This window comes from Dermacentor silvarum, chromosome 3 (genome assembly GCF_013339745.2).
Source record: "Dermacentor silvarum isolate Dsil-2018 chromosome 3, BIME_Dsil_1.4, whole genome shotgun sequence".
In the NCBI taxonomy this organism is placed as follows: domain Eukaryota; kingdom Metazoa; phylum Arthropoda; class Arachnida; order Ixodida; family Ixodidae; genus Dermacentor; species Dermacentor silvarum.
In genome coordinates this window covers 209,876,160-210,020,338 of record NC_051156.1, presented here as the reverse complement: position 1 = coordinate 210,020,338, position 144,179 = coordinate 209,876,160, and the positions used below count along the sequence as shown (strand labels likewise).

Genomic DNA, 144,179 nt, shown 5'->3' with positions numbered 1-144,179 from the left:
ACCGTTATATGCAATCAACTCAGTTTACTCTTCTTGTATGAGAAATACAGCGACTACACACACGTCCGTACTGATGGTTCAATTGCATCGACCAGTTCCTGTGGCGCTGTAGTTATACCGTCGAAAGGAGATAACCGAACGGTTCAAGACTTCGCATGTGACAACGCCTACAGCTGCAGAACTCGCGATTATCTGCGGTGCACTTCACATGATCGATACAGAGAGTGCTGGAAAATGGGCCGTTTTCTGCGACTCAAAAGCCGTCATTACAATATATGCAGTCGTTCCTCCAACCTGAAATGCATGACAAACTGACGTGGGAATTCGTGGAGCTTAACAGCCACTGGAAAGAAAAAGGCTACGATTTTTTTTTTTTTCAGTGGTTTTCAGTGGCTGCTCGCTCGTCACATAAAGAAGGCCACTGCGTCCCGATTCCACTCTCTAGGACAGACGCTGCCAGGCAGCTTCGTCTTCTGGTGCGCTCTCTCTCGTTAGCCGAGTGGAATAAGGCAGATATCATCATCAGCAGCCTATATTTATGTCCACTGCAGGACGAAGGCCTCTCCCTGTGATCTCCTATTATCCCTTTCTTGCGCTAGCTAATTCCAACTTTCGCCTGCAAATTTCCGATATATATATATATAAGCCACACTAGACCGCACAGCTCGGACCTCCGCCAGGACTGCATCAACGCAAGGCATCTCTTCTGTGTCGGTTGTGGTGGAGAGTAGCCTTCGCGAGAGCTTATTGAACACAAGTTGGAATGGCTGACGGTCCTGCATGTGATGTCTGTGACTGCGAGGAGAACATAGACCATCAATTGTGCCACGTCCTCGATTTGGCTGACGGTCACAAAGGCAATCAATAGCTAATGGATTCACCGGAACGAGGCACCGTCCCCATCGATCATCCGCCCAGGTTCAACGACTCGTTCGTGCGAGCGCCTTTGACTGCGTGGTGCTGTCCGCGCACGTGCACACATTCACATCCTTCCTCTTTGTCATCTTTTTGTGCTCATTTTCTCTTCCCCCAGCGCAAGGTAGCCAACCAGACGCTTTCCTGGTTAGCATCCCTGCGTTCTCTCTTCCTTTTCTCTTTTCCACGCTCTTAGCTTTAGCAATGCCATGCCGATAAGCCAGATCTTCCATGCTTCTCACGTCTCGCGACAGTCTCTCAGACAGTCTCACGTCTGTCTTTGTCTCTGCTTCAATAAAGCAATTCTTTTGTACGGAAGCCTTGTTTTGTGCCACTTTCCTTCCGAACAACGCGGTTTATTTTGTAACCGTATTGTCCTATTTTTATTTTTATTAATAGTATTATTACGTCAACGGCTTTCAGTCGCACGCGTGTGGCATAAGCACCATGGCCATCTGCTTTTCGACAGGCATTGCGTAACGCCGTAGACGTATGCTTTTCACGTTCCTTTCCATTCTGTTGTCTGCACTATTCTGTCGTCTGCACTACGTGCGCGTGCTTGCACACCTGCTTACGCCTGATAACGGGTACCTTACGAAGAAAGAAACCATCTCGGTTGTATGGACGCGAGCTTCTAGCCATCTTGCGATGCCATTTCATGATCGCGTTCGTCATGAATCGGCTGGTATTTAGTATTTGATACTTTTGTGCGGCCTTTCCATGCGTTCACGTCTCTCAGATGCGTAGCCGAAAACGAAGCGATTCCAGAGGGCAATGCCAAGGTCTAACGCCGCAGCTCCCGACGCACAAATGCAGTTTCGCGAAGCAGGGCGGGTCCTTCTCGGTGAGTTCGTTTTATGGTCGAGATGAGATCCGAGTCGAGGGAACGGCAAAAGTGCAGCAGCACGTTGAACGAACTCATGTGCTTCGTCATGGTTCCATATGGAAAAACAATGAAAACCGATAATAAATAAATAAAATAAAGAAAGAAAGAAATAAATATAACCAAAACAAATAACAAATAAGAGTAAAAAGAAGTTATGACCATCTCTTCTGCCGGAACGATGTCAACAAAACACGCTTTGTTCGCGACACATTTTATAATTAGATCTATATATCCGCCGCTACTCGCGAGCTTGGACGCATCGATCGCAAAATGGAAGCTTCCGCATTTTTTCTCCCTGCGAAAGCGATTTGCGCGGATTTAAACACGTTTTTCAAATATATATTTTTAAACATTTCCTTCGTGATGTCATTGAGGCGATGGCAGAAAGAGCGTCATCTGTTGTCGTGTAGGCCGGGAAATGAAACTTACTCGGAGGTCGCTGCTTTTGTGCTCGTGGCCTTCGTCGGTCTGTCCTTTGCGACCGCTGAAGTAAGCGGAAATGAAATTGCGGAACACTTTTAAATTGTGTGACGTGTGCGAATTCTATGACGACGATGATGATGATTACGGGCTTCGACCTCTTGACTGCTTGTTTCTGCATCGTGTGTGACTTTTACGAAAGTGTAATTATACGACTTATACAACCTGTATTGAATGCACGAGCTTTTAGAAGAACTGGAAATCGGGCAAGGCGGTGCAAATTTATGGCTATATACAGCAGCGCGACGAATCGGAGACAGAGGAAACTAGACACTCATATATATAGCATGACGCAAACGTACAACATGTGGGTATACTGCAATACCGGAAAAGGTGACATTGAGTGGCTGGGCTGGGCTGGGCTGGCTTGGCTTGGCTTGGTGATTGATGGGGCTTAACGTCCCCAAAGTACACCTGGAATATGCGATACGTTGTAGTGAAGAGGTCCGGGCATTATACGGACTGCCTGGAGTTTTACCCATGTTATTTTGTATCTATTCGTTTCAAATCTGAGAATATAGAGTTGTTTAACGTGCAACTCAATTCAAATACGCGAGTGTATTTCATTGCGCCCCTACTTCGTGTTTGGCCGCCGATGTCGTGACTCTGTACTCTTACGTGCTCACCCGCCGAGCGGCGAAGCGGTGAAAGCGTACGTAAAACCAGGCGGCGAGCCCGATCGATCTGTTTACTACCAGTTTCTGCCGCACAGACAAAGCTCGCCGCTTCACCACAACCGATTAAAATGCCAGGCGAAAAAAAAAAAAAAAGGCGCTGCTTTCGGAGTCAACATCCGGCTCGGAGATTTCAAATTACGTCCAGCATGTCTTCGTCGACGTGATTATTCCGTGTGGGCGTGCGTGTGTGCGTCGTTTGCGTGTATGCAGTCGTCAAGGAACGATATGCGACAGTGTACGAGCGCTCGTCCTCGAACAGTTTTTGCGTCCAATCTTGGTGCACCCGGAAATCATTACGCATGGCGATCGGGTTAAGGTTAAATGTGTTGAGGTCATTATGCAACTCGCCTGCTCTTGAATTTCTTGTCGCAGTACGTTTTTGAAGATGGTACAATGCGTGTCGCGAGTAAGCAGCGATGGCAATATTGTTTTTCATCCGTTTAAGACCGTGCGTTTATCGCGCGTTTCTATGATTACGTCCGTATGCTTGGTGCGCATACAAACGTCGCTTCGACCGCCTTAGAAAAAGAAGGCGAAAGAAATGCAATTATACGTGATTCTTCTCTCGTACACAGCAGATGGCAAGAAAAGTAGACCCCGCGCTTGACGGGTCGATATGTGTGTGCCTCGAAACAGGGAATAGCGGCAAACGACACCGCACGAAGGAACGAAGGTAGGAGAAAGCGCCTTCGCGGAGAAAGCCGCCGACGCGGCAGCGACGAAAGCGGCGAGAGCGGAGACATCAGATGAGAACAGCGCAGCATAGAGCTATCGCGGAAGCGTCGCCCGCTTTTGCCGCTTCGCTTTCTCTCGCTGGGCAGGTGGGAACCTGTAGCAATGCTCGACGTTTTGCTCAGCAACTGAACGCCATAGTGTCTGAACTACTGCGGCGTGTGTAAAGATATGACGACAGGTGTGGATAAAGATGATGATGATGTACCTGTCGGCTTGTGTCCTTTGCTGCAGCGCCGTATCCGACACGGTCATCTTCATCTTCCTGGGCATCGTGCTGGTGAACAAGCGCCACGTCTGGAACACCTGGCTTCGTCGTCTGGTCGGCCGCGCTCTGCCTCGTCTACAGGTTTCTCAGTGAGCGCCATCCTTCCATCTCCTTGTATATGACGGTTTTGTTTTCTTGAATACTTCATCTGTTTTTGTGTATGTATGCTACTGTGGCCAGTCATATATATCTTTCATTTCGTAACAGGTGTCGATAACTTACGCGTTGTTATCTTTAAATAGTGCGTCTGAGTTGTGGAAAAAAATATCTGCGCCACATTTAGATTTTAACTTGTGGCGTCATAGCAGTCTCCGCGCACTTTAGGGCACGCGTATCACTCCATTATAAACCGTATATCGTTCTTCTTGTTTTTCTGGTTCATAAACCACACTCCCGGACTACTTTCTTTGGAAATGAAGGGAAGGAAACTCCTTAAACGCGACAGCCCTCCTGTTAATCCCAAAGTCTTATTCGTGTTTGTCTTAAGCTGGGGAACAGAAAAACTTTAAACGTCCTATTTGCTTCCGCGCTTATATTTAAAACAGAAAATACGCTACCCAGCTTTCAAATTCAATTTCTTTCTTTTTTTTTTGTTCTTCTTCCGCGTGTTGGCAAATACGAAACCATTGCATGTAGCAAGCTACGCTAATTTAATATCTAAGAAAGAGCTGTCCAGTTCTGCCGGACTACTTGGCGCAGTAACGCATGCGCACAAGCTCGGCCCCCTGCAGCTTTCTCTTCGTAGCCACAAAAAAAAAAGAAGTTGTTCCTGATTAGAGCTTTCCATTTTAATTAGGCAATACTGCACGCGTCGTAAGTATTACTGCTTGAAGTCCGATTCTCGCTTTGAGTCTAATTGGTCTGTCTTCCAAACTGTGGAGAAAGTGTATCGTTCTGTCGATATACCCACCTACCAAGCGTGCTGATTAAAAAAAAAAAAACATCTTGCACAGTTGTTCCCGGAAACTGGCGGACACGCGTTCGAATGGAGATCTCAGTTGTGGTTATTTGTTGGTGGTAATCATTCGGGTCATCGAAGACTCGTGAGCGCAGTTCACCGACTCGGTACCCACCGCGGTGGTTCAGCGTTCTGCTGCTTAGCGCGAGGTCGTAGGTTTGACTCCCGCATTCCTCTGCCAGAGAAATGCAAAAAGGCTCGTGTACTTATATTTAGGTGCACGCTGAAGAGCACCAGGTGCTCGAAAGTAATCAGGAGAGCCCCACTTTATGGCGTGTCTCATAATGAGATCGTGGTTTTGGCACGTAACACGTCATAATTTAATAAATTATTTTAACCAAACTGGTGTGTTTGTAGTATACTGTATAGGTGGTCTACTGTCCCATGCGATTCAAGTTTAAGCGGGTCGTGATTTTTTTTCTTCGTCTTTTTGTTCTTTGTGCCGCGTAGTGGATACGAGTATATTAGGAGTTTTTGTTGCGACGGGGCTTCCACACTTTTTATCTCTTCGCAAGGAAATTGAGATATGCAAGTAAAGGATAGAGAGACAAAGGAAAGGACAAAGGCACCTAAAATCCGGTTAGCTACCCTACTCGGTGGATGGCATATGTTTTTAATTACATTGAAAATGAAACGTTCATTAGACTGTGTATCTTGGTCTCTGCTGCTATTGCTACAATGTACATGAACCGCCCGCCTCCGTATATTAAGATATTATTGCATTTCTTGTTAGTACATATAAGGCTGTTCATGGGATATGATGACTTCTCATAGAATGCAAGAGGAAGTGACTAGCAATGACGAACAATATGCCTTGAAATTTCCTTCTTCAAGTATTTGGCTCGTACGAAACGTCGTTGTGTTGATGTTCTAGAAGGCGTGCTCGTTAATTCTGTCAGCCAACAGGGCTTAAGTTATTGAACACTTCAAACTGTATCGCGATAAATAGCACTGAAGTTGTCGTCAACGACGCGGTTATTATGGTCGCACATAATAATAATTTTCTCATTTAACGCTTCCTCGCGAAGATTGGTTTCGTGTGCCAGCGCGGCGGTTCTGCAATGTTATCTCGTTCTCATTTCAGCCGTGTTTGGCCTTACATATATTGTAAATGTGGTCGGCCGTGTGAAGAAGATCAACCTCGAGGAACAATTCATAATGGTGAGTATAGTCATTGTTGCCTTTTGATTGCTAGCTAGCGTAGCCAATGAATATTAATTATAGTGTAGTTTAAACATATTAAGCATGTATAAACAAGATTCCCGGTACGAGCTTGCGGATATTTTTTTCCGCCATATAACAAATACTTCACGCGTATACTGGTTTGTATGGTGTATTGACACTTACCACGTTCGCGCCCGCGCGCCCGCATGTGTGTGTGTGTGTGTGTGTGTGTGTGTGTGTGTGTGTGTGTGTGTGTGTGTGTGTGTGTGTGTGTGTGTGTGTGTGTGTGTGTGTGTGTGTGTGTGTGTGTGTGTGTTTTCTTTTATTGCGATAGCAATTATATGGACACTTCAAGCGGATTTATGCCGTCGCCGTCGACGCAGTCGTCGCCGTGAGGTTCCGTATAAAGTCCAAGGGCGATAAAATCGTCGCCGCGCGCCGTATGTGCGAGTGAAAGCGCGCGGGGGACGCGCGCTATCACGGAGAGCGAACGGACGGCGGAGAGCAAACGCGACTTCCGTCGCGCGAAAGGCCGTGGGGAGGGAGGGAGGGTGACGCTGTGCAGCGGCACCAAATGCGTCTCTTGCAACCGGGCGCAAGGGGAACTGGCGATGCAATCTCCCACGCGAAAGGAGCAAAGCGGGAAGGCAGGGTGGGAGGAGGGGGGGGGGGGGGCTTCTACTCTGCCAACAAATGCGTTCTTGTACTGTGCGCCGGTGTTGTCGCGCGCACTGCATCTTGCAAGCGATCTCCACACGGCTCTGACCTTTGTATGCGCCGTGCGTTCGCCGCTCAGTTTCCGTTAAAGCGATAGACCGCACGAACCTTCGCTCGCTGCGGCGGCTGCGCTTGCTGCCAGCGTTTTGAGAGTGTGATCTATTCTACGTTTGCTAGTGCGCGCTGACACCACGCTTTTTAATTCAGTTAGTAAGCGAATATGTCCAAGTTTATATGCAGCCGATAAAACTATATCGCTACTCGGAATAGCTCTCTACTAATTTGCTATCGCAATTGATACTTCGCCTTTCGGGCGAAACTGCGACATTTTTTCGTTGGATTTCGTTGTGTTAAGAGTTCAATGTCGATATTGTATCTCAACTCAAACGGATGTGCGCTTTATCTTGCGACAGCCTTAACATTGCTTGGTGGTGTTCTTGTTTCATGTGTCCAATATAGCAGCAACTACAAAATTTGCGCTTTCTTGATGTCTTGTGTTTATTTTTTATGCTGCTGTCTGCCTTGACGGCATATATATATATATATATATATATATATATATATATATATATATTCAAATTGCTGTTCACACACGTGCGTTTACAACTGGTTTATTGCTGCAGTGCGTCCGTATCACCGTCTGTTAGAATTTTTTATATCGTTGAACAGTTTGTAGTGGACAGAAGCCCGCGATAAAACAGCTGCCAACAGTTAGAACTGAATCCAAATATTATTCACTGTTCCATTCATTCATTCTACAGACGTGCCCAAATCGCGTATCATTCATTTTTCTGCAACCATGTTGAAATTCACAAGGGAGCCATATTGAGACTTTTTTTTTTTCATCGAAAAACATATACGGTTATGGCAACAGGCACAGCGATTGTAGTGCCATCTCGTAACAGCGATTCTCTTCACAGAACAGGTCTCCTTGATCTTAAAAGCGCATTCGTCGTGACCTCTTCAAATATCAGTAAATGGCTGTCGCATTACACCACACAAATATGACCGTTCAAATCGTCCGATTCGATCGCGTGCAGGGAAAGAGGGGAGTTTTAATGAAAGCTGGAGAGACATCTAGCAGAGTGATCAAATCGAAGTCATCACATCCACGATAACAAAAACAGACATCGACCTGACCATTTTAATGACTAGGGTTCAGCGCTATGTTTCCCGTCATGCGATGAACGTGTAAATAGTTAAGGTTCTCTCCAGCATTGGAGGATCCTTTAAAATATCCCCCAGTAAACTTCCAGAGAAGCTGTCTTTTAATGAGACCTCCCAACCTGCTTTAGAGCAATTATTTTTACTAATCGTCACTGCGAAAATAGCTCTTTTGACAACTGAGCCTACTTGTCCTTGTCTGAAAAAGTTAAGGATCCACTTTGCCGAGCTTAATAACCATCCTTTTCTTTCGTTTTCCGTCCTCGTGAGGAGTTTAATAATTCAGAGGTGAAGAATAAATACGTTTACTGCTTGCTTCGGTTACGTTTATGCGAGAAAAAATTGTTTTGGTTATCTCTCGGCCGCTGCTTCGAAACATGCTTAAAATTCATTACGCTCGCCTGCACCCGAATAGTTCGCTCACTTCTTTGTTTGTTATTCCTTTGTTGTTGTTTTAATTGCTCCCATTCTAATTAATGAGGCGCCACTCTCATTACTCTAATCCCGCTTAATTATTTTCTGCTATTCTGTGCTTATCCCTGTACCAGTGAATAAATGGAGCCATTGGCTGCAAGGGCTCAGCTCGTCCTGTTCTTACGCCCCCCGCCTACCCTAGATGGAGCAGCCGCTGGAAAGCTCTACCTTAGAGGGAAATGTTTCTTCTATTATTTTTTCGAGTTTAGAGACCCTTTTGCCTTGAAGAGAAGGCTACTGCCCATAGATGTTTTCTCCATCTTTGTCAAGCTATGCAGCGAATATCTGCTTTCTGCAGCCGTAGTTGAAAAGACAGAATATCTTGCGAAGATATGCAAGAAACCAATCATTTCGCGCCCTAGCACATGGACGACCCCTTGGTAAAAACAGCCGCCACTTCGGTGTGGCGCTGGCAATTTTATCATGCGTCGAGTTACACCTCCTTTGTTAATGCGGCTGCCGTTTCTAACGTTTCGTCACGTGATCTAAATATTCGTATTCGCTGCCGACGGTGCGTGTGTGTGTGTGTGTGTGTGTGTGTGTGTGTGTGTGTGTGTGTGTGTGTGTGTGTGTGTGTGTGTGTGTGTGTGTGTGTGTGTGTGTGTGTGTGTGTGTGTGTGTGTGTGTGTGTGTTTCTTTCTGTGGATGAATAATGAATATTATTGGTGCATACTAGTCTCTTTGCCAGCGTTCAAAATCTATTAACGTCTGCGCAAGGCTCGCGATGTCGCGTTTCTGCTCGACGATTTCTAAACATGTGAGCACAATTGACCGGGCTGGTTATATGGTCGTAACATTGATTTATTTGTGTCATTGTTGTGCGATTTCTTCCGGGCTTGTTTTACTTCTTCAACATGAGAATGTGACAGAAAAATAAGACCTGTGTGATCTTGTTGCCGTCCATTAATGCTGCCTCAGACTCATATTTGTTAACCTAAGCACGCGTTCGCCGTGTGACTCGCCATGCCATCGGCCTCCTCTTCACCGCAGGCGTACGGGGGACTGCGCGGCGCCGTGGCCTTCTCCCTGGTTATCATGCTGAGCTCGTGCAAGTTCCACAACTACGAAGTGTTCGTCACCACCACCCTGGTCATCGTTCTCTTCACCGTGTTTATACAGGTGAGTTCCCGCACTGCGCCGTACCCTGTACCCTTTGAACCGATGTTTCGAAGTCTTGCTAAGGCCACTACATCTTGTGTACCTGCATGCTTGTACCTCAATGCGCGCGTCACGAAACGTCTTCGGTGATATGAAATATGTAGCCTGTCTGTGCGTAATAATCTTGAGCATCAGAACGTAATTTGCGCATCTTCTTTCCTCCTCAAGTTGCACCGAACGCGGGGTCAATAAATAGTCGCACGTTTTGCTAGGTATTGCGTTTTGCTAGGCAGTGCTCTACTAGGTATCGTATTGGCGAATCCATGTTAAGTCAATTTTTTAACCCTACTTGGCGCCGACAAAGAAACGTTTTTTTTTTTTTTTTCCCAAGTGCTAAAGGCACTCTGAGTTTCTCAACAGTTCCTGCTGAAATATCTTTACGAAGTAGCTGAGCGGCGATCTAGGCAACCAAGGTTTTGCGCGAGCACTAGATTTATCAAATCATAATGACAGCATGCAGGAATCCATACGAAGATACATCTGGTTATTATTATGGTGTTGAACTTGCGAATAGGCAACAGAAGAGCTACTGATTCATAGCGTGCTCACTTTACATTCGTGATAAGACTAGCTTCTTTGTCGGAACTGTTCACTTGCGGATATTCTTGCGCATTTTTTCCGCCGTTTTTTATTTGTGCCTTAATACGAAAATACGAGAAGTGCACGCACGCACGAACGCACGCACGCACGCACACGAAGAAAGATGGAATTGGCACGAATTGCTCCAGAGAGCAGCTTACAAAAGGGTAAGGACATGCATTTAGCTCATTTCAGAATAGTCACATTCTCCTGTGTCGCGAGGCAAAACTTAGTGGAACATATTTCTGGCTCATCGAACGTGCGAATGCGTGCCATTTGATCGACTTTGTCTGAGAGCACACCTTATCAAGACCTTCTTTGTTCTCTCTAAGTGCGCCGTTTTTGTGACAAGGAAAGAACGCCATTGCTTCGCTGGCTGGAAATGTTTTGTTTGTTGTCCCGGATTTGTCGCCGTCCATTAATTGGACGCCAGTGCTTTCATCGCCACCGCCGCAGGCAAACTAGTGCCTAAGAAATATATAGTTATTGGTTATATCGCGCTTGACTACTCTTGTCCTCGGACACCTCGACTGAAATTCTAAAGACATTGGCGCGCGAAGTTTTCATACATATTTCGCCGTATATAATGAGCGTGTGATTTGCGCCAGATTTTATTTGGTTTTCTTTGGGTTCTTTCTCAAAACTTCCTTTCGAACTATTGTATGTTACTTTTGAATTTTATCGACTTTTCTTTGAATTCTCGGCGGATTCGTGATGGCTTTAGTTGGATGGGGAATTATTCCTCTGAAAGCGCGCGTTTCCACCTAACAAGAATGATATTCGAGAGAACTGCCGCGAATATTTTTTCATTTTTTTTTCATCTTAGACAGTCTGACAGCTGCCTCAGGCATGGACACAATGCTTTCCTGCATTTCGAAACAATGCTCTATCGAACGTTTCAGACAGGTGAAATGTGTGATTAAATGTCAGTTTATCGGTTTTATGCGATAGGACAGCTCGTGAATCGCCCCCATTGTTTTTTCTACTAGAGTCGTTTTAGTGACAGGCGAGAAATTCTCTTGTTTTTTTGCGAGATAAAACTGACGTGTTCGATCTCAGAGATCCTTTCTCGGTCAATTGATCGGGTGCGTGTGTCCGCTTCTCTTGCGTCTGACGCCGCGGGCGCACGCTATTGCGCCAGTAGCACCGACCGTGGTACATTGCGCGCTTTTACTTATTCTACGTGAAGGACGAGGTGTCTAAAAGGCCCGCAGGGAGAAGTTGGAAATGTGTTACGATGCACAGCCACATCCTGTTATTTTATTATTATTAGTTTTATTGTTCGCTGCTTAGCTCGCTACTGCCTTTCTCTTGGGTGTTGATATTTGATTTGGTTTAAAGCGAAGTACCACAAATGTCCATGAAGACACGCCGATGCGTGACCACGACAAAGGAAACAGACTTCCTTTACACGACTGGTCACAAGACTTAATTTGGGATGTTTTCTCAAAGATATTTCCTTTCATACGTGAGCTATAAGTTTGTTCAAACAGAAGCGGTAGTACTTTTTCGCAGAGTATAAACCTCAGGAAATATATATATATATGGACGAGAAGAATGGAATATGTATTCACTGGAACTAGTTTCTTGGCTTCATCACCTTCATTTTTCTTGTGTGTTCCTTTATTTCAAGAATACTGCTCCTAAGTTTTACTCCACGTCTATGACGAGCAATGAAAGTTTCTTCTAAGCAAACCTCGAACAGATCGTAGTCGCTGATTGGTTTGTGATCGTCGACCAAACTTCAGAATAGTCGCTGATCGAAAGCGATCAGCGACTTTTCTGAAGTTCGGTCGCTGTAATCGCTGATCGCTTTGCGATCAGTGATTATTTTCAAGTATAGTCATCAATGATCGTCGTGCTCAATACTTTGGTAGATGACTTGAAGACGAGCTGCGCAAGACGTGTTCTGGCAATTAAATGCAAATCAGCAGAATGAAACGCATGTTTGTTTCTTCGCCCCCCTTTTTATGTGTTTCTTAGTGAGCCGCACGTTAATAAGAACAAATAAATATATCACGCATATAGAAATAAAAACGAACGGCGGTGGACGAGAACGTGGGGCACGGAGGGACTTGGACTTCTTTCTGGAATAAACGGCAGCGTAAGACGAGCCGCTTTGCGCTCTTCGTACGCATTGCCCTTCAACGAACTTGAGGCATGGTCCTCCCGAACAACGACGTCTTCTGACATTATGCAGTCAACACGACCTTCACATTTCTCAGATTTTCCTCGTCGTGACTCATGTCATATTTGCACCCGCCGTGGTGGCTTAGTGGCTTCGGCGTTGCGCTGCTAAGCACGAGGTCTCGGGATCGAATCTCGGGCGCGGCGGCCGCGTTTCGATGGCGGCGAAATGCAAAAATGCCCGTGTATCGTGCATTGGGTGCATGTTAAAGAACCCCAGGGGGTGGAATTTAATCCGGAGTCTCCCAGAACTGCGTGCATCTTAATCAGATCGTTGTTCTGGCAGGTAATACCCCAGTATCTAATCTAATCTTATACTTAGAGGTACCTGTGGGAGTCCTTTTTTATTAGTTTTAGGTCGTTAATAATTGTCGCTAAGGAAAGTGTCTGCCACGTAGGAAAAACTACAGGCTGTATAACGAAAAATAGATGGCATGTTTTGCGCGAATAATGAAAGTATGAATTAATGCCGTAGTTGACTGCAGTAAGCTTTTGGCGACACGTTGCAGGGGATATTCGGGCGCGTGTTCGCAAATGCACTATTTCAAAACCCACTGCGTTTTCGACTCGGCTAGGGCTCCCCATTGCATGCACGGCCAACTTGGCCAGTGTACCGAACGCTGCAACCATCGTCAGTGTCCAGCACACGCTGCATATAATCGAATAAGTAATTAAGTTTAGTTCTGCGGAAACCTACTATGTGGACCAAGTTTGTTGTCCGCTTGATACGTAGCCGCTTGATACGTAGGACGCAGGTGAAATTGATGTGAAACTGAACAGTGATCAAGCTGAAGACTATGAGTGATGGAATATGGACAACACATTTTATAAGTCACTATTGCAGTATCTCTAGGAGATGAGCATGCATGCTTATATTTAATTTCACACTGACGTTACCCCGGGTGGCAACCCAAGAGAGTAATAATAATAAAGAAAAAAAAATGTAGCACGAAGCCACACCGAGATACATTAAAAACGGCAGCGTGGTTCTTTCCGGTAAAGCGTGCTTTGCCACCTTTGCAGCATGTGAGCCGAGAAGCCAACTTAGCGTAACGGATCACCGATTTCGGTTTCTGACTTTGTCATTCATCGCCCTTCGTGGAAGCTGATGCGAGCATAGACGCTCGTATTTAAAACTACGGCAAAAAAAAAGGCGTCAAGCAAATTACGACGGGAAGAGGGATGCTTTATCGGGATCACTGTGTGGCTTTCTGCTTTTAAGGGCCCTCAAACAATCTGGAGCATCGGACATTTCTTATGTAGTGGCAGTTACGTACGAGTCTACAACTAACATGCAGCCGTAAGAAGTTTTGAACATGAGGCCGTAAAAGTAGAGTTACATGCGTTTGATTATCAAGAATGCCAGCCTACACTCGTGTCTCCCTTTCCTTCGCATCTCTCCCTTCGAGCAGTCGCTTCTCCTCGCCGTGTACTCCTTCAAACTCCTCTGAGTGGCACATGGACGCTACGTCATTGTCAACGTCACGCTGACGTTTCCTTCTTGTTTGTTTTGAAACACCGTCCGTATCCGGTTATACCACGACTCCGTGGTTTTCGGCTACCCGTGGTCGCTTCCGTGCTCCTGCGAAGCAGCGCCGCAATGGGCCCTGTGTTGGGAATGATGTGCGATCACTGGGTGCGGTGGGTTGTCGGGCCTCTAACAATCGCAAACAAAACGGGCACCCGTTTTGTTTTGCAGTAAGCTGTTAGAAACCTGACAACCCACCGCACAAATAGAAAAGAGAAACTGCAAGCAAACGGACGACGAAGGCGGCCCCATTACCCGTCGACGCTTTGCCAGGCCCACAGCTTGATACCGTATCGCCGTGTGTCGCGGCGACGTGCCAATGCCGTTTGCAGGGTGCACACCACCGGCGTCTCCGAGGAAAACGAAAGCTGAAGCATCGCGTCGGTGCGGAAAAGGACTTGCGTTATGAGTTTCGTTTCTTTCTTTCTTTCTTTCTTTCTTTCTTTCTTTCTTTCTTTCTTTTTCCTTTCTTGTTTTACGTTTGTAAACGTGTATTTGAAACACGGGTGATATGGCACTGCGGACCGCAAAGCAGAACACGCAACAGGTGTGTTCTCAAGCAAGCAACACAATCTAGGAAGAGCATAGGAAGAGCATGTGACTGACATAAACTGCGTGGAGGCGCGCTGGCAGACGAACCGGAAGTCGTAGGTTCTTGTAGGTCGACCAATGGACAGCGTTTGCCTTTTTGACGTCACCTGGATCACCGTGTTGACATCACGATGCGCACAGAGGCACCGGAAAGGACAGGAGAGGAGCACAGGACTGATTTTTTTTTTATTTGTGGCGTCTCCGCGCCGGGTAGTTCTGCCGCGTTTCCGAAAGATGATCATGACGGCATTCTGTACACGATGGGCGTGTTTATTTGAACTGCGAAAAAAAAAGATGCCAGGTTGTAACTTCAGGGGGCCTTTCAGGCTTACTTTGCAGTAGTTACCATTGGTATAAAGTGTGAAGACGAAGTGACAAATTGAGAATTCTAGTTGAGAACGCGCGCTTCGCATACGATATCAGCACGAAGGTAACCATTTTGAATCGACGCAGACAAAGCTATCGTCTGAACTGTCGCATATGTCGTGTCGACCATTTATGAACGTTCCAAATTACATAACAACGCAGCAAGTTAAAAAGCCAGCACAACGCAGAATGCTTCACTCCAGCCGAGATTTCGCAGGAACGGTAAACTGGGCACTAGTGCATGTTCGTTATTCGCTTGTTTTGGTTTTGAGCACTGTTCCCGACCACAATATTTCGCTGAAATAGGCGAAAACAACTCGGAAAACAAGGAAGATCTGGCTGGCGGATCACTCGTGAGGAAAAAAATTCTGCGCTTTTAGGCGCATCGTATCGAGCAAGGCGTTTACTTAGCCGGGTCGTTTAATAACTGTTTAAGCTAACACTAAACGCAGTTTAAAGAAAACCGTTTCTGTCCTTTTTCTAGACAGTTCCGAGATAACTAAATCCCAGAGAAGTTCACTTACCGTTAATGCTTATCACGAACCGACACTCGCGTTCCTTTCTTTTACCTTGGTGACTGGAAAACACTCAGGAAAGGGATAACTGGAACGCTCCGGAAGAGGCGGTTTACCAGCTTCCATTTCGTTTGCTAACTATAATTTTCGTTACCGTCGCACGAGAGAGAAATAATCTTGTCGGTGTAATCGCGCACGCCCACTGCTGTTTTCGTTGGCCTATTTCCACATAATCTTCATTGAAAATTTGAATTGCAGATAGAGTGAAAACATAGCGCGCTCCGTCTCTGTCTGTAGGAAGGAAGAATGCATGTTTAGAGAGAACATCTGACGCTCCAAGAGCTCCGGTGATGACGTAATTCCTCCCGCGTGACCGTGATCTCGCAGAAGGCTGCAACAACACTGATTAGGTAAAGCAGTGCCTGCAGCTTTTTTCCCAGTGACGTCAGCGTCCGAAGACAGTGAGAGCAATTTGTTTTTTTTTTTGTGTGTGTGTGTGTGTGTGTGTGTGTGTGTGTGTGTGTGTGTGTGTGTGTGTGTGTGTGTGTGTGTGTGTGTGTGTGTGTGTGTGTGTGTGTGTGTGTGTGTGTGTGTGTGTTTTGTTTTTCAACACGCGCGCTTGCCTCCGTGGTCAGTGTCAACAGTTGACAAAGATTCCCACTGACTTGACGAAACTTCCGACCGCAACTATGACGCATATTTCGCAAATAACTGGAGTTGGGGCAGAAGCTCTAACGGCGTCAACCGATGAAGAGCGCGATCGTGCGAAATGTACCATTGGGTGAGCTTTGTGAAATTGAATGCGCAAGCACATAGCCTCGATGGATAGATGGACCGATTCTATGACCATATTCATTAAAATGTGGTGGTGGCGTAATCCCAAGCTTTTTAATTGTTAGGTTTCTGCTGCGTATATTGTTTAATTTTTTTTTCACCCGCAATATCCTTGGTTCGGGCTCAGAAACCATCTAAACTTAGTATAATTTTTTCCCTAAAAAAGTAATGCCTTTTTTTTCATTTGGTGTGTTTCCGTTATTATTATTATTTATTTATTTATTTATTTATTTATTTATTTATTTATTTATTTATTATTTATTTATTTATTTGCTTATTTACTTGTTTATTTTACCCTCAAGATTTGTTCATTACAGAGGGTGAGGGGCTTATTAGAAAGTGAAAATTGCAAATAAACAGTTAATACAATAACAAACATGAAACATATTTGTACAAAAAAACTAGGCAAAATAATATTCTCCAGCAATCCTCTTATTATTACCCACTGCATATTTGTTCACTTTTCCCCCACTGTCGTTTATATATATATATATATATATATATATATATATATATATACCGACAGCTTCCGGCAAGGCAACAACGTCGCCATTCAACCTGTGGATGGGTACTACGACATGGCGACGCGCTGTCGCACAAACACAGAAACGCTTTTCTAAAATGACCCGTGGACCAATTTTAATTAAATGTGTTGCATTTTAGAAAGAAAGTTAAATTCTAGTGATTGTTGTAAGCGGAATTTCGATTTAGGGCCTTAATTTTGTCAAAAGAATTTTTGAAAATTCGAAAGTTCGAAAAAAATATAGAAGCACGAAGTTTACAAATGAATAGCTCTGCATCAAGAACACATATCGCGGTTCTGTAAATGGCATCCATTAGATCATTGAATGCGGACAAATTTTAAATGTCAATTTATATCTTACGTGAATTTGTTACGTCGTGTACGTGGGTTCTGCAAAAGGTGTATTTCCATATTACTAATTTTTTGGAGATTCATGTGTAACATATCAATTTTGTCCGCTCTCGATTTACTATGAGATGAAATTTCACAGAATCGTGATATCATCTTTATTTCTGAGTTCATCATCATCATCATCAGCCTATATTTATGTCCACAGCAGGACGAAGGCCTCTCCCTGTGATCTCCAATGACCCCTCTCTTGCGCTAGCTGATTCCAACTTGCGCCTGCGAATTTCCTAACTTCATCACTCCACCTAGTTTTCTGTCGTCCTCGAATGCGCTTCCCTTCTTTTGATATCCATTCTGTAACTTTAATGGTCCACCGATTATCCATCCTACACATTACATGGCCTGCCCAGCTCCATTTCTTCCGCTTAATGTCAACTAGAATATCGGCTATCCCCGTTTGTTCTCTGATCCACACCGCTCTATTCCTGTCTCTTAACGTTAGGCCTAACATTTTTCGTTCCATCGCTATTTGTGCGGTCCTTAACTTGTTCTGAGTGGTAAACATGATAGTTTCGTTTTCTGAAAATTTTCGATTTTTGCCAATTTTTATTAACCGATTCACGATACACATCAAAAATTCGAAGCCAACAGTCACTACATTTCAAGTTTTTCTTTTAAATGCAACAAACCTCGTCAGATTTGGTGTGGTGGTTGCCGAGAAAAACGAATTATCCTTTTACATGTGTTTAGATAGGAGCACCCGAGCCAAAGCTTCCTCTTAATGTCAAGACTGATGTGATCGTGAAGCTCTTTATTGTTCATGGCTCACGTCCCATAGAGTGCGCAGTAGCCGTCTTGGAAGCAACAAGCCGGGCGTTGTCCATCGCAAGCTCGTGAGCATGCGTTGTTCTAGGTGTACTGACGTGCCAAGAAGCGATTCATAAATTATTGCATGATGTATTCTGTCTGTGTTCGTATCCAGGGCGCATCCGTCAAGCCATTGGTAAACTTGCTCAAGATCCGGCTGCAGCAGACTGACGGCGACAAGCTTATCAGGGAGATAAACAGCAAGGTGAGTCAGATGCTGTCAGCCATTTGCTTTTAATGCGAAAGCATTATATGTCCCATGAGGCAGAAAAGCCGGTGTTGTCCGATACGAGTGGTACGAAAAATTGTCATCAGCGTGGATTATGGTGGATTTAGGTTGGTACAAACTGGAGCAAGGTGTTTTAACATTGCTACAAATTGGAGCAAGGTGGATTAAGGTTGGTATAAATTAGAGCAACGTGGATTAATGTAGAATAAAGTAAATTATGGTGGATTAAAGTGGACTAAGGTGGATTCAGGTTGGTACAAATTAGAGCAAGGTGGAAGTACATTGGTACAAATTGGAGCAAGGTGGATTAAGGTTGGTATAAATTAGAGCAAGGTGGATTAATGTAGAATAAAGTAAATTATGGTGGATTAAAGTGGATTAAGGTGAATTCAGGTTGGTACAAATTAGAGCAAGGTGGAAGTACATTGGTACAAATTGGAGCAAGGTGGATTAAGGTTGGTATAAATTAGAGCAAGGTGGATTAATGTAGAATAAAGTAAATTATGATGGATTAAAGTGGATTAAGGTGGATTCAGGTTGGTACAAATTAGAGCAAGGTGGAAGTACATTGGTACAAATTGGAGCAAGGTGGATTAAGGTTGGTATAAATTAGAGCAAGGTGGATTAATGTAGAATAAAGTAAATTATGGTGGATTAAAGTGGATTAAGGTGGATTCAGGTTGGTACAAATTAGAGCAAGGTGGAAGTACATTGGTACAAATTGGAGCAAGGTGGATTAAGGTTGGTATAAATTAGAGCAAGGTGGATTAATGTAGTATAAAGTAAATTATGGTGGATTAAAGTGGATTAAGGTGGATTCAGGTTGGTACAAATTAGAGCTAGGTGGATTAAGGTGGAGTAGTTAAAGACACGTGACAATGTATGACATCACGTATCATGGACGTAACCAATAGAGAAGTCATAAGGCCCTCGCATTCAAATCACGTAAGCATACTTGATGACTGCCAATTTTTTGTCAATAATTTAGTTATTTATTCCAACTACTTTCAGGGTCCGAAGGCGTTACAGAAAGGAGGGGGGGTAAAAAATAAAAACAAGACTCAGTAAGGACATTAACAAAAAGGCTTTCTGCACATCATTTATAACGAGTCTTTATTTGGACGCTTAACACGTTCTTGCTCTAGGACGGCCGCATGAACCTATGTACACAATAAAACTAAAAAAGAGCGCTGACGACTTCTTCTTTCTTTGTTTTTCTTTTCTTTTTCTTATATTGGAATAAATTCTTGTGCCATCTTTAGCCGCACTTTTGGGAGTTTTAGTGCTGCCCGATTCACTACGCTTATCCCGCACAGAGTAACCGTGCGCCATCGTGAGCTCTCGAACATATGGTACAATAAAGTACAAAAAGCTAGTCCTGAAAAAGGGAGCCCAGCGAACTCCTTTTATCTTGAGAGCATACGAGTAGAATTACACGGCAGATGTGAAATAAAAGAAAACAAAAGAAAAAAAAATTGCGAACCGGTAACCCTTAGATGCTTATGCAGCGTCCGTAACGTAATGCATTCGTCATTCATAACGTGGTACATTAGTCAGTGATAAACTTCGTTCTTTCATCGCTAGGGGGGTAGTGCACGTTAAAATAGTTGATCGCAGTATGCGATAAAGCTAGCTTTATATCTCTCCTGAAATTTATAGTTTATTGACCTAATGCTTTCTGTGAACCGTTTCTTCTTTTCTGCATGCCGTCGTTGCTTATATGAGAGTCCATTTATTCTCTGTGAGAAAGTCGCCACCACTTGCCTTGTACGTCGCAGTTGCGAGTAATGTAATGAAATCCTTGTTTGAAGGCATTTCCTTCGACAGTACTACTTTAACAGTGGTCCGCCTTTTCGCTGTACTTAATATAAATATTCACTCACTTTCTATACTCACGCAGCTGGTGGACAACATCATGCTTGGAATCGAAGAAATCACCGGTCATCGAGGTGGAAACTACTGGAAGGTAAGCGAAGTCTTAGAAAATCCTGGTTAAGCTATATACTGCTGCAGATAAAATGTCGCAGGAATTAACGAGGCTGAATAAAGCAAGTGTTTCATGTTAGGGGTTGTATTCTGTAATTTCGGCAGTCATTCTGCAAACACGAGTATTTATAAGGGCCAGACAAACTTTCTTTTTTCACTCAAAGACGCAAACTAAACGAAAGCAATTTTATTTTCCTCGAAAGTAACATCAAAACCTGGGTAGAAGTCGGCAAAACCTGCTATCAGCACTTTTTAAACGATGTGGCAAATAGAGTAGCGAAAGTTGTCCCATCTTAGAAATCACGTAAATAATAAACAAAAATCTGCATTTCATCAGATACTAACACATGAGGACACAATTCATGAAGATAGTTTGTCGTACGGCGCATGTCGGTGGGTAATTGAAACAAGGGAAGCACAATATTACCGTTACAAAGAGTAGACAAAAAATGCACATAAACGAATTACGGCATTGACGTTATAAATAAAAAATTCACTGACAATTTTACAAATACGGAACAAGATCTAGAAGAACGTAAACAGGTTCTGCGCGTTCTTTAGCGAAATGTGTTTCGCGTCAATTAAAATCTCTGAGACAATCGAATATTTTTTGTCACATTTTAATACTAATTTTATTTAGTTTCTATCTGCTCTGTGAAGCGGAATAATTATGCTCTCGATGGAAGTGCGTCGAGAAGCTCATCTCTCACCGATAATTTATTCACGCGCGCCATATCGACCACTGGCTTTCGCGGGATAATGAAAATTAGCCCGAAACTTTTCCTATGCACTGCTTCTTCATACTTCCGCGTTTGTTTTGCTCTTATGCTTCCACCTAGATCCTTTCTGCGTATTCATGCCTTTGTGTGCTGCCTCCGCTGCCCGGAAAGGATGGAGCCGGCGTAGCGAGCAATACTTATGGTCGCTCTTCAAAAGCATGCAATCGCCATTCTTCTTTGAGACTGTCAGAGGTTGCCTGAGAAGAGCGGGAACGGAAAGCATTATGACTTTTAACAAGGCGCCGGCTTTGCCTTTTAACTCTTAGCTTAACCACGTAACGCCGTGAGCGAAGTTAAATTGTGCATCTTGGTTCGGGTAACGCCGTGAGCGAAGTTAAATTGTGCATCTTGGTTCGGGAAAGTTGTGCCCCACTAGAGACTCCGTAAGGAGTTCTTGTAGGTTGTCTTAGATGCCCCAAGAGTTAAGATAAGTAAAACGTGGTTGTTTTTTTAGCCGTCTTTGTTTGTTTGTTGGTTTTCTTTCTTTCTTTCTTTCTTTCTTTCTTTCTTTCTTTCTTTCTTTCTTTCTTTTCATTCGCTACATGGTGGTGCTTGAAACAGAAATTGCCTATATAAATAACCGTGTTCTTCAATTTAAGAAAAACGGTCAAAGGTAGCGCTAGGGCGCTCCGTGACGTGTGTCCGTGTGTGCGTTACACAATCCGCTGTATGAATGAATAACGTAAAAACGTTGTCTCGTGATCCTAAAGCGCTTCCATGAAACATTGACATGATAATTTTTAAGGCAAGGGTTACTACCAGGGTCGCGTGCGTAATCGGCAATAGAACTCGTAACCTACAGCGCCAACCCCGCTCGTATTTCTCGCCGCTGATCACATCCACCCGCGGCGACAAGCGTCTGCCTGTCCGCGGAAAGATTCAAGCCTGGTTTGGAGTTTGAAAAAGTTTTGGTTGGGGTCGAAATTAATCCGGAGCCCTCCACTACATCGTCCCTCGTAACACTGTGCTGCTTCTAGACCTTAAACCCTATGATTTAAGTTCTTCGTTACAGCGTTGCTCCTTTGTTCTTGTTTCTTCTGTACACCACCGAGACCACATTACCGCAACACCCCTTTTCGCGAAGTCCGTTCACCGGTGTCGCTGCAGCATCCGCAAGTATTCTTGTGACCAATGGCAGCGCCCCCAAATTATGATGTCACGGCATCGCGCTTTTGACGTCACCCGCAGTGAGCTAGGTATCGCGGCGCCGTCACCGGGGAATGCAGGCGACATTTCTTTTTGAGCATGGCCTCCGTGACAGCGCGCGCCTCCCGATCTCTGAGGCTATGTTTTTAGTTTGTGATCTCTCCGCATTGGAGTATACACAGGTAATTACTGGTAGGGACACATATGTGTGAGACGTGATTGTCGTCGTACCCTGTGCATTGTGTGATGGATCAAGAAATGTAGCCGAATCTGGAGAGTGCTCGTTTAACCCAACCTCACCTCGGTCTATATACAACGTGGCTCCTATGCATGACTGATGTTTTTTTTTTTGTTTTTTTTTTCTCCTTCGTCGTGTTTTACGTCCACTGCCGGGCGAACGCTTCTTCCAGCGATGTCCAATTACCTCTATCTTGTCACACCACTAGATTTTTCTGCTGCCTCGACTGCGCTTCCGCGGAACTTTGCATTCACCGGTTATCCGTTTAGATAACCGTGTCATGTTTGTATGTTCTCTTAACGAAATCTTTTGTCGGATTTTCATGGCGCTCTCTCATCGTACATAGGCATCGCTTTTAACCCCTTTTTGTGTGTGTGTGTGTATGTGTGTGCGTTTATTATTTTTTTTTCGAACCCCAGCAATTCATGGAGCAGATCGACGAGAAGTACCTCAAGCCATTGCTACAGCACAAGTCGGCGCAGGACAGCCTCACGAGGGTGTACACCAAGGTGGTCCTTGCGTAGGTTTCCTTACGACCTTCCTTAGTCGCTAAAGACACTTTCGGAGTTCTTGCACACAACTGGGTTTCGGAGAAATCCGCCAGGTAGAGTAAGTTTCGTACAAAGGAAAGTTGTCATGCACCTGATGGAATTCGTGACTCCTTTTGACATCCGTGTTTGAGACGAAAGTATGTCAGTTAAGATAAACGTTTATTAAACAAATGTACGGCGTATTTTGATCGCTCCGGTTCGCCCGGAAAAAAAAGTTTCTAAAGCTTTTCTTATGCTCGCTAACAGAAAGAGAGAGATAGAATACATTTACGCCGGCAAACCTCCTTGCTTTTAAGCAAGGAGGTTCGCCGGCGTAGATGTGTTCACGTAAATGTTACTCCGCAAGGGAAGAAGAGGGGGGAAAGAAATGCTTTAAAAGAAGGGCAGATGTATTGAAATAGCAAAACAACACGAATTGACATCTTCATTTGAGCGATAGTTGACTTCTTAAATCATTAACGTTTCTGTCCGATCTGTCGTCTTGATTTCACTGCTGGTATTTTGGATGATACACTACATTACAGTCCGATTAAGTGCTCGCTTTTTGAAAGGCAGCCAACTGGTTTATCATAAACGGCTCGCCAGTTTCATGGCACATGCATTGTTGCAGGGACCACTACGCACACCTGTACGGTCCAGCGGCAGCTCTGGAGGAGAATATACCTCTGAATATACAACAGTGAGTTGTTCATGACATTGCTTGACGTTTCTTCTAGTCTTGCCTTGGCACGTGCATTACATGATGTTGTTTTGATTATTCCGGTTACCGGTCTTTTCATCTTAGATTGTGTACTTGTTTTCTTATCATTAATGCTTAAAACTTTATCTCAGAGAAATATCGTTTCTAGACAGGTGGACGAATGTTTATTAACGGCATTCTTTCTTGTTTGTCTGTTCCCCTAGTTGCTCAGATATGGGAAGGTGAGTACCCCTCCTCTAGCAGAACGACCACTTGCCTCGTTCACAAAAGCACCCTCGCAAGCTGCCCATAAGAAGCGCTTCACAGGCACTCTCGGCTGTACTCGATGCTGTGCAGATCGCGCTTCAAATATAGCGTTGCAATCGCACAGCTTCTTTTTGACTCGCCTCCTCTGCTCATGTCTACGCTTTGAAAAATGTGTTACACCCATAAACGTGCTGCTTTGTCCCACGGTTTGCACCCTTACCTTTAAGGCTATAGAAATTTTGTTCTACACGACAGCGAGCTATAACTACACCTGTGATGAAAAAAAAAAGAAATGAAAAAAAAAATTATTTCTCCCAAAGATTGGATCTTACCGCGTAAGGATGAGGGTGTTACCCATGGGGCAAACAAGCACCCTTTATACACCTGTAAGGGTGTTAAAGTGCTTATTGTGTACGCAAGTTCTCGCAACACCGGTAAACAAGCACCCCTTGTACACCCACAAGGGTGTTAAAATGTTTAGTGTGTACGCCAGTTCTCGCTTCACCAGCATTGTATCTTGCACCGCCTCAGTTGACTGCTTGGCTCCGCACTTCGACAACCCATGAGAGAGTTTTAGCGAAGCGTTGATTGGGTGTAGGAGCGTTTAATGTACACATGCCGTCGTTCAAAGGAAGGCAGCTTACGTATTTGTTTTAACAGCGGAGCTGATTAAGCCGACCGTCAGTCCGTAACGCGCGAACAGAAAATGTGGGTCGATCCTGGCGGTAGTGCAGAAAGTGTCCAAGCGCAATGGCACATACCCCTGTGAACTAGCGAAGGTGTTTAAGCTCGAGGGGGGTCCGTCGAGTGCACGGCGCAAAACCTCCGATATCCAATCAATAGCTAATCGATAATTCGATCAATAATCAATAAATTCTGGAAAATGCTCGGGCTGACTTGGTAGTGCTTAGTCTAGCCCAAATACGTGGCCAATACCTTGCGATAGCCAATCGATAGCCAATGAATAGCTAATCGATAATTGATCATTAGTCAATAAATTCCAGGAAAATGCTGGGGATGACTTGTTAGTGCTTAGCCTAGCCCAAATACGTGGTTGGCTATAGTTGGCTTATATTGGTCAGCGGCCTCCTTTTTTGTTTACAGGTCGTTGGCTGGTTTCTTTTTGTGCACTTATACCCATGACAGTCACGCCATCGCATGAAAATTGCGCGTGGAGTGGAAATTTGTAGCCTTGCCGTAGCGTCCTTAATTGAGTGTGCGAAGCAGCAGCATGAAATGTTGAGGCACGCAAAAACGTGTTCCATCCCTACGTTCTACTTAATGCACACAGTGTGCTGTTGCTTGCTTATGAGCCGCCGCGCGAAGTGCACTTTCGACTGGAAACTTTATCCAGATCGTCCTGCTAACAATTCGTATTTATGCGCTTTAAAAGTAAAAGGGGTTAAACAGTGAATAGGATCAACGCAAGGAGGAACGGTACACAAGAATCTACATCTGCATTTAAGTGAGCAGACATCGTGCTCCTAATCGCTTAAGATTGAGTTCATTCTGTACCAATAGGAATCCGACGGTAAGACAAAACCACTGTGCGAAGCTTGCTTATCCAGGACTTTTCGACAAAACCGAGAGTGTTAAGCTATGTTTGCATGAACCTAGGCAAATGGGGGTCGGCTCAAAATCTGGAATGGCGCAGACCGACCCGACCGCGTTTTCGGAACTTGTCTCTCGTGCGCCTTGTGTTCCTGTACATGTAAGTAAGGTCCGAGATATCAGTGGCGATATCTGCGATATCTACGAGTGCCGAGATCTCAGCGGCAGATATCTTCGATTTGAGAAAGCAGTGCATGCGAACGGAGCAATAGAGGACCCAACCTTGAAAAAATATCGAATATAGTCGAACCCGGATATATCGAATCTGAAGGGGATCCCAAAAAAGTTCGATATATAGGTAATTCGCTATAAAAATAAAAAATTATACAAAAATGTTCAAGGGGGTTTTACTGCTGTTCGTTATACACAATAATTCGTTATATGTGGGCTCTACACTTCCGGGTTCGACTGTAGACGCTTACACAAGACACAGAGGTAGGCGGGGCGAGCGTAAGTTCGGTTTATTCGTACATAGGTAATCCACTCTCTTTTTTTTTTCTTGCACAGGTGTTCTGTCGGCCGCTTTCCTGTTCGGCCACAAGCATTTGCTAGCTCTTCCATTGAGAAACTCCAATAGCTTCGCGCACTTGGTTTTTTACTGCGCACTGCTCACGCATTCTCGCCGCGTTTAACCTGCACCTTGCCGAATGTATCGTGCTTGCCCTGTGCGAGCAGAGCGGGTTGACTCAGGCCGACCCGACACACTCTCGTAGTAGGACCCGGTAGTGTTCACACGAGCCCGACAGGCTTGGAACGCCGACCCTATACACAAGCTTCTGTCGGGTTCGTGCGAACACCCTGCCATGTTGTTTTGAACATTCTCTCCGCGTATGCGCCTATACAGGGCGCTCTTCCGGCGGTCCAATGTGAGCTGCCTTCTTCCGACAGGTCTTTCGACGAAGGCATGCTGGATGCCCTCCCCATGGACCGCACAGAAGAGGAAACCGCGGCCGAAGAGGAGGAGGAGAACGCCGAAGACGAAGACCGCGGCTTGCTCTTCCACGCCAACACGGACCGCAAGCCCTCCATCGCCCCAGGACAGAACCAGATAGGTGCGCCGGTCGGCGCCTCCGAAACCTCCGGGCGCCGTAGGGTAGTTGTAGAGCGCAAGTGCGCATAGCTGTAGCCGCTACTGGATTGTGCTGCTTGCTATAGACTGCTCCCTGCACCTGTAGTTAGACAGGAGGCTTCTGTCCACGCCACGGAGTTGTGCTGCAACGGACGCAGTGAACGAGAAGGCTGTGGGGAAGTATAAAACAGCGGATATAGCGCAAAATAACGCGCGAGGAATGCTGGCATTCGGCTCCTGTGCTAGAGCGGCAACCACAAGGAGCGCGCAGTTCTCGCGTATTTCCAGCGCAGCGTCGCCCGGCGTCGGCGCGTTCGCTTCGTCGAAATACGTATGCCGTAGAGGTAATCACGTGAAGCCTTTTCCCGGTTGGTGTTCCAGCGTAGTCTTCACTAAACTTGAACTAGATACTGTGACGTTGAAAATGTATTTCTTGTGGCTGCCGCTGTTGAGTACAACATTTTTTTTCTTTTTTTCTTTTTTGGTAGCCTACGATGAGACTATCCACGCTCCTGTAAACAGAACATGCGCTCGTAGGCGGGTATGTAGCTCCTTACAAGGTCATGTGGGTAGTACCGTCAGTGATGGAATATTGGAGCTCTTTCGAGGCTGGGGGAAGGAAAAAAATGTCAGAACGGAATGAGCAAATTGTAAAGCAGAGCTCCTGTAGAAAATTAGACTGTGAGCGCGCAAGAGGAGTAAGAAGCCAATACGTGTGGAAAAAGTGTATAAATATCTATTTCCTGCCGACAGCGAGGGATTGGATTTTGATGAAGTATGCGAGGAAGTACATATTGATGTTGAGTCACTAAAACATAGCACGTAACCGTGAAATGGATTGGCCTCTGCATGACTCTGACCGAGAAGCTTTCTTAATCATAAGAAACAGAGGAATTATGTACCTCATGTTTCAATGCGCCAGCACCTAAATCGCAAAATAAATTTTAAAAAAAGATTACCCGTTGCGTGGAATATCCGCATTCCTTCACGGACACGTGTATAAAGATACATGGAGTTCGACAGTGTTACACTCAACATTGTTGAAAGGGCGGCCTCGCACGGCGTATGGATGTTTCTGAAGCAATTGCGTGCTTTCTAAAGGAAGCAAAAAAAAACGATATAAAACGATCTCAGTTTATTCTTCTACAGTCCTGAACTCGTTCGGGATCATCGTTACGCGATATCTACCGGGAATACGGAGAGCTCTTAAGCGACAGGAGTCGTTGTGAGAGGCGTGCTGTTTCCATGCCTTATGCCCTTGGTTCTGTGCTTGCGCCATTCGCCTCTTACTTTCGCTGGCGTAGCTTCCATTATGTGTGCAGCGTCGCTTTTTTTTTTCTCTCGCTCTCTCTTTTTTTATGTACTTGGAGGATACGAAGCGAGGACGTTTTGAAACAGACGTCTTAAAGAGGTAGGGATTAGAAGTCTATACTTGAAAGGGAGAAATCTATCTTTTCTTTTCTCGCGATAACCTTCGGTCCATGTCATTTACTCGAATTCTTTTCGATTGGAAGCTAAATATAACGCCAGAACTTGCGTAAAAAGAATTTTTTTTTTTTTTGCGTCGAATACGAAGTACGCGAAAAACGTCTTTGGGAGTAAAAGGTGAAACTAGGTGGGCATTCGCCTGGGATGTCGAGAGTGCTGTTTCTTTGACATTGTCTTTTTTTCCTTTTCTTGTTCCTTTCCCACCACAGCCCCCAGGCGCGTGCGGTTCTCACGATTCGGTAAGCTTCTAGAAGAACTGAACTCGAAAAAATAACAGTGCATTCACATTGCAAAACTGTTCTGTGAAAGTGTTCAGCGTACGTGGGCGGGCACACACTCGCACTTTTGATGTATAGTGGCCACGGAAAGGCGATAATTCTGTCAATTTTTGTTTCAAATACAGTATTAGAATAGTTAGTCGCTGTTGGCTTGGGGCCAGAAATGTGAATTTCTACACGGAGAAACGTTCTTTTTTTTTTTTTACTTTCCATTCTTCCACTAGGAAAACAAATTGTGTTTTAAAATGTAGAGCAGAAAGCTTCTTGGGTGACACATTTCGGGCTGCCCGGACACGACGTGAAAGGGAACGACAGATAGCGACATCATGTTGATATCCCTGCATCTTTTCACTGTGACGTCACAGATTGCGACGACACCTTGCCTAAGCTAGATAACTAACTCCCAATAAAGAAGGAAAAAAAAGAATTAGATCACGTTTGTCAACGACCAAAAACCTGACTTGGCAAGTTTTGCATACCTTTCCTGCACAGCTAAAAAGGCGCAGACATGCGAGAGAAGAAAAAAAATAGCACGAAAATCTATGACGTCAAACAAATATCATCGACGCCGCTGTTTGCGCACAACATTCAGAAAAAGGAATAGTCTCCAATTTCGGCGCAAGCGTGTCACCTTTCAGCCGCCGAACAAACACGAATCGACGTCCGAAAGAGCGACCTACAGGTCTATAAAATTGGATGTCTGCATTCATTTAGTGACCCTCTTATATCGAAGGAACAGGTTGAATACATTTCAAAAGAGCCCAGACGCCTACATGTCCCAGGTAGTTTCCGAGTAGTGTGCCCGCCCTGTGTCTGCGTTACGTAACACAACTAATCTTTATACTGATTTTTCCTTTAACCAAAATTAACACGAGGAGCCTGCAGCACAGCACCCTGTATTCGGAACAGTGACTCCCGCTTGTGCCTAACACGTGCATGTTTTACTAAGCCGGGAGCTTACGTGTACGTAGCAATAGACTCACAAAGGATTACCTTCGGTTTGTTTTCGCCTGTCGTTTATCCTGCGGTGTGGCCACAACAGATAGGTCGTGCCCAAAGAGGTTGCGGATGGATTATGCAAAAGAAAAAGAGCACCCAAAAGTTAGTGAAACGCTTCTTCGCTATTCTATTATCCGTGGTAGCAAGGTAATTCCACTGAAAGTACTTTGCCGACTTACGTTTCCCACGGATTAACTTTCACATAGCATCGTTTGGTGTGTGCAGATGAATTAAACGACAACATCGCATTCTCCTCCCTTTTTTTCTGTTACGTATTTATTTCGTCTTGAATTAGCCGTACAGTCGACGTTCTCCCCTATACCGTAGAACCCTTTGCCAAAAGCTAGCCTGTACTGTATTTAATTGTCCTTTAGTTCCGTAGAGTGCTGCTTGTTTCTGGGATTAGTTATATGCGGCGAGCTACCTAGGTTAGCTCCATGTTCCTGCTCCCCTGAGTTTTGTTTGCGTAGTGGCACTACCGCGAGCTGCACTGCGTTTGGGAAGTGTTTCCGCTTTTTTTTTTCTTGTTTTTCTCTCTGTTGTTTTAAGCTTGCATAAGTATCGAGCGGTGGTTGTTTCCTTTCCTTTTTAAATAGTATTCTGATTTCTATTTATCTGCTTGGATGCTGAAGTTGCACTACTTTCCTTTATTTATTTACTTTTAGCTCTCTAGGCTGAATCGTGCATTGTGCTCTAGCTCTTACGTTCGTGCTCACAACACTGACGAGTTTCAGTTGAGACCAGATCAGGACGAAGCACATTCTTCTTGAGAAATTGTCACGTGAGGCGCTTAAGACTTCTAAGCGATCTCGATATCAAAATGTGATGTGCCGCGACCTGAAAACGATCGTAGGTGCTGAGCCGAACAAAGAAAAATAACATCTCGACAGCCTCAGAGCAAAGGGTGGATAGTCGCGTTCACTGTTAAAGGAAACATCCGCTTAGACGTCCGCAATCGCTCATATACGAGATATAACGTACATGGACGCCTGCAGATTATAATTGCATGTATAATTGTACAGCCGTCTTCTTGGCGATTTATATTATGTAACTTAACTTTTCTTTAAGCGTGCTTCAGGAACTGTTGCTGTCATGTCCGCTTCATTGTCGTTCAGGCGTTCCGTCTAAGAGTAAACCATACTGTAATTTTCCGAGATTGCACAGAACTTATACGCAAGTTTCTTCAAAACGTTTGTCAGCAGTTTCTTTTTTTTTTTCGCACCTTCTGCCAATTTCAACAGATCAGTAAAACAATGACGGTTTTTTGCAGTACGATAGGAGGGTTTACAAAAGGAGCAGTACAATGTGTTTGAAGGGTGACATAGTACAGTGTTTTGGTGGTAAGGTCGTTCAAGACATAAACGGTGACTGATATAGACGAAGGAGGCCGTCAGGTTAGTCAGCAATGAATGATTCAGCCAAAGGGAAGTACTACTTCATAATCTTTTCTTTAGTAAGTCCCGCAGTCCTTGAGTGTTGGTCTCAACTTAGCCACGTTGGATGCAGAGCCCTACGCTCGAATGGTGAAGCGTTGAGTGGACAGTTCTCACAACAGGCCTCTGTCCAAAAAAAAGAAAAAAAAAGAATATATGTTGCAGCAATGCACACCAGTAGCCATCCATTTGGCTATTTTAACTCGTTTCATTTGGCAATCAAGGTTGTTGCACTCAGGAAAGTGCGCAACATTCAAGGACTGCCTTTGTAGGCCGTTGGAAGAGCAGAAAGCGGAGTACTTCTTTCGTAGTGGCTCACCGTGAGGGTCTGCACCTTTGTATTCTCTCTTCCTTCTAATTCCCGGCGTGTCAATAACCATGTGATCTTCTCTTGCCCACCGGAAAGTCCCCCGGCTGACAAAAAGTTGCAACGACGGTAAGACACGCGGCGAAGCCCTGTTTGGTGTCGCTGTGCACTCATGTCGCGCCGGTCGTTGTCGCTCACGCCTGACTGCATGGGATACCCGCAGCACGGCACACTGGTGATGTGCGTGCATGTCGATTTATCGCGGACGAAGAACAAATATACGAGTGCTGCGGGGGATCTTGACGGCGCAAATCCGCTCCAGCCATTCGCCATAAGTGCGTTAATTGTTCAAGAAGTTTATGATTGTATTGCGCTTAGTATTACGCTGACGGAATAACTAAAGAACGAACACAAAGGAACAAAGAGTGGACGTACGTGGCGCAAGTACGTCCACTTCTTGTTCTTTCATGTTCGTTCTTTAGTTCTTGCGTCAGTGTAATACTAAGCGCAATACAATCATGAATGTCCGCCAACTAGCCCCGTTCATTGCTTTACTAGTCAGGAAGTTGCACTGCCGCTTACGGAATACCAGAACATCGGAGGTGTGAACGGCAACAGCAGCGACATCCGGCGTCGCTTTTAGCAACCGCAACGCGTTAGGTGTTGCGTTACTCTTATCGTCGAAGGGAAAAAACAAAACAAAAACAGAATAATGTTTCCGCCGACACTTTTGCAACAGCAGGAAAACAGCACCTGCTTGAAGGCTGCACTGCCAATAATAGTTCATTGCACGCTGTTTAAATTCAGCGCCCCGTGATGACGCCACCAAGCACAGCTGCTAACGTCTGCATCTACGGCATTCTTGTATTCAGGACAGGCTGAAACATTTGACCTTTGACTCAGTTCCATACCGATATGCTTTGTTCGAAACAATCAGGTTTCTAAACCCTTCGCACTGAAATATATCGCTCCGGGCGGCCGACGGTGGCATTGTTCAGTTTACGCCGTGGACACAATGTGTACAGTGTTCCTCTTCACGAGAAAGGAAATACTTTGAGCAAAGTAACATTCATTCACAGTTTATCTCCTCCCGCGTGTCCAGTAAGCGCCACTTCATAGCGCGTGCGACCGGAGAAGAAATTGTGAATCGGCAAAGAGCGCTTAAGGTCAACTCTCCCGAAGTGTATACTTTGTTCTTCGTCGGCTCACAATGAAACTACGGGTTGTGTTTTATTGTTCTTGTGTGTTTGCCTAAATGTCGCACTGTGAAAAGTCCTGCTCGCGGAATGGTTCGAACGCATTTTGCCTCTTCACGCGCTGTTCGAAAGGGTCAGTTGCGTTTATAGGAAAGGAACTCGGGAAGCAAACCTACGATTTTATTAAGTTTACATTCTCCGAGAGACCAATGCGTTCAAACAAGAGTTTGACGAGACGCCGTTTGATTAGGATATTTAGGACGTAGTCATCACCTATGACTTGAAGAGCTATACGGAACCTTCTCCGAACAGGATACGTGTTTTACACATGGCCGTCATGTGAGGGCAAGTGTTCCCGCAAGTCATCCAAAATGTTCATCTTGTGAGTGATCGGTGACATCAGTTTCCAACTCGCCTCCAATCACATTCAGAGGTTTCAAGCTGCTAGTGTTGTCGTGCCACACGGCTTAGCAATAGCTCTCCGCACGTACACTCGAACCTGTATGGTATATTTGCAGGGGCCGTGCTTAGTTTGACCTAAGCTCGCTTACTTTGGACTAAAAGCGCTCGAGTTGAAGTTACGCGTGTATGTAGTCACCGGAGATCTTTACCTTGAAACGATATAAGGGACAAGCAACATTTGAACGGCATGTTTGCATTCTTTTTCGTGCGGCCGTTAGAGGCAAGGGCAGTGCTCCGCAACGCACATTATTATTGCGATAGCAATTATATGGGCACTACAAAGCGGATTTCTGCCGTCGTCGTCGTCGCCGTGAGGTTCCGTATGACGTCAACGGCGATGAAATCGTCGCCGCGCTCCGGACGCTGTATGTGCGATTGAAAGGGCGCGAGGGACGCGCGCTTTTTTTCCTAGCAATTGCTGTGAGCGCTGGAGAGGCACCATGCGAATCGAATTCTGGGTGAAATGAAGCCCGTTGCCCGTATGCCCTTGATTGTGCACCAGATGCACGCTTTCCTTGTTTTCAAGCATGGTTCTTTGTCTTGGAATGTTGGCTGCTCGATGGTGCCTTGCCCATTTTCTTTTATTTTCTTTTCGCTAGTCGTTTGTTTTATTGAGGTACATATGCTGCTACGTGTTGCTTACAAAAGAATGGTGTGTCACACTGGAACTTCGCGAATTTGTGAGTTGTGAAGTGTGTCACTGTATGTGTACGTGCGTGTCACGTGATTTCTTTGAATTCCAGTCATATGCTGGAAATGAAACTTTTTTCCCTTATATTTATTAACGAACATATATTGTGCTGAACCAAATGCGTGTAAGGCCGTACGAGGCTTGAATGCGTGCCTTATTCCGGAATGATATAATTACCGTATCATGATGTTTACAACGGTGAAACTAGGCTACTAAAATTTTGTTTGGCGAGCTTTATTAATGCGCACATAATAGCTGCACTGCTATGTAATGACAGTTCGTGAGCGTCAATGTCATTTCGGTGCACTGTTCATTAGCCTGTTAGTCACATTGTGATTATAATAACCATAACCTAAGATAGTAAGTGCTCATTGCTGCATATCTCGCAGCCTATAGCTCGTCGCAGTAATCGGGCCGTATATTTTCGCATTAAGAATAGAATAATAAAAAAACTTTTTAATGAGGACCATAGTTGCAGTACTGGCTGTGACGCATCTGCGGCCAGGTATTTGCCTTCCATCTTGTGATCCGCTGTCCGTCTCAGTTTGGAGGAGTCGTTCGAGAAATAATGCCGAGAGACGTGTTTGTTTTTAGAACCCTTGCTGCTCAGGAGCGCGTTGCACGCGTCGTAAACGCCTTTAATTAAGAGCAACACGCACACGTGCATTCCACGCTTGCTGATTTCGTGGAGTGCATACTGCTACGTGTATACGCTCGCCCTATCGTCCACCCGAACGTCAGTGACCCGCTTTTGTTTACTGGCTATCTTGTTCATTAGTTCGCTTTCTCGTATCTGACGTCGTCTGTGACGCCTGGCGCTGACGACGGAGGCGTGCCCGTTCAGGCCACTCTCTCTCTCTCTCTCCTACTAACCAAGTGGCGCTGCTAGCAACAAAACAGCTCCGACGTACTAGCGTTCATGTCGGTCCCACGATAAACTGAGATAAGCTGAGATAAACTTTCGCCGCCGACTTTCTGGTGGCTTGAGAGATACCGGCTAGCGAAATTTGGAACGCGCCGCAAAACAAGGTTAAAGGCCTGTGTGTAGGGCAGGACGCAAGACACGACTGGCCTTGTCATCCTTTCTCCACGTCCGTACTATTAGCACTCTACCTGTACGCCTGTAGGAAAGGACGCAACTTGCTGATATAGCCTTGACCGTCTTCACCCTCGAAGGCCACTTATAATAGCGTTAAGAGAAGTCGCGACCGTCGACGCAGCGTGGCGCCCCTTTGACCTGGAGGATGCTGGAGCTCAAGACACTTCAAATCTGCGACAACGCCGGTAAATAAGTATCGGTGGCGGAAGGGGGAAAAAAAGTATGAGTGGACGCGCGTGTCGTGCACAGAGAGCGCCATTTGATAACCGTGCTCGTGAGATGCTGAAGTCCTGACGCCAGATGATGCTGTGCAATCTCTCGTGCGGGAGCCGTGACATGGATTCACGGGGACGCGTATACATGCGTTGTTTTAAGAAGCGCAGGATTTTCGTTGATTTCACTCTCTTGGAGCACTTTGTGGCTCGTTATATAGCTTGCGACCGCCGAAACTGCGTGGCTTCCAGGGAAGATAAAGACTGTGCAAGCAGCGATGGAAGGAAGGGTGATGGGTGTGACGTAGGAAGAAGGTATATAGTGTGGCTTAGAGAGAAAGCGCGAGTAACTGATGTTGGTTGATTTATTGATTCGTGGAGTTCAACGTGCCAAACCAACACTGGGCTATGAGAGACGCCTTATATGGCAGGACTGTGGATAAATTTTGACCACCGGGGAGGTTCTTTAACGTGCACCTAAATAGAAGTATACGTACTTTTTTTTTTTTTTTTTTTGCGTTTCGCCCCCATCGAAATGCGGCCACTGGGATCGAAAGGACGACCTCAATCTCAGCAGCGCTACACCATAGCCGCTGAGCCGCCGCCTTTGGAGCGGAACTGATGTTCTATAGTTGAGATTGAGAGGAATTTAGGCCAGGTCGTGTGTTGCTTGGAACACATAACCAGTTGTTTATTGGAGTAGCAGAACGGGCATTCCAGATGAAGGAAAATGCGTATTGTCGAGAACAGCAGACGATTAGATCGAGAGATGAGGTTAACAAATGTGCAGTCGATTCGTCCTGCAGCGGACCTAAATTAGAACACGGTGCTGATGAACTTGAACACGCGTTACAATAAATCATGCAGCAAACAAGAGAGAAGTACGAATACAGGCCACCGTTATTTGCCGACTCTTTAGCGCCAACAGAGCGCCTAGAGATAACAGCGGTGTCCTTCGTACCACTCCGCGCACTAAGTATCTGCACCGCATTTACTCGCCGCCGATGCGTTACAGCCCACCGCACTTTATTTGCCTCCGACCGCTGCGATGTTCGTACCACCGCGCGCACTCATCGGGCAACGCATGCCTCCGGTGGCTCTCTCACTTCCAGCGGATCAGGTTCGCGCCGCGTCGCAGAGCGCCGAGGGCGGGTCGGCGGAGAAGCGCAGGCACACGGTCGGGGCAATGTTCTCGAGGTCCTTCCACCAGGACTCGGTCGAAGCCGAGGACCCAACCAAGCTCCTGGTGAAGGCACTCAACGAAAACCCCTACCACAAGGTATTTGTTTCACCTTTTTGTAGATAGACGGTGTACTAAATCTTTCCAGAGGCTGTGTAAACGTTTGCAATTAGCCTGACACGGAACATCTAAGACAGAAGCGCCGAAAATGACCTGTGTTGCCCTCGCCGAGCTTAGCTGGAGTGCAGGGTCTTTGTGGGTTGTGTAAGACTAATCTGTGTGATACCGCTATCCACTAACGGCTCTGGGTCGTTCGCGAGCAGCAGGAATCAGTGGAAGTACACGTATACAATAGCTCCAAAAGCTCTTCGAGTTCCGGCTTGAACGTTTAATAATAATGAGAAAGAGCTAGAACACCGCTGTCTAACATAGTAGTACTGCGGTCTAACACCGCAGTGTATTGCGCCGTCTATGTTCCTATTACGCCTAGCAAGACACGAGGTGGAGACAAGCTGGAGACTTGAAGTGGTCCACATTGATTGAACGGCTGGAGCCTGGGTTTGTACACGAGCAATTGTCCTACACTGATAAAGACAAGTCCCCCTTGATGAAACGTTGGCTCCAATGACATCCCTTGTTATACTACTGTGGATCACTCCGGATGCCGAATTGACTATATATGTATACACACTTATGTGCGCAACTGACAGCAACTGACGCTGCTTGGCGCACGGTCATTGATACCGCAAACGTCACCCGGCGGTTTCAGTCACCGTGCACCGCTTTAGTTCGATGCTGCGGCCACTCGCTCAGAATCGCGACTTCGGTCCTGCCTGTTGTTGCGCAGTACCACCAGCGCTACAACCCGAACCTGGTGGGCGACGAGCACCAGGAGCTGGAGGCCCACTTGCGGGCTCGCCGCCGGCGCGCGCACCGGCTCACGCTGGCCACCATGGCGAGCGAGATGAGCTCGGCCGAGATGAGCGTCGAGGGCAGCCGCGGCAACCTGGCGCCGCCGTCTCCGGGCACCACGGTGCTGAGTCCCGTGACGGTGGGGCCGGGAGGGGCCACGACTCCCGTCGGAGGAGGAGGAGGGGACGCCGCTTCCGTGGCGGCCACAGTCGCCGCCGCCGCCGCGTTGTCGGCAGGCGTCGAGCAGCTGGCCGACGGGCGACCCCTGAGCGCGGCACAGTTCCGCCGCGCCTCCACCACGCTCCAGAAGAGCGCCTACACCTGGCTCAGCCTGGCCCACCGGCGACACTCCCTGATGCGCCGCAATAAGGCAGGCTCCGTGGACGGACGCTCGCTCAGGTGAGAGCTATATAGGAACAACCATTAACGTATGCTTTATAGAACAAGTGCCGAGCTCAGATCCGCGACGTTGGAAGCAGGGTCACCTCAAGCTCAATTCGCTGAACCTCCTCCACTTCTTATTGGTATACCCGTCACAACAGTGCAACGTGGCGGTATATCGTCATTCGTTTCGTACAGTGCAGCTAGTGCTTGTGCTCAACGAGTTCCACAGCATTTCCTGTGCTCTCAGAACCGAGGCGGTGCACACGTCTTACGAAACGTGCCAGCCAGACTCGTTCATCGGGAGCATGTGACTGGCACGGAACTGGCCTGTACTCATCCCGTGATAGCACAATGCTCGTGTAGAACGAGCCTGGCGCATATTGCTTGAAGGCGCTCCATACTGAAAGTGCAGAGTGAAATTAGGTTTTTCTGCTTCTATCGCGAGGAAATGGGTATTACCTTCCAGCTTGGACGTCCGAGACTCACCGCCAGAGACGGTCTACGCAAGTGGGGACTATATGGTAGTTTAGTATACTGCCGCTAAGGATAGGGACGAAGGAAGCAGACGCAGATGAAGCTTAAGCAAGGACAACTTGTATTTACAAGGACTTTTTTACAAGCAGGAGTAACATATATAGATTCAAGGTGGAACTGGATCACATATGGCAGCCCTATCTCGGCAGAGCCGACGGTACCTATAGCACCGGAAGCCTGGTCCAGAACGATTTGTCGGGGGTAGCGTGGCCACGTTTTCTATCCCTCGATTAGAGCACTGCACGGGCTCGGGCTTACCCGAAAGCCCGGCCGGGTAGAACAGTTTTTTTACGGGCTCGGGCCGAGCTCGAGCACGGCGTGTGCTTTTTGACCCGGGCCCGGGCCGGGCTCGGGTTTTCTAACGCGGGCCCAGGCAGGGCTCGGGCTTTCTGGTGGTGTGCATGTAACGTGCAGCGAGTTATTCTCGGGCGTCTCAACTCTGAAAAACATTATTTTTCGGTCTCGGGCCGGGTTCGGGCCGGTTTCGAGTCGGGCTCGGGCCGGGCTTGGGCCTAAGGTAAAGGGGTGGTGGGCCGGGCCGGGCGGGTAACGTAGATTATTTCCGGGCCCGGGCCGGGCCCGGGTCTCGCCATAAACGTTTTGATCGGGTTCGGGCAGGCCGCCCAACGTAAAAACGGGCCCGGACCGGGCCCGGGCTGAAAAAATCGGCCCGTGCAGTGCTCTACCCTCGATGCCCTATGTATTTTCATTGCAATCACCATTGTCGGGTTTTGTGAATGGATGGTTGGTACACCAATCATCAAATTTGTACGAGGATCGTAGTGTGTGGTCCACCGGCCATCACACGTTGTACGTCGTCGACGGCCGCTTTCGTTTAACACAGTTCAAAGTGTGGACAAAACATTTAAAAACACAACGGTGGAGAGGGCCACAAACTCGTATCCATTCGTTCGTTCCGCGAAAAGGCATACCCACACAGCCTAAAGTAACATAGCCCAAACCCAGCGGGCGCAATAAAACGCTAACAATTTAGCAAAACAAAATTCGTCAAATGGGGTGGTAGGTTGAAGGAAAAGCTATGACACCGATTACCTACCTCGTACATAAACAAGACATTCGTCGCTTACTCGGCACCGTAGCAAGCGCTGGCCACCTAGAGTTACTGTATAGGCTCCCTTTGTGGAGCTCCCTAAAAAGGAGCCTCTCTGAGGCGCCCTCGGACCCACATTCGCTCGGTGCCGAAACCGTCTGCTCTCCCACGGCGGTCAAGACAGCCGCGGCGCGTGCAGTGAATGGTGACTACGGCGTACATGCGCTCTGTGCTCATCAGACGCTTTGCCCGCCCGCGTTGGAGCCAGAGGCAGGCACAAACTCGTTTCTCTTTTGCCGTCAAAAACGACCGCCCGGAACACGGTCGTGGCACGGCGCCAATTGTCACGTCTCTTGGGGACGGCTTTGTTCGCTAATGGGCGCAATCCCGTTACCATAGCCCCGTGCTCTGGAATCGCTCGCGCCTCGACACGCGCCCCGCTTATGCACGGAGCAAGTCCCGTCTGGGGGCGCATCTGGTTACCAGGAGCTTCGGAACCGTCGCGGTAAAGTCGTAACCGTGGCACCGGTTGCCCGATCTGATGCCCGTTCTCCTTGGCGCGTAGTATCGTGAGCCGCGCGCCTGCCTTCTGTGCGCCGTGCACTGCGGTAGGCGCACGCCGCCAAATGTAAGCAAGGCACCTCAACAATAGACCGGCAGTCGCACTTTTCCTTTACAGCCGTTCCCTGCGGCGGGACCACGAAGTGGGGAAGAAAAGGGGAAAACACCGATTCCAAGCTTAAAATTAAACCGCGCTTTCCTTGCAGCAGGGCTTACTGCAGCGTATACCGTGCCAGTGTCGTGCTATAGTTCGTGCTACGGAGCGGTCGTATTTCAGTCTACAAAGCACCCTGGGTAGTGCTTTGCCATAAGTCATCCAGGCAGCAAATCAGTAGAACAGAATAAGACATGCCTGTATGCTGAATTGCATGTAACCCTTTGCAGACGTCGTAAAGATGTCGTCCTGCGGCTGTGTCTGGACCGGTAAAAATGCTCTATTTACGACGTCGCTTTAGTAGTAATGGCAACATTCCGGCACGGACGAATGCTCTGACATGTTTAGCGCTCGCGGCGGAATGCTGCTGCGTGTAAACACATTTAGAAAACCATCTTGTCCAGGCGCCAAAGTCTGCTGTGCGGACTCGCGCTTGCGTCCAGTCCACCTGCTTTGGGTCTGTTGTCGATGATCATAACCGTTTCGATGACGCTGAGGTTTCTTTATACGACAAGTTTATTTACATAATTACAACTTTGCCTGCAGGAATAGCTATCCGGCGATGTTTCTTCTTTGAGCGTCGATTGCTTCTGACCGTGGAGGTTCTTTTTGCGTGGGTTCCTCTCGGCCCTTCTTTCTTTGTCGCGGCGTTGCTTTGTCTTGAAAAGTGGTCGTGCGAGACCGGTTTCCCCGATGAAAGGGAGACCACGGTGGCTCAACGACTTTTACCTCCCGGTTGGGGAGCCGGCCAAGCATTACGGCGCCGATGAGTACCCTTCGTTTCGCGTGCGTGCGGCTGTCCGCAGGAGACACCCCCCGACGAGCCGAGTGATTGGGAATTGTTGGTATCTTTAACACGGTCTTCGCCAACCGCCACGAAAGACCGTATCTGTGCTGCAGCGGGCAAGTTTCCATCTTTTCCACCCCTTCTGGTCTTACTGGCGATTAGAGGGAAGACAAAGTTGATTTTAATGTTTTCCGTGAACATCATGTCCCACTCACCTTTGTAAGCGCATGGTACGTGCCGCTCACTTTCACTCGCGTAAATTTTCCAACACTCTTTAGATAAGGGCGCCCGTGTTTCTACCCGCATGCTTTAGGAAGTGAGGTCGAGTGCCGGCAGCAGAAGTCTGCGCAAACAAAAAAAAAAAAAAACAAAAAAAAATGCGAAGGACTAAGTACATTGCAGTGGCCGAACGTGAACGACTAGTGCTCGATCGAACATGCTTGAACGACGTCACCAGCCTACGGCAATGATGTCCTTCGATTTCATGGTCCAGCCACAGGCCATTGAAAGGCCAACTGCAACGAAATTTCACTTTGGGTCAATTTTGGTTATAGATTAGTTGCATATACTATTGAGGCAATCGTGACAAAGCTGCAGGAATAGTAGTTGTAACTAGAGCTTCGCATGTGAAGCTTCTATAGTTGGCCCGATCTTTCTTCCACTTACCCACTTCGCCAAAGAGGCCTCGAGCCGCCATTTAAATATATGGTAAGAGAGTAAAAGAAAGGTTCAGTGAGCTCAGGGACAAGAGTAAAAGAAATGGTCGGTGAGATCCCCTCTTTTAAGGCAGTAGTTGTATGGAGTGCGCGCGCTGATTGTTGTGGAATAAAGACGGAGAACTTATGGGAAAATGACAGACGTCCGTTCACTTCGAGCGCATCAAGAAGACTCATTTATTTTGACTAGAAGGTACGGGAAAGTCACAATATACACTGTGCCAAACAGGCTTCCTTGCACCCCGCACATGCAAGCAACCCGCTCCAAACCTGAAGGGCACCACCGCACCGCCTGTCGCTGTTCGTAGAACGCGTCCCGCCAGTAATTTGCACGCAGTTTGAGGCACCGTTAGGTAATCTAGTAACGTTGGTTTGAGGGGTTTCAAGTGTCCGCGGCGCTTCTGCCACAGCGACCTCAGCAGTGCCGCTTTAGGTGGGGGAGTCCTCCTCGCCACATCGTTGGCGGCCCCCAGCGCGGGGGTACTTTAGCTCCAGAATGGAGGATATACAACACTGATACCTCTCGCTCCCAACCTTACCAATTACGAAAGTCAGCAATTGTATACTATACCACACTGTCAGGCACCTGCTACGGTGTAGGGAGTAAACACAAGCAACCCTTATGTGAACCACACCCTCAAGGATCTAAAAAAAACGTTTACGCTCCGTAGGGCGTATTTTGTCCTCAAACTGAAATCGCTGTCTCTCTTGCTTGCGTTTCCTTTCGTGAAAACGCAGGGCTCACTACTTTCCTGTGAAGAATGCTATATGTCACGCTGATAACGCGCATGCCGTTCGGGACCTGGAATTGCCGGGCGCGAAGCGCTAAAATAGGAAAGGCATGCAAAATAGATTACACTTTTTGTTTGGGGAAGAAATAAGCCCCAAAGGGTGTAAACTTTTTTAGGGTCAATAAAACGTGTTGTTGGAGGCGGGACGAGTTGGTTTTTAGAGTGAAAGTATGTGGTCGAACTGAAAGTCAATTGAAAAAATTAAATGTCTTCCTGAGCCTCTGTCTTCCACCTTACTTTCCACCTTACTTTCCACCTTTTTAAGTACGATGCATACTGAACCAAAGAACAAATAATTCATTCTCAAGTAGGTTGCGGCAGAAATGCACGGCAGCGTATTCGAGGCCAGGATTTCACGTGGAAGCCAGACGCACCGCGGCACGCGGCAGCTTTATTATTATTTTTTATCTTTATTCACGAAAAAAAAATATCCGCATACATTCCACCCTGTGAAACTGGATGTACAGCGAAGCTGGTGCGGACGTTAGACGACGTTACACAAGCACCACCACCACAAGCGACGTACGTGCGTGGAAGTGCAGCATACATCCTCATTCTTCTAGGCCGTCCGCCAAGCGCAAGTTCCTTATTGAACTAAATTAATGTTTAAAAGTAAATTGCGTCAGAATATGCGTAAAGTACGACTTACACACAAGCTGCAGACATGGCAGCTTTGGGTTGTTATTTGAATATACGAAAAAAATTCATAGCCCTTCCCCTGTCAAGAAAATGGGGGTAAGCGAAGCTTGTGGCAACCGAGCGAGTTCGCGGTGCCGTTGCTCAAACGCAGCCTGCTCCTCGGCGGAACGCACCACGTGCGCGGGGCCTTCCCATCCGGGTGCCGAAACTGATCTGAAGCCCGGCGGAGCGCGCGCCAACCCCCTTTCATTTGCTTTCCCTCCCCGCGACGCACCAAACGACCCTCATCGGTCGCGCGCGTCACGTGATCCGGCGCCGGCGCAGCTTTCCCGGCACGTGCTCCACTCCGGGAGCATCTGGGTTTTCTTTCTTTCCTTCTCTCTTCTTTTTTGTCCCTGGCTCATGCCCACATATCCCTGGCTCATACTCGCATATCCAATGCGAGTATGCGCCACACGCGATTTTATTGTCGTTAATCGTGACGTAACTGACGAGCATGTGATGTTATTGATGTCATGACCCATCAGTCACGTTAGTCATACATTAATTCGTAGCCTTCCATGCCAAATTTGGTATATACCACGTGAACGAGACGCGAGTTTTTGACAGGTTTTCGATTGGGTTTTAGCGTGACACCAACGCCGACACTTGTGAGGCAATACAAGCTTCGCTTGAAAAAGATAAATCTGCTACGCGAGAACTGAAAGACAAAGCCATTTTACGAGTACGCAGAAATGTTTGAGAAAAAGGGGTATGTGCTCTATGCGGTTCAAACCCCCCCTGCCCCCCCCCCCCCCCCCACCTGAGTGACGGCAGTGGAATGATTTTGATAACGACCAGAGGCATTATATATATACAGGGTGTTTCAGCGAACACTTTCAAAGTTTATTTAAGGTTGCCTATGGCAGATAGCCAATTCTAGTTAATGAGCTGGTCTACTCGAAGCGGCGGACATTACTTGAGCAAAAAATTGAAATGCATAATCAACTAATTAAATTAATAAAAATTCACTAATTAAGTTTTTAACTAATTACCTGATGGCCCATATTGTAATCTACAAGTTGTAGCCGTGGAGTTCGCAAGGCGGATCCCACTTGGAACGAATTCCCGGGATGACACCGCTTTCGAGATATTAATTCCCGAAATTTGCCAAGAAATGCATTGGCGTTCCAGTTAGTTTCTTAACAAAACGTCGCTTTATGCATTGAAGCACAAAATTAACTGGAAGGCCAATGCATTTATCCGCAAAGTTCGGGAATTAATATCCCAAAACTGGTGTCATCCCGAGAATTCGTTCCAAGTGGATCCGTCTTGCGAAATCCATGGCTACAACTTGTAGATTACAATATGGCCCATCAGGTTATTAGTTAAAAACTTAATTAGTGAATTTTTAATAATTAGTAGATTATGCATTTCAATTTATTGCGCAAGTAATGTCCGCCGCTTCGAGTGGACCGGCTCATTAACTAGAATTGGGCTGTCTGCCACAGGTAATTTTGAAAGTGTTCGCTGAAACACCCTGTATATATATATATATATATATATATATATATATATATATATATATATATAATCAATGAGATTCAAGCCTCCATGCATGGAGGCTCTGTGGCTGTGGCGTTGCACTGCTGAGAACGAGGTCCCATATACGATTCCCGGCGGCCTGGGATCGGAAAGCGCCCTAGCAACTGCACGCCGCATTTGTACATACTCAGCTGCGAAAGATGCATAGCAGCAAGGGCACTAGAGGGTGCAGGAGCACGATTGAAAGCGTAAGCCTTTGTTTATCGAGTCAGGTGCTCACCGGAAGCCGAGTCCCTTCCTGCCTCGCTGTGCGGGCGCTAGGCGTTTTGTTTTTCCATTTCCCACAGCCGTCGCGTCGACACCCAACGCCGCGCCCCGCATCAGCTATCGCGCCATTGTGCCGCTTGTGATTCACGCCAGCCGCCAGCAACGCGGTGTTTGACGCCCGCATGTCGATAAACATGTGGGCGAAAACCGTGCACGATCGTGTTCGTGCGCACGTGTTGCACGCGGGCGCCGTTGAGTCTGGGTCGAGACGGTCCGACGACAGATCGACTCGTTCTCTGCATTTACAGTCGCAATTAAGTGGCCGCGTCCATGCAGTAAAGCGCAAACTGTTCGCCGGTCACCATTTACCGCAATTCATACCATGCGTGGCACTGCATGAGGGCCGTCATAATGCAATGATTCATTTCGCTCGATTCTATTCTTTTAATTTCTTATCACGCACCTTCACGATCGGCCGATCCCGGCGATTACGTGAGCGCAGCAACGCTCGGACCCCTGACGAAACGCGAAAAGGAACAGCATTCGAATAGAATCGTTGCTTTATCTTGGCCCAGTTATCGATGCCAATGTTTCGAATTTCGAGTGAAACCGCTGGTTATTGCGATAAATTATAAGGACACTCCAAGCGAATTTTTGCCGTCGTCGTCGCCGTGAGGTACCGTATATATTTAGGTATGTGTATGCTATATGCCATGCCATTCTATATGACATGCGTTATATGCGGGTTATATTGCCACACCGTTCGATCACCAAAGTTGCTCACACCAGGTCTTACATTCTTGACAAAAATATTCCTCAGAATTTTGAGAATGGCAGCCCACAAAGAAATGTCATGAAACGAAACACCGACAGCGCATGCCTTTTATCTTAACTCTTCTCAGACTTAAATATTAAAAGATGCAAAACAATAACGGAGCGAATAACACAGCGAAGCTGGCCGATTGATATCGAGCGGCTAGCCTCCAACGCGTTCGGCATCGACAAGCAACAGCGTTCTTGGCACTGTGCCAACCTTGGTTAGCCGGCCTGCGTTTGTGGCATGCCAGGGGCGCTGTCGCTCGTTGGAGCCCACGCGTCCTGCGCTAGTCACGCGAAATGTCGCGAAAGGGAAGGTACCTCCAAAAATGATCGCTCTAGAATACCTTCTTACATGCGTAGTTAAGTTAAACCAAGTTAAGACCTAGCAGCGACCAAGTTCATACCTAGCAGTAGCAGCCAGTAAGCTTCGCTGTGCCTAAGCGTTGCGCAACCGAGTGCAAACTTGCCTGATTTTTACACGGCGCGCTGAATGTCTGGCGGTCACCATGCCACCCGCGCTTTATTATTCTAGCGTTTGTTCTAGCGGCGAAAAGCCGTGCAGTAGTGGTGGTGTGGCATGTATACAGGCTTTTGAACAAGACGGTCTTTGGAGGGACCGCCAGTAGTTAGTGCGCAAGCGCGAGTACAAGCGGGCGCGAGAGAGAAAATCTGAGGGCTTTTGCTCCTTGCATATCTGACTTTGCTAGGTACTACGGCGGAGAACTTCCTTTGCTCGTTTTGTATGCGATTGTCCCTAGGCTAGCCGGCATGTGCGTTTGCGTTGATGGCGCCGTGCACAAATTTTGCTCTTGTGCTCCTACGAAGTTTCTGGTGAGTTTGTTGCGTTTTTTGTTCCAACGGTAACATAGGAAATCATGCGATAGTCGCGAGGGGATCATTGAACCTGTGAGATTGACGACGAATCGGATATAACTTTAGTTCCAAAGCACTCCGTGTTCATGTATTCGTTATCAATGCATACTGCACCTTTCAGGAGATTCGCGTCAACGAAAGCACTTTTACGTGTTGAAACACATTTAGCACCCTGTAGGTGGCTGGCTCTGTCTGCGCAAGCGGATACTGCTCACGTTTGTGCCCCGGTGCCGCGGCGGAAGCCGCGGTGCCGGGCTCCGACGCGAAGCGGCGGTCGTTGTGGTGTTGCGGAGCGCAGCGTAGCAACACCCCAAATAAAAATATACTGCTCCAGTCAGGTAGACTGCTCCCTCCCTGATAGTGAGATATTTGGATCATCAAAACAGTGATGCGTTTATTTAGGAATAGCATCGATCCCTTAACAGCAGCCACAGTTGTACAAAAGGACCAAAGAAAGTTCTCCGCCGTAGTACCTAGGCAAGTCAGAATTTAAGGAGCAAAAGCCCCCAGATTTTCTCTCTCGCACCCGCTTGTACTCGCGCCTGCGCACAAACTACTGGCGGTCCCTCCAAGCGGAAGTAACGGGACCCGCAGTGCCACGCCCCCGCTGTACCTACTAGCAATTGTAAAGTCGCCGCTGGGAACGCCGACGCTCGCCCCAGGAACGAGCGCCTAAAGAGCTGCGCTCTAATATGGAGTGGTGGGGGGGCCACTGACTTAAAGCACTGGCGATGCCTGCAGCGCCGCTGTCGGCGTTCATCGCGCCAGCCTTCTGGCGTGCTCGGTATCTGCCAGGGCGCCGTTCCTGGTGCGCAGCAGTAGTTGTCTCACGTGCTGTGTCGCGCCATGTCGCCTCCGCGTATTGTTAGAAAACCGTGTGAGAGCTCGAGGGCTACAGAGATGCCAGCTCCAAGCACTGTCTTCCTTCTCATCTGTGTCATCTTTCTGTACTCCCGCCCCCCCCTTACCTACGCTGCTGACCGATGGTCAGGGTGTCGGCCGCCTGTTGGACCATTATGGTGCAGTCAGCAGGCTTTCCTCTTCTGCGAGGAGCTCCACCACAACACTAAACCTTGCTACTGCTTTCAACGCTTCGCCCTCGAGCGAAAACTGCCAATTTGTTTGCCATTTTATGCACAACTTTATGCTCGACGTCCTTGCTTTTGTTTTTGTCACCCACCCCCACCCCACTACTCTCAGGTCAAGCCTGAAGCTGGAGCGCCAGAGCGCAGTGACGGAAGACGTGTCGGACGACAATGCCGAACACGCCAAGAGCGAGTCGAGCTCCACGCAGGCGCATTCTCGCGAGGGCAGTCAGTCCTTGCAGCTGTCCTTGGGGCAGCAGCCATCTGATGTGCACGAACCTGGAGCTGAACCGGTGTCCGCTAGCGAGGATGGCAAGTCGCCTGAAGAAAAGACTAAGGAGACGTCCTTCTAGTGTACGTTGCCTTGATCCTGACGTGCTGGCGCAGACCTAGGCAATCTTCTGGTTATTGCAGAAGTGGCCTACCATTTCGCACAGGCAGAGACCGTTTCTCAGGCTCCAGTGGAACGTTTGCTCGAGCCTTCCTTTTGGTCTGAAGGTGGCATGTGCTCCTGAAGAAATTGAATGGGTTAGGCCCAGTGAACTAGCCAGGCCAGTTTTGTCCGACGTATAAGGTGCAACAGCGAGTGAGCAATGGCTTCACCTGCATTAGCTGGAGTCCCTCCATATGGCTATGCTTTCGGTACTGTGGCGACACTGAATTCTGCCAACTGCATTAAAGCTGGATTCTCATGTTTTAAGTAGACGATGCTGGGAAGGCCATCAACATTATGCTAGCAAAGAGCTGATCAGGTGAATGTCCTCAGGCAAGAGCAGGCTGCATGAGGTCACAGGTAACGGATTGCAGGGCTCATCCAGTGTTTTCCGATGTGTCATGCTTGTGTTGCTGCTCTTTTTTTTTCTGTTACGAGGCAGTATTTTTTATTTTTATCAGGAATTGCTAGGTCTCATCAGAGCTGTACGCACATCATTGACTGTTTTCATTTCCCTCATCTGCAGTGTCCTCGTGTCTTCTTCCCTGTAAAGAACTCTTTGTCACAAAGTATGCAGAAGCGAGATGCACTAGAGGTAATTAGGTGCTGCACTGCATCATCCCCATTACACAAAGTTAAAAATTGCACCCAAGCATAAAACAACGAATAAGCACTGCAATGGGTTTAAGGAAGGAAATTTTTGTGAGGTTCCGGTTGCCATGTAGCTGATGAAAGGGAAGGACGGTGTCTAGGTGTCGAAGCAAGAAATGGAGGACATAGCAGCTTTGCACCTGCCGTTATCGAACATGCTCGAGCAATTCTTTTTGGCTTCCAGCTAACTGCATCTTTGAAGTGGGAACTTGGCTCTGCCCCAGAGCACAGAGCTGTCATGTAGTTTTACGACTGCTCCCCTCGAATGTCGAGGGGTGCAGTCCCCACTTCAGTTTGTTACAAACTTTAGCAAAACCCCTCCTCGAGGTGAGAGAGTGCAAACAGAAGCCAGGCTTCTGGTCTGGAGGACTTAGGACCACTATGCGTGCGACAATATGCCTTGTTAAACTTCATCCTGAAACCAGCGCGAGGTCTGGCGCATTGTTTGAACCCGAACTGAAATTGCGCACAGAGCGCGTCGTCATCTGCTGTAGTTCAATCAAACTTTTTCATAGGAGCTAGCAGAGATCTCTATAGGCTAAGGTAAAATTTTTTGCAAACGTAGGAAAGAGCGTATTTATCGCAACTAGACTATACACATAGGCATTTGGGAGCAAACTGTGGTCCAACACAGAAGAAGAAGAGGTTATCTATATACATAATGGACGCTATCAGCAATACCCCAGGAGCCCAGTGTTTCTGTTCACGTGCGTTTCTAGGTTCCCAGGCAAGTCTGTGTTGGTGTTTGCCACCCTCCTACATGCCTACAGTAAATTGTGGTTAAAACCCCAATGCACACACACTTACACACACATGCATAGACTGCACAACATTCCAAGTCAACATTAACCCAGGTGAAATCGGATCAGTGGTGTGTGTCTGTGTGTGTGCATGCCTCCACGTGCTTGTCACTTTTCAATTTTAAGTGTTGGTTTGTTATGTATATAAAATCATTAAAGTTTTCTATATAAACACTCACAAATGTCTCTTGCTTCTCTACTGTGCAGTTAAAAGACATGTTGAATGAGGCATGCTGTAAGAGGCAGCATCTGCTTTAGTGCAACAGCAAACTAACAAATACAGTCAACAATTTGTATTCAGGAGATGCTCAATTGTTTAGATATAATTGCAGCACTACCACTCCTGCCATAGACATAATTATAACGGCAACCTAATTTTTTGATGCCTTACAGTACACCGTCCGATAATTCGGACTGCATTCTAATTCGGCCACAGCAACAAGCTGAAAAAGTGATGCCCTTGTTTTGATACGTCACCGGGGCCTCCTTGAAACTGAAACCTAGTTGATCCTGTTGTCGTTAACCGTGCCAAAACCACAAAAGCCAAGCCAAGTCGCTAAGTTGTAATGGCTGCATTTGCGGTTTCTCATGAGTATTTCATGTGTCTAGCATTTGTTCATTTATGTGTTAAATGGCAACGTTGTCTCTGGTGACTTCTTCGACTGCTGTTACAAACTTTTGCCACTCCAAATCATCAAGCAGCTTCAAATGGTGCCAACTCCACCCAAAATGTTTGCACTGACAAAGGAAGTGCTGGCCAATGACTTTTGAAGAAACCTGTGACCATTCGGCTATGGGAGTGCAATTGACGTCTGTTCAAGCTGCCAGGGGATGTAGATTTGGTGCCTGTGTTGACTATACTTCCGTCAACCTATAATGACAAAATGAAAATAGTTGAAAAACAAACTGACAAGGTTGCATGCAAGCATATGGGTGTGCAGAGCTTGCATTGACAAAGTTGTCTAACTCACACTTTAATAATATTAGTAAAGTTGTTTAAGGTGGCGTACGGTTTACTGACAAGAAGCTCTGACAAGAAGTGAGGTTTAAAGCATTGGGCATACTATTTATTCTTCGCCGTTCCGGCAGCCACTGGCTGCACGTGCTCGTGAGCACGGGCTTTCTCCAGGAAGGAGGCACTTCTTCTTCGATCCGAGACTGTGCTGAGATTAATTCAACACACTCCCGGCCGCCAAATCACTCGTTCAGCTCGAGCGAATAAAGTTTTTGTATTGGTCTGGTGGTATTAACTCCTTGCTGTTGTTGAATCTTGCAAGAGCGGACATGGCCATCAACACCCTTGTAGACTTCAAGAACCCTTGCGAGTTTCCACATTTGTCGAGGCAATTTCTCGGCGTGGACTATGACGATATCTCCTGTCTTTATTTCATTGGTGGGTCTCCCATGGGAAAAGTGCGCTGATCGAAGTTGCAGCAGATATTCTTTCGTCCACCTCTTCCAGAAGTTCTCAGTTAGGTGTTTCCTGTAGGCGTGTCGTCGGACAGCTTCTGTGCGCGTAAAGTCCACTGACATGTCATTGCTGCCCTGTGGTAGCATCATTAGTCTCCGTCCTATGATGAGGTCTGCTGGTGTTAATGCGCCAGGTTCTCCGCTGTCCGACTCAACGTAGGTGAGAGGCCTCGAGTTCACGACCGCGTCGACTTCCGTAAGCATAATCGTCAGCTCTTCAAAGTTAAGTCGAGCTTTGCCGAGAACCTTTCTCAGTGGAAGCTTGATTGTCCTGACCAGACGCTCCCACCAGCCGTCCCACCATGGTGCGCTGGGAAGAATAAACTTCCAAGTGATACCCTTCTGGCTCAAGTATGCCGTTACGTCCTCTTGGGAAAGCAACTTGAAGAGCTTCTCTAAGTCTTTTGACGTCTTCTTAAATGTTCTTGCGTTGTCTGAATAAATCACGCAAGGTAGACCCCTTCGCGCTACAAAGCGTTGTAAAGACATGAGGAAGGCTTCTGAGGTCATGCTGGAAACCAGTTCCAGGTGCACTGCTCGTGATGTGGCACATGCGAAGAGCGTCATGTAACATTTTGTTTCTCCGGCTTGAGTAACAACAAATAGTGGTCCTGCGAAGTCAACTCCAGTGACTTCGAATGGGTTCGTTGGCCTTACACAATGACGTGCTATAGGAGCAGTTGCAGCGTCGCCAGGGCCAATTCTTAAACATCTGCACGTATAGCAGCCGTGCACAACTTTCCTCACTAATGTTCGTGCCTGGCAGATCCAATAGTGCTCTCGCAACTGTGACAGAGTGTCTCTCACGCTTCCGTGTAGTATTTCGCAGTGTGCTCGCATTGTCAGTAACGTATAAAAGTGATGATCGTGCGGGAGGATGACTGGGTGTTTTACCTTCTCAGATTCGTCAAGGTGCAACAGGCGCACGCCCACCCGGAGGATGCTGTCGGCATCCAAGAACAGGTTGAGGTCTTTGATGCGAGAGGTTGCCTTTGCTGAGAAAGAGAGAATAAACTTTAATAATAAGGGCACACGAGCGTAGGTAGCTCCTCCGCTCTGCAGTGGGTGGTCCCCTCAGTCCAGGAGTCCAGAGGCCTTAGCTGCCCTTGTCGCTCGATTGCCTTTGCTGATGTACCTGTTGAAATCGAGCTTATATCTTCGCTGAAGGCTTGCTGCTGTACATGTCTGATCCAATATTTTTCTGCTTCAGTATCTCTTCGGCTACTAGAAAACCAGTGTGTGCTCTGTTTTTGAATCGGCAGTGTTTGATGACTCTGAATATCCATGCCGTGACCCTGAGCAGCTTTTCGATTCTGCTGTAGCTGTCAATGTCCAGAATCGAGGTCGACATCGTCGCGCTGGAGATCGCAACGTGAACGGCAGTCATTTCACAGATTATCCTATCGTCGGTGCTGATAGGTTCTGGGGGTTGTAGTGGCCATCTATCTTCTGACTCGCCTAGCCAGTCTGGTCCATGCAGCCAAGTACGGTTATACAATAACTTATCCATGGAAACTCCACGTGTCAGTAGGTCAGCAGGATTCGCCTGTCCTGGACAATACTTCCACATAGAAGGATCGTTTTTTTTCCCTGATCTTTTTCACTCTGTTCGCCACAAATTGCTTCCACTTCGTTGCGTCACCTTTTATCCATGACAACGTAATTGTGGAATCTGACCACATTCTACAGTGGATCTCAAAGTCAGTGAGGGCACTTGAGACGTAATTAAGTAGCCTTGCTCCGATCAAGGCTCCTAGAAGCTCCAGCCGTGGCAGTGTCGTTGTCTTGATAGGTGCCACACATGCTTTTGCGATCAACAACTCGGGCCTCGCTGAGCAGCTCGGTACGATGTAGAGCGCTGCGCTGTATGCCGAAGGGCTTGCGTCGCAAAATACGTGAGCCTGTAGCACTCGGGGCGATTTGGTTCCGCTGCCAAGATAACGTGGTATGGAAATATTCTGCAAGACTGGTAGTTGGTGCACCCATTCATGCCATTCTTCTTGAGGATCCCGAGTTAGCTGCTCATCCCAGCCTATTCCACGTGTCCACAATTCCTGGAAGAAGATCTTGATGGCAATGGTGAACGTCGCTACAAATCCCATTGGGTCGAATATCCGTGAAGCAGCTTGAAGAACGAACCACTTGGTATCATCTTTTTCTTTCATAATTTCGAGAAGGCCCCTCAAAGAAAAAGTGAAAGTATCCGTGTATGGATTCCATGTTATTCCAAGTACCTTCACGCTTGTCTCATGGAGGACAGCCAGTTCTTTGCTTGCCGACTGTTCCTCATGCTCCAATGTGTTAATCAGGCCATCTGAGTTGGTCATCCATTTCCTTGGCGTCATTCCTGCCTCCTGCATAATATCTTTGGCTTCGTGGCAGATTTGAAGTGCTTCTTCATCTGACTCTGCTCCAACCACTACATCATTTACGTAGAATGACTCGCTGAGAAGCTTCGCGGTACTGGCTTTGCTTGAAGGCATACTCTTTAGGTGATGGAGTATAGTTGCCTTCAGTAGGAAGGGGCTACATGTTGCTCCGAATGGCACTCGCGTCATCCTCCAGTCTTGAATCTCCTCTTCGGAGAAACGCAGTGCTTTTTTTCTCCAAACCAGAGGAATCAAAAGACATCTCTATCCTTCTCTGTGATTGAGATTTGAAGGAATGCTTTCTCAATGTCGGCTAGCAGAGCTATACGGTGCGTTCTGAAGCGTAATAGTACCTTCACCAGATCCTGGTACAGGTTTTCACCCTTTTCGAGGCATTCATTTAATGAGAAGGACCCTTTGGCGGGCGAAGAAGCATCGAAAACTATTCTGACTTTTGTGGTTAGTGCGTGCCCTCGGATCACTTCCCTGTGCGGCATGTAATAAACCTTTGTCGGATCCAGGAGTGGCCCTTCAACAATCTCCGCTTGTCCAGCCCGCAGGTACTCCCGTATGGTGTTGTCATATGTCTCTAAAAGTCCTTGCTTGCTCGACAGTCGGGAGGTAAGTTTCCAAAGTCTTGTTATTGCGACTTGCTTGTTGTCCGAGAGCTCGACCTCTTCCTTCCAGGGCAACATCACTTCGTATCTTCCGTCCCTAAGAGTGACAGTTTCTTCGAATTTCATCAATACTGGACTGAGCCTGCTCTCATTGTCAACGGGGTCTGATATTCCCACGCTCTCGAGTTCCCAAAATGAGTGAAGGAATTTGTCGCTCTCTTGTACACTCGTCTTCAGTACGCAGTCCACGATCCGCGAAGCTGTTATATCTGATGCCATGCAGTTGGTGTTGCCTTGAAACATCCACCCTAGCTTAGAGTTCATAGCAATCAGTGTCTCATTGTTCTCGCATCGAGTGACTTCACCCGTCATCACAGTTCACAGTTGGTCGGAACCGATGAGAATGCTGATGCCTGCTTCCCCGACAACGGATTCATATAGTCGGTGATCAGCGATGTCCTTTCCAGACTTCTGAATTTCCGCGACGAACGGTGAGCTGGTTGGTTGTACTTGCCTCAATATCTTGGCATATGTGTGGAATTTCTATCGCTTGCAAGGCAACTTCCATATCTGAGAACTGGCTCCGCAGACGGAGCTGCACACGCTGCTTCTGCGCTGCTGGACTCGACTTGCTTGCAAACGTATTGAGCGCAATGACGGTAGAGCCCACACACTGCAACTTCAGCTGTCGTGATAGCCGTTCTGTGATGAATGTGCGCTGATTGCCTCTGTCTATGACACCTCTGATATATCGACAGGTGACGTCTGTTACTGCCTAAGCTCAGAACGTCTGCAGGAGGATGCTCGTCGATGAATCCTCGATGGTACGCCGATCTTTCCCTAGAGATGCGCACACAGTCGTGTTTGTACTTGGATTCCTTGTTAGTATTCTGGCAGTTGTTCTGCCAGTTTCCCGTGTCTTCTGGCTTACTTTTTGCGGATCACACACACTCGTCGCATGACGTCCTTGGCAGGTAGAGCACGTAATCTTGCGTCTACAATCACCCGCCCTAGTGACCTTTAGTCGTGCATCGAAAGCACCTCATGTCTCCTGATAAAATTTGCTTCTTTTGTGATAGTGCGAGATCAAGTGCCGCAGTCGTCCGTGGAATGTTGACTCGATTTACAAAACACACAGTTCTCAGGTACTTTCATAGTGTTATTGTGGAGAACTGAAGACGTGGGTTTCGAGCCACGAAAATGGCGAGATGTGTTTGGCACATTCTCTCTTCCTGGATTCGCAAACTGACTTTTCTCTAAGCTCTCCAACTCGATGGACAGGAAATTTAATAGGTGTCTCAGCTCCGTGATAGACGCTGCATTACTGCTATCACTTGTCGCCCGAACGGCGCAAGACCGGTGGTACTGTACCACTATATCGTGTGGTAAAGCCCGCAGCAACAGGGTGCACAGCATTGTGGAAAAGGACACCTTGCTCACCCCCAGGGTCACCAGTCCGCGGATGTTGATGACGATCTGGTCGTACAGCTTGCGAAGAGCTGTCGGGTCACTTGAACAGACCGAAGGCAAAGTACGAAGCCTGGAGAAGTACTCCTGTTCTAGTCTCGTTCTATCGCCGAAGCGTTTCTTCAGTATATCGATGGCATCCTTGTAGCAAGCTTCTGTTGTAGGCAGTCCCACAATAGCTGAGGCTGCGTCGCCTCTGAGGAAGAACCTCAGGTAGTTAAACTTGTCCTTCACTGTGAGGCTTCCGTTGCGGTGAATCATCTGGTTGAATTGTTCCCAGAAGTCATTCTATCGACACAAATCACCAGCAAATGGGGCGATGGTAAGCTTGGGTAGCTTGGCTCCAGAGACTCCTGCTGTACTGGCTGCCGATGAAGTCCGAAGCTCCGGTGTTGATGACGTGGCAACACGGTCTCGTGTGCTAAGCAGCTCACTCATGACGCTAGGTAGCGTTGTCCTCATATTGCACAACGGTGTTGTATTCTTGCTCAAACTCTTCATCAGCTATGTGGCTCTCTAGCTCCTCGTTGATCTTGTTCAGCTCATCATTATTCACCTTGAGATGTCCGTAAATAGTGTTGAGCTGATCTACGGTGGCTGTTTCATCGCTGAGAACAGTTCTTGCCTCGTTGATAAGCCTGGTGTTCAGAGATCGTCTCGATGTCCGCTTCGATCGCAGCCTCTCCATGATGGTCAGTTCACTCATAGCCTTCCGGGGTCTCCGGTATTAGATCCCGGGTCTTCAGCACCAAATGTTTAAGACTGCGTACAGTTTACTGACAAGAAGCGAGGTTTAAAGCATCAGGCATACTATTTATTCTTCGCCGTTCTGGTAGCCGCTGGCTGCACGTGTTTGTGAGCACGGGCTCTCTCCAGGAAGGAGGCGCTTCTTCTCCGATCCGAGACTGTGCTGAGATTAATTCAACAAATTAATTTTCTGGTAAACCTGTTATTTTGAACTTTGACTTATTCTGTCTTACAGGCTGTCCCTGCAGAGTCCAAAGTATTGTTTGGTGACTGAACGTGGCGCTAAACACATAAAATAGTCTTCCATATTTTTCTCAGTGAATCAAGCATATATAGAAAATAACGAAAAAGCCAAGCTGGCTCGTTTGGGCAATGGGTCACACACAAACATGGCAACTACCTTCTCAATTGATCATAACCGCTTCTTTGGCTTTCAGAGAAACAGTACTTTGTACTTCAGCATGAAGCCACATTTGTGAATGCATTGTGCTATCTACGCACAACAATTGGGACAATGGTCAAGCTTTTGCTTGTAGTTTTACTGCATTTCAAATAGAAACAAATATAAATTTCTGCTGCATTTGAGCCCCATAGACACAATGGCATGCAGGTCTTCCGATTACTTCACAAGGGCTCGTGCCGAGTTTCCCATTGCACCATAATACATACAGCATTTTCATTCAACATATCTGAGAAGGAATGATCCAAGTGTTTTCCAACTATGCCTACCTTATTCACCTCTACACTTGCCTATCAGCTGGCTACTGGTGTTGCTCTAGGGTGTTATTCCTGGTTGTGCACTTTCGAGAATACAATTCTTTATGCGAGATTTTGTGCGACTAGCACCAGACTGTCGGCCTCTACATGCATCAATGTTCTTGGCACTATGGCAGAAATGCCTATACCCGTAGGAACACAAGCGCACCCAGTGCTGGTCATGCGAAATCTTGAGTGACTGCATCCCCGAAAGTTTGACTGATACGTACAGCCCTTGCTGTGCTTAGAAAGTGGCAGAGTGCCATATAACAAGTGCAGCAACAAGCTTCACTGAATACTGTTTCACAATATAGTAGTTCAACCCAGTCGGTGGCTTTACTAGTTTGTTTGTCAGTGCTCCGTTGGCTCCGCTTCCATGCATCTTTCTTTCTCTGCCCGAGTGTGGTGTGCCCAGACTTGCTGAAAACTCGAAAATGGTGCCCTCACCACGGCATTTGTTGCCGCGTGAAAGAGGACGACAGTGACGACTTCAGCTTTCAGCTGCGACTATTCCTCCACTTCAGTAAGTCATCATTTAGCACACAAATAAATGTTGAAGGAAGCTTGGACAAAATGATGTCCTTGCATAATGCTTGCCTTTAGTGTGTCTCAAGGATGTCGCACTTCGCAGCATTCTCCAGCTGGCATGTGTACAGATTAGGTGTCATGTAGATCACTCGCAAGTTATTGTGCAGCACCGTTATGCACTTCTCATGGTGCATCAGACGCTGTACATATAGAAGTGAAACAAAACTGTACTTGCCACAATATCTTTTTTCAAACAGCTTTAATAACTATAGCACGGGCTGTACATTGCAGAGGTATGTACATATATATATACTGTATATGCATTTCGCTGTTCCAGACTCTCACACAATTTGCATATCCTCAAGGTACAAGACACAAACATTATGTACACCTGTACAAAACAATGCAAGGAAGGATCCTGGGAACCATCTGCAATAGCAGTGTGCACTGCTATCCAAAAGAAAGTTTGAGCGTCCCTTGACAGTCATGAAAACCATCTTCAATGTCAATTTGTCTCTTTCTTTGTCACATTGTTGTGCGCTGCAAGTCATTGGTCAAAACCATGCCTAAAAGCATGAGAGGTGCATAGAGTTTCCAACAAAAATTACTAGAGAGAACTCTGGTGTTGTAATTGCTCAGCTACGATGGGAATCGTGGTTAGTACATGGATACCGTATAATCTTCATGCTTCTGGCTTCAAATGTTTGTGCGACTTTTTCCTAGATTTATCTTTCTAAATTTCCAAGCACTGCGAGGCAAAAGAAGCACTGTGAGGCTATTAGTCTCCGTGCGCATGCACAATCATTGCGAATTGTGGCATTTATCAGAGTTTCTTGCTGCGTAAGTTGCCACATTATGTACTTGTAAATGACCAAGAAACTAGTAAAAAAGACATGTACGCAAGGGTAGAAATGTACAAGACATAGAAAAGGTAAAATCTTAGCTGCAAGTGCAGCACTTGTCGTGTCCACGTCTTCCCTTGCATATGTGTATTTCTCGCTGGTTCCCTGTTCATTTACACGTGGCATTTATGACTCGATGTGCTACTGAAAATGATCAATTTGAAAAGTCGTTAAGCCGAGGCAAATCCATGTAGGTACTTCCCATCATTCCCACGCTGGTGAACCACTATACTTGGAGCTCCTGTATACACTATCATCAGAGTCTGCTCTAGTAAATTTCATAGGCAACTATGGAAACATGTGATTGAGCGCACAAGTAACTGTTTTTAGCAGGTGCACAGAGTGTTTGTGGTAGCAACACTGTGCTACGCAAACATGGTTCCCTGCCTTGTAGCACCTAGTCACCTCTTTCACAGGATGTCTGAAGCTGCACTTTCCAAGCTAGAACTAATACAGAGAGAGGAGAAGGACATAGTTTGCACCCGACAGCTGCTGATGTGCTTTTCAAGTTATGTTCGATGTCAACAAATTTCCCTGTGGTGCAGCAAATGGTCTAAACGTGTTTTCGCATTCCCCGCACATGGGAACATCTTTAACTTCATTACATAACGGAAAAAAAAAAAAGTTTGGATCAATATGAATATTTTGTTTCTGGTCAGCATATTGGCACAACACTCACACACTTGTGCTAGGCAGACAGCACCTGCACTGCATTCACTCCTTGCAAGCTGGCCATCAGCATTTTTGTGAGGCTTAACATTAAGTTTAATTACCTTGCCAAGGCACCGCTTACGTTACAAGCCTGTTGTCTTGGCCTATGAGATCGGTGCAGAATATTTTTTTTTTCTTCGTTTGCTGTGCAAGTGCTGGCAAGCCCTCTGAAGAGCTTAAGTGGCAGCTGAAGTGAAATCTAATATACAGCAGTGTTGAAATTGTTACAGTAGAAGAACAACTTTGGCATTAAAGGCACCTGAGCAAAGTTTAGTGTATAATTTTGTTCTTTACACACTCTAGGCAGTGAACAAAGGGTAATCCTGCACAAGTTTTAGAAAAAGATGTAGTCTCAGCCAAGCTAAGAATGCCTAGCCACTTGGATGTCTTCGTTACGACTGCTTTGGGACGGGCACAGCTTGCCCATTACTCCTGCTGTTTAGCGTTCCAGGCGTGTAGGGCTTGCCCGATCAGTCTGATACTGTTCACAATGCTGGTAGCATCATACCCTGTCAGCAAAATATGCAATTTAGAAGGACGTTCTTGCGAGGAGACGCTTGCTTCTAGCGCCGACGGTTCTCTTCGTTATCTTACACCACACACCAACTTTTGGTGGCATTAAGTTACACATTGCTACCAATTCTTGAGCTGGCAACGAAACTGAAAGTAAAAGCTATTAAGCGGGAACTTCAAGCAATCTGTGGCGTACCTTCCATTTAAATGCAGATGTGAGATTACAACAGTTTGTAAAGACCGACAAGATGCAAACAGTAAAGATGTGCTGGCAGACAGAGCACTCATTTTCTAGTTTTTTTAGACTACAAAGATTTTTTTATAGAACGACTATGAGCATAGCGAATGTGGCATTTTTGCAGAGGTGTTGTAAGATGACGCAGATGTACTTTGCTTTGCTAAAATTTTTATTAGAACCTTTGTGGCAGATGTTTATGTGGTAAATTTGGAGGCACTTACATTTTAATGCGCCCCCACTTTTAAGACAATTTTGAAGATCTCACCTAATTCCAGATACTCATCACCTAATTTCAAAATTCTATTCAGGCACTATTGAATCCAAGCACGCACGAAAGGCAGGCCCACTATTACGTCAGATGGAAATACCCAGTGACAAAGTCTGTATGATGGCATGTCGCAGCAAATACTGATATTGCGTGTCTCGGCAGATGCTTGCCAGGCAAAATGTGCCGCATCAGTATGTGCAGCGAAGTTCAATGTCAAACTTCGACGTGCTTTTTGCCGTGAGGTGTTCCCACCTGACGTCATACTGGGATGCCTTTTGTCCACTCCAAGCGCTTCCAGTTTTGATAACGCCTGGATTGAGTGTTGAAATTCAATATAATTATTGCGAGTTAGGTGCGATTATCAGTATTTAAAAAAATGGGGCTCATTAAAATACGACTGCCTCCAAAATTATCCGTAGCAAAGTATGTCCGCCTTGCCTAGCAACTCCTCTACAAAAACGACACGCTTGCTATGCTCGTAACCTTCTCAAAAAAACAAAAACAAAAAATGAGAGTGTAAAGATCTTGATATTGTATATAACAAAAAGATTGAGATTATACATACTAAATACAAGTACAGTGTTTACAATGGAAGTGTTGCTTGTTTTAACTATCAGTGATTGTTATGCAGCACAAAAGCCTCAAAAGAGTTAAAGAAATAGAATATGTAAGGATTCTTTTCCTTCGATTCTATTCGTTATTAGCAAGTGGCCAGCAGTGGCAATAGCGAAGACCTGTAACTGTGCTAGCCAATGGAGGGCACATTAAAAAAAAAGAAAAATACATAACACAGCCCCTGAGCAAAATGTTTGCTCTCTGCACAAAGCCAAACAACATTGCTCAAATCCTGCACTCACTGAAATAGCTGCCATCTGTTAAGAATGGCTAGTTGCAGGATACTACTATGTTTTCTCAATATGGCCTGCAAAGCAGTAGCTATATTAAAAAGAAAATACAGTGGAGAAAGCTTATATCTGACAAACAGGAGTACAGAGAGAAGATAAAGAAAACGGACTGACAGTGTGGCATGTTAAATGCATAAAAGTAGGGGATGCTTTAGCAACATTTTGGTGAGGGCTAGTTGGCTCATCTTTGGAACTCTGCTCAAACAGCATGACTGAAACAAGGGCACAGTGTTCTGTGGTATTTGTTTCTCTGTGTGTCCTTGTTCCAGTCGTGCTGTTTGAGCATAGTTATATAAGGGATGCTGAGGCCATGTTCTCAATAGTTTTGGGGACCACTTTCACTTTTGTGCGAAGCAGCAAATCCTTTCACTGGACCAATGGGCGTCCGCTGAAAGTAGGAATCCCAAATGTGACCGACTTGGAATACAGCCCCTGGATTGAATGAAAAAAGGGGGCACCAGGGGGCCTGATTTTTGTTAGTCACAATGATATCAAGACAACAGACATTGTATGTTGGCTTCATATGATTGAGGTCCATGGTTTAGGCATACAAGCAAAAGAGAAGTAAAATGCAGTATGGAATGCCCATTAGAGAATGACTACAGCTGGTAAGGCAGCTCGCTTACATTATACATATTTATAAGGAGGAGAGCAAAAAAAAAAAAAAACATGACCCGAAACAGACGGAAAAGCAGACGGGACACGTGCTCACAACTCGATAGTCGGTAAGCACCTACCTAATCTGCTACCCAAGTTTTGAAGAATTTAAAATGTTGTGCTAATTTTTCCTTCATATCGACACGTATCGACTTGACTGACAGTTCACTCTGCGACGAACAAATAGTTCTGAAAGGATGCAGGTGGAAAGGCTTAAAGATAAGTGGGAACTTTGGTCTTAAAGACTCTTCCAAAAGGTTCTTGAGGGAGGAGATTTGCGAAGTGCATGTACACAAGAAATTATGAAAGTTTGTCAAAGTACCACACGTCTATAGTAACACAGAGTACAATGTCAAGCTAGTTAGTGCATAGTTGTCGTTGTTTGTGGTGTAAAAGCTTAGCGAAAGAAAAAGGAGACAGAGAGGCAGAAAGTTCCATTTGGCACTCTTTCTGTCCATCTCGTTCTTTTACTAACCTTTTGTGCCACAAACATTGCCAGCTCTAGTAACATACGCACTATTTTAACTTCAATTCACATAAAAGTAAGAGGTGACATTTCAGTTAAATATTAATTCACAGGCTTTACATCCCCAACTTGCAGCTGGGTTAACAGAGAGACCACAGTGAAGGGCTCTGGATTGAATATGGGGCTACCTGATGATCTGCAAAATGCATACCATCTCGGAACACAAATGTTTTGCACTTAGCCCCCACCATAATGTGGTCACAGCGACCAGGAATTAAATCCATGATGTGCACTTGGAACACAGCCAATTAGGTACTATTGTGTAAGCAAGTCGCTCTAAGCCTTGGCACTCCTTGGCCAAAGATGCCCTTGCGCCATCGAAGCCCATTATTGATCATCACTCTAAGAACAGGAAAAAATAAGTAAACCGGGTTGGTGTAGTGCATTTCAAGCAATAGGAAGCAAATGTACACAGCTACCTTCCAAAATGACAGCTAGAAAAAGTCCCCAAAGGAAGAAGTCGAGAATAAACTTGGCTTTCCCAATTGGCTACGTTTCGACAGCCTCACTACTCAGTGAGAAAAATTAAAGCAACGAACAAATGCCAGTACAGACCAATGCATAAATGTCATGTTTTAAAGCAACACTCACTACTTGCAATCCGAGGCTTGAACGCCACCATTTCCATCAAAAGTCAACAGTTTCATAGTTGGATGAGTGACAACACTATCACCGATAATTAGATGTGAAAAAGGTTCACATGTACATTTGTAAGATAATAGGCTGTAACAGCATGCATGTAAGAATAGGTTCAAACTTACATTATTTAATACTGTCCAATGGCCTTTATGCTCAGAATCCAATGCATAGAAAAAGAAATGTGTGCGTGTCAAGTTACATTGTACAAGCATTGCACAGAAAGGAACTAGAAATCGACCAAGGCTTTCTGAAGGTTCTGGCATCAAAGTATTGATCTGAAGTGGCTCACTTTAACATTCAGTACATCATGCCTTGCTTTAGCCACTTGAAGTGGTGCACAGAACAGGCCTCTATGGGCAAACAAAACAAGCATGTACTTGTCATTCATCACCTGTCAAACAATGACGGGCAGCGAGTACAGCAATAAGTTACATTCACTGCATAGTGCCACTTCCGCACCCACCAACAGGAAAACAGGCAAATACCGTCCACTGGGTAGCGCCGAACTCAGACGTTGAGAAGTGATGCCGCATTGTCAGTGCTGCCCCCGCCACCGTCTTGAAGTTGGCTAACCATGTTCTCGAGCTCTTTGACACTCATCACTGACTGCTCAAACTTGTGCGTCACAAGCTGTCTGTAGAAGTGCACGGCAAAGACGACAAACACGATGGCAACGGGTATGAGGATGATGGTAGCGGCAAGGGCGGCATCTCTGTATTCGTGAAAGACCACCCAGGAGAGAATGGCAATCTCTGCCATGAAGAGCAAGATGCCAAAGACGGTGGAAAACGCCCAGGCCGTCTCGATGTAGAGGTGCATCTTCTCGTGGGGTGACTCAGAGACAGCAGCAATGCCGTGCACGCTGGCCACGGCCTCCAAGTTTGGCAGGATGCATGTCGATATCATGAGCGCCAGCATGTGCACTGAGACGAGCAGTGTCGTGCACACACTGAAGGCGACCAGCAGCTGCGACGAAATGCCCTTGCTCAGCTGGATCTCCACCAGGGCCACCTGGAGGCAAACAGCAAATTAGAAAGAGCCATTATAATTTTGCCCAGCATGCTCTTTTGCAAAACTGAATACTTGGCAGACATTTACGGCCAGTGGCCTTTCATTCAAAGCACACAATGCCCGTTCATTGACTAATACGACTCAATGCAGGTTTCAGAGGACACAAGTGCTATAACACTGTGGCACGTGGGCCATCCTTTGAAATGTGCAGATAAGCAGACATTGTTTTACACAGCACAAAAAAAAAAAAAAGTTATAGCAACAATCGCATTTTCATTGCTCCAAGAAAATTTGGATATGCAGCCCCAAGCAAAGTGATTTAAGAAAAAAAAAATAAATAAAAACATATCCCATGCACCATGGGAACTGGTGTTATGTGGAGCATTCACTTTACAGGGAGATGGCGATCGAGCATTGCTTGGGGCTCTGCAAAGCATTACCAGACTGACAAACAGGTTGGTGTAAGGCGAGCAAGTGTGTGTGTGTGTGATACGAGCATGTGCATGACAACAGCAGCTAGGCAATGACAGCGACGGCATGACTGAGTTCTTGTACTCCGAACATTATCGTCCTGTGCCACACAGGTCACAACATTAATACCATGCAATGTTTATGTTTATGCTGCACTATGTTTACAAGCTACGCCAAAATGCAAACACCAAATCAGGTGAATGCACAATGCGAGACATGTGCAGCAATGGCAGGAGGACTAAGGCGATACACGATGCTTGTCGAGGGAAGAAAGGCGATGAATGGTGTATGCACAGGGAAGGAAGACACATGTGTAAGCATATTTAAGCATTCTATAGCCCTTGTGTCACCGTGGCACATACGGTTAAGATTGGCCATTTATGGGCACATACCCAGTGGTGCAAAAATGTGTAGCACAAACATAACAAATTTAAGAAAATCAAGGAAGCCATTGAATTTCATGCACTATTCTATTAAGAGGTCTGTGCGCTTTAGGGATACCTATAAGCTGACATTATATGAGCAGGTTTTATGTTGTGATTTATTGTTTTATTTCACAGACCAGAGATGTGCTCATGGCACTACTTTGGCAGTCAAAATTCCATGCTAGCTACGGTGGAGCATCCTGTGGCACATACTCAGTTGCTTAAGAATGGTGTTGCCAAAATATAAGAAAGCAAAGAAGGCACTGAATATCATGTGATATTCCATTAAGAGGTCTATGTGCTTTGGAGATACGTATGCGTCAACAATAGATATGCAGGTTTTCTTATCCCCCATACAAAGAAACGCCAGGATCAATTCCAATAATGCTTTGCATTAAAAGTAGTTTGAGTTATTGTTCACTTTTGTTTGCTTCTGTGAGGCACAAAGATGTGGCTTTAGCATGTTAGTACTAGATGGAACAATGCTATTTTTATACCAACTGTACTGTAGCTGTGTGCATTAACAAAAGAATTAGCAAAAGTGGCCAGTGAGAAACTTGGCAGCATTTCACTATGCATGTCGTCTCTGACATTGGCTGCATCACCAATTTCGTCAAATTCATTTTATTTTCCCCAGAGTTTCTCAGGTAAGGCGTTGTTTCCGACTGTTTAGCTTATCTGAATTACATTTTAAGTGAAACTGATACGAACGTCAGTCAGATGGTTCTACTCTCTTTTTTAAACAAAATATCGCAGTATTTCTTTTGCGTTGTTACGGGGCCAACATACTCCGTAAATAAGGCACTTGACCAGTGCATTGCAAATTAGCGCAAGCAAATAGGGGTCTCGGACGAAGCCCTTTCGATCGCTATCGAATTTCTTGGTCGCGATTGGCTCCTTTGCACAAGCTGCGGCAGGGAGCGAATCGCGGTCGCGGATTCTGAGGATCCGGATCGGCCTCGACCGCGATCGAAAGTGGCAGAGTGGCACCGGTTTACGCGGGGAGTTCCCGAAACACCCATCTGTTTACGCGATAGAGTGAACAGCTTTCCCGGACTGAAAGGAAGTGCTTGAAAGCTACCAAATTTTTCCCACACTTGATACAACAGCCAGAGGTGAAGACCACACACACACACAAAAAGATATTCACCGGGCACAACACGTAAGCACGTGCATAGCGTTGATGAGAAGCGGCTAGTCCACGCGTAAAGTTTGTTAGCTTCTGATCAGCTTCCCGGTCCAGAAAGACAACCGTACAAAACTTCGCACGAACCATTGCGAACCCGGAGAGAAGAGCCGAAGTTCTGCTGGAGGCCTTGAGCTTAGCCCTGCTGAGGTGTAGCCTCCGCCAGGACAGAGCGTTGACGTTGTTCTCCGGCTTGCTCATTTCTTTGACCAACGACTGAATGACCAGTTCCTGTACGATATTGGGACGGTCTCCGATAGAGTCAGTCCATAAAATCTCTGCTCCGGGAGGAATATTCATGGGGGCAAGAGAGAAGCGGCACAGACACGATCACAATCACACAGCTCGAAAACCAAAGCTCGCTAGATCCCAGTAGCCGACGCGCAATTAGACGCACGACTACTGCACCCGCATCGCACTTGTTTACTATGTATGCACACTTGATAATATTACACCAGTGATGACACGCGCAAAAGTCGAACGAGGTAGCCACACATGACGAGGATTATCCGCCACACCTCTACCAGTGACATGCCCCAAGAGACACAGCCGACGTATTAATTTAAGCGCGAGCGTAGTAATTGTGATTGTGAGACCCCCTCGGACGGCTCGGACCCCCGCGAGGAAATTATCGATTAGCGTGCACCTATCCTTACACTTGCCCAGTGCTTCGATGTGCCCTGTTGTATTCTATCGAATCGAGTGCTTACTTCTCTCCAAGCACAACTTGGAGCTCGAATAGGTGAAAAGGCACGTCCCTGCGCTGTTCCAGAACCCGATAGAGACTGTTTGCGGTTCAGTGACTACCGAGCAGAACATAAGCGGAAGTATGCGTATACGGCACGCAATGAAGCAGCAGGCGCGCAGACGGGGACGGGTCACGTGACCTAGGGAAGAAGGCGTGAGCGAGCGAGTGGGCTTATGTCGTCATGAAGCACACACTCGCGGTCACGCACGCACGCCAACAATACACTGCAGCTCGGTAAAAATTTGCAAAGCGCTTCGCGTGCAATTTGTGAAACTTTCATTTCTGTTCCGGAAACTTCTCGCGCCGTCATTCATCGAGGCAAGCCATGGAGGAGGACCCGGAGGAGCGGCGAAAGCTGGTGCGTACAGCGTCGAGGCGCCTTCTCTCCGAGGCCAATCTCTCCCCTTGTCGATGCATCGAAAGTGATGGTTGTTGAGCTTTGCAGCCATTTTGTCGAGTTTTTTTCGCGTCCGGACGAAGTTATCAAATGGCAATGCGCGCACCTCCACGGTGTGTGCTGCTTTTGGGCCGACGCAGAAGCGTTGGAAAAACGTACCCACTCGAACGTTCTTGGTTGTGCACGGCTGTCTTTGTCTGCGTCCGAGAGAAAAAAAAAAAAAAAAATTCTTGCCTGGACGCGTCTGTGCGCATAGTGCACGAGGAGTTTCGGATTGCGTTCCCGTTTTGCGTCGAGTTTGTTGTGATATCGCGGTCACTTCCCTGTGATAAGCTTCATTAATTGCTGCTTTCAGAGCTTAGAACTTCTGTAGTAGCGGTGACGCAAACCTTGATTAGATTTCGTCTACCTAATATTGTGGATGATGTTTTGGTCGAGTGTCGCCAAAGCTTGTTTCCTACCTTGCAGTGGTACAACTCGCAAATAACCTATTAAGCACATAAACAGCATTTTTATCGCCTAATATGACATTAATAAACCTATTAAGCTCATAGAACTGTACTTTTATCGCCTAATATGACAGGAATTTGTGTTCAGTTGTACTTTTTCCTACGCGGAAAAAGAAATGCTTATTTGGGCGTCAGGTGCATGGACCACGAGAGAACACTTTGTTTCAGTTTTCCTTTTATTCGCACATTTATTCTCATAGACTGCACGTGAAATGTGATATGCACTGATTATTTTTGATAGCAATAGGCGTTGCTTGTCTGTTTTGTTTTCGAGTAGGGGCTACTATTAGTGTGATGTGTAAATATGTCCGGTTATCGATTCGCTGGATCTAAAATCGGTTGTCGCTAATTCCTTTAGTAATCCATATACGCCGACAATAAATTCGGCGAAGCTTTGGTGGCGAGCACATGTTTACGAACTGCGAACGATACTTTCCAAACTATCAACATTCCCTCGATGCTTTTAACACCTGTTGTCTTTTGTTTTTATCAAACTTGCCCATGTCACCTTGCAAATGGTATACGACAGTATACACTGCGCGTTACCGCTTGGTGTGTTTCTTTTTACGTTACTTGACATGCATCGACGCGATTCGGTAGTTGCCGCTGGCATCCACGCGCGTCGGGCGCTCTGCTCTTTTTCAAGTTTCGCGCGGCCTGATTTTCCTTATCGCGCATTCAACAAACGCAGCGGTCGGACAGTTCAACAGCATCACTTGCGCGCCGTTTTCGAGTTAACGCGTAGCCTGCTTACAATCTCCGTCGTGTTCATTGTATTTGTGTCTGCATGGTTCCGCGCTTGCTTGCAATTTTTAGAGTAGCAAATTTTGTCCTGGAAAACGAAGTGAACAAGTAAACAAAATGCGGAAAGGGGCCGGTCTCCAGTGGGCAACTCGCGTGGACACTTCAGCTTATTTAAGGAGGGTAAAAATGCGACCTTGTTTGGCATCTGAGTCGAGGCTGGGGGGGGGGGGGGGGGGGGGCGATTTTCTCAGGCGTGGGTCGCTTTTTTGTGGCTTTCGTTCGTTTTTGAAAAGATGCTTTTGGGGCAGGCCGTAAACGCAGGGCGCCTGTCACTGCATGAGGGCCTTCCCTGGTGCCTTTTGATCTCCACCGACAACCGAAGGCTGTCAAAAGCTCTTTAGAAGTGTCCCCCCCCCTCCCTCTGTTCTGCTTCCATTGCTGTGGACGCTCCTGGGACGGTATACAATGTCGCTTTCGAGACTGGGCCGGACTGGGCATTCCTGAGCTTGCTGAGGCGACGTTGTTCATAGCCGCCACGCGGTCCGCTGAAGGTGGTTCTCTTGTCCGGAAAACAGTGGCAAAAAAGCTGTGTGTAGGCGCCTGGAGCAATATGTGCTCTTTCAAGTGTGTACATTTTGCGTCGTGCAGCCAAGACTTTTTTTTTTTCTAAAGTGTCCGTGGGACTTACTCAAGATAATAATTATAAAGCTAGTGCAGTGACAGAACCGTTGAAGTGCTTGCTCAAATATTTTTTTCCGAAGCTGTGCTGCAGGTGTGAGCTCTTCAAAAAAACAAAAAGAAACTGTGGTCATTTAGGGGTAAATGCGAGAGCAATGCGTTAGCATTACGTCGCACTTCCTTGAGGTCCCGGATTCATGATTTAAACAGTGTTCACCACATTGCAAAGTGTTGTTGAGATCACTCTAAACACGCCCCGCCTCTGGAAGCAGACCACCATCAGTTGCACTATATATAATCTACACACATACACGCGCTTCTAAGCTCTCCCATTTCCTACCTCAATCACGTGACCGGCTTCACACGCATGCACATTTCGCCACTTTGGGTCACTCCTAATGCTAGCGCATTAATAATCTCTTGTGACGTAGCGGTGGCCCTTGCCAGTGACATTTTTTTCGTTTCACCGCCGGAGTCACGTGAAGTGCGTTAGACCGGCACCTCAAGCCAGACATGTCCGTGACAAAGACCTCGAGTCCATTTGTCGAAACTTCGGGCACCTGCTAGATGCTCCATATAGCCGAGTTTTCCTTTGCTATATGACAAATGAAAACTCTGCCCCTTCTCTCCCGTTTGACATTCGGACTTCCCGACAGAAGAGTTGCTGTTATGAATTCTATACCATATGATAATATGCTTCTTCCTTGCTAGTTGTCGCGAGTCTGCGCCTCCTCCTTTACACCCTCCCGCCCCGCCCATTTTCGAAACTTTTGGCGTTGTATGAAATTGGAGAACTTTAGTTTAACGCAATGAGTTTTCCTTTTGCCGTGACAGGAAAGCTTCTGTTATGAGTTAATCTGTTTACTAGCCTGTGGGGCAAATAGCTTGTGTAATAACTTGACCTTTGCATACGTGATGAGTTTCCTTCGCTGTCGATCACTCGGCAGCTGCAGCGATTGCCAAGAATTAGGTTTCGGCAAAGTTTTTTTTTTTATTGACAACTCTTGTTATATTTTGATTCCAGTTCACGTACATTCTGGCAGACAATTAAATGCATGCTTATGCATTTTTTGAAATTTATTTGGTAGACGCAGAACGGGCGTACGTATAAAAGGTCGCCGGTAGCTTACCTGTTGGAGATTAAGATCGCCGTGTTAGTAGACCATGTACTGTCAGAATGTATTTGCCATAAACCAGATAAGCAGAATCTTTTTAAGGTTTGTTGCGGTAATCTCCACCCAAAACACGGCACATTGGCAGTCTCCCGATCAGCGAATGCTGAATTGAGCAATAAGCGAAAGTGATCGTGAATCGTCAAGCTGTGTCGAAACTTTGCCAGTTGTGTTTGGCGTCACGAGTAATATACGGTACGCCCCGTCGACAAATTTCTGTTGAAAACTGGCTCTGGGAATTTTCTCTTTAGTTTTTCTTTTTTTACTTTTCGAAGGTACGTGTTGACGGTCAGTCGAAATATTCGCCGCGGTGTAGTATCCTCATATGCCTGTTTTCTCCAAATTTGGCCAAATTCGCCGTTCGGCTGCGGTGAGTAGTTCGGCCCGCCTTCTCCAGGCGGCAGCACGGGTACTGACCGCATTTCTCTTCCTATTTTGTTCTTTCGTTTTCCCCCAATCAAAACATCGCGCCCGTGACAGACGATCATGGCGGATACCGATGCGAATGCTGAAAAAGATCCTTCGGGATCGACGTCCCTCTCGTCGAAGGTACTTTAGCTGGTCGTCACTATGCCTGCGTGTCCCGAAATCACCACCGCGTACCGTGACAGCCTTGCCTTGCCCGACCGATGTCGCGAACTCGACGTTTTCGGATTCGAATACGTGACGCGATCGGCTGCGATGTGTGTTGGGAGGACGACGGGGTTCTCTCTCAGCGAGCTAGTCAGTTGCCGCTACGCTGTGTTTACTTTTTGGATTGTTGTGCCAGGTGCTTTGTCGCTTTCAACTTTGCCTGCTGCCCTGTTGCTGACGCGAGCCGATCTGCGCTGGCGTCGTTTCGCGATTCGTCGCTGTGGCAACGTGCTCGCGGGTCCCTTCTTCTACGCGAGTACCAGCTGTTCAGAGAACCGAGGCGTCCGTGCACTATATAGGCCTGGCTCGCTCGATTCTTCCGGCGTTCTCATAACGATTCTCCTCCCTCGATTGTTTTCCTTGCCAGCTGCGTTAAGGGCCTCTTCTGTCGTTTTAAAAAAGGCGTCAGGAGGCGAGCAGCTTCTGACGAGCGCTTACATTGTCGGCAGTTTTGTAGGGGGGAAAGTCGATGCTCGCCTACTTTTTTTGTGTCTGTGTGTTTGCATTCGTGTAGACGCGAACTCCGCACACTTGACCATACGTGTTGCGGGTCTGCGCTGGCTTCCTCATCGCTTTAATTGCCCCCCTCTCGCATCATCTTTTTATCTTTTATTCTCTTCCATCACTCGCCCGCTGCGCGGCGTAGCGGGTGAAGGAGCGACGACACTACACCGAAGACTGCCTGCAAGACGACGAGATCGAAGGCCGCAGAATGTTCACCGTGGAGGATAAAGTGACCAGCCCGGCGTTCACCTGCTCGTTCGTCAAAGAGATGAAGGGTGAAGGTGAGAGGGAGGCTTTATTATTCTATTCGGAGGGTGACAACAATAACCTTGTAGAACTGCTCTGTCGTGAGGACCCACGGTTTCGCTTCTTCGCGAGCCGTTACTTGCGCGTTTTTTTTTTCATGTGCAGTGGTCGTCAAAAGTTCTGTTACATTGTAGGAGCCCGGTTCTGGTGTCTAGCGTAGCGTTCTAGTGACCCTGCAAATGCCAGGTTGGCCGTGTATATTGTTTTCGTGGGGCGTGGTTTGCTTACATTGGTTGTGATGTGGCACCGCGAACGCGTAATGCCGTACGCATATGCGTACGTTGAAAACAGTGAGCCCCCTGATGAGGACGCGAAAGCCGGATTGTGCAGTAAAACATTAAAACTGGTGCAAATAGTGTCTTCATGCGGTCTTGTTGCACTTTACTTTGCGTTAATTTATCTTCTAACGACCCTGCATAACATTTAGCTTCTGGACTGACATATTGACATTGCTAATGAAATCTTTACCTTAATGTTAAATTGTGAATTGAATTGTTGAGTTCTTGATCAATGATGATATTGACTGTATTAATAAACAAGTTTGAATGGTGTGCAACCGCAAACATTATTGCAGTTATTTTTTTTTTTATGCTGTTAGGTTTCTAGAAAAAAAAAGTGCGTTACTCTTTTTGGTTGGTGTTTGTGTAACATTTACATCATGTTTTGACCAGACTTTACTCTGAAGTATCTGCAAGAACATGGCTTTGAGTTTCCCCTGCTGTTCAAGAGCAAAGCAAACATGGGAATGAGGCAAGTGGTTGCTCAATGTTTTGAATTCCACAAAGAGCGCGCGTGCATGCATTAATGGCCTTGCTTTGCATCTGAGACATCCATCAGCGGGCGACAATCTTGGGGCCTAAATTTTTTTACGAGGATTTCTAAAAAATGTTTAACTTCAAACAAAATGGGAGCCTGGAGTTTACAAATTTGTCCCTCTGCATGAAAAACGAAAACCACCGTGTTGTAAACTGCGTCCGTTAGCATTTAAAGTGGACAAATTTGATACATAAATTGACAGCTTACGTGAATTTGTGACATTGTCTGCAAGTGTATTGCAAAAGTCACTCACATAAGAATGGCATATTGCAGAGTGGTGTATAATACATCAATTTTGTCCGCTATAGATGTACTATGAGGTACAATTTACAAAATTGATATAATTTTTTACTGCGGAATTATAGTTGTAAATAAGATAGTTTTCTGAAAACTTGCGATCTTTGCCAAATTTTATTCAAAAATAGTTGGCCTAATAAAAAATCCACGTCCAATAGTCATTAGATTTTAACTTTTCCTTTGAAATTCAACAAAAAAAACCTGACCAAATTTGGTGCAGTGGTTGCCGAGAAAAATGATTTCTCGTGTCCCTTATGTTTAGATTGGAGCCCCCGAGCTAAAGCTTCCTCTTAAAGGATACAGCTGACAGTTCGTTAGGTGTGGGGTGCAGCGAAAGCTGGCGTGCTGATTTATTTTGGTGCATCATGTTAAGCTATTAAGCTGTTTGGTTGGTATTTGTGACCCTCCACTTCATAGCCAAGGTGTAGCTTTGGGCCGTAACATCTAGTCAGCCATTCAGTTACGTGACTCTTTTATTATGATGGGCTGAAATTGCTTTTCTTTTTCTTACAGGTTGCCGAGCCATAATTTCACATGTAATGATGTTAGACAGTGTGTTGGTGAGTGCTTGTTTTTATTCCATTTTCTTATCTGCATTCTACCTTTCCATTTTTCTAGCTGTCAAGTTGTAAGTAATGATGTATAGAGTCTGTTGCCAAACAGTGGTGAATGCAGAAGTGCTCGTGACTTTTTTTTTTTTTTTTCACAGATGTAATATTAATCAAAACCTTGTGTCATTCTCTTTACGATGGAGTAAAAGAAAAAGGACACCACACTTTCTATGACATTTGCACTGCCAAGGCACCAGCAGCAACTAATATGAGCTGCCTAATTTGTTTCATCACTTACTGAAGGAAATTGCCAGGCAGCTTCATGTATACACAAGCAAGCATGATTCAGCAGTTTGGTAGCCTCCACCTTAATAAAGCACAAGTGAAATAGGCCGGCCACCTTTATTGCACACACTGCTGCTGGCATATTTGTGGTTGTGTAGTTTTGGTTTGCTGAAAGCAAGTTGTGCCACAAGGCAGAATTGCAGACGCCCTTGCCTATTAAAAAATCACCCACTGCATCTACTGCTCTCGAATATTAATGTGGCAATTCCGTAATCTGTTCGCCAAAGGGACCAAAATCCATTTTCACTCTGAGGTCATTTGTGACTCGCTAGATATTGGCTCTGAGGGAAAGTGGGAGCTATTGCCGAGCTCATTGGTCTTTGCTGAAAACTTTGTAGAGTGTGAAACAGTGAACACGGCAGAGCAATTAAGACATACATGGGCTTTCTTGTTTTCTTTTTTAATAAGACAGACTGTTCTGAAGAAGGCTGCAAACGCGTAACTTTCTCGTGTGTACTGTCTGTGTTGCACAGTTTGGGATACCTGCACATCATTTTGGAACGTATCTTGAAAATGTGTCGAGCCATATCTCTGGATTAGCATTCGCAGTCGGGGCTAGTGATCTCTACTCGCAGGCTCTTTTATTGACCTTTCGTTTTCTGATCTTTTTCTTGCCTGCTCTCAGAGTTCCTATTTGACATCAACTCGTTGATTTCAGGGAGTCGCAGGATCCTGGATGTGATGGATGTGACTACCCAGAAGGACATTGAGATGACCATGAAGGATTGGTGTCGCTACTTCGAGAACCCAAACAGGGACAAGCTGCTCAATGTGATAAGCCTCGAGTTCAGCCACACTAAGCTGGAAAACTACGTGGAGTCCCCAAGCCTGGTGAGGGCACATTCACTTGTTGTTTTTGACAGGTTTTCAGCAGGTGCGCTGCAACTGAAATGTTTAGTGTGTCGTTACTCGATTGCGTCCGCCCGAGTGCTGGAAGAAGCTGAAAGTGTTTCCTTTCGAACACAGCCTGGTAAACTCTTGGAACAGGAATAAGAATTGTCAAGTGTGACCTTCAGCCATTTCAGTGGGCTGACTAGTGTGAACGCAAGGGGTCTGGATCACCGTATGGCCACCAACTGCGATACCAGCCCCTCGTCCTGTTCCATCACCTGAGTCTGCGGCACTGCTTTGACGCCTGTTTAGAACTGGTTAAAATGTGTAATCATTTGTTGTGTGCTCAAGAAATTGACGCTTTGTAGTGTAATTGTGGAGTCAACAGCTAAATCTAATAAAGCAAACGAAAGAGAGAAAGGAATAGGAACATGAGATCTTAATTTCTGTACTTTTTCAACAGAATAGTGCATGAAGCTATCTATAGTGTATAATGGCATTCTGTAATTTTTGTTGGCTGTTGCATTCAAGTGTTGTCGAGAAACCAAAGTTGGCACCAGCCTCTGATCAGCAGATAGCTGCAAACGTATGCGTTGCTATATAACATGGATTTTGACATTTGCATTTGCAAATCTTCCTCGGCTTTGCTGATATCTGTAGTGCCTATGTGGCTTAATAAATGTTAGCAGTGCAATTTAATACAGGCTCATACTTTTGAGAAAAAGGTCCTGCATGTTAAATGAGCATGCAAAAGATGGGAGTGCTACACAACACAACTAGGTGCAGCACTGTGTAAAATGTCCCTGATGAAATCGCCATATCAATCATCCAACTATTGGTACCAAACGAGGCTATAAGTATTGAATAGCACGACTTAGGTGTCTGTTTTTTTTTTTAATAAAAAAAAGAACACGTGCCTAAGTTGCGCTGTAAAAACATGACAATGATGTCGTAATTCTCTCATGACTAAAAATAAATGTTATTGATCGAAACTAGAGAAGTAGTTCCGAGTGATTCTGTAGCACAGTGAATTAATGAAGATTTTAAGGCAACTTCTAAGTGTGTCCGATCTTTTTTTTTTTTTTCTGATCTGTAATTGGGTGGAAATTTGACCTCCAAATTTTTTTCCTACAGGTTAGACAAGTAGACTGGGTTGACGTCGTGTGGCCACGACACCTAAAAGAGAGTCAGACCGAAGGGACCAACGCCATCGAAGACATGAAGTACCCCAAGGTTCAAAAGTATGTAGTCTTTCTCCTCTGTCTTTTTTTCTCGCAGATTGTCCGAGGCCATTTTTGCTGCAGGAAGTTGAGAGTAGAAGTGGCTGTAATGCATTACGCAGTTGTTATTGCCAAGTTTTTTGAACTTTTCAGCTCCTTTTTATTGAGTGCATTGTAATGTTGGCAGGTTTACAAAATGGAAGGGTTTCTGAAAACACAGGCCATCCAGGTTTGTTTTTATGGTGTTGCAGGAAATCGAACATATGTCCCCAGCCATGCTGTTATCCATTTAGGCCTATTGCTAGGTCATTCAGCATAGCTCAATTGATGCTGTTCTTACTGTTATCAGGTCTTGGCATTTGACCTCTCCCGAGTTTTGTTGTTAATTTTATTCTTTAATATGCTCATAAAATTTTCTTAGTCACATACCTTACATTTCTATATAGACGATGCAAAATCACTCTGTGCACAGGTTTTGCTATCTGCCTGCCTTCAGCTTGTAGCAGCAGCTGTGCTTAAAGACAAGGCACAGCTGTTTGTCCTGACATTTGCTTCGGGCTGTATGCAGGCGTTGAAAAAAATCTTTGACTTTTGCATTCTTTGCACTTCCATCGTCTCTCTCTTTCATCCTGCGTTATGGTTTATTTTGGTATTTTGATTCATATTGCTGACTCATTTTTCCGAAATATTTACTCTTGCTGCTGCCTTTTTGCTGACACGCTCTTACCTCCTATACGACTGTATTGAGAAGGGAAAATTCTTCTTTCTGAGGTTTTATGTGCCAAAACCAGCTCTGATTATGATGAAAATCGCATGGCTATGGTTTTGTAGCCTGATTGTATTAGTAACTGTGCAGATTTGGGTGACAGTATTGGAAAAAAAGTTTCTTCAATTTTAGATTGCTGTCAAGTGGCCCTTGTGTGCCAATGAACTCTTATTGTTTGCAGTTTATTCTTAAATTTTTGTGATGGAATGTTTTGCTTCTGTTGTTGCTTTGTCATGCTGGTTTAAACGCAAACTCTAGAAAACGAAGTAGTAGGCGAATTTCCACGTTCGCCGTTGTGTATAACACTCTATACTCCATCTCACCACTACTGTTCAGCACTACCAAAGCTACGGGGTGTAAGCATGCCGTATGCTTGCACAGCAAAACATAGTTGCATATGTAACGGCCTTGTAATTGGCAGGGTTGAGACATCCGCGCTTTTTTGGCACGTGTCACATCACAAAGATAGATAATATGTTCATTCCACTTCGCACGTGCTTCGTATGCCTTTAATCTTTGTATAGGTAAATGCCAGCAACTCTGGTTACAAATCAATATGGCAGCACCCACGCAGAACGGACCGCCTGCTTCGACCCGAACTTGGACTTGCTTCTCGTCCGCTGTGCCAACAGCAATAAATAAATGGTGAAATCAGCCTTCGTTTTTTTTCATCTTTCGTTGAGGACAAAGCATCAGGTACATTTTGTCATTATTTGCGAGATCAGGTATTTCTTTTGCCACGCCTGCTAAGCCTAATGCACCTAGAATTTGGTAATGGTTCTTGGAGATAGCGCAATACAGTTACGAAACCATTGCTGTTGAAGCGTCAGGACACAAATTTGAAGCAACTACAAGCGTCAGCTTGGAACTTATGGGCCATACAGCGCACGACGACGACTTCATAGGTTTGACGCGGAAGGCACTCGCTTGTACTGCTGTGTATTCGACTCCGGCGTTGTCATCTGCTCGAATGTGCGCTCTTTGTTCGTCGTCTGGATGTTCTTTGCACCCAGACGGACAGCGAAATCCGTGTCGACCGTCGTGTATGCACACCATGCCGTCCAGTGAGTCACCGGGGCGTTACATCTCAAAGTTATTCCATTTTTTGAAGGAGGTGAAGTTGGTGGCCCTAAATGTGCTTGGTGCGGTTCACAGAGAACTCGATTAAGTGCGCCAGTGTTAATGCGGTTATAAAGAGAACTTCACTGCTGACAAACATCGGTGAACGCTCCCTTTACAAGTGGGTCACTGAACTTGGCAGAAATGGCAAAGTGGCTTCCGAGTGGTCCATGACTTCAAGAGAAATTAAATACCTACAGTGAAGAAGCTTACCGGACCACTTCAACGCAGATGAAACGCTGCTTTCACTGTCATCATCGACAATGCATCGCATGCTCAGGAAGATCGGCTTCCGATTTAAAGAACGGTACTGTAATGCGCTCCTTATTGAAGCTACACGTGTTGTTCAGTGGTGCCGCAAGTACTTCGGTCAAATAAGAGAACTGCGTTGCCAAGGTAGGCCCATTTTCTACAACGAAACATGGGTTAGCGTCGGACACACGGTGAATTGGGTGTGGGTCGACGAGAGTGTGAAAATGGCAGAGCAAGGTGGTGCGGACTGTCTGTTGGCCTGCAGAATCCCAGCGGTAAGGGGACCCGACTGACTGTGACGCACTGCAGAAACGAGAACGGTTTTGTTCAAGGGGCAGAAGTATTTCAAGCAAAAAAGAGCACAGGAGACTACCACGAGGAGATGGACGGGCACCACTATGAGAAGTGGTTTCAAGAAACGCTGCTGCCGCGCCTACACTCAGGCAGTGTGATTGTCCACGACAATGCGCCCTATCACTCGTTGAGACAAGAAAAAGTGCCATGCATGAGCAGCGTGAAAACAAATGCAAGAGAGAGAGAGAGAGAATAAACTTTAATAAAAAGAGCACGCGAGCATAGGTAGCTCCTCCGCTCTGCAGTGGGTGGTCTCCTCAGTCCAGGAGTCCAGCTGCCTTAGCTGCCCTTCTCGCTCGATTGACCAGGTTGAGCTGGTCCGTCGAGTCGGAGCTGGACAGCGCTGCCTCCCATTGTCGTGTGGTGGGGTGTGTTATGGGTGTTAGCTGTGGTGTGTTTGCGCAAGCCCATACCATGTGGTAAAGTGTTGCACATTGATCACAGTGTGGACACAGTGTAGAAAACAAATGCAAGCATGGCTTTCCCAAAAAGGCATTCCTTGGAATGAAGATATGGTGAAAGCAGAGATGATACAGCTAATCGATGCAGTGAAAGTCGACTGCAACAAATACCGTATTGGACTGCATTGCTGCCACTGCTGGACATCTCGTTTTGAGACTGCCACCATATCACTGCCAGCTAAATCCAATGGAACTAGTTTGGAGTGATATTAAGCGGTTTGTGGCTTCAACAAACCAAGTCTACAAACTGAAAGAACTTAAAAAGCTTATTGCGGGACACCATCTTACAAGCGAGTGCACATAAGTGGAAAAATTATGTTAAGCATGTCATTGACCAAGAGGACAAGATGAGAGGAATGGACCACATTCTTGACGAATTTTTCGACAACCAGCATCCGGTCGTTGTCAGCCTCGGAGAAGTCACAAGCTTCGACGAGCTTGCTAGCATGAACAAGGAAGACTGTGGGTGCCAAGGATAGTTGTGAATTAAGGCACGTGTCTTAAAATGTGCGACGCTTTATGGACACACATGAAAATTTACAATGTGAATCCGGGTTAAATAAATAATTTTAACACTTGAACTCCCTAAATATCTGCACAGATGCTTTGGAAGGTACAAAGTGAAGCACACACGAATTAGGTTATCTGCAATGAGCACCTAGTGATCTTTGGCAGCACAATAGATCACACTGAGCATGCACTGCGTTTTTTTTTTTTTTCTTGCTGGAAATATCTAATTTGTACTGTTGCTACATAATTAGCAACGTTAAAGTTACCACACTTCCTCGAATTCCCGACGTAGTTGCTTGTTTCATTGTTTTCTACTATTTTTTAGGTTAATAAGCCATCCACAATAATTGCAATGAGCGTGTATCGATAGCACAGCAAGCAGATGCCGTGGAAATGCTGAGCAGACGACGCAGCGCAGAGGAATACATGTGCAGGGGCTAGTCGCCCTTTCTATTGGCTGAGGACCCGGTAGCCTCCACAGTGTTGAAGGGAACTTAGATGGAGTATAGTGATTTATTCACAGGGGCTTTGTTTTGGGACCAGATTGCTGTTAGTGCTCAGCTGTGCCACAATCGCAGATGTCAATTTCAAATAATTGGTTGGAAGATGTGTTGTTCTTGTTTTGGCATTTCATCCTAGTGTGATAGATCTTCTGTGCAGTTAGCATAAGACATGACTTTACTGTGTCCTTCTAGACACGTGGAGTGTTTGTCGCACATGTTGTTCCTGCTGTGCATATTGTTCCTCTGGCTGCAACACAATGTAAGAGGCATTGCGAATGTTATTATTATTATTTTTTTTAGTGTTTCTTCAACCAACATCGCGCTTTTGATTAGTATGGGAGGGGCAGCTGAGCGATGAGAAACGGTTTGCAAACTGACAGAGGGGCTATTGCAACAAGATGTGGGATTGCATCATGTTTAAGTTATATAGGAACACTTCGTCCATTTCCTTCTGTTCATCCTGTCCCATTTACTGTTTACTCTAGTTAGCATGTACTAACCGGCCCAAATTACTCGCATTCTTTTGCATTGCATAATGTTTCGTGCACAAGGTGGGCGGTCAGCTGACATTGAAGCGTGTTGAAAGCCTGCATTTTGAAGTCAAAATGCCTTGCCTTACCGGGCAGCAGGTGTAGTTGTCAGAGTTCATAACTGTTTATTACCTGCACAGTGAAGCAGTCACAATTTAGTTCTTTGCTATTGTGCTACAAGTGGAGGCAGTGGCAAGCAAAAAAGAGAACAAGATTGATACTCATCTAGTTGCAGCAGTATCCTGCAAAGGAAAACATTTTACAAACCAACTTTGCAATTAGAAGAAATTCGTCCCGGACCACAATGCCTTTGTCTTCACGCGAAGAGTTCGATCTAATTCCCTGTGTAGCGTTCCACATAAGTTTGCCGCAATCTTTTTTGCTTGAAAACTGACCTCTGTGTTGGCTAGCTTGTTGAGTCTTGAGAGGCATTCTTCAGCAGAGGAGTGTGGTGATGTCTATGTTAATGGCCAAATGTCATTAGCATACTGGCTTTGTTTGGTAACATGAGGGATGGTAGACTCACAGGAGTGGTTGTTTTCACTCTGTTGGTCTTTGCATGCTCCGAAGTGCAAAAACACTATCCCTTGAAAGTGCATCAAGTAGCTGGTGTACTTCGATGATTGCCAGGTAGCAGAAATAATGAAGCACCAGTCTCTGAGCAACGAACAGTATTTTTGTTTTAAAAAATACAAAAATTGCAAGGTATAACAGAAAATAATGATTTGCTTGCTCTCCTGAAGCCGACTGCTACTATATTCTAATATAAGGTGAGGTTTTTCTCAGAATCTTTAGCCTCGAAGTCGCTTTAGTTGAGGTGTTTCCAGTGCATTCATTCAGCCAAGGGGTAGTTTTGCTGTGCATTTCATTTGTACTCTTTTGTTGAATTGTGCATGGAATCGTGCAGTATTGGTATGCTTCAACTTACTCTTAAAGTAGACATGATTCGCATTACTCGTGAAATGTTGCTGCATTGTTTTCAGTGTGCTGTCTTCACTCTCCCCAATAATGAGGACTGCATTATAGTTTTTCTGTCCATTATTTCTTTTCTTGGGGAAGGGGGGTAGGTGTGTGTTAGTAGGAGTTACGCACACATTATGTCCATGTTTTTTTTTTGTTGTTTTATTAAAATAAACTGCTATGTCTTTCCACAGGTATTGCCTGATGAGTGTGAAGGGCTGCTACACAGACTTCCACATCGACTTTGGGGGCACGTCGGTCTGGTATCATCTTCTCCGGGGCCAGAAGGTAGGTGTTCCGCAATGCTGCTGTCCACAGTCACCGGTTTTACAACACACTTAAGGAGCCAGCCTTTTGTATTTTTGAACTTGTGCACAGTCTATTCTTATTTAATAGTGGAAAAGTCAGATGTCTAGCAAGCATGGTAACACCTCTACAAGCCATGGTAGCTCAGCAGCTGTACATTTCTACTGCTGAACATGTGGTCACAGGTCTAAATTAAGGAGGGAGACTGCTCTTTGAAGCCAAAAATTGACCAAAATATCTTTTCACATTCCTTTGCTCCAGATTTGTGCAGAGCATTTATTTTTGCTTGATTGGATCCCTTATCACTCTTGATTAATTTAGCCTTTACCGTAATCACTATGAACATGTTGTGAATTGTTTTCCTCATGTTCTCAGAACACCATTTTGTGATAGTGTCATAGTTTTGGAATGATATCTTTGGTTCTACTTATCCTATCACAATAAATGTTTTTCTCAGAAAGGTAGACAATTGAAGAAAACAGCAGATCTATACTATGAACAAATAGTATTACATAAGTTTTCGTGATGTAATAATTTGACCTGGGTGTTACTATGAGTTGTTACTTTTAAAAAGTTGACATGTTACAACTTTGGCTCAAATCACTCTAGAGCTCATTCTTGTGAAAACTCTGATCATTTCAACCTAATTTTTGTATGTCATATAGGCAAGTAAATAACTCGCATCCAAGCAAGTTGTACAATAAAACTGAATTGTTTGAATTGTTTGTATATGCTGCAATGAAAACAGAATGTATATCTTAAATTAGCACATTGATATACATAAACTTCGCAAGCTTTATCAAATACCCAATAATAAAAAAAAAATTGGAAGCGTAGGGTTGGGAACCCTACACCCTGATGCATCGGATAACTCACGAAAAACTCTGATCTTTTGGATCTTAAACCCCTTTCGTTAAACTGTAATCAATTGACATCTTTTTTTTTTTTACCAGGGTAGTTGTATCTTCTGGTTAGTTATTTCACGAGCATTGTTGGTATATATATATAAAAGGTAAGTGGTTGAAGAATCGGCTCTAAAGAACTGACTGAACATTTTTGTTCGAGGTGCAAAATGTTGTTTGATTGTTGTAATTTTGGCAAAACATTCAGTGTTTGCTGCAACACTTTTGCCATTGCATGTAATTTAGGGGCTGCTGTACACTTAAATTTTTGCAAGGACTGGAATTTTACGATTTTCACAAAAGGGCCTACAATTGGGAACAAGTTTGCCCTCACAACAAAATTCATGTTTGCTCCCTCCGTGAGGCGGAATTTAGTGCTCACATTTTATTCCAAAGATTTTAAAACACTTAGCTCATGGGTAAAATGCAATTTATGGTATAGAGCACTTGTTAGGCTATGAAGTGGTATCACCGAAATTATGTATAACATAACTTTGAAAAACCTGTTGACCACTTTTTTTTCTTGTATGCTCTGCGTGTACAGACCAAAAGAAGCTTCGGCCATTGTTTCTTTCAAATGTCAGAAGCAGGCTGTGTCCTCCTCGCCACATTGGCCCGGCAGAATCTCTCGCTATTGTTGGCTCATAGCTGGCAAATGCGTCATTGTGTGACATTCTCGCTGACAGCTCGGGCGTGAACCCATCTGGCCGTCTGTCTCCACTTAACATATTTTTTAAATACTTGCATCTGGCATGGAACTTCTGACGGTCTCTCTTCTTCAATAACAGATATCTTTTCCTTTGGCCTGTTTTACCTGTTGTGCACCCTTTTTATTTCTTTGCAACGAAAGAAAGGGTCTGTGCGCATTCGTGTTCAGTCTAAGACATTTATTGCTTTCAAGATATACAGCATTCATGTGACTGGATGCAGGTTCATTGTAAAGGGTAAATAAAATACCTGTGCATATATTCATCTCCTGCCATACATTGCTTCCAGCAGCTTGCGAAATAAAGGCATTGACTGTGGGCATTAGTTCTGAAGAGCAGTAATAACAACATATGGGTCTTGCAAGTGGCATCAGCAGTAATTCTAGTCCAGCTACTACTTTCAGTACTCGCATTCAAGAAGCAGTAGTTCTGCACGGCGGGCCTTTTTGCTTTTTTGTTTAAAAAGCACATGAATTATCTTACAGTGCAGGCGCTGCTTTTTTTTTATTTTATCATGATATGTTGCAGAACATAAAGGTGCAGCTATTACACACATAAATTTGCAAACAAATTTGTCATCTAAGCGTATAAAAAAAATTGCATAGGTCGCCATACTCACTCACGAGTACACTGACTGATACATACTCCATATTGATTTCACAGACGTGAGATAGAGTGGGAGTGATTGACAGAAGGTGTGATTGGGCATGGGTATGAATGGAACCGAGTTCTGGTGAGCTTGGCAAGAACGTTCCCAAGATGCTTATTGCCTTTTCTAAGGCACATTCACAGTCAGGCGTTATCTGGACCAAGTCAAGCATGGGCTTCACGTTGAAGGTCATTTTTGAATGAGGGGGTGGTTGTGCCAATCTATGGTAAATTGGAGACCAGAACTCAGTCCACACAGCCAAATGTTGGCATTTATTTCCTGTCAGGCTAGGTTTGCGTTGAAGCAGTACTGCTTTCCAGTTTCCGGGCCTGCAATATTATTGGCCAGGTTTGTTGTTATTATTTTGTTTCGACTGGGTATTCGTTAGTACACCTATTGTCAGAGTGGACAGTTAGCGGTTGAAATGGTCAGCCGTCCATGCTCATTTATTATTGTAATAGGTGTTAGCAGGCCTAATATACTGCTTTTGTACTGCTGAAAAGCGGTTTGTGGGGTGTAGGACATCTTGAGAGATTTCCTTGTCCTAGAAATGTCTCTGATGTCTAAGCTCAGCTCTCTGCATTGAAGGTGCTTTCACTGTTAAGCTTTCACAGTTATATGCCATGCTTTCTCTTGCTTGTTGGCTCATCTCTCCTTTTATAATCTACTTGACTCCGCCTCCTTTCCCCTCTGAAAAATAAATTCTTGCAGAATGTACTTATGATGAAATTCTAGTAGTTTTATTACCAGTGAAATTTCGTGTATATTCAAATTGCCTGGACAACTTCAAGCTCTTGGTGTTGTTCTGGGAGTTAGCATTTACCTCCTTTAGGCAGTGTGCTTTCTTCCAGTTTGGGTCTGCGAATAAATTTGTTTTGCAGATATTCCTTCAGCTTTACCAGCTCTCTGAAGGAATGCGAGTATCTAGTTATAGAGACGTGTTCTAAGGGCTCTGCTAGCTGCCTCATGAGGCACTTGCGCACTTCATTTAATTGTTGTTGAACTCGACAGCTGTGCGATTCTCGACGCTTCATTATTGTTTTCTTTTTTCTGACGAGATTGGTTCGTCACTGCCTCTTGTAAAGGTCTCTTGCCTCTGAACTTTTTTAGCTTTGATGAATGCAGGCCTTATGGCTGCCTTGCTTTGCATCCAGGCTAGCATATTTCCTTTTTATTTCTGATTAGAGTATGCTCCATTGAAACATTTCAACCACTACTGAATTTCTGGTTATGCGTGCAATGCACCTTGTTTGGCAATACTGATCTTGAAACATAATTAATAATGTGAAACATAATTAATGTTTATTTATAATCATAAAACATTCTTTATAATAATAGCTAGGACTGCAATGTTTTTATTTTGCTAAGTGTTGTTGAATTGCAATAACATCTGGGAGACGCTAATTCTTGCTAAAAGGGGTGGTTTTATTGTAGTTTGTATGTAGAAAACTAAGTTGTGACTGTAGAGCGAAGTGCATGTTCATGGCACTTCTTTTGGCACAAAGTCTGGGCAGTTTTGAGTGAACAAAGTATTATCAGCCCTAGGATCTGATAATATTTTTGTAATAGGCCTACTATTCTTAGCCCTTCAAGGTTGGCAGGTCTGTAAGATGCATTGTCATGGGAAAGTCCAATGAGTGTAAGCATTGCATCAAAAGAAAGCAATGGAGAACTCTTGTATGGGTGTTGAAAGCTGTACAATGATCATTGCAGTGCATAAATGCAGGAATTGTGTATCCCTTAAGAACAAAATGCAAAGTGGTTGAATGCTACCTTGCAATAATAGTTGTGTGTGCAAAATTGTTTTTTTTTTCTCTATTTCTTTCCCAGGTGTTCTGGCTGATACCTCCAACCAAGCGCAACTTTCAGCTGTACGAACAATGGGTTCTTTCGGGGAAGCAAGGGGACGTCTTCTTTGGTGAAACTGTGGAGAAGTGTGACCGTGTCACCCTTAACGAGGGTGACACCTTCTTCATTCCCACTGGTGTGTTCCCTAATTTTTTTTATGCATATTGTAGAACTTAATCGTAGCTAAGGTCTTTCCTACTTGAAGGAACAGTAAAGGCAAATATTAAGTCAAGCTAAAGTGATAAATTAGTGCTCGAGAATTTCTAAGGCGTCAATATTATCACGAACAGAGCCTTAGTAATTGAGAAATTGAGGTAAATGCAGGACACGATAACAGACTCCCCCAGGACATTCAAGTACTTGCCTGATGACGAAGCCACTCCTCATTTAAATTCTGTCGCTAGTACTCAACCACTTGTTATGGAAACATCGTTGTATTATAAGACGAAAGAAAATGCTACTTGTCCAGTTTTAATTGATTTTTAGAAAAAAAAAACAACTCATTAACATTACCTTTGACAACGACGCGGGTGGTCGGAAGGTTTAGTTTTCGCTCGATTTTGCGCCGCCTATGCTTTTTGCGTTTCAGTAGTTTGGTTATCGCATAGTGCTGCGCCACTGGTTTTTCTGGCTTGCGAAACTCGTACAAACTGCAAGTAGCAGAGAATTGCACTTCCACGTGATGTCGTGGGGTGCCCGAACAGTCCTCACCATTTGATCAAAAGCAGCTGCAGCGGCGAATCCACTGCTCCCTCGTGGCTCGGTACCACTGTCTGTCGGGCCCTGTTATACTCACTGACGGCAGCAAAGGGCACCGATGGGGTATGCAACGTTGCCACTCTTTAGTAGGGTGGCAGGAGACTTGAATTGCGATAAAGGTATTTGGACCCTTGAGGTGCAATTTTCTCGTAAACTACCATATGTATTTGGGTACAATAAAAGCTTCTTAATTCGAATTACGCAGGGATGCTACGTAAATTCGAATTATACAAAATCCGAACTAATGAAAGTCAGAGCAAAATATCGCTCGGTTACGTAGCATGAGCTGTGTAACCGCACAGGCTGCATCATGTTGGCAAGAGCAACAATGTTTGTAGTTCGATGCACTGGCGCAGCCAACTTAACCGGGCCTGGCCAACGCGGTCCTGACGTGCCCGACGTTGAGATGGCTCTTGCTCCATCCACGCGTTCTTTGCACCGAATGCGCCAACCCACAATGCATTGCGCAAAGAAAAAGGGGGCCCATGCCGCTTCGCTGACGGCACGCGGGTTGGCGATCATCCTGCACATGCTCCAACGATGCGTGCGTTGAAGTATGGAGGCGGATGGCATTCGGCTGGCGCCTTGCAAGCGGCCGTAGCATGACTGGCTGCAAGCAACGCTCTGTCAGTCTTTACACACGCCTTATAGTCCGATGTCGGCGCACGAGCGAGCGGCAGTTGCGGCCTGTCACGCTACACTGCTTCCATTGCGCCAGCCAAAATGCCATCCCTCTCTATACTTTGACGTGCGCGCCATCGTCTACTCTCTTCAGACCATACGCAGAATGATCTTCAATCCGTGTGCCGCTTTGAACGGCTATCTGCGACCGTTGGCGAAGCAGCGTGGCCGCGTTTTACAGTGCACACCACAGGAATGGGTGCCTAACATGGAAAGAGCAAAGCTCCATGGCCCGCACGGCGACACCAGCGTCGGGAACATGCTCCCGTGCACCAGCACTCTCTCCATCCATGATGGCGCGACGTCCGTGTTATCGGTGGCGGTGCGGATTTCAGTGTAAATTAGCGGGGGCGTTACATATTGCTTTCTATACATTGTTGGACAGACCGCGGCGGCTACATCGGATTATCCGAAATTTCGAATTAACCGAGTTGTGAATTAACAAGCTTTTACTGTATAAGCCACACTTTTTTCATCAAATTTTGCTCAGGTGCAGGTTTTACATGAATCAGGCCTATAGCTACACATTAACACACTGTAGTGCCACTGCGACTACTGTGTCAGATAATTCAAAAACTGCTGACAAATATGAACATTTTATTTCACTATTCATCGTCGCTTTCGCACTAATCACTGTTGGATGAGCTCACCTCATCGGCGCGCTCCTAGAGCTGATCGTCCTCTGTGCTGTCCATGTCGTTTGATAGCCCCGTGACTCTAAAGGTTTTTGCGATGGTATTCACTGACAAAGAACGCCACGCGTTCAGAATTCAAACGTACACTTGCTGAAAAGACGCTCGCTTCACTTGGCCTGTTGGAGTTGTTTCAGGGTTGCTCGTGGCCATCCACTTAAAGTAGCACCGCTGAAATTCCGTCTTGAATGGCCGGTTTACTCAAACGTCGAGCGGTTGCAGCACGCTTGTCAAGCCACCTGGAATCACAGCCAAGTGCGTACGGTAGTCGGGCAGCCGAGCCTTCACTCGGTCTGTTAGGTGCCGTCTAAAGATGTCGAGCACAAGAAGAGCTTTGCGGCGTAGTAGGCATCCTGGTCGGTTCTGCCACACTGTTTCAGCTGGACATACATCCTTTTTCTTTCACCCGGACTATGATGCCCTGGGGGAACTTCTCTCTTGGCAGAGTCTTTGTTTTAAAGACAATGTAGGGTGGAAGCTTCCTTCCATTGCATCACTGTGCACCTTTGCCGTTAAGTGCCAGTCGTGCACACAGACACACTTTTTGCCCCTTTGGCTTCCACCGTGCAATTTTCAGGGGCATTGAACCAGAACCTTCGCAATTCCTGGTGCCCTTGCTAACTAACGCATGCCTATTTTACGCATTACGCAATCCGCATAGCCCAGTTTCTGCTCATCTGTTTCTCCTCAGCTTTTCTAACCAATACTGCTGTGCTTCAGTTTTTAAATAATGCTAAACATTTTGTGCGTTACTTGCAATTAATTCCATTCTCTTACTTTCTTTTTCTCCCAGGATGGATTCATGCTGTGTACACTCCGATGGATGCCCTGGTGTTTGGTGGAAATTTCTTGCACAGCTATGGCATTGAGAAGCAGTTACAAATATGCCAAATTGAAGATGCCACCCATGTGAGTAGGGTTCCTTTTTGTGGGTAGCATTGCTGATTGTGCAATCTGTTGTCAAAAGTTTTCATGTATAGCTGTTATGGGTTATTTCAGTTCTCACATTGACCTTGTCCCCGTCCGGCCGCATTATAGAACTAGCTACTTGACCTCCTCAAACTTGAAGATCGTTCAGGGACATAATTCAGTGCTCCCATTCTTCTGCCAAGTGCGCCAGAGGAGATTTGCTGCTCCATCCTGGTGGCTGGGGGAAACAATTTTGCACTGCAGTGCGCCAAAATTAGCAACTGCACAATACTTGTGTGGTCGCAGTGGTCTGCACACGTGCATAGTGCACGTGACAGCAGTGGCTTAATGAATCAAACTCCCTGTCATCTACAGCGCAGTCCACTTATAACGATACCTCATATAACAATATATTGATTCATGCGTTTAGTCGACTTAAGGGTATCAACTTCAAAAACTGAGAAAAACAACCCATGTATAACAATATGTTATGACCGCATGTTATATACAACGATCAAAATTTTGCCTTTTCTACAGCGTTTTCCATGCAAACTGAGCTTGATGTTTGCGTTGTTAAGTTCTCCTTAAACGAATGATGCTGAGATGGATGATCTAACACCACTCGTCACTTCCGTTTGTTCTCCGGGTCCACCTCCTTCTTCGTGCTGTTTATCTGTCACCATGCAATTTTGCCTACTTAGCTTGCTCCACTCGACACTTTAATCCCTGGATGATGCTTTATAACTTACTGTATGCAGGCAAAATTTACGACGAGGCTTAGTGTGGAGGGGGGGGGGGGGGCTTTTATTAACAGAAACTGTTTCCTTGCCTGGCTTCAAGCTGAGCATATGGTTACTGTACCGGCAAGGCAAGAAGGGTGACGAGTCGTGGCAGTGCCATCAAATCAAATCTGTGCATTAATTTGAAAGGGAAGCAGCTGCTACTCTCCACAGGGGCACTGTGTTCCTTCTTTGATAGGTTTTGGTTGGTTGGTAATAACTTTATTGAATTGTCCTGCAGTTTTGGCGACCTGGGCTCAGGTCTCCCACGACGGGACGTCGAGATCTTGTCTCAGTGCCGCCTCACACTTTCAACATTGCTGTGGTTGTGCACACTGTAAAACTAAACAAATGCTAGCTTTAGCTTGTCAGGGTATCACAGGGGCAGCACTTTATACAGGGCCGAAATAGGACGTAGGAGTGAAAAGTAAGCATGACAACACTGGAATCGCCATGTTTGTCTTTCTTGTGATCATACTTAATACAGTCGAGTCCCGCTAAACGAAATTCACGGGACGCGTGAAAAATTTCGTTGTGGCGGAACTTCGTTAACGTGAAATTGTTATGTGTATACAGTAAAACCTCGATAATTCGAAGGTCGCCGGACAACGAAAATTCTTCAAAATAAGCGGATTTTCGAATTAACTGAAATGAATAAAAGAAAAGAAAACAAGCAAGAACTTGCCGCAAAAAGATCACCTTTATTTTCCATGTCCGAGAAAGATTACTCGAAGTATTCACTGATGCAGGATTACTTGGCGCGGTAGTTCACCGCCCCTAGTGCCATGCTCTCCAGCAGAGCATTTGCTTGCTCGACATTGCTCTGCAGGTGCCTATCAAGTTCCGGTACCCCTTTTACCGCGAGATGCTGTGGTACGTGCTGCAGCGCTACGTCCAGTGCCTTCTCGGCATCAACCACCTCACGTGCAATGAGGATGGCGACCCGATTGATGTTGCCAAGAGAGGCTCCTCCCAACAGATCCAGGCAAGTTGGAGCAAATGTTCTTGTCACTCTAGCTCTTGCCACAGTTATGGGTTTGCTTTTGAGAGTTTTTCGCATGTAACATGACTGAGCAGGGTCCGGTTGGGCATCGTATGCTCATTTGTAAATGTGCTACAAACCTCGGTGGTCCAATGGTGACTGAGCAAAAGACAGCACAGTAACATTGGTTAGGGCAGGAGTGTGTTATTTTTATTATCCCCGTAGCAGGACAAGCATTTCCTTGGCAAGGTGGTCCTGGTGCTGCCACAGAAACACCACTGAGCAATTTGAGCAGCTGTCAGTTGAAATGGATGAGCATACGCTGCAACATGGCTTGTTATGAAGTCCTGTTCAGGACATAGCCCTCAAATGGATCACTTGACAAGCTCGATTCGTTGGTGCAAAAAAGGGGTTAAACATTATATGCATTTGCTTCCTGACCAGGCGCAGCAGCAAGGCTCGACTGGTGGGCGCTCTTTTGATGGCAGCTCGTTCCTGGACCTGAGCACACTGTCGCCTAAGCCCAATGGTGCTGGAGCTGGCAGTCCCACGATCCCCAACGAGGACTCGCTGGACTCTGCAGAGGAACCATGCCGCCGGAGCTTTCCCCCAGGTCACGTGCACCTAACTCGAAGAGAGGTGGATGGACTTCGGGTCAGTCGTGGAGGACTTTGCATCTCTCAAGGCACGACTAGCTGGAATGGAAAGTTTATATGAGCTTAAACAAGTTTAAACTGAGTTTAAACAAATGCATGTTACAAAAAGAAAAGTTATTGTGGAGTGCATTTTTTCTGAACTATGTATTGCGATTGGTTCATAGGACACCAAATTCTCATGGCCACAGTGCAAGACATGCTGTTAGGAAAGGGATCTTGATCATACAGGATTAATGTGCATGCAGAAGTGTTGGGTCATTGATGCCCAGCATTTTATGCCTGCTACAGAATGACTGTTATTTGTGATATTTGTGGAGGTTGGTGAAGGGGTAGGTGATCGCTAGTGTTCGATGTCTCGACTTCCCATGGGTTAAAGTAAAAGCCCTTGAATTTTTTATTCTCTGTGCCACTGGTTTCCTGCAGATGATCATCCGCTGGCTTCAGAAGTTGCCACCCAACAAGAAGTTTGTCCCTGACTTGGTGAGGGACCCTGATGCACTGCTTGCTGATGCAAAGGTATAATTTTTTTTTTTTTTTCATGAGATTGGTCAAGCTTTCTTCTGCATGTTGTTTTGTGCAGCATGATATGACCAGAAAAGTCCAGCTTTAAATACAAGCACCTATGGGAACAGGGCTTCCTTTCCCACAAAGCATTTTCGAGGGACATTACAGGCTATAGCGAAATCAAGCTAGAGGGATAGATCGGGGCTCGAGAATGTCCACTATGCCACTTCTGCCAAGGTCTAGGTCAGGAAAGGATGTATGCTTTGAACAGGGTTGTTGCCATCACCCCAAAAAATATGGTACCAGTTTTCAATATCTAACGCCTTTGGTAATTGGTATGCAGCACTCAACTACTTATGTACAGGGTATGGACATAGTTTCTGAAAAGCTCCGTTTGTTCTAGCTTCACTGTTACTGCGGTGAATGTACTAATAAATACTGTAGAGGAATGTGGTTGCTTGGGCTGTGATTAGGTGCCTAGAAGAACAAGTGTGTGGTGCTCCTTTGTGTAAATTCGCATGTCTGAATGGTGGCGTTTATTAGTTTTCTGTGCTTGTGCCCAGGCCCACCTGTTACAATAGTATGTACTTTTCTCCTGCTGTTGCAGCGCCTGGTAAAGGAGCACAAGCATGATGATCCAGTGCTTGCAATCACTGACAAACCGGTGCTGTTCTGGTCTGAGAGCAAGGTAATGTCGAGCATGAAAAAAGGCTTAATCCTGGGGCATGGCTCTCATTGCATTACAGTGGAACCTCATTGATATGATTCTGCATAATACATTTTTTGGGATACGTTTTTTTTTTCTTTTCCCAATAATACGATTTGGTTGGCTAGTGCGTTGGATGATGTGATGATGTGATTTTCGGATGATACGCTTTATTTTCCAGTTCCCGTGAAGATTGTATCAACGAGATTTCACTGTATATCTTTCTTCTTTGCTGGCTTTGCTTAGAGCGTGGGAGTGAAGTTGTGCCACATAAGAAGATAAAAAGCTAGAAAAGGGACTTGCACAGAATGGTTGGGTTAAATTATCTATATACACTAAAATCTCAGTGATACGAATCTCGCGGGGTCGCGTGAAATATTCGTATCACCCAAAATTCACATCATCAAAACATACACAAAATCAAGCACAAATGAATTTATTTTTACTAGAAAGAACTTCTAATAGTGGAACCCTGTTGCTACATTTCTCGCTGCTGCGTTTTCCCGGCTGCTATGTCGCGTTTTGGCGGTCCTGACCTAAATCTCTTTGACTTCCATGTATTAAGTTCCCCGTGATACGTCGCCAATCTGTAATGTTCCTCTATCTTATGTCGAGTTTGAATGTGGCAGTCACGTAAATTTAGCCAGCTTGTACGTTGCAACAAGCAACTAGCACGTTGCAGATATGGCGCATCCGTGCGGGCGCCGTGTCTTGAAAGTGATCTGCGACATGCGCCAAGTGTGCGCCCGAGTGGACCTCATCGTCAAAGCGATCTGCAATGTTGACAAAGTGCTCCTAGTGCCGGTAGCTCGGTATGCGCTGTGCTTTCGATGTTTAGTTCGCGTTGAAGCGAGAGACAGCGCGAATTTTGCTCTCTGCTGCTGCTGCTGCTGCACTTCCTCATGCCAGCGTTTTGACAGCGAGTGGGTGTTTTTTGTATGTTATGGCAGATGTCTTTTTTTTTGGAGGAACTACTGAACTCAATATTTAATGTAATACAGTCGACGTCCGGTTTCCCGGACCCTCAAGGGACCGCGAAAACGTCCGGAAAATCGGGCAGTCCGGAAAAACGAATGCACGTGAAAACGCACATTTTTGGTAGGTATTTTTCGCTGACGGAGAGGGTCACGGCCGGAGTACAAGATTCTCATTGCTATTCAGCCAATGCATCGTTTAGGTGGCTCTGAAAAGAGCCGTTTATATTAAAAAAAAAAAATACGACGTGGCCGGCGCTACCTCATAGGTCAGCACTTGGGCGCAAAGAAGTCGCTTATTTTCTTTTGCACGGTCCGCTTGCACGCGATCATGTCTGCCTCAATTTCAGTCAACGTCATGTTGCCGCCGTACACCGATGACGTGTCATCAGTGCTCGCGTCAACTCCGAGCTCGTTGGCTGTGTAGGAGCTGGCTCTTCGTTCTCGGTGTCGGAGTCGTCGGAATCCTCCGTAACTTGACGAATGATTTCGTCATCGGTCAACTCCGCACATAGCTCGAGGTCTTTGTCAGCGTCGGCGAAGCCCTCAAAGGTTATCCCGGCTGGAATCGACACGCCGGCAGCGCGCAGATCGTCGAAGGCAACGTCCGCGGATGGCAGTTCGTCACTTCGTCAGTTCGTCCACGGAGGGCAGTTCGCGGATGGCAGTTCGTTCAAAGGCGCGGACGAAGACGAAGGAGCAGTCAGTGCCATCGCTGTAAACGGCGAATCCGCTCGACGAAAAGCGCAGCACGAAACAGCTAGGAACTCGGTGGATGCTGAAGGTCGGGAAACGTGATCACTGAAGATAGCGCGCAGCAGCAAACGATCAACCGCAGACACGACCGCAGAGCTGGCAGAGCTGACAAAACAACACGTGAACGAACACAGTGAGGTTTGGCTTGGCTAAGCTACGGCTGGCAACGGATTGACACGTGCGGTTTCGAGGTTACGGCAGCCGCGGCGCGGTGCGGCGGTGCTGCTGGCCACACCTGCGATGCGAGTATGGTGGGTTCGAGGATATGAAAACAACCAAAATGGCGGCGGCGGTGGTGACTTTGGGTTGGCGGTTAACAGTAAAAAGTCCGGGAAATCGGATGGCGAAGGCTATAAGCGTCTGGAATTTCGGACTTTTTAATACATTGAATCTATGGGGAACTTGACGGTGCCACAGATGAGTCCGGGAAATCAGGCATGTCCGGAATTTCGGGCGTCCGGGAAATCGGACGTCGACTGTACGTAAACAGAAAGCAAAATGAATGCACTTTTCACGCATAAAAGTTTTATTAACGAGATGTATGTCATAAAAAAGATATAAATTGTTCAAATGAAGATTGTGCGATAAAACTGAACAAAGTTCGTACAGACGCGCTTGTGTCTACTAACGAAAAAATTTTACGAAAATTATGAGATGTACAACATGTATTGCCGTCTACAGTAAAACCCCGGCGATACGATCACTGCTGGTACGAATTTCAGTGTGATACGAATTCGTAGCATTCCCCTGCCGAAATACATTGCTCTTAATACGAAAAACATCGGCTGTTACGAAAGTGTTGCCGCGCCGCTGCGGATCATACGAACGCACGAGCAACAGCGGTGGCGGCGGCCGAGCCAGCAGAGCGACCGGCATAGCGGGATGTGGGAGGGATCCATAGTTGCCAAGCGACTGGTCACGCGGCTGCGCAATCTCTCATTGGTCCCCACGTCGAGCGGACCGGACCACATCACAGCCTAGCTGATGCTTTGACCAGCGAGAAAGCCACGACGGCCAAAACGCTCCCTGCACTTGACATGCTGAGGCGTTCGGTGGCGTGTGAAAACATTCCTGAGATCGTGATGCGCGCGCACTTTTACGCCTTCCAGAAGGTGATAGTTGACGATTTGGGCAAAAAGAAAACGCAAGCGGATAGTAGAACCCCGTTGATGCGCTTTTCAAGGGACCGCGAAAAAAAAAAAAGTCGCAGTTTCGCCTGAAAGGCGATGCAACAATTGCGGTAGCAAATTAGTAGACAGCTGTATTAAGTAAGGATAGTAGTTTTATCGGCCGTATAAACTTGTAAACATTCGCTTACTAAATTAACAAGCACGGTGTACACGCGCACAGGTAAACACGAACTCATCTCGCTCGATGACCGTGGGAGTTCGCTGATTAAGGAAGGGTGACAGCAGCAGCTGTCTCTCACTTCAACGCAAAGTAAACGTCTAAAGCACAGTGCATACTAAGGTATCCGGCACTAGGCGCACTTTGTCAACATCGAAGATCGTTTTGAAGATGAGGCCTGCGCACGTCGCTGGTTGCTTGTTGCAACGTACAAGCTGGCTGCACCAGTACAAGCTGGCTGCACCGCTAAATTTACGTGACCGCCACATTCAAACGCAACGTAAGATGCAGGAAAACTACAGATTGGTGACGTATCAAGGGGAATTTAATACATAGAAGTAAACGTAAATTTAGGTCGGGACCGCGAAAATGCGACGGAGCAGCGAGGAACGTATCAACGGAGTTCCACTACAGTATAGACCACTTATAACGTAACCGCTTATAGTGCAGGACCGGATATAGTACGGTCTTTTCAGACTCCAGTTAATTTTCCCATAGCACTGCATGTATACACGTATCGCTTATAGTGCAGTTGCGGGAGACGAAATAGCGGTTACAGTGCGACTGCCGGTGCGTCTCGCGCTGTCGGGCGTGTTTCAACATTGCTGGCGCATGAATAGTTCCGTTCATATTTTTCGCCCGGCGTACCAAGCCACGCCAACCATGCATCCCAGCATTCCTCGCGAGGAGCGGGCAGAGTGATGCAATGGCGGGAGTGCACAAAAGCACATCTGTCGCTGCGGCTCTCTGTGCATTAACAAGCATGGTGTCTCGCACGCACAAGCAAACATGAACACATCTCACTCGATGACCGTGGAAACTTGCTGTCGGAACCCTATGGTGAGGAAGCGCGGCAGCAGCAGTGAGCGAATTGACCTTTGTGCTGCCGCTCATATCAAAGTGAACTAAGCCGCAAAAACACAGTGCACGGTGGACTGTGCCCCCATCGCAGATGGTTTTTCAAGATACAGCGCGGCCACTGTGGCCCACTGTAGTAAACAAACGCACCCCCCCCCCCCCCTCAAGCCTTGCGCGCGACGGAAGACAGTGTGCTTCCTTCCCGCTTTCCTCCCTTGCGTGCGCGAGATTGAGACGGGATCACCGGTTCACCCTCGCACGCTTTCACTCACACATACAGCATACAACGCGCGGCGACGATTTTATTGCCCTTGGACTTTATACGGAACCTCACGGCAACAGCTACGGCAGCTAGAAATGCGCCTGGAGTGTCCATATAATTGCTATCGCAAGAAAATGGTTGTTTTGGTTATAGTGCGGTACCGCTTATAGTGCGGATATTTGCGACTCCGGTGACTTATGTTATAAGTGGTCTACACTGTATTATGAATTTTCTGCTAAAAATAAATTAATTTTTCTTCACTTTTTGTGTATGTTTTGATGATACGAATTTTGGGTGATACCAATATTTCACATGACCCTGCGAGATTCGTATCACCGAGGTTCTACTGTATTAGGCACTATCTCAGAAAAAATCTAAATTTTTCATTGAACAGGTATTTTGCGACAAAAATTTAACTACAAGCACAACAGTTGGGCGTGTGGGGCTGCGGCCGCCGATGTTCCAGGCTGGTTTGCGTCGTCGTCGCTTTCGGACTCAAAGTCCGACGAAAAGTCAGCGTCCGCTGACTCGCTGCTATTTAATGTATCAATAAGATCAGCTGCAGAGGTAGCGGAATCGCGATATTTGCGATCTCCCAAAGTGCGCGCACAGTTTCCGGAGCCGGACGTTTTTGCATTCTGCTTTGACGATCGTGAAACTTCGGAGCGCGTTTAAAGATCACCACTTGGCGGGAAAAAAAGCGAACCGCTTAGCAAACAAAAATATAGTTTCTCCTCTTTCACGTCCCATGGCGCAGTGTGTCTGTGAGCGGCACGGAAGGTCTCGAAAGCGCCGTTTCAAACCATCGATAGTGGGCGGCCACTTTTTCGTTCGCCTTTGATGATCGCAAAACTTCGGAGTGCGTGAAAAAATCACCGCCTCGCGGGAAAACGCAAACTGCTTAGAAAGCTAAAATATAGTTCTCCACCTTCATGTCTGATAGCGCAATATGTCCTTGAGCTGCGCGGAAAGTCTCGAAAGCGGCGTTTCAAACCATCGATAGAGGGCTAACCATGCCCAATGGGCGCGGTACGGAAAGAGTTAAAATGCAGCTGCATCTTAAGACCAAGTGTTTCAGCCATAAAAGTTGGGTTTTGTGGCTAGACTCTGCACTTATCATGCGAAACCAATCCAAGCCCACTGCTGAAGATGCTACCTGCAGGAGGCCATAGAACAAAAGAGTCGAATGCATATATGCTACTGTGCCTTTGATGGAACTTTGGGTCTCTTAAATTTGTCATCCTATGCAAAGGACCGCCCGAGACGCTGCTTATGACAATGCTCATTGGCTGAAAGCAGTGCCCTGGGGAGTCCTTGGCAGTGCAAGAAGATAGATCGGAGTCCTTTCATGCGTGCCGTTGATGCAGCTTCAGTTTTGCTAGTTTGCCCGAGTTGGGGTTTACTGCAACACAGAGAGGCTTTGATTGCGCCAAATTTCTATTTGACACACTGTGTGGGACAGTTCAGAGCCAGCTTGGCAGATCGTTGGTTTGTCTTGTCGTGTCGAGTCCTTGACAACCATTTCTGGTGTGCAGAAAAAGAGCAAGCCACGAGTGGGTCTGCCCCCGCTGGGAGGCAAGGGGTCATCCAAGGGGGGCCGGGGCTCGGACAAGGACAAGAATGGGGCCCGGCGGCGGCGAACGCGCTGCAAGAAGTGCGAGGCCTGCCTGCGTGCCGACTGCGGTGACTGCCACTTCTGCAAGGACATGAAGAAGTTTGGCGGGCCCGGCCGCATGAAGCAGTCCTGCATCAGCCGCCAGTGCATGGCTGTGAGTAGTGCTTCTCTCTTGGCCTTCCCCTAGTGTGCTTGCCAATGCTGTTACCGCATGCCGGCGGTACGTTTAATGTGCCTGCACTTGACAAGCTGCAGTTTACTCTCGTTAAGTCAGGCTCCTTCCTGAGTTGCAGAAACTTTTGCTTGCATTATCTGAAGTTCGATTTGTCCAGAGTTGAATAGAATGAGTTCATTCTTGTGTAATGGTGCCACAGAAAGTGAACAAAATGGATAAAGACTTGCTGAACAAACGCCGTGCTTGCGTCCAGCGTGTCTTTATCCGTCTTCGTATACTTTCTGTGAAAACGTTGCACCAGAATCAACCTATACAAATTAGCCCAACTTTCACTCCATTGAAATAGTGTCTGAACAGAAAATTTGTTTCTCATATGAATTGCATGTCCTACATCTTAAGAATTTCTGTGTCCTTTCTATTCATCTCTGAATAAAATCAGATGCTAATGTAAACCTAATGGACATTCTGTGAAGGACAAACAAAAACAAAACAATCTGTACAAACACATGTTCATGATATTGCAGCTGCCAGCACCCTTGTGACAGACTCTGAGGCTCCATCTCGTAGCTGCACCTGTCAACGTAGCCTCAACATCAAACAGCATGAAGTGTTCATGCCTTATGAATGCTCACTCATGAGCTCATTTATGACTGGTTCTGCTTTGGCAAGACCTAATTGAAATGAACCAAACACCTCACTTGGAATTAAAATGCTTCAAAATACATTGAAACATAGTGGGTGAACTAGAATCTTGAGTCCTGTTTGAATTGCCTGGAACTATGAATTATCGTGGGTCTTTGGCTGTACTTGACAAGCAACCGACACATAGCTTTTTGTTTTGTGAATGTAGCGTGGCAGCATCTGCACATCGTTTCGTGTGATGGCAGTCCTTGAGTATATCGAGTTCATGGCATTAGTTGCACTTGCAGAAACGGTAGCACATTCTTTGTGCAGGATGCTGGGCTTGTTCCAGGAGAGCAAGGAATCTGCATTGACCCTGCATGAACTAGTAAAATCAACGCCCAATTTTTTTTACTCTCTCAGTGCCACTAAAACATAGTAAAAATCGGGTCGTTCGAAAAAATGAATGCATGCTTTTTACTGCCCCCAAGGGCTCAAATCGTCACAGGCACGTCCAAAATAGCTCTGAAGGCCTGCCAGTAGACTTATTAGGCGTCTCTGTGCTCGTACTCCGACAAGAGACAGCAAGTGCACGCATGTATAATTAATGAATACTGTGTCCCGTGGAAATGGCTCCTTTCCATTCTTTTCGGAAAAGCAAAATAAAACTTCACTTCTTGGTATTAGTCGCCAAAATACATTGCATATGCTTGACTGCGTAACACCACTGTATTGCGGCGAAGCTGACTTTTGGGCACCGACATTATGCATTGTTGGACCCTTTCCGCACTTCGAAGCCATCTGCGAGGATGACAAAGGCAGAATCGACGTCATTGCTGACAGTGGTGAATTCTTCCATGAAACATACGGCACAGATCAGCGGGAAGCTTGGTAGCGAACGTCGAAGCAGCTAGGCCTAGCATTGCCGCAGTAGCTACAGCTGTCAGTGGATCGGCGTACGAGAGCTCTTGGTAGCGAATGTCAGAGCAACTAGACCTAGCGTAGTTTTTAAGTGTGTGTGGCCGTTGTGTATGGGCATTGCAGGGCATGGGGGGCACTTGGCTGTGCAGACGCCAGATGCTGCCAAGTGGCATACAACATTCCACAGTCCAGGAACTTCTTGTAGTGGTTCTTTTCTTACTGAATTAGCAAAAAAAGATTTTTCCTCTTTGCCAAAGAATGATGCTGCCCCAGACATGGGGAAATCTCCTAAATTCACGGGTATGCGCACTTTCGTTTATCAGAAAGCCTTGTTTGTATGCACTCCACTTTGTCATTTTTCTCAGGCAGTATGCATAGTATTGCCACAGTGACGGGTAGAGTTGACAGGACTAATGGCAAATTAGAATTTATCCTGTCGCCTTTCTTGTGTCTGTCGTGTTAAAGGAACACTAAAGGAAATACTGAATCACTTTAGACTAATGAAGCATTCTTTCCAAAATTTAATTTTCAATAATTTCACTTGATAGGTGGTTTGTTTGGAGAGAAATTGAAGGTCAAAGTTAAATTATTCAAATGTCTTGCTGTAACCCCTGCACCAGTACGACAGTGTGACGTCACAGATGTTGGAAGTATTTTCTTTTATTTAGGCCGATTTGCCACAGTAATGGTTGTTGAAACTTGCCAAGTTCAGCCTTTTGTCTCTTTTAGTCATTCTGTACCGATGAAAAATATGTATGACCGAACAAACACCATCGAAATTCATGGTGTCATGGCGAGCTGGTGCTTCAATGTGGCATCGTCACTTGTCTTTTGTTTTTTCTGGCTTACTAAACATATTCTTACGATAAGAGTGGCTTTTTTTTTTTTTTTCGTATTGCAAAAAGGCAGTTTACCAATACAGCTTATTATGCTTTTTCATTTAGTGTTCCTTTAACGCTACGGTTATTGTTTCAAGTGTGAAACAAGCAGCGCGAGAACCTGTGCTGTAATTTTCACATTTTCGGATGCATGCGCCTCTTGCAGCCCGTACTTCCGCACACAGCGTGCTGCATGCTGTGCGGGCGAGACGGCTGGGAGAAGGGCGCCCCACAGCCCGGCTCGGACCAGGAGGCCTGCTCGTCGCTCATGGAGTGCTCCCAGTGCTGGGAGATCGTGCACCCAGCGTGTCTGGCCGAGCGCAACCCACATCTCGTGGGACTGCAGGGCAACGTCAGCGATGACTTGCCCAACAGCTGGGAGTGCCCAAAGTGCTGCCGCGACGGGAAGCCCGACCAGGTCAAGGTGTGCTTTCCCTCTGCTTTGCACCGGGGCTGCATTCTTCCTACTGCAAAGAAGGGGGGGGGGGGGGGTGCAGTGGCTGTCGCATTGGTCTGCTGCGGTAGCTCAGTGGCTACGGTGTTGCGCTGCTGAGCTCGAGGTAACACATTCGAACCAGGCCATATGGCCACCATGTTCTGACGGGGGCGAAATGCGAGTACACTTCTGTACTTAGCTTTAGGTGTGCATTAAACAACCCTAGGGGATCAAGAAGTTATTCGGAGTCCCCTGCATGCCTCGTAATCAGATCGTGGTTTTGGGATGTAAAACCCCAGAATTTTGTTCGCATATACAGTAGAACCCCGCTGATACGTTTTTCACGGGGTCTTAAAAAAAAAAAAAAAGAAAACGCAAGAGCCGAGAAACGGAAAAAACTGAGAAATGGGAGTAGTGTTGAACTGCACACAATATTATTTGAATTCTTACATGTGAAAAAAAGTCGGAAGTTTCGCCCGAATGCCAAAGCAACGATTGCGATAGCAAATTAGTAGACAGCTATACAAGTAAGGACGGCGTTATTGCCCTTGGACTTTATATAGAAAATCTATTAACCAAAACCAATTTTAGAGCCACAACACGTTGTAGACACCATCTTTAGATAGCAAATACGGATCTCAAGGGCCATACTTTGCTGGCAGAAACCGAAAATACGTCATAGGTGTCGCCCCCGGCACTTTGGGCTGCCAATGTCATTATCAAGCCACCAAGCCAAGCAGCATGAAAAGTCAAAATGGCCAATCGGGCCGGCGTGGGGTGGCAGTTCGCAATGTATGATGCAGGAATGGTCCCACAGTTGCGACGCAACACCGGGGTTACAAATGCATTGGGTTCTATGGGAACTGTGCCAGGACCGGGCGAAAACGACGCAACAGCCAGGAAAACGCAGCACCCGGGAACGTAACAGTGGGGTTCTACTGTATATATATACATAAATAGTACTGTCATACTCAGCTCCAGCATGTCCTAAGCACCTTTCTTCTCCTCTAGAGGATGTCGGAGATATTGGGTTGGGGTGCCTTGAATGGTGCTAGCTTAATTCTGTCTTCCTTCCAAAGAATTGGATGTTTGCTCTTTACAGAGGCTGTTTGTTAATGGGCAGTTGTTTGTGAAAGGGACACTAAAGTCAACTAAAAAGTCAAGCGAAAGTGATAGAGCAATGCTCTAGAACGTCTAAGGCGTCAATATAATCGCGAACAGATCTTTAGTAATCGAGGAGGTAAATGCAGGACACAATAAGAGACTCCCCAGCGACATTCCGGCACTTAACGAATGGCAAAGGCAATCCTCAAAAAAATTGTCACTAGTACTCAACCACTGGTATTAAAAAGATTATTTCGTTGGTTATAAGACAGACGAAAATGCTACTTGTCTACTTGTATTAGATTCTTAGAAAAAATACCTTTTTGGCGTTACACTTGATAACGATGCTGGTGGTCAAAAGGTTTCATTTTCGCTCGACTCCGCGCCGCACACACTTTCTAGTTTCAGTAGTTCCGTTATCGCGTAGTGCTGCGCTGGTGTTGCTGGCTCGCTAAACTTGCACTTGAATTTGCTATTCAAGCTTGAGAGTTGCGACCGCACGTCCAGACGATGACCAGCTTCGTCGCCCGACGTCGCATTGCTGGAGTCCTCCCTGCTTTCGCGCTCGGAAGAGCCGGTGTCGAGGCCGCCGTTGTAGTAGGCAATGACGCCGACAGCGCGAGCCCTCAGCAGCATGTCACGCTCATCGGAGCTTAAATCAGTAAACTCAAGCCCAGCATTGCGACCCAATGTGTCATTGTCAGGGTCATTAACTAGTTGGTCCATTACAATGGCCGTCAACGATCAGTGTCTTCACAATTCGGCATGCTCTTTACCTTCCGCTTTCGCACTGCCGTCGGCTGTCTTGGCTCTGTTTCGGGCCGCGCGTTTGCGCTTTCCGAAAAAAAAAAAAAAAGCCGTTGCGTTGTCTGCGGGCGCCGTTTTACTCACCGGTGGCACAACGTCACTATATGGCCATGACGTCACCACTCCTCGCTCGGGCGGGCAATTTGAATTGCGCTAGATGTACGTGGATGCTTCAGACGCAATTTTCTCTTAAAATGAGTATTTTCTTGGCGCGAAACAAGCGTTTCGAGGATTCTGGTATGATATTTCAACAGACCACGTTGAAATAAAATTTGCCTTTAGTGTCCCTTTAAAGGTGGGATATAGATGGGCCTTTATTGTTTAGGTTAAACCTGCCGGCGACTGTAAATTTAACTTGGCCAAGTGTATTCCGCGGCGACCTAAGAATTCAGTATGAGTAATGTCCATGGAACTGAACTGTATCTGGGTGTGTTCAGTTAAGGAGAGACTAAGGGGGGTCTCGAATATTTTTAGTTTTCAGCGAAATTTTTATATGAGGTGGGAAAATGTCTCTGTAGAAAGCAATCAACCTTTGTCTTGCAAAACTTAGCACGGATCTCTCGAAGAAAGTTCCTATCTCAGTAAAGGTGGAAAAGATCATTTTAACAACTTGCAAATTTTATAAATTTGAAGGCCTATCGCTCTAAAATTTGCATTGTACCCCTCCAAAATTTTTTCGGTAAATCTACACCACTAGTACTATTGGCCCACAGGAAGTTAAATTTATGTCATTCGCAATGTCTATTTGAAATATTGCCAAACTTTGGTTCTTGAGCAACTGCATCTGACTGACCCCGGAATCAAAGGTCTTTTTGGGCCATTTTAGCTAAGGTGATGTAGCTGAAAAATATTTGACAAATCTTCAAAAATTGTCTCACAAACTCAAAAAGAAGTATGTAGCTACACCACGCATTTATTTCTTTATAAAATTCCAAAAATGCCAAAATTACAAAATAACAAAATTTGGAGGACGATTTTAAAGTTTTACAGAATGCCCACCCAGGACTGGTAAATCTGGTACTGCAAAAACATAATGCAAATTTTATCGTAAGTGAGAAAATTGAGCCCATCTTAAGACCCATATGTATGGTCATCTCAATGATGTCTTGTTCTAATAATAGAATAAAAATCACACTCATATTCAATTCTGAACTCATTCTTTTTTGTTGTAGTGAAGTAGAATGACTCAGATTGTGTCTTTTTTGCCTGTTTTTAGCCAGGAAATGGGTTGAGCTTGAGTTTTCAGGGCTCCTGAATCCGTATTCCTATTACGGTGTGTTGAGGTGGTAAGCATGTGAGAGCGCGTGCAGTTAGATTTTAAAGGCTAGTTGGGGGAACCTATTTCTGGCGTTCCTGCATGATAATGTTACGCACAAATAATGTTAAGCGGCACGCATCCAGTGAAGAAAGGCAACAAGAATGGGTTGAGAGAAAAATCATTACAAAATTTTTCACCTTCAGTCTTCTTGTTTTCATCATCGCACAGGTTGTGGGCAGTCTTCAGCTGTCTGGTGTCCTTTTCATGCGTTTGCATGGCATGTTGCCATCTTCCGACCACTCGGAAGTGCTTTCACAATCACACGTGGGCACTCATTGCGAACTAACATTTGCTTGCAGCATGTTGCTTCTTGAACATATCCAGGGAGAAACTGCATGATTGCGCACTTATGTTCGCAGGCAAAGTCTCGCTTTCGTTCTCCTTTTCGGTTTGCAGTCCTCGGCATCAAACCTGCTTGACGTTTACTGAGTGATATTTCTCCCGCAGCCACGGCACACTCGAGGTAGAATGTCGAAAGGTCCACAGGATGGGAAGTCAGAGTGCGAGTACATGCCGGGCCTGGAATCAACGCCACCAGTTTCAGGCAACCCCGCGCTCAACTTGACGTTGAGACCGTACGAGGCGTCGGGCGAGCTTTGCACAAGCGAGCTTGATGCGTGCGGTGCTCCGCCAAAAAAGAAAGTGAGTGTGCGTTTGCCACTTTGTGGCCCATTTCCTCGTTGTGTTCCCAATACCTTTCTTGCGGACACAGATAAATAGAAATTCTTGCACTTGTGTGCCTGTGATGCACCTTTCCTGAAGTCGCCCTTTGTAGCTCTTCAAGGGGCTGCTGCTCATGCTTTAGGACAGAATATACATCTCGTGGTCAACTAAGATGCTAAAGGAATGGCAGAAGTCAGTTTGCATGAACAGCTATTTTTTGACTGAGGAAAAAAAAAGGAACTTAATGTTGCTTTTGTTCACATTCTGAAAGCACCTTTCTTCACTATGAGACAGTAAAAGCCCATTGCTTATTTGTATAGACAACAGGTTGGCAAGTTGGTTTACTGTTACTGTCACCTGTTCCTGAAAGTGTAGGCACTGCACTTGCTGTGTTTGAAGGATCAAACAAACGCAAGTCGTATTTACTCAGTTTATCTGACACTTACTTTATTTTAGCGGGGAAATGTACACGTCGCCTTTACGGGACTGGTAGAATTGATCAAATTATCTGGCAGGCCAGAATAAAATAGGAGCCAGAAAAAAATGTTTGTACATGTTTGTTTCATTTCCCAGTGTCTGCACGACTCTAACACGTCCCTGAGTCATGTGAACACCCAATTTTTGTTTGTTCATAGTATAAAAGATGATGTCCGCTCAATCTTCACGTACACACCAAATTTTATAACAGGAAATACATAGCACAGTTGCAATTTTGGCAGTAACAAATAAAATTAAACCTGTAGAGTATAACTTCACATTTTGGAAACTTGTTTACTCATAAAGTACATCGTTGACAATCTTGGAACAGCTTTTTATCACTGTATGCAGACCACAACATGTCATCCTCTGTGTGGTCCACTGTGTTTGACATCTGCATTTCTTGGAACGACTTTGCAATCATGGCAAATGGAATGGTCGTGCATACCTAGACTAACCGTTTTACCAGTTTGTCCTGCAACACATGCAGGTCTCTGGAGCAGTGAAAGCATGCGACGAGACTCGGTTGCCACCAACTTAGCATGTAAAAAACCTAATATCTTTTGGATGAGATTCTCTAAATAAAACCTAAAAGGCAGTGCCTGTCTCCTAAGTGCTCCAAGACAGACACTGCAGCTATTTGGGGCCACGATTAGGTTCACCAGTGTGTTCTGACCAGTCACGTACAAATTATCATCTGGTGAAGGGCAATGTATGGCTGCCAGCTAGGACCTTGGGTTGGGATCTAATTAACCGAAAAAATAGAATTGATCACAGGGCAAACTACTGTATTTGAATGCTTGTTTTTCACGAATCTGATCACTAGACTGTATGGTTGGTTTGTGCAGTGCCAGTTCACATTATAAACTTGAGTACATCCTACCTTTATTTTACCTCAAAAATATTTTATGAAGTTCAACCCTACATTACGTTTTGTGTTTGGATTCTTGTTTGTTGTGGTTGTGGGTATGTTGCACCTAAAATGTGTCTCCCCACCCTTTGGCACCTGCAGATCAAAACAGAAGGACCTCAAGAACTTCTCGAGTATGACGGCGTGCCTTTGTCAGACAAGCCGGTTCAGCACATGCCAGCAGCAGTCAAGAACGGAGATGTGAGCGACGAGGTGAGCAGGGAAGCTTAGGCACGAGAAAGCAGGGCTGCATTTTTTGAGCATGCATCAAACTTGTGCTCTTGGAGGGACATTTTGTAACACCGTCTAAATTATGTTACTCTAGACTCTCAAGAGCCGCACCCAGCATGGCAGCTCAAAATTCAAAGTGGCAAAAAAAAGAAAAAAAAAAGTCAAAAGACACCACACATGTCTTTGAACATTGTTGTGAAAAAGCTTTGAAGTCACAGGCATATGTAATGTCATGGATTGCATGGAGGAAGACTGTATCCACGAATGTGCTGCCGAACCGAGCCTGAGCAGCGGGGACAGCGAGATGGTGGGGACTAGACAGGTACCAGGTGCGTGACGTGCATGCGTGAACAAATATGTGCATTGTGAAAACAATGGCATTCGCCCCATTTGCAGTGAAGCTGTTAAGTGGGGTTCTGCAACGGTGTTCATGCGTCGGCATCAGTATCGATATCGAATGCAAACACAACACAATGTGTGTTGGAACTCCAAACTCACTTTGAAACGTAGGCTACCCTCGGATGCCAACTTTTTTGTTTATTGAGATATTGAAATTTTCAGGATAGATTCTTAGCTAAAGCATTAGTAGAAATACAAAATTTCATGCAGTTATGTTCTCTGGTTCTCAAGTTACAGCAGTATGTCAGAATGGTGCACATTGTTTTCTGATTCCAGGCCTGGCAAATTTTCAAAAGGTGCTGTAACTGTGAAATTCACTATGATGATTCCCAGATGAATACCTCAGGGCAAGACAGAGCCCTTTTTTTTTTTAAATTTTCTTGCTGAAAAATTTTAGCAGACCACCTTAGTATTGGTGATTAGGATTTTATCGATCAAATTTTGATTAAATATCACAAATCACAGACACAACATTAAAAAAAGCTGGCTTGTCTTGCCCTCAGACATATATTCAGATACACAATAAAAAAAGCCTTCTGGAAATCTGATGAGCGGTTCCAAAGATATGGCTGGAATAAGCAGCCTCACCAGCCAAAAAAGGCATCTTGAGAAAATGAGGTTTGAAAGTTTTGAGCACATATATTGGTCTAAAATGAGCTTGCAGCGTAACTGGAAATTTTTCGCCTTCACTTATAGCGGTGGCAGCTTCAGGATCACGCTCCATTGCTTGAAATTTCTGCTCCGTCACTGGCATAGCGCCAAGTCCTCGCTGCACAGCAGCGCGCTTTTTATCCGCCGCCTCTTTCTCATCACAAGTCAGGTAACGTGTTTGCAAGTGCACAGTGGACGACGCAATCACACTGTACGAGGCAGATGAAAGAGTGTGATGTGGAAGCCGCTGTTATCTAGGGCACTTTACCGCCGTCGATGAGCACGAGACACCAGGTGCACTCGTCACAACAAATTCTCGCGCCGGTGGAGCAGGAGTCAGGGTTGCTAGAAGCGTCGACGAAACCACTCTCTCGCGTAGATGAAGCAGAAGCTGCCCCACAGGAACCGTCTTTGCGATCATCATCAGCGCGTGGGTGAGCGAGCGGCAAGCTTCGCCATGCGGACGAGCTTCATAGAACGCTTCCTTGCACTAAACGCATGTAGTGTCTTGAGTTTCATCGGGCGCATTGTGACCGACCGCACAACAATCGGCAGGCTAAACGCAACAACGGTCTCTTAAAGACTGTAGAAACTTGGAAAATATGCGAATGGCTGCAAAGATAGACGATAGCGAGTGGAACACACAAAGGTCGCCGGCGATGAAGGAGCTGAAGCAGACGACGGCCGGACGCATTATGCAGGACACCACTACGTCATCACGTGCAGCAGCCAATGGGAGTTGCAGGCTTCCCCCGCGTCTTCAAGGAGCACGCGCTTCTCCCAATCTCAGCTTCGCGTCTCGGCCGCGGGAAACTTGAAAGCTCTTGCGAGCCCTCCAATTGTGAGTGATTTACGTCTCTCCCGCGCTGCTGCCGCCGCCACAGGTGGCGGGGGAAAAAAGCGCAAGAATGCACAAACAAAACAACACCAAAATGCGGCGCTCGGTAGAGCGGTGGAGAAATGGCGTTTGCGCCAAGTAGGGGTATTTTGAGCGCTCGCTCGCCGCTTGAGGGCTGCCGCGGCTCCTTATAAACTTTATTTGAAATAGTTTCGCGATGAATGAGATGCTGATATTTACAGAAATGGTAGTTTATAAGACATGCTGTCCGAATATGTGGTTTTCCAAAAATCAACTTTTTCGCGATTTTTCGGTTTTCAAAGGCCGCGTCACCCCTTAAACCAGCAATCCACAATACAGTCAAACCTGCATATGTTGAATCTGAAGGGGATCACAAAAAAGCTTAATATACAGTAAAACTCTGTTAATTCGACCCTCGTTAATTCGGACTCGTCCTCTTTTCCTGGCCGGCGTATGCATTATTCAATGCAATCAAACTTTCCTTAATTCGGACTTATTTGGCCACACATCGGTTAATTCGGACAACTTTCGGAGCTCGAGGAGCGCCGCAAATGTGCAACACAAAAGAGCAGGAATGGTGCTAGCGTCCAACCGAAACGAAGCGGCGGAGTCCGCATCCCCATAGTCATCAGCTGAAATCGTACGTGAATGACAGCAGCGCCGGAACGCTTCGTGCCTATTTGTGTCTTTAAAACCTGTACTTTTGCGTTTACCGCCGCGCATAACACCGCGTTGGCCGCGGGCTTTCATAATTGCGTAGTCGTCATCCATGATCACGTTGATAGCGGTTGCGGTTTCCTCCGCAATGGTTGCGATGAACAGTAGTTTCGTTTTTACTCGGTACGTGCGTCGGCCGCAAGCCTAAATAACTGCGTAGTCGCCATCGAGGATAGCATTGATAGCGAAGCGACCGCGGCTTCGTCCGCAGTTGCTACAGCGAATGGTAGTTTCGTTCATACTCTGGGCATGCGTCGGGCATGTGCCTTCAGCACGCCAATGTCACCGTTCATAATCGCGTCGATAGCGGCCATGGCTTTCTCCGCAGCAGTTGTGGCAAACAGTTGTTTCGTTTTGACTCGGTGCAAAGCTGTCGAGGTTGAAGAACACCGGCTACATCGCGATAGTACAAAGCGTGTCGCAAATGAAGGCGCGTGCCGCGGCCATGCTACGAAGGAAGTCGCGAGTCCTTGATCGCCGCTGCGAGAGCCAATGAGTCATGAGATGATGACAATTGTAGCTTCCGCTCTGCTTTTGTTCAAAATAGCCACAGGAGTTGCTCACTCATTCCCTAAATAAAAGCGCGCTGACGTAGTAGGCATCTGCTTATTGTTTTCTGGATACTCTCAATAATTCGACATTTGGTTAATTCGGATATATATATTTTTTGGTCTCGTGAAATCCGAATTAACGAGGTTTTACTGTTTAGGTAATTCAATATATAACCCCTTCAGCGGCGGTGGCTACGTTTGTGTACGCAAATTTGAATCGCCCGCCGGTGCAAGTGAAAGCCTCCGTGGGGAATTTGGATGCCTTCCACAGTTTTCGTAGACGAATCGCACGTGAACGCCATCTCGCTTTGGATGGCGTAGCTCAAGCATAAACAGTCATTCAAGATGGACGCCTCCGGGTTCTACGGATCAGCACGTGAGTACCCCCTACAAGTCTCTTAATTTTGTCATCATACGGTTTTAATAGCAAATAATGTTTATTGTAAGTTGCTCATTTAAGCTTCTGACGTTTGCTGGTAATATTTAATTTAGCTTAGCTGGGGTGAGTCTCGTGTTAAGAAGAGAAATATATAAGCGTACACAAACGTGCGCAACGCACCTCAATGTCGCAATCCTAATAAAGATACGGAGGTTGCTTACGCAACTTATGCGTGTTGTACTGATTCGTAGCGCGTGTTCTGCGTCTTGTAGGTCTCGAAGATCACTCCCGCTCAAGAAGAAGAGTAGCGACGTCATCAGCTGAGCAATTTTTACTAAAAATTGCCAATGGAAATGTGTCGGATGGTGACTTCTCGGACGATGAGCTGGATGAGACTGTAGAAATAACAGTAAGTGTTCGTTTCTCGAAAATTCTGCATTTCTTGAAAATTTGCAGCAATACCACTCATTGTCTCATTCTGGTTTGTTTGTTTTTGTAATCTGCCCTAACACAGCCTCAAGAGAGAGAACGACCGGCAACAGGTACTGCCGGCGAGGACAACGAGGACGAAAAGCCCGCGCCACTCCAGCCACCTCAACCTAAACACAGAAAGAAAGCAGAAGTGAAGTGGATTGACAAGGGTTTTACACCTACAAGCACTGATTGCACATTCAGTCACCAAGAAGCAACTGCTTCGCTAGAGCCTCTTCAGTACTTTCTGAAGTATTTTACAGAAGAAATGTTATGTTAGCTAGCCCAATTCACTAACATTTGTGCTTTGCAACAAGAGGGAGTTGAGCTGCAGGCCACAGCCGATGAAATGAAGGTGTTCTTCGGAATAATGATGCGAATGGCAGTCCTGAAGTACCCAAGAATACGGATGTATTGGCAAGAGGATACAAAGGTTCACACAATTGCTGACACGATGTCATGCAAGCGGTTTTTCAAACTCAGCGCCATGCTCCATGTGATGGACGTTTACAGTCCAAGGGACGCTACACCTGACAAATTTTAGAAAGCAAGACTTGGCTCAACGAACCACAGATGCACTTCAAGGTCCCGAGTTTGCTGCTGCAAGTGTGAAGTCTTTCTTTGCTTGTGGGCTGCAAACGACTGCTTTTACGAATTTCATACCAAAATCTGAAATCATGTGTCGTAGATCTCAACTGCTTCCAAAAAATGTTTTATTTGCGCCAGCAAATTACCCGAAACACGCAGTTTCTAACCGTAATGCCTTACTCCTAGACAAAAGCTGAAAGGTTGCCATTGAGGCGCGATGGATGCACAATTGTGCACGCAACAAAAGTTTTTTGTGTAAACTGTGTAAACAAAAAACAATTGTAGGAAACTTTTTTTCTTTTCTAGGTGTTTAATAAAGTTCCTTTTGAAAATAATTAGAATTTTCTTGGCAGTTTTTCTTAATTCGCGCCTGAAGGGGATATAATAAAAATTTTATCCAGAAATTTTCAAGGGGATTTTATAGCTGTTCCATATACACTAAGATTCGTTATATGTGGGTTCGATATATCCGAGTTCGACTGTATTTGCGTGTCACGTCGCATTATACCGGCTCCACGTGGTAGGTCAGTTAGGAGTTTTTATGGCTGCAACTGTGAAAGCCGACGGCATGTTCTATGAACAGCAGCCAGCCACGAGAACGCAGCAGCGTTTGAGTGATGCCATGAGCCAGCAGTTCGACCTCGAGTACTTATACAGGGTGTGAGAATTCACTCATACAGCTTCGCTGTCCTTTATGTATCGTTTGTCAGATTGGTATACATCTGTGAAGAATTTTTTTTTCTTTTTTGGTACAAAGGAATTACAATTAATGCATTGGTAAAATGGACTGAAATGGCTTGCTCCTCCTTTGTAAGGGCTGCACCTAATCAATAGCAAAAGTGTTGCGCTTACACGAGTATATACGATAGTGTAACATTAAGATGACATGAACTGTAGTTCCTTGCAAGGAACACCTAATTAGAATATCAGCACCGATTACTACTCAGATTAAGAAAAAATGTTGTGATGGAATAGCTCGGCACGTATGTCTGTGTGCAGTCAGGCGGTAATGAACGTCAGAGACGCACGAACGGATGTAAACGAACATTTATCTAACATGACTGAATTACGACAAGCACTAAACACAGAATACAGAGCAAAGGTCCCTAAAACAAACACGTCTACACGAAGTCCTAAGCGCAGCGTTCAAGGAAAGAGCAAGTACGTCTCACAGGTTCAATCCTGATGATGTCGTTGATCGGCGGTAGGTCGTCTGAGCAGTTGCGACGATTTCCGTTGGAGATGAACCAAGGCACGATGACGCTCGTGGGAGGCGAGCTAAGGCAGGATGACAGCACTGGTCATCAGATGAGGCAGGTGACAGCCCACGGCTGCATTACCGTGGCCAGAGCACTTGAACGGGTGTCGGGCGGGTGGCTTCCACCGCCACTTCACGTGCCACCTCGAGCAAGAGGCTGCCTCAAAGCAAGGGCCTCGGTTAGGCCTCGATCAGAGGCCTCGATTAGGCCTCGCCCCAGCTGCTCCAACAGGCGGCTACGAGCAGGCAACAGCCAGGCCTGCTCCAAACGGCGTCGCACCAGGCACCACTCCGCATCTGCACCGACAGGCAGGCGCGTTGTCATCAGGGCCGCCTCAGGTACTGTGGCATGAGCTACCAGAACAGCGAACTGGTCCTGCGTCTTCCAAGTCACGAGCCCCCTCTGCCTGTTCGGCACCTGCCTCTCTTCTTCCTTTTTCTCTTGTTTCCTTCTTTTTTTTTTTTTTTTGAACTCTGCCAAGAGCGCAAGCTGTCCCTGGCTCGCCTTCTTCTGTTTCTTCATTCACGTCTCGAGAGTTGTCAAACAGTCCACGCACATACACAACACTGATAAGGTCACTGCACTACAAATGTGTTTACACTGATTGTTTACATAATACATCACATCAGCCACCGAATGTCTTAAATATGTGGAGACTTCTTGAAGTTTAAGATTGAATGCTAAAATGATGTTCCCTTTGAGAATGGACACTACGGTAGAGCCTCATTGATACTATCCCATTTTGTACAATCTCCCAGGGATAAAGTTTGCAATCGGGAACAGAAAAAATGGCCCAATACAGTCGACGACCGATAATTCGGACTTCACGGGGAACGTCAATAAGTCCGAACTATCGAATGTCCGAAAAAAACTAATGTGGCCAAAAAAGATAATTTTATTTACGTTTTAATGCCCCGTGCAAGGAAGAAGTGGTCGATTCATTGCTGTACACACTTCCGTTTACGTGCAACCAAGTACACCTATATTTCTGCCAGTTTTCTGTTGTCGCTGTACGTTGATGCAAGGACTGCAAAGGCTCAAGTCAGATCCACACGCCGCTGTTTGATGGTGGGAGAACTTTTTTGTACCTCCTGAACAAACCGTGAATAGCCAGCTTTACTGTGACGTTTTGAGGGGCTTAAGGGGGGGACATGGGTTATTTCGCTATTTCTTGAGATAACTTTGGTTTTTCTTGATCAAATCTGATAAAACTGCACATGCTCATTCAGTTTTATTGCGGTAGCAATTATATGGACAGTCAAAGAGGATTTCTGCCGTCGCCGTGAGGTTCCGTATGACGTCAACGGCGATGCAATCACCGCCGGGCGCTGTATGTGCGAGTGAAAGGGTGCGAGGGACGCACGCTTTCACGGGGAGCGAACGCACGGCGGAGAACAAACGTGCATTCTGCGCCGTGCTCCCTGAAGGGCTGCAGAATTTCGCGTCTTTCCTCCTTTACAATCACCATACATATAGAGCAAACGCGACTTCTTTCGTCGCGCAAAAGGCTGTGGGGGGACGGGAGGAAGGGGAGGCGACGTTTAGCTGCGGCACCAAATGCGCATTTATATAAAAACGTTGCGAGGCGAGAAGGTGGTAAAGACTTCCGACGCTGCTCGACGAGTTTCCCGTTCTGATCTCGTCGAAAATCTCTGAGTCGCCCCCAGAGGCCCTGGCAACATTCACCAACGCCGCGCGCGTTCGGTGCGAACGCGGGCAAAACGGCGACGGCGTCGACAACAGTTCTGCGCGTTGCTGGTGCTGCTGCATGTCCAAGTTTATACAGCTGACAAAACTACTATCCTTACTCCGTATAGCTCTCTACTAAGTTGCTATCGCAATTGATGCTTCGCCTTTCGGGTGAACTGCGACATTTTTTTTGTGTTGATTTTAAATATCCAATTATATTTTGCATGTACATAGTAGTTGCCGAGATAATTAATAATCACTTTCTATTGTTTGCTGAAACAATTAAAATTGACCGTTAGAGCGAAACTTGTAAAAACATATAGTTGGATACTACAGTACATAACGAGAGCAACGCTGCAAGCGGATTTTAAATTGACAATAATTCGTCATTTTACAGCCCATTGAAGTTATATGTTCACAGTATAAATAAGAGCAAATGTAGATTTAAATAAAAACTTTTGGAGTTGAAAATTAAAAATCTGCTCTCAGCGTTGCCCTCCCAACACATTTAGCGTTGTGCTGCAAAAAAAAAAAATTATAGCTCTAACTGTCCTAGGTCCAAAGGTATTGATGCAGCAAACAAGCAAAGTGACCAAAAACCATGTTTTGAGTAAAATGAGAAAAAAAGAATGAAACTTTACTCAGTGCTATATAGTAAGAGCTATTTGCAAGTTTACATTCAGAATTGACTAGCAAGCCCCGTAGTAATCTGCTTGCAGCACTTCAAGCATAATGCTTGAAGCTTCATATAGCAAAATAAAAAAAAAATAAAAAGGTGTCATTTATTGATTACCGGTGCACCGCATTTCGCGCGTAGCGAGATTGTTCACGAGGAACGGCATGCACGTTTGGCCGCTGTTACTCCACACCGACGCGGCGTCTCTCCTTAAGGGTCTCCCTTTAAGGCGGTCTCCCACCGCTGTCCCGCTCGCCTTTGCCCAATGTGGCATTACAACCTGCACTTTACACAAGACAGCAGAGTAGTTATAGAATCGAGGCTTACGATAATGAAGCACGTCTCCAGCTAGCGCATCCGACCCAGCCACGGCGGCATCAGCGAGAAAATGCGATTTTCACTTAATAGCTGGCGTTGGAGCAGCCTTGCAGTTCTGCTTGAGTCTTCTTCACTGATCCAATTCGTTAGGCTGCAGTAATTGTGCTGGAATGCTGCATGAACACAGGCCGGTGCTAGAACCACTTTCATCTGCTAAGCGTATTTTGCAGGCTTCGGCGGCACTCGGTAGGCCGCCGAAGCCTCCCCTCGTGACTGCACTTTGGAAAGTTTAACACCCCTCGTTTATTTTTCTGTTTGCGGCTTCTATCAAACCAAATTTGACATCGTTTCGTGCCAAGTTTCGCACACCTGAGCGGCCTGAGCAGACGATGGCGAAAATCCGCCCACTGAGTGGCATGGCGTGCTTACGGTCACGTGTCGCAGTCGACGAATGGAATTGCGCATCGGGACAACTTTTTTGCGGGCTTTTTCTTCGTAGCCATTCAGCGCACAGAGTAGCGGTGGTGTGAAAACTAAATGAGAAGAGTGGCTTTTTCAAACATGACCAAGATGGCTGCGTTCGGAAACTTAAAAACGGCAACTGGGGGGCTCACCACGGAAAAAGGCCGTTTTTTTGCGCATTCATCAGTAAAATGCAGCTCGCCGACTTTGACCAAAATATTGGTCCAAGATGCGTGAAATTTACTGAAATAATGCATCAGACACTGTAGAATCCAAAAATGTTTTTAAAAAAGTGATTTTTCCGCGATTTTTCGGTCTCGAAGACCTGTGTCCCCTTTAAAGAGATCCAGTCAGAATCGCAGGCAGTCCTCAGCACACTGTCACCTGAAAAGTTCCACGAATGCATGGAATCGTGGCAGAAATGCTGGGATCGGTGTATACATGCTTAAGAGGAATACGTTGAAGGAGACAGTGCTGATTAGGCGTTATGGTGAACATTTTTTTTACGACTGGATTTCCGGAACTTTTGGGTAGCACCTCGTATACGAAGTAAGGATAGTAGTTTTATCGGCTGTATAAACTTGCACACATTCACTTACTAACTGAATTAACAAGCATGGTGTCAGCGTGCACTAGCAAACATGGATATATCACACTCAATGACCGCAGACAACCGCTGTCAAAAGGCATGAGCAAGCGTGGCACCAGCAGCGAGCAAAGGTTCGTGCGGTCTATAGCTTTAATGGTAACTGAGCGGAGAAAGCACAGCGCATCTAAACGTAGGAGCCATGTGTAGATCGCTTTCAAGATGCAGTGCGCGCGACTACCCGCAGCCGCGCAAAGTACAAGTACGCAGTTGCTGGCAAAGTAGAAGCCGCGCAATCTCCCTCCCGAGCTGCCTTCCTGCTTTCCTCCTTTCACTGGCGAGATTGAGTCACCAGTTCCCCTTGCGCCCGGTCGCAAGATACGCAGTTGGTGCCACAGGACAATGTCACCCCCCTCTCTTTCTCTCCCTCCCGCTCATCCCCGCACTGAAACTAGGAAACGAGGAACCAGGTGCATATTTTGTATATATGAGATTTTTTTCACTTTGTGCTGAACTAAAAATAGCAAATTATTACTTTCATTTGTGTTCCTTGAGGTGCTGCTTTGAAGTTTCACATAAGAATTCTCTGAAACTGTCAGCCATTATTACTGCTTTACATCCGTTCAAAACACCAGTGATCCGGCTATAATGTTATGTATTGCAATATATGTGGTGACTAGAGTAAAACCTCGTTATTTCAGTTGACTCTCGTTAATTCGGAAAATTAGGTAAGTCAGACTCATCCTCTGGTCCTGGCAGGCGTATGCATTATTTAATACAAACTCTCGTTAATTCGGACGTATTTGGGTGCACATCAGTTAATTCGGAGAACTTTTGGAGCTCGGCGATCACAGAGCACCGCAGAAGAGCAAAAATGGCGCCAGCGTACAACTGAAACGAAGCGGCGAGGTCTGCATTGCCATAGTCATCAACAGAAATTATACTTGAATGCGAGCAACCCTGGAACGCCTTGTGCCTATTTGTGCCTTTAAAGCCTTTATTCTTGCGTTTACCACTGCGCATAACATCGCGTTGGCCACGTTTCTTCATTACTGTGTAGTCACCATCCATGATTGTGACAATAGTGGCACCATGGTTTCGTCCACAGAGGTCGCAGCAAACGGAAGTTTCATTTTGACTCGATACACGCGTTGGCAGCATGCCTTCAAAACTGCGTAGTTGCCATCCATTGTTGCATCAATAGCGATTGCGGTTTCGTGCGCAGTTGTTGCACCAAACGGTAGTTTCGTTGTGACTTGGTGCATGTGTCGGACGCGTGCCTTCAGAACTGCAGGGTCACCGTCCATGATCGCGTCGATAATAGTCATGGTTTCTTCTACAGTGATTGTGGCAAAACGTTGTTTTGATTTGACTCTGTGCAACGCTGTCGAGGATGAAAAGCACCGGCTACATCATGATGTACGGATGAGCTCACTGGCGATAAAATAACTGGGTTGTGCGCACAGATAGAAAAGCCTGTATCAGATAAAGGCACTGCCGTGCTGCAAACGAAGTCACGACGCCTTCGCCACTACCAGACCCAATCAGTCACAAGATGATGAGAATAACAGCTTCCACGCTGCTTTTGTGCAGAATAGAAACAAGATTTGCTCATTCATTCAGTAAATAAAACAATGTTGACGTAGTTAGCATTTGTTTATTTTTTCTTGATATCCTCGATAATTTGACATTCGGTTAATTGGGACATTTTTTGCTGTCCTGTGAAATCCGAAATAATGAGGTTTTACTCTATTATCATTTGAAACAAAACGTTGGAACGTAAAAGCGCCGGAAATGAGCATATTTCTAGCGGCAACGAAATTGTTAAATCCAATTAATCAATCAATAACATGGAGCTCCTGAACAGTATCCTGCTTCCTTTAATGTGCCTGAGTGCTTTTTAACTGATTGATTGTGGGCGCGCCTGATGTTTGGTTGGCAGTTCAGTGGTGGTATAGCCGATGACATAGTGTGGTTAAACTTCTGGCACAGCAAGAAATAAGCAATCACGTTAGGGACAATGCTACTACATAATGTGCATACTAATCACTGTTTACACAAGATTCCTGAATACACTGCTTGATCAGCAGGGTGTTGCTCTAGACTGGTTACTCTTCCTGTAATAGTTGTATGTTGTGCCCACAGTAGTATTAAGTACTGGTTATTATCTTTTGTTCACATTAAAGGCATTTAAGATTGTAATTGTAGTTGTCTTTTTCAGAACTCTGAACATGCCTACATTGTTCATTTTCAGGAAATGTACGAGAGCTCAGAGGCAGCGTTAAGCAGGTCCCGCAAGGATGACTACGTCCGATCTTGTGCCCGGCTGACCGTTGTCCCGGGGGACAAGATCTCGGCGACAAGCTCCCATGACCAAGTGGTAAAGTCGATGCGCAGCTTGCACAAAGGTTCAGAGCCAGAGTTCGCCGAGGCTGCGGCCATCCCTGCGGTTCCTGCTGTGTCGGCCATTCCCAGCGAGGAGCCCGAGGTCAAGAACGGCTTGGCAGCCATTGCTGCCAACCCCCAAAGTGTCGAAGATCGAGACGACAGGAACTCTTCGAGCACCACCACAAATGGGGCCACTGCGCCTGACCTCCACATCACCAGCATGAGCTGCGGGCAGCCGCCAGACTTCAAGTTCAAGATGACCCTGCGAGACCGCGGCAACCTGCGCAAGCCCCTGCACCTGGTTCGACCTGCGCCACTCCCTGAAGACGTGGAGAAGGCCAAGCAGCCTGTGCAGAAGTTGCAGCTCGAGGACGGCACCACATGCTATGCGCTGATGCGCGAGGTGATGGTGCCCGTCATGCGCTACCTCGGTCCCCAGGACTTGTCGCAGTGCCAGCTGGTGTGCAAGGCGTGGAACCGATGGTGTGTGGAACCCGGCATGTGGCGCCGGGTGGATCTGTCACGGCGCCGCGTGACGGCACTGGCCCTTGCGGGCATCGTGAGAAGGCAGCCCTGCTGTCTGGACCTGGCCTGGACCAACGTCTCGGCGAAGCAGCTCAGCTGGCTGCTGCCGCGGCTGCCGCACCTGCGCGAGCTGGGGCTGAGTGGATGCTCGGCGGCCGCTGTGGTTGCTGCGCTGCGTTCCGGTGTCTGCCCCCGCCTTCGCTGCCTCGACCTCAGCTGGGTCGAGGGGCTCGGTGACCAGGCGGTGCGAGATTTGGTGGCGCCCGATGCTCGCTCCAAGCCCCGGCTTCTCGTTGAGGTCCGTCTCGCTGGCTGCGACATCTCAGATGTGGCAGTGCGCTTGCTGGGGCACCAGCTGCCAAACTTGAGTCGCTTGGACTTGTCTAACTGCCGTGGCGTCACGGACATGGGCATAGCAGTGCTTGGAGCTGCCAAGGCGTCGCGACTCACGGCGCTTGACGTTTCGCGGTGTGCCAACGTGTCGGACACGGGCCTCGAGGCGTTACGACGCTGTGTAGGGCTGCGCCACTTGGATCTCAGAGACTGCCCGCAAGTGACTGATGCATCCTGCCGCCGCTTTGTAGCACAAAGCCGCCTCCCTGTCGTCCTCAAGGAGAGCAAGCTCATACAAGTCGCCACTCCATAGGAAGCGGCTTCTCTTGCTCTCCCTTTTCGTCTTGTTTCATGATGTGTTAAGTCTCTGGTTATTTTCATTTCATACAGATCTCCCATTTGGGCTGCAGTGTTGAGACGGGCAGCGACACCACTTTCTAGCTAGCCATGTAAACCCAAGAACAGCAACATTCGTTTGTCAGTGCTTTTCTGGAAGTGGATTTGAATGTGCTTGCTTTGTGTGAAGGAAGCATAGTACACAGTGAACAGCTCGAAAATTGTTTTTAAACTACAGGCAGTGATTTTCAGCTCTTGGAGCAGCCTGTCAAACTCGGGCTGCCTTCTGCAGGCAAATTTTCAATTTTACCCTATAGCTGAAGCAGACCTTTAACACCTTAAGCACATTTTCCTTTTTTTTTAGAACAGTCATGGTTGTTGTTGCTGTGTTTGATTTTCTCATCACTTTGAGTGTAGTGGGAGGCTTTATTGCTTCCTACTGACAGAGTACCTCAAGTGCACCTTGGTTGCGGATTGATGCCGTCATTTAAGTCCTCCAGCATTAAGCCATTGTTATGCTTTCTTCAATTTTTTCTTAACATGTTAACTGTACCTTTGTTGTAATGCGCAATCTTTGTTTACTTGAGCATTTTGTATACTATAGTTTTAAGCGCTCTTTCTTCAAGTATGTATAGTAGCTTTCATGTTATGTACATTTAGTTTCATTTATATCGCTTTCTTGTTGGCAGTCAATTCTTTGCAGCTGAGGTTCATTTTACTGTGCTTTGGGCAATAGTGGCTGTTGCATTTCTTGAAGCAAAGCTGCTGTGAACTTGTTTGGTGCAGTAGTGCGTGGTAGCACATAGCCAAGAGATTGTGGCATTGTATTTTTTCTCGCTTGTATCATGTAATTTATTGAACCCTTCATATTCATTCTTGTCGCTGCGTGCAAAAGCTCATGGCAGTTCATCACAAAATCCTTGTGAAACCATCATTATTTGTATGCAAAGTTGCAAGTTGTAAATACTACTCGAAACTATTTGCAACTTCGGTGAGCACAAGATATCGAGCGGCTGTGTCATTTTTGTTGCATTATGCTCATAGTGTTCGTGTGTTGTACATAAGTGAAGCCAGTGTTGCTCATGGTATGTAATACGGTTGACTCAGTAAACCTTTGTAGGTAAATGTGTCTGTGTACTCCTAACATTGGAAGGCAAAGCCCCCTTCACTCAACACCCTAGGCTGAAAGTTGGTGCAGCAGAATAAGTAGTCCTTGTAACTTCGTTATAAGGAATTTCCATCCTACACAAAAATACCTTTATTATATGCAATATTCATTATAAGCATATATTTGTTACATGCTATATCTGCGAGAAATGTTATAAGTTTACTTCATTATATTTGTGTTTGTTACATTGAGGTTCTACTCCAAAGAACATCCTGGAAAGCTTGTATGGCATTATAGAAGCGCATTAACCTTGCATTAACAGCTCTAGCTAAGCTGATGCTAATGCAGCCATTCTTCCTAACTACCCTATCCCCCTCTCGAACTCTTGGCATTGGTTTAGCCAAGCAAGCAATCAACGAAAATTTTATAATTTGCCACAAGGTCACCTAGAAACTCCTACACTTGTGCCTTTGCCCCCAGTAGTTTATTTTCATCATCCCTCAGATGTAACTTTTAGCGTTTTATGAATTTTCGTTTTGCAAATAGGTGCAGACATCTCGGACTGTTATATCTTTGGCATTGACACTTGAATATTTACGTTTTCTGGCAATTTAGTCGCAGTAAAAGCGAATGTAAAACCATGAAGACAACCAGGATTTAACACTTTCACACAGACAACTCCTAAAGGGTCCCTGAAACGGTTCGGATAAATATGTAGACTTGTAGGGTACAGCTACAGTAAAACATGAGCACCACAATTTAAGCGAAGCATCACATTAAGAGAGCTACGGATGATTACAAGTTACCCCCCTCCCTAGCCATGCTTTTTCACCTTAATGCATTCGCCGAGTGATCGGGGCTAAGCTCCGCCTTTACTGGCTCTGCACCTGCCATGGTTGCTTAGTGGCTATAGTAGCCCAACACCATAGGCACTATCTATACTCCATAGCCAATCTAGACTCTAGGCATTGCGGGCCATACCAAAAAGCATGTTTGTAAGCTTCAAAATATCATCATCAGCCTATGTTTATGTCCACTGCAGGACGAAGGCCTCTCCCTGGCTTCTTGTGCTAGCTGGTTCTAACTTGCGCCTGCAAATTTCCTAACTTCATTCGCCCCACGTAGTTTTCTGCCGTCTTCAACTGCGCTTCCCTTCTCTTGGTGCCCATTCTGTAACTCTAATAGTCCACCCGTTATCCATTCTACGCATTGCATGGCCTGCCCAGCTCCATTTTCTTTTTCTTAATGTCAGAATATCGGCTATCCCCGTTTGCTCTCCGATCCACTCCACTCTTTTCCTGTCTCTTAACGTTAGTCCTAAGATTTTTCGTTCCATCGCTCTTTGTGCGGTCCTTAACTTGTTCTCAAGCTGTGTTAACCTCCAAGTTTCTGCCCCATATGTTAGCACCGGTAGAATGCAATCATTGTACACTTTTCTTTTCAACGACAGTGGTAAGCTCCCAGTCAAAATTTGGCAATGCCTGCCGTATGCACTCCAACCCAATTTTATTCTTCTGTAAATTTCCTTCTCATGATCAGGCTTGGGTAATTGACCTAGATAAACGTACTCCTTTACAGACTCTAGAGGCTGACTGGTGATCCTGCTTCAAAATATACCGAAATGCAATTGGAGCGAGGATTGTGAAAAATATCACTAATGGCGATATGGGGATGTTTATGATCTCTGAAGAGGCTGGCCCAAAGTAATACAGATATCAAAGTATACATGAAGCCATTATTCGTAAAGCTAAGCTGTTCTAGAGGCCCAAACGCACAGCACAGGTGGTGAATAAGGATTTTCGCTTTGCCTGAAGTCACTCCGGTGAAGTTCGGTACAGGTTAGAATACAAAAGGCTTAGGTGATTCCGGAAATGCACAAGTTGCAGAATAGTTGGCTAGCAGAGGTTACCCCTGATGTACGAAATTCAACTGTCGCGGCAAGCTAGCTGGAACCTCCGGGCGTGTCAATGTCATGTCAGTTTCCGGAGATCGTAGTCTATAAGGAAGCTAACCGTATGGTGCGTCTAGGACTTGATTTCTAGGTTCTGTGGTAGGATGCAATTCATACCTATAAACTATACGAAGGCGACTCGCAACATGCTGGGGCTTATTCAGCACTTAAGTGTACAGAAATGACCCCCCTATTGGTGGCGCCCGAGGCTAATAGCACACACAGAGCCTGTAGCAACTGCCAGTGGGGGAGGTGAACCCAGTGTGCCTTCGCAAGCTTTGCACCCTTCCTCATTGGCTTGGACACTGCGCTTATCGCCGGGATCAGCACTCAGCACGAAGGTTGATAAGAAAAGTGGAAAGTGTTATCTCAAATACGCTGGCCAGTCAAAATATAATTTACAAGTTCCTACTCCACAATAGCGTTTCTGATAGTCCTTGTGTTTCTATGGCACGTTAAACCCTGTTGTAGAACAAAACATTCTCTTGCATGGGGTCTGTTCGCCAGATTAGCCCCCAGATCTATGAGTGGCGCCCTCTCGCCTGTGACGTCAGTGGGGGGAACTCCACTGCCGCGCCGCACGTGCGCTGGATACGCGAAGGAAACTTGAAGCTGTTGGCCGTGTGCATTGCTCGAGTACTTTAAATATGAGTCGGGGCAGGTTCATGGCACAGTATGTATGGAATGTTCTAGGACACTATTCTCTGCGAAATTGAGTGGAGTCACAGTCCTCACCACGCATAGGATGGATTGCTTCTGGTGTCGTCTGCTACTCATCTGTGTATACGTTCGTGTATGGCAGTGGTTTTTTGTCATTGCAGTTCTGTTTCTGTGGCCGACTCATAATAATTTGTCGGCCCTTTTTTTGACGATGAACTGCAGCATTTGGCCTTCAGCTACTGTCTTTCTGCTATACTAATACTGTGTTGGGCTGTGCAGCGTATGCTGCGTGTTTGGTCGCCTGCTCCATTGGCCACAGCCATTCCCGTTTTGTTGCTGCACAGTGCGTTAAGCATATCACGAAAGACATCTGATGCCATTCTCGGGAAACTACGTGGTTACTTTGGCATGTTAATGCATGGACTTCTTTAGTGGCATTGCAGCAAAATGCAGTCAAGAATGTCTGATACAAGGGCGGGCAAAATTAGTGGGGAAGAAGGAGTTATGTAGTGCTGCGGTGCTGACCTTCGCAAGATAATTTTATTTAAGCTTGGTTACTTTCACCGTGACGCAGCTTGCCTCTGCATGTTAGTCGGCTCTTTATTTGCTTCTGTGGTTAGCGAGCACATTGCACGGGTAAGGTTCGTCCATCAATGAGAATTAGTGCTATTGCGTAACAAAAACAAGCGACAACCTTTGCTTAGACCGCTGTTTTCAAAATATTTTATTCTGTAAACACGTGATAGTATGTGGAACTAAAACAAAAAACCTACAGGAGAAAGTGCCGATTGTGCACCCAGAGCCACCGAAAAGCGTCAATTTAGAAAGAAGAAAATTGAGAAGCTTAGGTTTGCTGGTACTTGACCGAACAAGTAGCTGGAGATCTGAACACACACACCACATTAAACACAAACACAAAGGCACAATAAAATGTTCACAGGCTTTCCGGCGTTTTCTTTCTCTTTATATCATAATAGTTTTATGGCGCTAGCTGATAAAGTGATGTTTTTGGAGTCGTTGCCGGTAGTCTGAAGGTGCGTTGAACAGAAATAGTCTTATGCTAACCTAAACAAACATAAGACGTTTGCGTCAGAAAATCGTAATGCAATTTATTTGCAAGAACACAACTTAAAGCATGCTTGACAATTGCGAAACATGATAGACCGTGGTACATCTAATGATAAAGATAAACCGCGTGTCAGTAAAATTATATTTCTTCTTGTCAGAAAAAAAATCGGATGTTGGCAACAAGTGACGAATTATGTCTGACATCTACAATTCGGATTCAACTACAATGCTGCTTAGTCGACACAAAATCTTGCGAGTGAGCCCTGCAATCGGGCTTCATTTGCAAATGTGCGTAGACTCTCGCTCAGCGCGATGTTTTATTACCGAGTCACGAGCTTTACGACTGTCCCTGTCGTGGGGGGGGGGGGGGGGGGGGGAGGGGGGGGCTGCAGTTATATCAAATGAAATTTCTTTACATACAAAAATTTAATTCTAGGGTTTTACGTGGCGAAACCACCGCATAGTTATTCGGCACGACGTAGTGGAGGACTGCCGATTAATTTTGACCACTTGGGTTTATTTAACGTGCTAGATGCGCGTGAAATCTAACTGTACACGAGCGTTTTTTTTTTTTTTTTTTTTTTTTTTTTTTTTTTTTTTTTTTTTTTTTTCATTTCGCCCCCATTGAAATGCAGCCGGTGTAGAATCGGCGACGGCGAACACATCGGATGGTTATATGAAAGATACATTAAATATATGTTTGTTGTCCTAATGCTGGCCTTTATAAGTGTTAACACTAACAAAAATATACATAGTATTAGGAGAGCGCCGTGCTAAAGCGAGCATGCAGTCAGAGCGCCAGCAAACACGTGAAAATGAACCTATTTTACTGGGAGCGCTACAGACGACAAAGGTGAGTCCCCTGTCTGACTTCACCGGAGCGCCGTCATTGGTCGCGCACGAGGCTAATACATAGGTTGCACGGACGTCATCGCGGACGCCGACTTTGGGTACCAGCAGGTCGAGAAGGGGCGTAAGCAAGGAACATGACAGCAACGAAAAGCGCGTCGAACGTCAGAGCGATAACTGATAAACCGGTGAAACGGCAACAAAAAGCGCGTCTTGCGTCGAACGTCAGAGCGATAACTATGATAAACCGGTGAAAAACAATCGCCGTGAAAAAGCAAAACAGTGTGCGCGTGATATAATACGTTGCACTGACGTCATCGTAGTCGCCATCTTTGGGTAACAGCGCGGTGAGATATGGCTGCGTGACGTCACATGAACACTTATAATAACCGGGTTCTTTTAGGTGGACGCGAGTATATAAACTTTGTGTGCTCACCTGAGTCTGGTTAGCTGTAGTGCTCAACAAGCTTCACATCGCGGTTGACTAGTTTGGCCAGGTTTCCCCCCCCCCCCCCCCCCCCCCCACCTTCTACCGCGCGCACACTCCACGCCTTCCTCCCTTGCGAGCGCGAGAATACAGCGCCCCATCAAGCCACCATACCGCGCGCGATGTTATCGCACTTGTACCATAGAGAAAGGAATTCAACTCTATGCTTGTACTTTATACGAAACATCATGACGACGGAAATTCTCCTGGAGTGTACATGTAATTGCTATCACAATGAAAATTTGCTCCCCCCTGTAGAACCTGATGTTCTCATTTAGATGTCGCAGATTTCGTCGAGTTTGGTTCAGTGGTTGTATTTCGAGACCATTCCTATGTTTGAAGCCTATTTGATAGTGCAGGGAAAGACCCAAAACGAGCCTCGCGAGATAACAGCTACTAAAATTGTCCACGTATGTAAACATGCTTGGCAAGACTCTAATCTCGGCCGCGCTATCAACCGATTTCTTTCGGTTCGTCGTGTTCCTCGCTGTCGCTTATCGCGCCGCGCAAGCCTGCATTGCAGACACGAACAAGGGCCGGTATTTTGTAGCGATGCCTTTCCGGTAATAATGCCTTTTCGCGCTTTGTCAGTGGTCAGAGCGACGGTCCGCTCGCGTTGTCAACTGGATCAGCTGGCCGTGAGCGGTGTATGATAAGACTACAATGGAATAAGTCATAAGGGCCGGTATTTTGTAGCGATGCCTTTCCGGTAATAATGCCTTTTCGCGCTTATCGCGCTTTGTCAGTGGCCCGAGCGACGGGCCGTGAGTGGTGGATGATAAGACCAGTATAGAATAAGTCATAAGGCATCGCTACTAAATCGCGGCCAAGCCGGTTCTACAACGGAAAGTGTACGCGGGTCTGATTGCTGTTAGCATACTACTATTCTAGCCACCATAATACTACTCACGAAAGCGCGGACTACGTGTTATCTATTTGTTTGATTGATAGCTTGGTCTTGACGACCAAGAAGTTACACTATATACGAGTAGATAATCTTGCGACCCCATGTACATTAATATAATGCGCATTACTTTCCATTCCCTTCAAAAATTATCTCAGAAGCTATTACGTAAAATATTCATCCAGGACATAATGTCGGATACATGCGCTGAACGTAGTAGTGGTTCAAGTTTAATTCTTCCCGTAAGTATTCGTGAAAACTGTCACCCAATTTGGTCCAGACCGGTAAATGGTTACAGACGGTGTATATAAAGCAGCCGTGAAATGCGTTCTAAACCTCGAGCTTATGTGAATATCAAGGATGTAGCGTCACCCTTGGCCAATAAAAGCGTTCGTAACACACCAGTGGGTAACAAAACTTTGGAGGACGCTTAAGCTTCGCCTTTAAGAGTAGCGCGCGATAGCATTCAAATATCCCTGACTGCTTGTCACGCTTCCCGGCAACTGCAGCTTTCTTTTAAGTGCGAAGAACTTTAGGGGCCCGGCCTGTTGGCGTCTAATGTGATGTCATGTCCTCGTGGTCACGCACAAAAACAAGATCTGCCGAAAACTCGCGTCTCGTTCACTTGATATATACCAAAATTGGCATGGAAGGGTACGAATGTATGACTAGCATGACTTATAGGTCATGACATCAATAACATCACATGCTCGTCAGAGACCTCACGATTAACGATAATAAAATCACGTGTGGCGCACACTCGCATTGGATGTGCGGGTATGAGCTATGGATATGCGGTGATTAGCAAAAACTCTTGAAAATCACTTCCGAAACGCCAGTCTGGTACCAGCGCAGTGCAAGAGAGGGCGCCACCACCCCACAAGCGCTCGATTCCGCCTTACTTGTGCAAGAATAACATAAGGGAAACACCGGCGCACTTCCCCAGGTTCCAGGTTAGTGGAGCTGATTTAGTGCTGGATTTGAACTACACAAGCGCATAATTTGAATCCAGCGCTTAATGTAGCTCCAATACTGCTCAAATCCTGCTCTTGCGTAGTTCAAACCAACGGTGAGTTAACATAAGGGAAACACAGGCGCATCACTGCTTCGCACTTCTCAAGGTTTCAAGTTAGTGGAGCTGCATTGGCGCTGGATTTGAACTACACTAGCGCAGAAATTGAGAACGATTAGAGTTATATTAAGCGCAGGATTTGAGCAGGGTTTGAACTACACAAGCGCAGGATTTTATTAGTCTCTCACTGGTCCCTCAATAAGGCAGCTTACAGTTACAGTTACAACTAGATGGAACGAAATGTGTTTTCAGCTCAGTGGGCAGTGTGACCTTCGAAAACAAATCACAGTACGCCTCAGCGACTTGAATCACAATGTCTTGCCTAATATAAAAAAGACCCCAGCGATACGAGGTCTTTCCGAAATCTTCGTGCGTGTACGTTTTAAAAGATATTTTCGCAAACTTTGCGGTACAAAGATGAGGTCCACTTCAAAACACTCCCCATTATAGAAAAAGTGCACTGGTTCCACGTCTTTCATTGCTGGAAGCACCCTCGGAAGTCCTCTTCTGTGAAGCGCTTCAGCAGCCGTGTCGTTTGCTTTTGAACTGTCGTCAAAATCTCGAAATGCCGCCCCTGAAGCGTCCTTTGTATTTGGGGAACAAAACAAAGTTGTTAGGGGGCTAAATCCGGCGAGCATGGAGGTTGTTCCAGCATAATGATGGACTTGTGTGGCAGAAAACTCACTCACTATCAATGCACAGTGCGCAGGTGCATTATCGTGGTGGAGAAACCAGCGCCCCTCTTTCAGCACGTTTGGTCGCTTGCGATGCATATCTCCGCTGCTTAAGGCCTCCATGTAGAAAGCTGTCTTAACAGTTTGACCTTCAGGTCAACTGTCGCAGATTCGTGGTGCCCCAATTCTACGAAAGCCAAAACCACGATCAACATGACCTCCGCGCTTTGTTGCAGTGTAGATGACTATGGCTAGAATCCGGGATTTTATGGCATCCGCGCGGGAGAACTCTTCCCTAAAAAGTAAGTTTTTTAGGGGAGAGCCCTAAACAAAATCAAACGCATATCGCCGCTCGCGTCGGAGCTCGGTTTAATGGCCACCTGTGTCTAAAACGATGTGTCTCTGTGAATGTATAACGTAGTGCGCGACGTAGTGTGCTCCTGATACGGCGACCAAGGGAAAGGGCTGGCGCCCCTCGGCGCAACCGCGCGAACGCGCTCGTGCCATTGCTCACGCGTTCGTCGCCGTCGTCTTCACAGTTGGCTCCGTTGCCGCTCACCATTTCACTTCTGTCTTCATAATGGGAATTCCGCGTTTACGGGGGTATGAGCCATCGCTTAAGGGAGTATGTTCGTCTTACGTGACGGACAGGTTTAATATCAGAGGTGATGCGCGAATGTGTGTGCGTATACTTATTGTCACGATGACCACCGATCTAGACAATCGTACCTTTGTTCAAAATCCTGTGTCACCTTTGTGTCGTGCGCTAAAAAGCTTTGCCGGTCATCCACCTTCACAGAGTGGAAGGGCTCATTAATTTTTCTTTTCTCCACCTTCGCCTCCACGCGCCGCTGCCGCGGAGGCGGGCGCCGTCTGGATGGTGTTGTTAGGGTGCCTCGATGCCCAGCGCCGGCGCTGGCATCGAGGCACCCTAGGTGTTGTTGCAAGGAACCGAGTGGGCGCAGCGCTGTATGAATGTTCGAAACGCTGTGAAAAGAGGTTTGTGTTTGAGTTTCCGCGTAACAGAACTATGTTTTCTCGTATATTCAAATTGCAATCCGACGCTATCATGTCTGTAGGTTGTGTTTTAAGTTTTACTTTACGTCTTTTTTTGACATATTTTACTTTGAGAAATTCAATTAGTTCAGTATCGCCTCTGCGCCACGAGGAGGGCCTGCGTGGTTGTGGTTCGGAATGATTTTGCACAGACCGACGGTCGGCGCCGACACCGGATTTTATGCGACACGTGGCCCTTAACGCTGTTTGAAGTTTATTACGCTTTTTGACAATGCAAGCTTGTCATGGCGCCGGAGCAAAAGGCGAGACTATGCACGCCTGAGTATAGTCGCGTTAATAACCGACTTGAGAAGTGATCATGCCCCTGAGCTGACTTCGAGCGTGCGTGCGTGCATGCGCGCGCGTTCGGGGCAGTCGGTGCTTCAGATGGAGGCGCAACGTGAACTGATGAGGCGAGCAAACTAGTACAGGTGGCGGCGCCAGGTGCGCCGATGGTTGTCCGATCCGAAGCCACGGCTGCTCCACAGTTCTGCAGGTGTGCTTAGTGCGTGCCTGATTGCACACGTCACATGGTCACAGAGACGCGCTCGTGCCACTGCTCGCGCGTTCGTCGTCTTCTTCCACAGCTGGCTCCAATGCCGCTGATCATGCCAGCGCTAGTCACAGAAAGTCAAATAGTTACAGATATCCCTTATCACAGGGAAGTCTGCCGAATAATGGAAAGCCGTGGCACTTACAGGTCATGTAACTTGTCGATGTCCTTTAAAATTAAACAATCACCGCACTCTTCCATGCAACTGCCTATACACATATGGGGGTGATGCAAGAGAATATCGAAGAAACTTGAAGGAAAGCCTGCTGCACCACCACCACCACCAGCAGCTAGGGATAATACGATGAGTGATGGAACAAAAAATAAATGTCGCAGTTTCGCCCGAAAGGCAAAGCATCGATTGCGATAGCAAATTAGTAGACAACTATACGAGCTAACGATAGTAGTTTTATCGGCCGTATAATATAAACAATCGCTTAATAACTAAATTAACAAGCACGGTGTCACGCGTGCACAGGCAAACGTGAACACATCTCGCTCGATGACCGCGGAAACTCGCTGTCATACGCTGGAATGAGGAGGCAGCAGCAGCGATTGAATTGACCTTCGTGCCGTCTCTCGCTTCAACGCGAACTGAACACCGAAAGCACAGCGCATTCAAATGCATTGGGTGCACTTTGTCCACGTCGCAGATCGCCTTCAAGATACGGCGCCCGCGCAGCCGTGCCGTAAGCAGCCGCCGCAAGAGTGGAACGCTCCGCCCCCTTCCCCCTCCCTCGCCTCCCCCCCCCCCTTCCGTGCCTCCCGCTTGACAGAAGAAGCTCGCTTCCGCCCCGCCTTTCTCCCTCGCGCGCGCGAGATTGAGCTGCGATCGCCGGCTGACCCTAGCAAGCTTTCACTCGCACATACAGCGTACGGTGCGCGGCGACGATGTTACCGTGCTTGGACTTAATACGGTGCCTCACAGCGACGTGCACGACCATGGAGACGGCGACGGCAGAAATGCGCTTGGAATGTCCATATAATTGCCATCGCAATAAAATTATATATGTTTAAGATTATCAGATAAGGGATACAGCAGTATGGATTAGATATCAAGCGCGAGAGGGTTAATTTAATTATGGGGTTTTACGTGCCAAAACCACGATCCGATTATGAGGCATGCTGCGGTGGGGGACTTCGGAATAATTTGGACCACCTGGGCGTGCACCTAAATCTAAGTACACGGGTGTTTTCGCATTTCGCCCCCATCGAAATGCGGCCGCCGTGGCCGGAATTGGATCCCGCGACCTCGTGCTCAGCAGCCAAATACATAGCCACTGAGCACGAGGTCGCGGGATCGAATCCCGGCCACGGCGGCCGCATTTCGATGGGGGCGAAATGCGAAAACACCCGTGTACTTAGATTTAGGTGCACGTTAAAGAACCCCAGGTGGTCCAAATTATTCTGCCATTACCGCCCGAGAAGACTATGTCAAAATCTATGACTGTCTATGACAATCAGGAAATTGCTGGAATTAAGACCATTTGCAGGCAAAACTTGTAATCAGCTAACGCAAGACAGTGGTAATTGGAGGTCCCTGGGAGAGGCTTTCGTCTTGCAGTGGACAGAAAAATAGAACGCTGCATGCTGCGGCTGATGACAATGATGAATTTACTATTGTTCTTTTCAGTCTCCCTTTGAAGTCCCAAAACCACTGCAGTAGCTTAGTGGCTATGGCGTTGCGCTGCCGAGCTCCTGGTCGCGGCTTCAATCCCGGCCGCGGCTGCCGCATTTCGATGGGGGCGCAATGCGAAAATGCTCGTGTATTTAGACTTAGGTGCAGGTTAAGAAACCCAGGTATCAAAACTGATATGCAGTACGCCCAAAAAGGTGCACCTTTTAATCGGATCGCGGTCTCGGCACGTAAAACCCCAGAATTTATATTTATTTTAAAGCCCCAAAGCAACACATGAGTCATGACGAGACGCCGTAATGAACGGCTGCGGATTATGTTTCACCATAACATGTCGGTACCACTAGCGTTTTTTGCGTCCGACCCTAATCAGAATAATACCGTCGCAGTAGGGAATCGAACGCACGACCTCGTGCTCAACAGTATAGAACCTACGTCATAGCCACTGAGCCACCGTTATAGTGGCTCAGGTTGTAATAGTGGCGGGAAGGAAAACACAGCTAATGGTGGAGGATCGAGGACCATATGAGACACTAGACTAGAAGACTACTAGTCTACTAGAAGTCGACTAGTCTAGAAGACTGCCAGACTAGAAGTTGAGATTATGAAATTTGCACGTACGAGACGAGTTAAGCTGTCGCAGGGACTGGGACAAATGGTTTTCTGCTGGTGACAGTGACACTACCGGCTTCACAGGTACGCAGGTGGATGTAGATGGTGCAGGTAGGCGCACAGCGGCTTGCACTGAGATAACAATCGTTGTGACCATGCCCACTTTGCAAGATCTCAAGAGAGAGAGAGAGAGTTGAAGCGAATGTACAAAGCTAAAGCGAAGAAATATGCACACGTATACCCAAGTTCACAAGATGCTACGACTGAGGCGAAAACTAGCGGTAGAGCCCGCCCGTCGAACATCCCCAAACAGGTCCTTCGGACGCTTCTATTCTGCACTCATCAGAAGTCATTACATCAACTACAGGTCAACGGACGGTTCAGCGCGCAATAATGCGAGGCTGTTTTCCTCGACAGCAGAACCGATCTGATAGTTCGCTTTTGCTGCGCTGCCGTAATCCCTCATGCGACAGCGCTCACCATCCGGACAAGCTTCGCTGACTGTACCACTTACGCTGGTGGCTGGTGACGACAGCATCATTTCACGTTTCAGATACGACAGCTCCAGCGGTCCCTGCCCTTTGACTGTCGGCCTTGATGTGTCTTTGCGTGTGCTACGTCGCTTTTGCGTTGTTGCGACCGTGTACACGTATAGATGTGAAAGACGTACGGTCGCGGAAGTAGCTTTGGTGCATACCGCGGCGACGTCTGCCGATTAGCCGTCGTGATGGAGAGTCCCTGCCGGCGCTATTTGGCGTCACAATGAACGCGGAAGCGACAGCTGCACACGCTCCGCCTTTCTCTCGAGTGAGGTCACTGCCACCGGCACCCCGGCGCCACGCTCGTGATGCAGAATAGTGCTCTCAGTAGTGTCGCTGTGTTCTTCGCGGGCTTATTTAATCTTCACGTGTCGCATATTCATTTCTTATCGCGCGTGCAGAGCCCAGTTCGACCAGAGAGAAAAAAAGGTAAAGGAAATAGACAGGGAGGTTAACCAGTGATTATGTGCGCAGCGCAGTTAGGCACCTCGTACTGAATCGTTTCATAGTTGACAGCAGTGCCAGGACACGCAGCCTCGCATTGCAAGCGAAGGAAGCAAAATTGGAGGGACCCGATTTACATTTACGATGACGCTTTCTAACGCCTATGGCGAGGCAACCGTCACGCGCGAACGCGGCAGCGTAATCGTTCCCGAGTTTGAGTTGCGGGCTGTACAGTGCGGCGGCGCGTCACGAAGGTCGTTTCATTTTCTTCACAGCCCTAGCGGATACTATCGTAGGATTAATAAAAGAGTCGCGAGTCGTCCTCTGGCCGGTGCTCGAGTCTGCACATATAGCCCAGAGAATCTCTTATTGAGCTTGCTTTCGATATTGATCAACATGGTCTCTCTCTCTCTCTCGTAGATGCAGCTTCGTTATGTTTACGGCACCACGGCGGCGACAGTTCTCGTCTCACGATCAATCTCGCGAGCCTTCATTGCTCGTCGCGACTCTGGTCGCCGAAAACTTCAGGAGAGCATAACATGCATGCATTTTTTATCCCGTATTGAAGTACATTTTCTTTCTCAAATTGTCGCAGCATAGCGCTTGCCGGCATTCCCCAGGTCTTTCCAGCGAAGAACTTCAAAAGGTGACAGATGCCTGTGAACCGCTTTTTCATGTACAATACATGGGGGCTCCATGAGATGTCTCTGTCAGTTACGACACCCATGAATTTGTATGAACCACGATCTGATTACGAGGCACGCCTTAGTGGGAGGCTTCGGATTATTTCGACCACTTGGGGTTATTTAACGTGCACCCTATGCACGGTACACGGGAGTTTTTGCATTTCACCCCTATCAGAATTCTGCCACCGCGGCCGGGATTCGATCCCGCGACCTCGTGCATAGCAGCGTGACACCAAAGCCACTAAGCAAACACGGCGGGTGAACCTATCTAAATGAACTTCACTGTATCACAACAGGTAATGATCATGACTACAAAATCCAAGAATACCAAAGCAAGAGGGACACGTATGCTAAATCATTTTTGTCCGAACAGTAAACCAGTGGAACAGGCTTGCTGAAGAGCAAGTGCACTGCGTAAATGAAGATGCATTCTTTTCGTTGCTGTAACCCTCCTGCAGCCTGCTGTAACGCCCTTGGTTACTGCGGGGTACTATTTCAATAAAGAATGAAAAAAATAGAGAACGTGGAGCATGGAGACTGGTCACATCGCGGAAATTGGAGCTTATGGTCACGTGACCCCTCGCACCACTGACGCGTGCACCCAGAACGCGGGCCCGTGCCGCTGAAAGCCGAGTTCATTAAGAGTTACTTAATTAAATGGCTCCCAAAAGTTAACGCTAAATTCATTGAGCCAGATGGAGCACTCGTCGGAATTAAAAAAAAAAAAAAGTCGCAGTTTCACCTGAAAGGCGAAGCATCAATTGCGATAGCAAATTTGTAGAGAGCTATACGTAGTAATGATATTAGCTTTATCAGCTGTATAAACTTGGACATGCAGCAGCACCGGCAACACGCAGAACTGTTGTCGACGCCGTCGGCGTTTTGCCCGCGTTCGCTCAAAATGCGTGCGGCGTTGGTGACTGTTGTCAGAGCCTCTGCTACATAAATAGGCACTTGGTGCCGCAGCTAAACGTCGCCTCCCTTCCCTCCCCCTCCCCCCCCTTCCCCACGGCCTCTCGCGCGTCGGAAGAAGGCGCGTTTGCTCTACATATATGGTGATTGTAAAGGAGGAAAGAGACGCCTACTTCTGCAGCCCTTAAGCGAGCATTGGCGCTGAGCCGAAAAACTGACAGGCGCACACCCCAGCGTTCCCGGCGTTCCCGGAGATCTTGCATGACTTTACGCCGGACGCGTCAGCGTCTACGGCCGATAGCGTTCCTTGCATAGTGCTAAGCACACTGTGTTGGCACTGGGCCAAGAACCCTGCCGCCCGTAGACTCCTACTCGCCAGGGGTCGAATCACGCGAACTCGCGAAAGTGGTCGTAATCCCTGAAAGTGAACCAGAGTCGAATGCGGAGTAGCGCAGAATGAAGTAGGACGGGCTGACTGACTTGGCGGCGAGCACTCAGCCCGCGGGCTGACGGCGCCCTCATGAGCGATTTGTGATAGTCACATGACCGCTACATCCAATGCCCGTGATACAACCTGCCCCCTGCTTTACGTTCGAAGCCATGCTAGACTTCGCACGCGTTTTAAGTTGATCGCATTAAAAGGTGACGTAATTATCTGTAACGAAGAACTGATGCATTGTGCTGTTATTACGCAATGGACAGCTACCTGATAAAGGCAAAATAATATATTTGCGTACTCCTTTAACGTTACGTGAAATATTTCTGCTGCAGATTTATGTAAAGAGCACTTCGTATCAAACACGAGCAGCTATACGCTAGAACACGAAGGACAGTAAGCTGTTTCAATTGAAAGGCGCGGCGTTATTGGCAGTATTACGTGCACGACTTCTTACGCATCACGAATCGGCGCATTACGCAACCCAAGGATATATTTGCTCAATGGAAGGTTTAGTTGTACGGCGAACGCGTCATCGCCCTTGCTCGCAATAAGCGTAACCGTGCAACGCTGACCCAGTGTGTGCCGAAATCAGGGCAGCGGGGATATCCCCGCCTGGTCTCCGCCATCACGGCGTGGCGGTCATGTCAGTGACCCAAAGCTGAGTCACATTGAATTTGGTAGGAACGGGGTCGACAGCCGTGACTCAGAGACGTTCTCAGCGCAAACACGCGCTCCAAAGCAGCACGCGCACGTACACATAGTTGATTGCAACCTGCGAAACACACAAACACACACTCTCTCTCTTTTCCCTTCCCAAACCGAACCGGACTTTTGTGGCAGTGAGACAATCGAGGTCTACCGGAACGCTTCGTAGAACACGTGCGTGGAAATCGAAAGCAAAAATTATCCTCCCGACCCTAGCACAAAGCTGTACAGTGAAAACTACACATAGGTTTCCTTTGTAGCTTCGTGCTAGAGTCAGGGGGATGAAAATTTTTTCTTTCATGAACGTTCCTCGACCTTGCGGGGTTCCGCAGAACCCCATGTGAGTATGCAAACAATCTGGTCGGCCGTACGACTAATTGTACCATCAAGACATCTAACAAACTTCACCCAACAAAGTGCCGACAAGACATGTTTACAGAAAAAAAAAATTACTCGCCATGCTGGCCCTGCGAAAGTGGATGTCCAGCGAAAAATCCGGCGTTAACATCCGATATGGTAACAAAACCCATGCCACCAAGTGGAACGTCATGTTTCACATGATGACGAAACGTGATTACGTCATCACCTCAAAGGTCGCGTGATGACATCACCACGTAAAACGTTACGTTACGTGATGACGGCATCGTCACGTCACGATATTCACTGAGGAGGTAATGTGATGACGTCATCGCCAAGTAATGCCACCTGATGACGTCATGTGATGCCTCTTGGAGAAGCAGTGGTCTGTGCACTTCCCGCTTCTTTGCACTGTCTCCGGGATCGGTACACGATGCCGAAACGTGATACGTCATCACCTCGAAAGACGCGTGATGACGTTATCACACTAAAGGTCACGTGATGACATCATCACGTCAACCGTTACGTTATGTGATAACGACATCGTCACGTCACGATATCGCCTGATGATGACGTCATCGTCAAGTGATGCTGTCACCTGATGACGCCATGCGATGAGTCGTAGAGTAGCAGCAGATTGTGCGCTTCCCGCTTCTTTGTACTATCTCCGGGATCGGCCCACATTTTTGTGTTAGCAAAGGTCGCTCACGCGGACCCGAAAAATCCCGACCAACTAGAGGCTAACAGTTTCGCTGTAAAAAAATTAAGTGGAAGAGACACAGGAACAAAAACGACGACACGGGTCGTAACGTCCAACTATAGTTTATCCAGTACACAGACCGATACAGACTCAGGAATAATATCTACACAGCGATGCGGCATGAGCAGAATGGAAAATGAAAATTCTTTGTTTCGTCTTTTATTGCGGCAAACATGTTCTTTAGGTAAGCGCCGTGTAACTAGGAAAAAAGCCAGTGCAATATTCTAGTTGAATTATTTTCAGCGGTCGCTGATTGGCTAAGCCAGCGAGCATGGACGCCCGTCGCTCTGGTGGGGCGTTGTGCTAGACGCCACGTCGTTTAAAAAAAAGGAAGAAAAAAAAAAAACTCAGCAAAAGACGATATGAACGTTGCGACCCACGTTGACGACATACAATTAGTAACTATGCACTACATACACGCGACGTATACGGATTCATCTACCTGAATACAGTCCGAGCAGCAGCCTTTGCGACGCGTCGTCCGATGAATCGGATGCTTTTGACGCTCATGACTGTTTCCCAGGCTCTTGATCCGGTCATTTTCTGCGAGCAGAATTGTGCGTTATCCCATGCATGAGTAAGAACCGCAGTGGCTTACGTCAGTCTTGTTTTTGCAGTTAAGGCTTATCAGTTTGCATTGCAGCTCGGTCGCAATGTTTTACAACTTATGAGGTTACGCTCGACAATTCGTTATTTGCTTAAGTGGAGAAAGCTCTGCCTCGGGTCTAGCTTCGATGTCCCTATTCGAATACATGCGATATGTAGAAATGCTGTAATTCGACAACTTCCGAACCGACTCAATGGAATTTGGTTAATTCAAAGAGAAAGCCGAATTGTATACCGTCTGTAGGAAGTGGAATATTAAACTAAATTTAAATTAAAGGTCCTAGCTTTAGCAAAAATTGCTGAAAATTGGCAAGTTCCATAAAAGATACGAAGTTTGAAAATCCGTCACTCTGCGCCGAAAACATATATCGCAGTTTTGTAACGAATCTGGGATTTTGGTATAGCCGGCTTTGATGTAGTCTACCTTCCCATTCTTCTATATCTAAATAAATAAAAAAAATCTTTAGGCTGCATCTGGGGCAACATCTGAAGCGGACAAATCTGATTTACTAGTTTACTGCTGACGTTAAATTGTTACACCGTTTACGAGGGTAGCACACTACGGAGCGATGTATAATAAATCAATTTTGTTCCTTTTAGATCTCTCAACAGGTGCACCTTTCGGAATCGTGATATTGCTTTGTTATTGCTGAGTTACACAGTTGTGAACTCGGTGCTTCACTTTCTTTAGATCGTGCGGTTTTTAACAATGTCTTGTAAACGAATTGATTGCATACATTAAAAAAGGAAAAAAAAAAGAGAGGAAAAAAAAAAAACAACATTACGCAGATCAAACGAAATGTTGGACTCTAATAGGATCCTCGCCCACCGGTGTTCACCGGTGAGATTTTTCGAGGATGCCACAAATGAGGCGAACCTTGTTTGAGTTCGCGAGGCAGTAGCAGTAGCGTATGGCAGGAACAGAGCCTCGTCACCGGTAGCTGCTAGCTGCATCCGTTATGAGAACGAAGGTGCATGGTGCACAGCTGTGGTACTGCAGCTCGCTGGCTGGAAACAACGCTAACAGGACCGCAAGAAAAATGCAGGAGGCACAAGGCCGGCGGCTCGTGGCTTGTTTGAAAAGCGTGAAATAAACAGGAATGACGAACATATCTAGGTATACGCGATAACACAGACGACGATAACACGATAGTGCCCGCAGATTTGTGCCAGTGCTGCGTATTTCGCGCCTTCTTTGTCTCCCTTTCTTGTGTCTGCGTTTCATTGTGCTAAGTTACTTGCTCAGTTCTGAGTAAACCACATGTTGATAGTCAGCGTCCACGCCATCTGCCTTCTTTCCCTGAATCAACGAGGCTGGCGCTGATCTAGACCTTCATTTATCACACCAGTGTTGCTGACAATTGCCGCTTCGGTAATGCTCTGGCTTTCGCAATTTGGCGCGACCACGTCCAGTTATCGCATCGCAGTTCGTGTTGAGTGTTCACAGGTCTCAGGCACTCCTGCCCAGGAAAAGCTACCGGTGAGTTCATCGCGAATGCAATTTTGCTTCCTCTGGGCGCTGATGTAATTATTGAAGATTGAACTTGTGCAGTGCGAACAGACGGAGCGTAAACGACGCACGCATGCGATGACTTCCAACTGTTTATTTGAGAACTATCAAACCAATGTTGTACATACAAGCGTGCATTAAATACAGTTCATATCCAAAGATGACAATCCAGAAACTGGAATTCTATGTTACTTGTATTTACACTAGATCACCAGCTTTGTAGCGATTGGGACTCGCTCGACTACCTCTTTTTCTGTTTTTTGTTTTTCCATGCCTTCGAGAGGTGTCTAAGGTGCGTAGACGCATCGTTTGCAGTGATCTTAAAGATGTCAATCGTATATACGTGATAAGGAATTGCAGTTTCTGAATACATGTCTGCAAGTATAACGTTGGTTTGACGGTTCCTAAATGAGCAGTTGGAAGTCGGCGCCTGGGTACGTCTTCGTTTTGTTACTTTAGTTTCTATCTTTTCACGCCGCGCGAACTCAGTTTTCAAGAACAGTGCATCAACCAGACCGCGAACGAATCATTTCGCTGCTGTCAAATGCTGAAAGCTTCAGTGCAAGATGCCCGTAATGTGGCATGTCAGCTAAGGCAATCTGCCGTTCAGATCAAGGCCACGCCATTTCACACGCGCATACAAAAAAAAAAAAAAAAAAAAAAAAAAAAAAAAAAAAAAAAACCACGTAGAAGCTCGCGTCGGTCCAGAAAAAAATGCGATAATGCAAGCGCGAACTAACGGTATATCTTGCTTGTGATGTATATCACAAGCAAGCGATTATTTGACGTCAAGGCTGCAAAACGATTACGACTTTGACACCTTTAATACGATCGAATTACATTGAAGTTTGTAATTAATTCAAACTCGGTTTCTAAGAAACAGTGAGACGTGATTGCCTCTCGTAGAGGCAATGACGCTGTGGGGGCTGCGGCCTCCACAGCGTTATTTTTACATTCCTTCTGTACATATACGGAGTGCCATGACAACATAAGTTTGCGCCGTATATTTATTAATCGTCCAAATCTGTTTACGCGGCACCTATTAAAGAGTATTATGCGGCGGAAAATCTGTTTTGTGCGATCCTCGAATGTTGATTAACTCCTCCTTTGCTCTATATCACAAACCTTATTTAAGTATGCCACGGTAACACCTTCACATTATGACGCAATCGGCTCAGCATTATAGCCGGCAGCACATTCCCACTCTTTGACGAGGCATTTGGGCAAGCTTGACAGAAGTTATTGTTTAGCCCGCATTCATTGTGCTCGCTGCAATGCGGGTGGCCCGAACTGCCCTGCGGCCAAAGATGAGAGCTGAGGAAATGCTACGTGAAGGAATACTACTACTACTACTACTACTACTACTACTACTACTACTACTACTACTACTACTACTACTACTACTACTACTACTACTACTACTACTAATAATAATAATAATAGTAATAATAATAACAATAATTAGTATTCAGTTCAATATACAAAAGCAAAAGCACGGGCTCACCAAAGCTACAATGAGGCTTGTGTGATGATATCCGCCAGCGACGGCAGTGTTAGAAATGTTGAAACTTGTAGTTGACTAAGGTTGAAAACAAGCAAACAAAAATAAAATATGTGAATAAATCATGTTAGGAATTTTCTAAGAAAAGCATAGCAGCTTGTATTTAGCTACGTGAAGTTAATGTAAATACATGATTAAAAATTGCAGACGCGTAATATATTCGCAGCGATTCGCCGTAATTACGGGAGCGCACTCTTGTTACTACGTTCCGAGGTGCATGTCTTAGCGGTATGGGCTTGACAGTTTGTGTACTGTATACTGCATTCCAGAAATACTTAAAAATGATATCTTTAAAAATTATCATTTTAAGTATTTCTGGAACACCGTATACGTGACACGATGGTGTAGATCATAAAAACATAGCCAGCAATATTATTAAGGGAACCCTGCGAGAATTTATAACTTCAGCTGAGTGACTTAGTTCTCATTATTTGTTCTCATTCCACTTCGGATGATAACACTAATACACAGTTTCGTATCGCGCATACATATAAAATTGAAAAGGGGGGTACTTGTTCTTTAAATTCATATGGACCACTTGGCCATTTGCGTTTCCTCCGCAGATGAGTTTACTTGCTGCTTAATGCACAAATTACAGAAAACATAACCAGATATAATCATAAAAAGCTATACAACCCACAGCAGCGTTTGTATTAGTAATGTACATAAACACGTAAATGTGCAAATTTATTGGCGCATTAGTGAAAAATTGGCGGTGCATCAATCCTTTAGAGATGCTCATTGACGGCTTTGACACTATAAGCAGTCTATATTACGGTTCAGTTCAGTTTATTATTCGTTCACACGAATAATAAACTGAACTGAACTTAGTGCGTAATAATTATTATAGCTTTTATTAATAATTATTATGAAAGGCGGCACATACCGAGTGGCTCATACCCAGTCACCAAAGTTCGCGTCCAAGAAATTCATTAAAGAGTAGCGCACCCACGGCCTACTCAGCACCCAGTGTGACGTAGCCTGTGTGACGTAGCCTGTGTGACGTAGCCTGTGTGACGTAGCCTGTGTGACGTAGCCTGTGTGACGTACCCAGTGTGACGTACCCAGTGATCCAAGTTGGCGTGAAAGAGGGCCATTTAAGAGCGGCACATACTCAGAGGCACATATCCCGTGAGCCAAGTTGGAGTAAAGACGTTCATTGAAGAACACCATATATAGCCTGCGTTACATACACAGTGACTCAAGTTGCTCCGACAGTTTATCTTTTAAACTCATTTCCCTCAGCACAGCAGACCGATGCTTTATCCATTTGACCATGAACTATATATACCCAGTGACCCAAGTTGGCGGAAAAGAAGTTAGGCGTGGACATAAATACATAGAGACATGCCGCAAACTGGGCGAAGCGTCCAAAGAATGCTAATAGCCTTAATACCCCACCTTACATGAGCGACAAACCAGTTTTTATACCCCATTGTATTACAACTTTCAGATTGCGTTTTTTAACCTTCTTATTCATTCACACGCAATCGAAACTCCCAAGCAGTCGCCCTTGCCAGGCGCAGCTGAAGAATGGAATCCCGTTTTGATACCGACTGCATTTGACTATTCAAGAGCTTGAAATAAAATCACTTTCAATGGTAAATCGAAACTTGGAAGCCTTTTTATAGAATAATTTAATGGGACAGTTGCTTTTGACCAATAACGGAAAAGATGGTTCTAGCGGCGTACGATTCGCTGCACCTACCTGCTGCGGCCAAATACGTTTGGCTGTAAATTTCTTTGCTTGCCTTTCCTTTTATTGCGATAGCAATTATATGGACACTCCAAGCGCATTTCTGCCGTCGGCATCACCGTCGTCGTCGAAGTCGCCGTGAGGCTCCGTATAAAGTCCAACGACGATAAAGTCGTCGCCGCGCGCGAGGGTGAGCCGGCAATCGCGGCTCAATGTAGCGAACGCGAGGGAGGATGACAGGCCGGAAGAGCGCGGTCTTCTTTCGCGCGCGAAGCGCGGGGACGCGGCGGGGTTGAGGCGACGGAGAGAGAGAGAGGGAGGGGGGGGTGCTTTCTTGTGCCGTCGGCTGCTGCTCACAGCGCGGTCGCGCGGGCGCCGTATCTTGAAAGTGATCTGCGATGGGGGCAAAGTGCATGCCCCGAGTGCCGGTAGCTTCGTATACGCTTTGCTTTCGACGTTTAGTTCGCGTTGAAGCGAGACGAGAAACAGCGCGAAGGTCAATTTGCCCGCTGCGCTGCTGGCGCGCTTTCTCCCTCCGGCATTTTCAAAGCGAGTTTCCGCGGTCGCCGAGCGAGATGAGTTCATGTTTACCTGTGTGCGCGGGACACCGTGCTTGTCTATTTAGTTAGTAAGCGAATGTTTACAACTTTATACGGACCATTCAACTACTATCCTTACTTCGTGTAGCTCTCTACTAATTTGCTATCGCAATTTCGCCTTTCGGGCAAAATTGCGACTTTTTTTTTGCATATGTGTGTAAGAACGTCACACTCAACGAGTATGCTAAAGAAAAAAAAAAGACAGCAGTGGAGGGCCGAGCTTCGCATATATTGTGGAACGAACGCTTATGTCATTTTTCACTGAGACTGTAACTGATTAGTTCATTGTGCGAGGCTGTTGAAATCATGCGCTGACAGCTGCAGTGAGGTCGTGCTGGCGTCTTTTCTAGAGACGTTCGAACAGTATACTGGTAACGGCATCGTGGTCATCTATCCCCAACAATGCACCAAACATTCCTTCTTGCGAAGGTTTTGAATTACACAACTTGGTCCGATAAGAGAGACGACTTAAGGGAAATGGTACACAGTCAGCCATGTCGATCCTATTAATGTATACGTGAAGTTTGTGGAACAGTTTCCACCTCGCGCAGCGCTTGAGGACAGCAGAGAAGTCTTATTACGACATTTATTTCCAAGCGCACGTTAGCCACGAATCTTAATGCACAACTTGTGCGCCTTGAAAGGCCGCGGCTGTGCAAACGCTGTCATCGCTGACCAAGATTACACAGTTTTAGTACTGCGTATACGTTCAGTGCGCAATGGCGTTGCGTGCGTAACAGCGCTACGTTCTGCATAGTGCGCATGCGCAGAACGCACCACGAACGGTACGGGATAAGTACTTGGCCGCTGCATACGCACGCATCCCATTCTTGCGCGTGTTCGGGGAGGTCCTCGCGTGCTGCTCTCATGTAGATCTAGTTTGTTGGGGACAGCGTGAGACTCTTCGTTTTAACAAAATGACGGCCACTGCGCCTTAATTTGGCTAGGGATTCGGCTATGATTTCTCTTAACTTGACTGTATACAACAAGCGCTTTTATTTTTATCTTCCAGATGGCGCAGCCGGTTTACGTACGTTTACGCATACGTGGGCACTAACATGCACTAAAAGCCCTGTCGTGACACGCGCTGCTGCCACGTTCCGCAAAGCGCTTGCGTGCTGCGTACGTACCGTCATGGCGCAGCACTAAAACTCTTTATTATCACGAACCCCCGTGCACCAATCGCGCTCGCCACGTGGCGCAAGCTAATCGCGGCGGGACTTGTTCTTGGGAGAAACACAACGGGCGACGCGCTCAATAAGATGCGGCATCATACGAAGCCTCCAGCTATCAATATCGCCACCACAGGAGACCATCGAACGTGTGACGAATGTAGAGTTATTTGAAAAGGGCCGGTTAGCTGGGCCGTACCAGCAGGCATGAAGAACAGCTGCTCGGTGTTGTAGCATTTCATTATGGCTTTCCAAAGCTCCGATTGTCTGAACGCTTGTTCATCTGTGTAGCTATCTTAATTTAATTGCGTGATTAATTGGTTTTAATGGCGCAAGAACCAGTTATGGCCGAAGAGTGCCAAACACATGGTGGAATGAGTTGAAAATGGTACATGATATAAAGGACGTAGCATGACTGCAAAGGGGCCTAAGATCAGTCGCTGCTTAAATGTGTAAAATATATATGTATTAAAAACACGAGAATGACAGATGGGCTGTGCTATGACCACTTATTTATTT

General features: G+C 46.2%; 3 protein-coding genes across 9 annotated transcripts in view; 2 read left to right on the top strand and 1 right to left on the bottom strand.

Annotated features, from left to right (window-relative positions):
* The window catches only part of LOC119446596 (sodium/hydrogen exchanger 3-like), a 411,172-nt gene extending 362,178 nt beyond the window's left edge, over nt 1-48,994 (top strand). The window contains 15 exon segments of the mRNA XM_049664238.1: nt 3,925-3,997; nt 3,999-4,047; nt 6,001-6,077; nt 9,426-9,554; nt 18,047-18,136; nt 20,061-20,126; nt 22,729-22,829; nt 23,471-23,539; nt 23,764-23,781; nt 26,306-26,469; nt 28,184-28,213; nt 31,091-31,120; nt 35,764-35,930; nt 36,679-37,142; nt 47,044-48,994. Of these exon segments, the coding sequence (XP_049520195.1) occupies nt 3,925-3,997; nt 3,999-4,047; nt 6,001-6,077; nt 9,426-9,554; nt 18,047-18,136; nt 20,061-20,126; nt 22,729-22,829; nt 23,471-23,539; nt 23,764-23,781; nt 26,306-26,469; nt 28,184-28,213; nt 31,091-31,120; nt 35,764-35,930; nt 36,679-37,142; nt 47,044-47,281 (1,765 nt within the window). The 3' untranslated portion in view covers nt 47,282-48,994.
* Nucleotides 48,995-59,489: 10,495 nt separating this feature from the next.
* On the bottom strand, nt 59,490-69,446 carry LOC119446593 (calcium release-activated calcium channel protein 1). Of its 6 annotated transcripts, none has more exons than XM_037711066.2 (3): nt 69,425-69,446; nt 65,306-65,449; nt 59,490-63,136 (listed from the first exon to the last, which is right to left on the bottom strand). In XM_037711066.2, exons 2-3 carry the CDS (start codon nt 65,417-65,419, stop codon nt 62,633-62,635), a joined length of 618 nt encoding a protein of 205 aa, XP_037566994.1. In that variant the 5' UTR covers nt 65,420-65,449; nt 69,425-69,446; the 3' UTR covers nt 59,490-62,632. The 6 variants fall into 6 exon arrangements, with proteins under 6 accessions (XP_037566994.1, XP_037566995.1, XP_037566992.1 ...); XM_037711067.2 differs by having other exon boundaries at nt 65,306-65,496; nt 69,425-69,443; XM_037711064.2 differs by lacking the exon at nt 69,425-69,446 and adding an exon at nt 65,929-66,053 and having other exon boundaries at nt 65,306-65,496.
* On the top strand, nt 66,123-120,169 carry LOC119446592 (lysine-specific demethylase 2B). Of its 2 annotated transcripts, none has more exons than XM_037711063.2 (18): nt 66,123-66,324; nt 70,746-70,884; nt 71,581-71,659; nt 72,536-72,582; nt 73,577-73,749; nt 74,884-74,990; nt 80,619-80,712; nt 84,819-84,972; nt 87,762-87,877; nt 89,486-89,641; nt 90,083-90,292; nt 90,718-90,810; nt 91,406-91,486; nt 97,237-97,470; nt 100,078-100,335; nt 104,024-104,218; nt 105,729-105,839; nt 117,717-120,169. In XM_037711063.2, exons 1-18 carry the CDS (start codon nt 66,292-66,294, stop codon nt 119,019-119,021), a joined length of 3,585 nt encoding a protein of 1,194 aa, XP_037566991.1. In that variant the 5' UTR covers nt 66,123-66,291; the 3' UTR covers nt 119,022-120,169. The 2 variants fall into 2 exon arrangements, with proteins under 2 accessions (XP_037566991.1, XP_037566990.1); XM_037711062.2 differs by lacking the exon at nt 66,123-66,324 and adding an exon at nt 69,759-70,015.
* The last annotated feature ends 24,010 nt before the right edge of the window (nt 120,170-144,179 follow it).

Coding starts and splice junctions, on each gene's coding strand:
- LOC119446592 (XM_037711062.2), top strand. CDS start 69,953: ATGGCGGATACCGATGCGAATGCTGAAAAAGATCCTTCGGGATCGACG. Junction 89,642..90,082: donor GCTCCTCCCAACAGATCCAG/GCAAGTTGGAGC, acceptor CTTCCTGACCAG/GCGCAGCAGCAAGGCTCGAC. Junction 90,293..90,717: donor GAGAGGTGGATGGACTTCGG/GTCAGTCGTGGA, acceptor GGTTTCCTGCAG/ATGATCATCCGCTGGCTTCA.
- LOC119446593 (XM_037711064.2), bottom strand. CDS start 66,037: ATGTTCTGCTCGGTAGTCACTGAACCGCAAACAGTCTCTATCGGGTTC. Junction 65,497..65,928: donor CAAGTTGTGCTTGGAGAGAA/GTAAGCACTCGA, acceptor CTCCCGGAGCAG/AGATTTTATGGACTGACTCT. Junction 63,137..65,305: donor TTCTCTCCGGGTTCGCAATG/GTTCGTGCGAAG, acceptor GTTTGCCTCCAG/GTGGCCCTGGTGGAGATCCA.